This window comes from Aythya fuligula, chromosome 23 (assembly GCF_009819795.1).
Source record: "Aythya fuligula isolate bAytFul2 chromosome 23, bAytFul2.pri, whole genome shotgun sequence".
In the NCBI taxonomy this organism is placed as follows: Eukaryota; Metazoa; Chordata; class Aves; order Anseriformes; family Anatidae; genus Aythya; species Aythya fuligula.
In genome coordinates this window covers 4543610-4682709 of record NC_045581.1, presented here as the reverse complement: position 1 = coordinate 4682709, position 139100 = coordinate 4543610, and the positions used below count along the sequence as shown (strand labels likewise).

Sequence of the window (139100 nt, the reverse complement as noted above, 5' to 3'; positions counted from 1 at the left end):
GGACCTCTTCGTCCCGGCTGGGTGCAGGAGCTGGCACGAAGGGGACCAGCACAGACCGGGTCCTGGTTTGGTGGTTCTGTGACAAACCCCTCTTCCTCCCCATGCACTCTGGCTTACCAAGGGTTATAGCTGAAGGATCAGGAGAAATTGGTTATAGGAACTGCCTGCACCTGGGTATTTGCACCCCGGGTTGTGAGCAGCTCCGGTTCCTGTGGTGGCACCATAAGAAAATGCTCCCCCCCTGGTTATGCCCCCGATGCCATCCCCCATCATCACGTCCTCCTGCCTGTACTGGAGCATAATCAAAATTTCAAAGGGCTTGGATGAAGCTGATCGAAGATGGATGGGGAATGTTTTTCTCCCCTGACAATAGACGTTGTTAAGGCTTTTGTGCGCAGCTCCTCAGCTTCTGAGAAATGAGCATGTAATCTCCATCCTAACATGCAAAGGAAATCGAAAATCCATACAGGCCATTTAAAAACCTATAGATTTCAAAAGCTTTATTCCCCGGGGGTGCTGAGCAAAACGCTCAGCACCTATTGAAGGCTGGGCACGCTGCATCCCCCTGTGCTGGGGGGGGAACGGTGCAGTGGGGAGCTGCTGCAGCCTGGCGTGGGGGCGAGAAGCCGGGTGCTCAAAGGCTCTCCTCTTCCTCCTGAGCAACAAAACGAGCACAGAACAAGTAATTCTGCAGGCTCCTGAGCTATGAATGATCCAAAACCCTTTGAAGTGGTTCTTGGATTTCAGTGGTCTTTCTCGAGGCGCAGCGTTAGGTCTGCAGGGGTGACTGCTGTGCGTGGTGTGTGGGCTGCCAGCCTTTCCTCGGAGCTGTCCGTGTGCTTCTGCTGCTCTCCCGTTCCTGTCTGCATTGGCCATTCCCATTCATCTCTTCAAAGACCATCAGGACATTTTGTCATTTGAAGTTCAGGGTGCTCTACAGACTCCTTCAGCGTAATGGATGAGATCCCATTGCTCAAAAGGTTTCCCCTGCCTTCGTGCCACGCTGCAAAATGCTAAAATCTGGGGGCTCCCCTTGCTCATCTGCTCATGTGCTGCTGGCTGCAGGCAGGGGATGGCATCAGATGGGATTTTCTTACCTCTACTCTGTCAAAAGTTCCCCCATGCATATTTTTCAGAAGATTAAATTTTTAGAAGAAGCAGCCAAGTGGCACCATTTCACCGAGCTGTTGAGGCAACAGGTAGATTGCTCTGGACAATAATTTAGGTCTCTATTTAACCAAAATGCCTCTAGCAAAATATGCAAAATTAAGGAAAAGGAAGAAAACTTTCCACATTTTCATCATTATGACGGAGAAAATTATTTAATAACAATCAGAAAATAAAGCGCGAGGATCAATTCTTAAGACTTGTAACGCTTTAGATAAGTAACACAGACTTTTCATTCCTTTCTGTTTATATTTAGATCAACCTCATGCAATGGAGGTAAAATCATTTGGGTTAATTTTAGAACCCCTTTAATTTCTTCATTATTTTGCTAGCATTTCTAACCAGCTCCAGGCCCTTCAAGCCCAAGACAGTTGACTAAAGACAAATTAGAGTTCGTGCTTCCTTTGTCTGCCTTAATGAGTGGCTGCCATTACCTTTGAGATGCTTCCAGGCCTGTGAGCTCTTAAATGCCTCTCTTCCATAAGAAAGATATAATTTGAGTTTTTAATGTTTAAAGATTAATTACAGAGTAGCCCCTCTGCAAATCCTCAGCTTCCTTCCCCCTGCCCCTTGCTGGTAATTCGACGTTTTAAAATAGCAGCGGCACCGCCGAGGCTCCCTGCAGACGAGCTCCCAGTGATTCTCTTGGGACCACCGCCTCCGGGTGCTGCCCAGTGCCCTGCTTGCCATTGGGATGCTCCTGGGGACACAATGGCTCTTGGTGGGAGCACCGAGCATCGCATCTCTGCTGAGTGTCCTCTAACATCCTGGTGGTGATGGGTGACGTGCCCGAGCTTCGTCTCCGCTGGGGGATGTTCTTTGCTGGGAATTGGGGTCATGTCATGTTCCCCCCATCCAAATCCTCATGTCCAGGGGTTGCCTGAAGGTGCTGGAGCCACCCAGGGAACTCAGGAAATGCACACATTTATTTCCAGACCCACCTGTGTTCGAGGGGCACCGTAGATGGCGTCTGCACACTGATTTTCAAACGTGATTTTGCAATCCTCTGAAAGCACAGAATTCTCCCTCCTTACCTCTGCTCTGATCCTAACTGCATGACGGAGCCCCAGCAGTCTGAGCTTATATGGATCTCACAAGGCAAATAGCTCATTTTAAAACATGTCAGCAAGATGCGTGTTAATAGAAGCAATGTTAATGCTTAAGATGGTGCGTTTTTAACAGTTATTTCAAAAATAAAAATGCTTTGCCTTTGGCAACCTTTTCATCACTCCTGGATACACACATTTGCCATTGGCTGATTGATTTCAGCAATTTTGCTATTACAGCAAAACTAGGACATTCACAATCACAGATTTCTTGCATGGTTGTGGCACAAACAACAACAACAAAAAAGCAACAACAACTTAGATTTTAAAAATGATTTTAAGTGTTCCTTCATGACCAGCTGCAAAGAAATATTTTAAATCAAAATAATGAGGTTTCATTTCCTTTGGCCTAGCTTCTCCTCGTGTGGCAGCGTTTGGGGTCATCTCTCCCCTTGTGTTTGCCTCCAGCCTTGCGGACGAGTGGCACGGTGCTGGAAGCCACTCAGGATACACAGGCAGCGTGAGTTTCTTGCCTTGAACCCACTCCTCCCAGTGCTCCCAGCTCGCTGCAGCACCAGTAGCTGCATGTGTCGATGCCCGGAGATGCTGCACTGTGTCACCGTGTCACTTTTGTCCCCGCGGACCCGCTGACCTGGGCGCAGGCAGGGAAGCAGCTGCTCCCTGCTCTTAGTGGGAGCCGTGCCTGGTGTGGGGACGTAAAATTGTGTTTTCTGGAGCAAAGAAACTCTGGTCTGCCTTCCTGCTGTGGGGGGAGCGATGGGTTCCTGAAGCTGAGCTCAGACTTAATGAAAAAGTGTTTTCTCTTTTTTTTTCTCTCCTCCTGTTCCTGCTGGGGGGGGGGAACAGGCAGCTGGGAGGACAGTGCAGGACTAGTCAGCCTGCAGAGCTTTCACGCCTTCCCTTTTCCTTCCCTACAGAAGTAGCTCTTACTCCAGCCAACGGGAACAGATCACAGAACGCAGGGTAACCCGGCCGCTCTGCTGGCAGGTGAATTTATCATCCCCTGAGCTTCGCTGCAGGAGCTCTGTGAGCCTCTGAGCGTCCCCGTGTGACCGAGGCGGTGACTGTGCAGCCTGGCACTGGGTGCTGCGACACTTGGCATGGGGAAAACAGTCCTTACAGCAGGGGAGGATGGAAATGGGAGACAATTCCTGGTCTGCACTGATTGCTTTAAGCACAGAGGAAGCAAATTAGGCATAAATCAGGCTGTGGGTGAGGAGGAGCAAAGAGGAGAAGCCGGGGTCAGTGGGGACAGTGGGGACTGGGGCCGGTCCTCGTGCCCACAGGGGCTGAACAGTTTTGGGGGCATCACTTCAGTGCCGTGGCCCTGAGGTCTCAGGAGTGGAGCGGGACAGCAGTGGAGACCGTGGGCCAGCTGCAGCACATCCTCCCTGCTGGCTGTGCCCTTGTGCTCCTTGCAGCCAGCTCCCAGGAGTGGCGGAGGGAGCTCGATGCGCAAAGAGCTGGAGCTGCGGGAGAAGGAGGGAAATAGATGTGGTTGTTTTTATGAATGATAGGCAGGAGCCTTGATTTCTGTGGCTGGAGCTATATAATATGGCAATTCCTTGCAAATAAATCCACATTCTGCATACAACTTAATTTCGACTTCATAGCTCCAATGTATGTGTTTACTCCGGGGAGTAAGCACTGTTTGGAGTTTCCAGCACAATGCAGCTCATAATTTTTTCACACCTCTCAGAGCAGGTGACAGCTCACTTGCAAAGCCTAATTCATTCTCACACTGTGCACAAAGCTGTGTTTTTAATGTATGCACGAATAACACATCAAAATAGGGCTGCAGACAGAAGAGTCTGTCCCCGTCCCGAAGAAACGCCCCTCGCCGTGCCCGGCAATCACAGGAGCAGCGAGCCCCTCCGCCAGCACCGCGCTCGGAGGCAACAATGCGAGAAGGCCTCACTCTATAATTTCCTCTTGGACAGAGCTCTTTTTGACTTAATTGCAGGCGGGATTGTTATGCTAATTGTTATTTTGCACCGAGTTAATTCCACAGCGTTGGACATCTAAATTAAGCTCCTCGCGCTGGAGGGGCTGCTGCCTGCCATGGGCGCTGCCTGGTGCGGTGGGGCTGTTCCTTCATCCACAGGATCCCAGAATCACCTAGGTTGGAAGAGACCTCCAAGATCCCCTAGTCCAACCTCTGACCTAACACTAACCAGTCCTCCACTAAACCGTATCCCTAAGCTCTACATCTAAATGTCTTTTAAAGACTTCCAAGGATGGTGACTCCACCACTTCCCTGGGCAGCCCGTCCCAGTGCCTCACAACCCTTTGGGTAAAGAAATTCTTCCTAACATCCAACCTAAATAATAGCCCATCCATCCTCCTGGGCTGCTCGGCACAGTCCCTACACGGGACAGGACCCCACGGTGCAGGCACCTTCCCGTGCACGTCCAGACCCCCTCCCAGCACCCAGAGTCCCTGTGCTGGGTGCTGCAGGATGGGCACAGCCCCGTCCCTGCTGGCTCCCAGCTCCTGTTGGATGCAGGGAGCAAAGGCCTGGGCTGTGAGATCCTCCCCGCGTGCTCCTCGACCCCCCCAAGCTGTAATATTCTTTGATGTGCGGTAATTACATTCAGTCAAGTTTCAGGTGTATTGTAATGATATCGATTGTTAATAATAAAGCCGTGGCTGTTTAATGCCGAAAGATGATTCATTGTCAGTGGGAGCAGAAAGTCCGGGGGCAAAGTATTATTTCTGACATCCAGTAATTTCTTCCAGAAGGATTTTTTTTTTATTATGTTTTTTTTTTTCTTTACCTGGAGGCCATGGTTTGTCAGATGAAGCAGCTGAACTCCGATTGTCTGGGGCCAGAGGGGCTGGGATGGGAAAACACGTGGCAAAAAAGTGACCCCCTTCCAGCACCTCGGGCACCTGCAGAGCGAGCTGTGACGAGGGAGGTGTGCTGTGTGCCCGGCACACAGACAGCAGCGATGGGGAATTGGTGCTGCACCCGCTCCCTGTAGTGGTTAATCCTCGCCGTTAACAAGATCGGTGTTTGTGATCAGCCCTGAGCTCGCTGATTACTTCTGCACAATGCAAGGTGTGTAAAAATGTAGTATACTTCTTAGAATTAGATATTTCTTCTTTTTTTTTTTTTTTTTTGTGAGAAGCCATTCAGCTGTAAATGTATTTCAGTCACACTGAGAAGATGAAAGAGCCCGAGCCACGGTATTACTGTAAGTAATCAGCCCGGGGGCTAAGGGCGGCTTGCTTTTAGCTGACAAATAGAGGGAATAAATAACCTGGACACTAAAAGTTGCATTAGGCAAATAAACATTTCCACAAGAGCCATGTGTGACATTGAAGGGAAGGCAACTAAACCCCGACTTAGGGAAAGCTATCAAAGCTGGCAGAGAATTAAGTCAGGGGAAGTCATTACGTGGCGCTGGAAGCCGGCCGGTAGGGTCAGTCTGTTCCTGTAGCCACAGCTGTAAATACGGTGTGTCGGGAGCACAGCACATATACATGTGCCATTTGCATCCGATACAAATCCGGGAGCAGAATGAATAACCCTGTGCTTCATTGGAAACACCATTTAATTACTGAGAATACGGCTTCACCGCTACTTTCTGTGTTTTTCTGCGGGGCTGGTGCCAGGAGATCAGAGCCCGTCGTGCTCTGCAGCATCAGCTGCTTGCTCAGCTCTGCAGGCAAACAATCCCAGCTCCAAACTTAAGTTTTGGAGAGCAGCAAGCGGTGCTCTGCGCAGAATGCAGCAGTCGACAGGACCGTAAATAGCAGCCAGGGCTGCAGGCAAGCAGCTGCTGTGGCTTCGGAGGCAAAAAGCCTCTTTTTAGGCATACTCAGAGTTTCCTGGGGGTGATTTATGTGCGTGGCGGAGGCAGCACGGAGGCCGGCCCCGCTGCAGGATTGCAGGCACTGTGGATCGTGGGTGCAGTGCTCAGCCCTGGCTTCACTGCTTGGCCTCAGCAAGCAGCACAGAGAGGACCCTCGAGGGCCAGGCAACATCCAATCCCCCCAGTTGCTCCATTTTGGCCTGGGACAGCTGAAAACATCATCGCCCTGCCATGAGCTGAGCCCTTGCAGGTGCCAGCCCTTGCAGCACCGCCCGGCCCTGCTGAAGCAGCCTGCGGGGAGCCCAGCGAGCGGCTGGGCTCATCTGGGGGCCCCACTTGTGCCCCGTTCGTCTTCCCCGTGGCTTGGCTTTTTAATAAAGCAGCCCATTTCTTAATTCTGATGATAAGAATATAATCAAATAACTTAAAGATGATGGCAGCATCCAGCTAAGCAAGCACCCCCAGGAGTGCGACCGCAGCACAAAGCCGCGTTAATGTTCGGGTCTAACAGCAAACATTACGGTTTTCAATTTAGCAGATGATACTTCTGGTTAGTTATGTATCATATGTGCTATACCGCTCTCTCTGGGTGGTTTCTCTCATCAGCAGCAATAGCATTTTGCCAGTTATAAAAAAGGCCATTTTTCTCTGAGAGCACTTTCTATTTACTGATCCAGTGAAGCAGCGTCGGGATCAAAATCATGTTCTGAAAAGTAATTGATATAATCAGCTACACGGGGCTCGGTGTTCGTGATAAAAGTTTTCCCCGGCAAGCCATGGGAAGTGCTGCAAAATGGCATTAGATTGCTGAAGTTTAGTCCTGAAACAGGAAGGAAAGTCAGGAGAAAAAATCCCTCTTTGCTGCTGCACTCTGCTGAAGGCGATGTTTCCGCCAGCACCCCCAGGTACCCTCAGCACACTCCTGCCACATTTTGGAGTGTCCAAACCGTGCTGCCTGGTGGAGGAGGCAGTCTGACAGCCTGCCTGTGTCCTCCCGCAGTGCCACAGCCCAGCAGCAGCCCCTGCTCTCCATGGCCAGGGCTGGGTTATCAGCCCTGCGTGGGCAGAGGCACCCTGCGAGACAGGCAGCGTGCACAGGACGGTCCCTTACCCCTGTGGGAGGATGCCCTGGAGAACAGCCCTGTGATGCGCCTCGTTCATCACAGCACTGGCAAAAGCTCAGATCCAGGCAGCTCTGAGCTCACTGAGAGGAAACCCAAGCAGAAAATGAGGGCAGCCCCCGACCGTGCAGCAGAAATCCCCACGGCTCGCAGCACCCCTGCGCCCGCGGTACCAGTGCCTGGGGGAGCTGGGGCCCCGGGGGTGCTGCAGGCTGACAAGAGCACAGCCAGCTTCAGCTGCTTGGCAGCGAGGAGAGAGCACTGCACTTGTTGAAAACATCATGACAGGAGCTACAAAGGAGCACTTTTTCCCTAAGAAAGTGCTGCGGAGAGATAACAGAGGCTCACGCTCTGACTTTCGCATTCTCCTTGCTACAGCACTCGGCATCCGGCTGAGTTGTGCCTGCAAGGAAAGAGCCGCTGCTCCCCGAGACGTGCTTGTGAAAGGGCAAAGGCCAGCGGTGAGGGTATTTCAAATACTCTCTCTGCTTTGAAATGCTGCCTGAGAACGGCAGGGGATGGAGCAGAGCTGCAGAACAAAGGGAAGCGGCTGCTGCTCCGAATCGTCCCCGTGCAGCAGCGGTCGCGGCGTTGGCGAGGGCTGCTGAGAGCATCTTCTTGCCTCCACGCATACTCTGCTTGTGCTCGGCTTTCCCAGAACTCGAGGAACACATTTCACTTGCTGGCTGGTAGCTATTTATTTTCCTCGTGCTTAGGGTGCAAAGATTCCGTGCTGCAAAACTCCGCTCTAGAGATTGCTTTAAATTAATCAATTAGGAAAAATGAGCTGTGTGGTGTAAAACGTCCTTGCTCCACACAAGTCTTTTGAACTATTAGTTCTCTCGAGGAGATTAATTATAAAGTGTGCAGCGCTAATGCCCTTTTAATGGAATCACTTACTCAGTTTTAAGGAGTCCTAGGTACTGCGTGCATTGGCATTAGGTATTCAATGTAAGTTCCAGATCAAACAAGAGAGGATAAAGCTGAGCGGGGAAGGGCTCTTTATTCTCCGGGAGAGTCTGTGATGCACGTGCTGATCTCATGCAAGTCACAGGCTAGGAGCTGCTTTAATTGTCTGCTCTCTGTGCAATTCCTGAAACTGGCTTTTAACCTGCAGTAAGAAGGGCTGTTTACAAAGCGCACACATTTGCATCTCAGCTCTCTCTCCTTGGCTTAATGAAACCTGGGGATGCGCACTGGGCTCCTGCCCCGATCCTGCAGAGCTTTCCCTTTCCCTGCTGGCTCAGCCTGACTTCGAGGAGTCCTTTTTCAGGTGCCTGTTTTAAGGTAGCAAAGGCACTGGGCAGCTCCCTCCAGCTTCGTTAGCAGTTGGGGTGATGAAGGATGGGGTGTGCAGGTGCTCCAGAACTGCAAATGGGAAGTAGGAGGAATCAATCCCTGAAATAATTTTTGTAGGAATCTGATTAAAATACAACCTTTTTGTGAACAGATTTAACCCAGAAGGCTCACTTGCAGTCTGGCCCCAAACCTAGGCTTTGCAGGGAGTCAATATCCATATTTTTTCTTGGGCTTCGCAGCCACGGACCTAACGGGTAGCACAGCCTTCTCCGTGTGGCATGCAGATCCATCTCCAGTGTTATTTTTTTCCCATGGTTGAAACAAAACATTTGCTAAACTGAAGAACATTCATTAGCACTCTGTGGAAATGACCCAGTATTTTGGTTTCCCACTTGCCTAATTAGTTTTTGCAGATTAGCGAGTAGAACAGCTGAACAATCAATTGGACATATTAATCAGGCCTATTTTGGAAGCTTTAAATAGAGAATATGTTTCGTCTCTTCTTTCACTTAGGGTATAATGGCTCATAAATGGACACACACAACATAAATTACATCCTTTAACAAGATGAGAAGAGAAAATGGTGAAGTCTAAATGAGGAAAGACAGAGCATGTACTGGAAATTTGCCCCAGCTCTGCGGCTCGGCTCAGCATGGCCGTGCTCCGATTCTCTGCTCTGTGTCCCCCTGCAGCCCACCGGTGGGACAGGAGCTTCATCTCCATCCCAGGGAACACATCAGCCTGTAGGGAAAAGACCCAGCAGGGATCAAGAGGCCCGTTGGGATGGGTTGGGAGGTTCAGCAGCTCAGCAGAAACATCCAGTCTTTGCTCCTACCATGATCTCGGTCTCTGCACAGCAATTAATTTCTGTGGGGTGATACCCAGCTAGACCTGCTTCCCCAAAACCTGGGGGAGAGGCAGGCATGGTTCCTATTTCTCTCTCCCATTTTTTAGAAGAACAAACACCATCCTAGCCAGGACCCTTGGCAGCTGCAGGTGGGGAGAAGGTTTGGGACACTTCGTTCTGCATGTGGCCGTGACACCAGCAGAGCCATCTGCACATAGCAGGACTGACGAGCAGGATTGCCTGGGGGTCACGGTGCCCAAGTCAAACTTCCAAGTGGAGTCCTGGCTTAGAAAGGAGGGAGAGAAAGTGGCTGTGAGTGTGTGTGTGCTGAAACCGCTGGCAGCGTGCTGGCAATCAAAGCAGCAAGGTCAGACGAGAAGAGAGCGCTTTGGTGGCTGTAAACCTCTCCTGTCTCATCCTGAGCACTGCAGCTCCCTGATATCTGAGCAGCGCTGCTACGTGTAGGTGTAAGGCAGACATATAGGTAGGTACATTTGATACATTATTCCTATTTGCAAAGGTTCAATAAAAATGTGTGGGTTGTTGCAAATTATTTCTACCATCCATCTTGCAATGAAGTTAACAGCTGACTGCATTCAAATACATCAGTTGTATAAATTCATAGGGCATTTTCATGTTTCAATCTAGTTATGTATTTCTAGTTGACCAAACATGTTCAAATTACCATTAACTGCAATCCTATCACTTGGTTCACTGAGCAGAAAGGCAATATCTGTGTTTTAACCGTTGAAGGACTGAAGCTGGAGGCATCAGAAGGGAGGGGGCGGGAGAAGCTCAGGTCTGGTCCTGTCCTGGTCCTGGTTCAGATCCTGGTCCTGGTCATGGTCCTGGTCCAGATTGTGGTCCTGGTCCAGGTCGTGTCCTGGTGATGGTCATAGTCCTGGTCCTGGTGATGGTTCTGGTGATGGGTCCAGGTCCCCTGTGCTGCAATGCTGAGACCACTGCTCTCCTTTGCCATGCTGAAGCCTCATACTGGGGGCTTGGCAGCACAGCCAGGCTGTGCATGGTGCAGTTTTTCTCTCCTCTTCCTCAGCCAGAAGCTCCCTATGTGAGGACGCACCACATTTCCCCCCAGCTGCTGCGATGCTCTGAACAGCTCCTGCTTTGCCAAACGCTGCTTGGGTGTAAATGCACAAACAGGCTCGACAACAGCTTTTCCTGAAGAGATGAGCGTAGTCAGGAACAAGCCCAAAAAAGCCAATTGAGAGGAGAACAAGGGCTTGGGAGCCAAGATCTGGTAACGGTAGAGGCATCTCAGAGAATGCAGCCGCAGCCTCTCCCTATTCCCAGGACGTGATTTCAGCTGCAGCACGTGAGGAGCAGCCTGGTCACGGGCAGTGTGGGCACTCAGAAAGCTCAATAATGTGTCCAGCCCGAATCTGCATGGGGACAAGCCCCCCTGCCTTCATGTCCTGGCTGTAAATGCCATGCTCGCTGCTTCCCAGCTGCTCGAAGGGCTGTAAATGCTTCTATGAACTGCGTCTTTTTTTCTGAAAGGTCTTCAGAGGGGTCCCTCCACGATGCCAGGTGCCCAGGGAATTATTTAATACGCCACTTAGGCTTTTTAAGCTGCTACATCTCACCCCAGAAGAGCTTTAAACGCTGTTTCTTCACAACATTTCCCCTCCTGCTGTTTCCATCCATCGCTCTTGCACCACCGGCAGCAGGGCAAAGGGTGCTGAGCCCCCGCAGTCCCTGCTGCTGCCTCTCACCTTCCAGGGAAGGGAAGGAAGGGCCCGGCTGCTTTTGTTTTAATTAGTGTCTAGTCTCTGTTGCAACTTGACATCTTCATTTAATTTTGTTTGCAATATACACGTAGAGGGGAATGATAATGTAATATAGTAATGATCATTCCTGAGACAGTCACTTATTCAAAATATTACTCCTGGTTAATCAGAGCAGCCGAGTGATTTATCGACTTGCATATCCAATCTTGCCTAGCGCTTTGCAGTAATTAAAACAACTGTATTTCCAGAGTCCATCTGCGTGTAATAAATTGTGAAAAACCACGTCGAGGCTGCATTAATACATGTGCTGATGTTCTGCACGTGTGACAGTCGGGTCCCTCCGTGCTGGGGCTGATCCCTGCCCACAGAGGAGGGCGGACGGCTGGAGCTCGGGGATCTCAGTGTCCCCACGTGTGACAGCAACAACCAAAGCTTTGGTCTGGTCCACCTGAAGGAGAGAAAGTGTGAGTGGGGCTTTTCCTGAGACTGTTAGGAAGTGGCAGGGCTTTGGCTTGTCCCAAGGGGGCTGCCTGGTGCTTTTAGGGTGCCCACGCTGCGGCCAGACCCCGAGCTGGGGCTCCGAGCGAGCGACCCGAGTCAGCTCCTGCAGCATTTCCACCTCGGCAGCAACGGGTGAATTCTCAGCCGTAACGGCAGAAGGCAGCAGTAACACAGCTCGAATCTCATCTGTGATCTGCTTTGTGCTGGCTGAGCTGCAGGAAACACCACGGGGAGCTCAGCACCTCTCCTCTTCCCGTTCCTGCCCCCGGACTCCCCGGCAGTGCCTGCTCCCATCACCCTGGTCAATCTCTAATGGCACTTCTTTATCAGAGGGCTTGTAAAAGCCTTTGTCTCGAGTCACATTTCAACACATGAAACCCAGAAGTACTCTTTTAAAAAAAATAAAATGTGGTGGAAGATGTCAGCTTGTCGCTGAGAAAAGAACAACTGTCAAAACCCAAAGATTTCCTGCCAAAACCCACTGAAAAACATTGGCTGGAAGCTGCAGAGTGAGAAGCTGGTCCAAAAGAGTCAGTTTGGGTGTTGTCAACCTTTATCTTTTTGACAAAAATTCTAAATATTTTGAAGAAAGGGGACGGCTTCCAGGAATTTTTGTGTTTGGAAGCTCAGTTTTCTGTGAGTTCCAACAAAATAAGTGGCTGCTCACATTTGATGGCCCAGCCCAGGTCTGGCTATGGGGCACCCCCTGTCCTGGGGGGGCTTTGCAACATCTCCGTGGTCTCTGAGCTGCTGTCCCCTCTGTGCGGCCACCGAGCTGGGCTCGGCCGTGCCCACCTGTACTTAGCTTTTGGCTTAATGTCTTGGTTCACTTCAATTAGAGCATGCCTGATGAATAGTACCACCAGTACCACTGAGGTGCTCTGTGTTTTCTCAGCCTTTTATTTGTTTGCACGAGAGCAATGTGTGCCGGGGAGGTATTTTCTTCTGCAAATGTTTGTCGGAGGGCTGTGTGGCAGATGCTGACACGGGAACACGTGGCGGGCACCGCTGCCGTACCCTCCTTCTCTCTGCAGACTTGCCCAAGCAGTAAGCTCTGCAGGACCTTGTTCTCAGGGCTGCCAGGTCGCACAGCTCCCCAGGCTGCCTGTGCTTCTGGCTGGAGGACAGGAGCAGAAGGTGACATGTGTACATTGCAGATATCAGGTAGCAGAAGCACCCTGGGACCCCCTGTCCCTCCAAAGCAGGGGCCATGAGCCCCCACTCAGCATCGGAGACCCCCTGGGACCTGGAGGCGCCGCGGCCTCACCCTTATTAATTATTGGCATTGACTTTGCAACAGCCCTCCTAGCTTCCCTGCTGGTGGTGATCAGAGCAGAAATGAGCCATTTGACCCATCAGTGAGCACAATTTCTCTGGATACAGCCAGGCACACAAACACTGAGCCCCACGGTACGTTGAGGTACCAGAGGGGAGAGTCGGAGGCAATTGGTTTAATCTGTCCCGACCCCGATCAGTTGAGGCACTCATCGGGAGAAAAATTCTGATCCAGGTCATAAAAAAACAAGTGAAAGCTGTGCTGAAGTGGAAATTAACCTTCATCATAAGGGAAATGAATTGATGTGAATCTCTGTCGCTCCGAAGTATTTACATTACCCTCAACTCTGCAGTCAGGCCCTTGGCACGCTTTAGAGTTAGGTTTAATTGGTGTTTAATCTTTCATTATGTGCTGTAAAGGAAGGTGAAATACACACGCTGGGGGTTATTTCTGTGTGCAGGACTGCGCAGGGTGACGAGGACATAACCTGCCCGGGGCAAGGAGCTCAGGTCGCGGGTGGCCCCGAGCCCTTGGCACCGTCCCTGGTGAGCACAGGATTTTCCTCCTGCACCTCCAGGATTTTTCTCCTGCACACCCCAGGATTTTCCTCCTGCTCTCAGTGCTTGCTGTGCCTGGGTCTCCCTCTACAGCCTGTTTGTGTTGCCTAGAAAACCTGTAGCTCAGGCAGCCCTATCCCCATCTGTGGCTGGAAATCAGCAGCCTAATCCTACTTACCTTTTTTGCCTGAAGATGCTTGTCTAAACCTGTTTTTAGGTCTGTCTTTACCAGCTGCTTGAGCTGCTGCCCTTTACAGTTTATTTTGCATGTGACTTACACTGGACCAAAAAAAAAATATATATCCAATTTTCTTGAGTTTCAAGCATCCTTTTAGCTGAAGCCTACGTTTTGTGCTCTGCACTGTGCTGGGAGCTCCACCAGCACAGCAGTCTCTCCTTTTCCTCGGGATGTATCGAGCTCAGTGAAGTCCCCCTCTAATCTTTCCCTCTCGCACCCCATCTCTTTCCCTAAGAAGCACAAAGCTCCTCGAGTCTCCTCTATCACCCCTGCTGTGGGCAGAGCTCTCCACTGGCTCACCCCCTGCCCGATCCCGCTGAAGTTCAGGGCAGTGCCGTGCATCCCAATCAGCACAGCTTTTTATTTTTTTTTCCCTTGAATTGCTGATTTTATGAATGCTCTGTGGAAGAGAACCAGCCTCACTGAAAGACTAAAATCCTTCCAAAAGGGATTTTCAGTGTAAGTCCTACTAATGGTAAATCTAGCTACTCACTCCCAGCCCTCCCTAGGCAGGATTTGACCCCTTATTAGCAGCGTTCAGTGCTGGTCCTGATCCTGTTCAGCCTCTCCGTTTCCTCTGGGCACCCAGGATGCTCCCCGCCAGCCCCTGCTGTGTCCTGCCCAGCCGTTTGCATGCCCTATGTGGGGACAGAGATGCAAGATGCCACCTCTTGGAGCGGGGTGACCAGCAGGAGCACGTCACTGGTCCGAGTGTCCCTGCTCTGTGTTTCGAGCCAGTTGTGCCCTGCAGACAGAGAGGTCCCCGGGATCCAAACCAGGAGACGAGCAAAAAAATGACATTGGGGTCTTGTTAGGGAAAGAAAAGCAAGAACAGAGGAAGCTTGGGAAAATATTCTGGAGGAAATATGTTCTGGCATTCCTGCCTCCTGCCTGTCTGGGGCTTGTCAGCAGCTGACAACAAGTAAATGAAGTGGGGAGATGCCTGCAGCTGTTAGCAAGAGTGCAAGGTCCAGTTCCTCCTCTGTGACTGCTGTGCCAGCCCTAATGGGAGGTGCGAAACAAAGACCTCAGAGCTGCTCCCTGCCTCCTTCCCTGGCATCTTGGGGAGCCCCCAGCCACCGGCTCTGCCAGCCACAACCTCCGTGCGTTGCTCTCTTTGGGGACAGCTCTTTGGTGTGCACCTTGGGGGTGGCTGAGAGCTCTGCATGCCCCCAGACTTCGTCATCCAGCTTTGCAAAGCCTGCAGGGCTTCAAATCCCTTGCGGGCTTCTCGGAGGGGACTTTGGAGCACCAAAACTTTTGAGAAGTTTGTGCTGGTCTCTGCCTGTCTCTGAAGGACGCACATTCCCGGGCTGGAGCCGTGCACGCTGCTCTAGGGTGCTGTGTGTGGAGCACAGATGCAGGTGCTGGTGAGAGCAATCCAGACCCCAAATGTGCTGCTGCAGAAAGCATCGGTGCGAGGCTCAGCAGCGAGCCCCTGGGCACCGCAGTGAGACCTCACAGCCCCAGCTCCCCCCCAGCCCCGCTGCCAGCAGCTCGCAGCGAAGCAGGGTTGCCTTCCCTGATTGATAATTTAGATTTTCCTGCCATCCCACACAGTGGAATCAGGGGAAATAAAATTACAGACTTATTCACTCTTTTTGTACAACTGATGTGCTGATTACCTGTCAATCACGGAACCGCATTAACATCTGACAGTGTGTGCATAACAATTACCCCCATCAAATTAAGGAAACCTTTCACACTCGGAGAGAGAGAGAGGGAGGAAATTCAATCAGCATAATTAGTTCAATCAGAAAAGAACTTGGTTTCATCAAGAAGGGGAGAAATGCACAGCAAAATCAGGGTGGGCACAGGTACGTTTCAGGGCTGAGGGGTCGGCTGGCATCAGTGCTGCGGTGGAGCCAGCCCCGTGCAGCTTCTCAGCCAGGCTTTGCCTCTCCCTGCTCTGTTTGCTTCCTCTCCAGCTCCCCAGATCCTCCTCTGCATTTTCTGGGCAGGCTTTTCTCTGGGGGCTGCTCTCCTCCTGCCTGCACACCAGGCGGGGAAGGGGATGGGGAGGTACAGGGGCACCGGGGGTGCCACAGCCCCGCAGATCCGCGTGGTGTGGGGACACGCCAGCTCACCAGGGTTTGTTTCGTGGTCCTGATTAGAAGGGGACTGTTAATGCTAATTACAAACAGAAAAAAAAAAAAAAAAAAAAAAAAAAAAAAAAAAAAAAAACAAGCCAGAGGAGGAAAATCTCAACTAGAGATTTTCAATTTCCAATAATGGCAATGAAGATGGATCGACACCGAGGGTGGCCAGCACGCTTGCCGCCTGTCCCCATTGCGCACACGGTGCCACCGCTGCCCCCGAGAGCCAGAGCAGGGCCAGGGGGGGCACGTTCATGCTCCGTCCGATTTTGGCAACAAAGGTCCCCCCAGGACAGGCTGCCTGCTGGCGTGCACACCACCAGGTGATAATCCCTGCCCCATGAGGCCACCCAGGACCCACTCTGCATCTCTCTCTCGCTGCCTCCCTCTCTCAGAGCCGGTGACCGAAGCCAGCAGAGGGCTGGATGCCGAAGCACAGCTTGAGGAGGTTTTATCAAATGATCTGAGGAATGCAAGGAGGGAAGGGATGTTTGGGCACAGCCGGAGAGAGGCGGGGAGGTGACACGGGAAGCTCCTGCAGCGGGGTGTGAGACAGGCGCGTGTGCCAAGCGACTCCGGAATTTTTGCTGAGTTAATTATTTTGTAATTAAATCCAAGTTGAAAGGCAGAAGTGTTCTTGCCACTGAGACAGCAGCTCTGGTGGAGCAAGCTGTAGCTAAGGCGGGTGTTTTCGCTCCAGCTAGGAAGGTTTCACCCCAAAAGAAGGCCCTTCCTATGGCAGGTCCCCTCAAATCCCAGCTGTGAGCCATCTTAGAGTGAGCTGTAGGAGCCAGTGGCTCTGGAGTACTGTAGGGGATTTATTTTGCTTGGGATCACTGTGCTCTCCAGCTGTTTGAGGAAGACTCCAGTGTTGATGGTGAAATTTAAAGCAGTTGGGAAGGAGACAGGCTATCCCACAGCAGGGAAGTTTGGGGGGAGCTGTTGCAGTCTGAGGTTGAAGGGTCTTGGGTGCTGCCTCAAAGCCTGGAGAGAACAGGATCTGAGCAACCCCCAGTGCTGCCATCTGTAGCAAAACAGTTTTTGGACAGGAAGACTTTTCAGCCTTGAGAACAATTGGCATGAGAACCAGTTGCAGGTGGGATTCTTGTTTGCAATAGGGGTGTAAAAACCCTCCTTGGGGAATGGCACAGCAGAGCTGGTCTCACCTGAGGCAGGCACACAGCCCCTCGCAGCTTCTTCTCCTCTCATTCTGTGATGTGCTCCTTACCGGCTCCCACATCAGACCTGCAGAGCTGTGCAGAGGATGAGGAGGACGGGATCCCTGCCACCAGTCTTTGCAGGCAGTGGATGAACCCAAGGGAGAGCCAGCAGCGGGGACGCAGCATGGTGGCAACAGCCACAGCCTGAGCCAGTGCCTGCTATCGCTGTGTGCAGGTGGGTGGTGCAGAGTCGAGTTAATTTTCCCAAAATATGGTCTATAAATGAATAAGCAAGTAAATAAACCAGTCCTCTCGCAGCAGTCTTCCTGCCATCTGCTTACCATTACCAGCTGGCACCCACCCGTTAGTTTATATCTCCCTCTCGCTCCAGAGGATCTGAAGCATCCTGCAAACTTTGGGCAACACTTGGCTCTCGTTTGCACCTGCGTATGTCCAGAATAACTCAGAGCCAACTTTGTCCTTTGAAAAGCTGATGTTAAGGGGTTTCGAGCTGTCCACTGGAACACAGACATCCCTGGCAAGCCTGGCAGGTCGGGGTCGATGGTGATCCCAAGGGTAACAGTGGGACCTGCCCTCACCCTCTGCATTTCACCAGCAGAATCACAGCCCTGCCATAAGCTGCAGGTGCAGATATTTGACTTCTGAGGGCATGGCAAAACCTCTCCCACGCTGGGCACAAGGGGCTGGAGTGTCACCAGCAGTCTGCATGTGCCTGAGTGCTACGCAAGAAGTTTGCCCATCTCAGAGGCCTGACTCAGCCAAGGAGGAGCAGAGTGAGAAACAGAAACAAATTGTGAACAGATGTCAGCCAGAATAATAATAAATGTACTGAAGGCCCACCAGGATAAGCTGATGAATCAAAAAAGCACCGGGCTTGCTCAAGCAACAGCTGCCATCCTGGAGGGAGACGAGAGGGGAGGAGAAACAAATCTGCCCGGGATCGAGAGAGAAACTTTGGTTATGCAAGTTCTCCTGGAAGGCACTCCAGGTGCTCTGCGGTGCCTGCACAGCACCATCACGTTGGGATGCATGATTTAAACATCTCGGCTCCAGTGCTTCCACTTGGTTATCCTGCAAGCTGGGGAGATGGGGCAAGGCTCCTCTCCTTTCACCCTGGCTGGGGCTGCAGGCAGAAGGAGGAGGGCAAAGGCTCTGCACAGAATGGCACAGAAACGGGGCAAAAATCCCTGGTGTGCTAAACCCAGCAATGAGGTTCTCCTACTTCTGCGTGCTAACCTTAGCTGGAGCGAGAGCTTTATTGCATGAACACTGGAGTGAGCCTCTCCCATCACCGTGCAGATGCTCAAAGCCCTCCTGCAGAAGGGACGTGCCTGTCCCAGCCTGCTCACAGCCTTGGATGAGATCCTTGCCAGGATGCTGCCAGGGAGGTGATGCCTTCCTGCAGCCACCTCCGAGAGGGGGCCATGCCCCATCCATCCATATAATTTAAGTATAATTTGTATTTATCTATATGAAGCACTTATCATATTGATTAACACTCTTTGGAACCACTCTGATGGGATGCTGGGGATGCTCCCACCCCCTCTGGGGTTTTGGGACCCCAGTGCCCCGAGGCTTTGCCATCCAGCGAGACATGTTTAAAAAAAGCAACTGTGGGGTCCGTGGGCATGGGGTGGGAAGAGAGACAAAAAACTGTGCAAATACCCCTTAAAACCCGCTCAAAGAACTGCTTAAAGAGGAGCCTCTTTATATACTCATAAGGTCAAAACATCTCTTTTTGTCATTAGCGCACTTTCAAATAGCTCCTAATGAGTGAGTCAGAGAGGAAATGCTGGCGGAGGGAGCTGAGTGTGTCAGTCAGCACATAAAAGCCTGAAAAACTCTGTTTGACTTAGAAATTAAAGTATAAAGATTAAAGATTACTACAGGGCCGCAGATAATCATGGACCAGCTACAGAGCTGGGGCTGGTAGGATGTGTTCAGACCCTCTGGGCCTGAAACAACAAAGTTTGCGCTTTTCAAGGTGGCTTTTTCAAGCCTCAGCTAATAACGATATCCCCGAGAAATGGGAGGAGGCTGGAGTTAAATTATGGGATGCAGCCACACGATCTGACACAGTGGTGGCTGCACTCCTTGGGCCCCGGAGGGTGGAGTTTGAAGCTCTGAAAAAATAAATCAGCACTGAAGAGCCAACACACAGTGAGACCACCCCTAAAAATCCCCCAAAAAATCCCTGCCTATGACTGCGCCGCCCCCGGTAGTGACGGCTGCGGGCTCGGGGAGGGAGGAGGGACCGGATTAGGATGCCGACCTCTTTGATCCGGAACTGATTGATCTGGAAAAGGAGTCGGTTTGCTTCCCCCTGACCCACCTCGAGTGTGGCAGGGGGTCTGTGGAGAGGCTCAAAAGGCGAGGGGGTGACCAAAGGGCAAGCTTGGGGTGCCCGCCTGGTAATCTGTGAGCCCAATGTACCGGAGTGCTCAGCAGTGATGACATGCTCAGTTTTAGCCCATCAGATGACAAATCGTTGTATTCCTGTTATTCTCTCACATAAGGCAAACGGGTCTGAAAACTCTCCCTACAAACTGGGCCATTTTCAGTGAGGAAATCACCGCCCAGAACCTGGGGGGGGCAGATGGTTGTGTCCTTGTGCAGGTGGCACGGCTGTGCTGAGCAGCCCGGAGCTGCACGATGGATTTCAGGTCTTCCCCTGGACCAAAGCGGGGCATTAAATGTGGCAGGATCTGTCCTCTGTGTTTGGAGAGGGAGAGCAGAGCTCCCAGGGACGTCCAACAGAGCAGGGGCTGGGGAATAAACGGCATGAGACCGAGGGGGAATAGCTGCAGAGGCAAAAAGCAACTTGTAGGGCATGCCTGCATGCCCAGCAGAGGGGAATACAGCCTGGCTTCTTCCAAGAATGGGCTTTATTAATGCCTTAAATCCTTCTGCTAAAGGGCTGAAATCAACTTTAAAGTCACTCCTGTGCAGCTCAGGGCTTGTGGCATGTGTGGTGTGATGGTGTGCCCAACCCAAGCAGGGACGCTGGTGTCTGTGTCACAGCCCGCCAGCCCTGCTTTACAAATAGCGTATTTTTTATCTAGGAAATACTTAAAACTGATAATAGCAATCTTTAAGAGTGTTTCTTTTTAAAGGTGTCTTTAGGCAAAATCAAGCTTTAGCTGTGATTCATCCCCACTTGACAATCAGGCAGGCACACCTAGGCTGAGCTCTATCTGCATGCACACACAGATATATGCACACACAGACACACACCTCTCTGTTCAAAACGGGAAAGCAATCAATTCTGAGATTTATTTAATGCTGCATTGCACAAGTTTGATAGCTGGGTTGGTTAATTGCCACACTAATAACACCCTTCATCAAACAGACTTGCAGGCAAAAAAAAAAAAATAATTAAAAAAAAAAAAAAAAAGCTTGAAATGTTAAAATGGCAATAAACATGTAAACAGCTCATTTCCAAGGCAGGGAAAGGATCTGAGACACCAGCACAGCTTGTGGTGATGTCCAAGCTTGCGTGGTTCTGAGAATGGGAAGGAAGATGGAGGTGGGGGCCCCTCCAGCCTGCCTGTGCCCTGCCCTGGCAGCACCACTAATGGGTTAATTAATTAAAGCCTCCTTGCCAAGCGCAGCCCCCAGCAGAGTCGCTCCCATCTGCCGCTGGCAAGGTCGCAGGCTGCGGACCTGTGACCGCAATTCAGAGCCACAGCCAAGAGCGCAGGCAAAACCTAGGAGAACATAGGTAATTTGATTAGAAATTAATTGGCCTACATCAGAGCCTGAAAAATCTAACAGATTTGCTGCTGATAAAATTAGAATTAGAAGCTGAATTGATTAGCCCGTGCCAGCAAAGGAACCAAAATGTCAAAGGCACCAGCTGCACATTTGCATTTGGTACTTAACAAAGTTCTTACCAAAGCGAGTGAGGAATGTTTGACATTTCCACGATTTCTGCAATTCTAATGTATCTTTTATTGATATTAATTTAAAAATGCAAGGGAATAATGAAGTGCGAAACGACAGGCAGGAGTTCAGCCATTCGGCAGCTATCACGGTGCCCGTGCAGAAGCAGCCGTGGTCACTGAGCAGCGCTGGGCAGCCCTGTGCGGGGCTGTGCAGGATGCTCTCAGCTCCTCCTGGCTCCCCAGGGGCTGGCTGAAAGCAATGACCACAGTGAACAGCTATTTCTGGCCGTGTGTCTTTTTCAGAAGGGAAGGAGTTGGGTTAGCCATCACCAAATCGAGATGGCACAGAAAGAGTGGTTATTCAGCACCCCGCGTTTCCTTCCTTTCCATTTGCTTTCCTTGCCCAGGATCATAAAAAGGTAAACCTGGCTCTTTCCTCGGGGAGAAGGATTCTGCAGATAAAGCAGTGGGGACAGGTTGCTGGCGTGCGCACACGTTTGTGTGTCCCCATGCAGGCAGGGATGGAGCACGTGTTGGTGTTGCTGTACACGTGGCTCTACGTGTGGACATGCATAAGTAGACATCAGCCTTCAGGTGCACACACGAGTTTGTGGGAGCACGTACATTGCTGGAATGTACCTGCATTGCTGGAAATGAAGCAGTCGAGAAGAAGAGGGGCTGATATCTCCGGTGCCCGTGTTGTCAGTCGGCATGGTGAATAAATCACTTGCTTTACTGGGTCATGTTCACTGGCTGGCCACGTGTTGTTTTTATGCTTATCATGTTGCAAAAAAAAGACCACTTGTGGACTGTAAAGCCTGGGTGCAGCTTTAATTGGGAACAGTTATTTTGAAGCATTCTCTTCTGTAATTTGTTTTACCTTGGGGGCTTATTACTATGGGCGAATCCTGTCAGGTTTATGCAAAGGTTTCTCCGTAGCCTGTTGGGATATTTTAATTTTAGCTTCGCAATAAGACGCTCAGGAATCCTGTGAATAAATAATTGTAAGGATTCTGCACAGAGCAATGGGAAGTTATTAATATTTGCACCTGAGATATCCGAAGTAGATTAATGAGTGAAGGACAATGAGAGTAACCACAGCCCATGGAGCAAACCCACAAGTTTGCTCCGTTTGCCCTCACTTTCCCAGCCCTCTGCATCCCACCTGCCTGGCCACAGCAGCCGTGAGAGCAGGAACGAGGGCATCCCTGGGGATCCCCCTGCCTGGGGAGATGGGGAGCCTGGTTTCGCCCTCCTCCTCCCCAATTTGCTGCAGTCACCAGCTGTGGCTTTGCTTCCTGTCTGTCCCTACAGGCTAAATTTATAAATATGTCAGATGAAATGTGTAGTTCTCTTCAAGCGAAGGTGAAGGAGAGCCTATAAATTTTGCAGCTTGTTTCTGAAAATATGAAGGACAACTTAAAATTCCCTTTAAAAAAAAAAATCCCTTCTGGTTTATAAATATTAATTGCAAGTGTGTGGTAACGAGAGAGACGTGGCGTCTCTGGCTCTTATCTGGGATTGTTTGACTAATATTAGCAACAGTTTAAATACAACAGCTATTATTTGATACGATGCTAAATGAGAAGGTTCGCTCTTCATATTAAAGATTAGCTTATTGAGGGTAGGGGAAATTTGATTCTCTAGGTTGGAAAATTATTCTCTGCGGATCTGCTGATTAAATTACAGAGTGCCACTCGAGCCGTTCGCAGCTCTGCAACGTCCCTCAGCAGCCCCGACAGGCAGAACAAGTTGGGGTGGGCACAGGAGCAGGTTGGCCAGCAAAAGCTGACCAGCAAAAATGTGAAAAAAAGTGGAAGATTTCCTTGTTCTGGGATCGTTTCACTGGGGACCGAGGGGCAGAGGGGAAGCCACCTGTGGCATGGCGCGGGGAGCAGCAGCGCGGAGAGGAGCAGCCCTTGGGAGCACAGGAATCAACTGTTTTTTTGTGTTTTTTAGGGATCCAGGCCAATCTACAGCACATGAAACAGATATTGCTTTTACACAGCTGTATTACACGCTTTGGGAAATACGAGGCCTTATTTCTTTTTAATGCTAATGAGTAAATCAGCTCCTGCTTGCGAGACCTGTTTCGGCGACAAGCCAGCTGACGGCTTCCTGCGGGATTACCCAAAGCATCAGGAAGGGCAGTGGTCCCAAAACACACCCAAGTCCAAATCCATACAGGTCTCTCACTGGGCTTTACCCCTTGGAAACAGACACTTTGGGGGTAAGTTGATGACAGGCAGAGAACCCCAGCCCCACGTCCTCCTCCCAGCATGGAGAAGAACCCCCTTGGGATCCCCCCACAACTAAAACCCAGAGCAAACGGTCCCGCACAGCACCAACTGTTGGAAGTCAGTGTTAAAATGTTCCTGAAATGACCAAACTTGACTGTTCTTAGGAAATCGCCATTCTCAGAAGCCACTTTTATTACCATGGAAACAGGGAGATAACAAAGCCCAGCCACATCTCCGTCCTCCTCCAGAGGCAGGTATGTATTATGGATGCCCCATGCCTATGGATGAGGCACCGAGCGCTGCTGGCTCTGCCTGAAACCTGCAGGCGGCTCGGAGAGGTTCACGTGGACATCCAGACGTGTATGTACGTGGCCATATAAATATGGAAGCCAACCCAAAATTCTGTGTCGAGCCCCCCGGGGCCGTGCCGTGCCCACAGCATCGAGCCCTGTGCTCGGCCAGAGCTGGGGCTGGGGCACAGCGTGGGCACGTGGAGCAGAGGCAAGCAGCTGGCATCTGAATATCAAATGGGGCTCATTTTCTTGTGCGTGTTCCCCATAAATCTGGCACTCTGACTAATGCTTTTATTCCAGCTGGTTGTTCCTCCTTGCTCGACATTAAATCTTCATCTCATCAGCACTCGACTGAATTTGTAGAAACAAAATAGAAGAGGAGAACTCAGGCATGAATTAGCAGTTTAAGATCAGAAAACAGTTCGTATAAATCCCCGATCTGCCCATCCATCAAAATGTAATAATGCAGGAATATCAAGATGACCTATTGCCTGCTGACTGTTGCACTGTTCGTCCCGAAGGCCGTTCAGACTTTGTGCTGCCGCCAGCCCACTGAGCGCTCTCAAGAAGTGAAGGACATAGAAAATGATATTTTCATTCTGGTTCCAGAGCTTGTGATTCAGGGAATTAAATTATGCCAACCGTTCTCACCTTTTCTTCTCTCTCGCTCCGGGACAAGGCAGGGTGAGCACCTGATGCTGGAGCATCTCCCAGCCATGGCCCTTGTCACCAACACCTCCAGGGGTTTTGGTGCTTTAAGCACAAAGAAATCCTTGCTGTCCTCATCCAGCACACAGACAGGAGAGAAGAGCTTTTGGGACCAACAGCTTTCTTCCTGCAGCTTGCCAGGAGGCTGGTTTGCAAACTTCCCATCACGTCAAGTGATTTTTTTTACATGTTACGTAAAAAAAATAGAAGTGCAGCCAGGATTAGGCTTGTGTTAATATGTCTGAGCAGCCCTGGCCTTAAAATACCCATTAAGCCTTCACGACGTTGAAATAGGAGCAATAAATAATGACGCAGTTTTAAAAAAAAATAAGTAAGAAATAAAGCAGAAGTAAAGAAATCCGCCAGTGATTGATTTCTACCCCCCCAGAACACACAGGGCTTTATAGTGCAGAATTATGCCCATGCAACGTGGAGCACTTCAGCAGCATTAAGTATTACATGGCTGAGAAATCCTCATAGGCACCCCTCACTTGTGTCTGAGGCTCCTTTACGTGCACCTGCATGTCTGCAAACCCGTTATAACTCCGTGCAATCCATGAGGCAGCCCCAGCCCAGGTCTTTCTGGTGGGCTTGGCGGACGGCTGCTGAGATTTTCCTTCCCTGCAGGGTTTGGCATCAGGACAAGGGCTCAGGACGTGCGCTGAGACCTCAGGGAAGGACGAGGGGAGAGCAACGCCGAGCACAGCCCTGCTGCTTCACGTCAGCAGCTGCTCCGAGAAATAATTAAAAGATAATTTGGGGTTAGTGTGAAGGGAAACCTTTCAGGGCTCTTTCCATTTAAGATTTCCTTTCTTCAGAAAATAACAGAAATAAAGTCCCCAATCATTTAATTTCTAAATGACAAATGGCAATGCTCCCTTTGGGAAATATTGGCGTCTTAAACATTTAACAAAATTACATTCTTTTTTGTCTGAAACTATTTTCTGAATTCATCACCCAATAATGAATAATCTCAATCATCCCGAAGCTGCATTTTGTTGAGTACTTTATTCATCAGATAAATATCACTCAGCTCTATCCAGGCATTTTAGCTTTTGTGCTAGCTGCTAGAGAAAAATCCTGTTATTGCAGCAACACGTGAACCAGTTCCCCCCCTCTCCTACCCCAGCGGCAGTGCTGCTTTCTGAAGTCCTCTTATTAAATTAACACAGCGACATGGCCATCAAAAGAGCTTTATGGGATTTATAAGGGACAAACATGGACCATGTTTTTTGGGCCTCTTGCCTTCTGAAAACAAAGTCTCCGTGTCACAAAAGGTGACTCTTTGGTCCAAAGCGACTGGAATGTACCCAATATCATTAATGAGGGAAGATGGGATCATCTAAATGGAAAGAAGAAAGAAGGAAAAAAGGGAAGGAAAAAGCAAGGACAAAGGATATCTCCGCTGTACCCCGAGCAAGAACGGGCTGGGGGCTCGTTGCTTTGCTCCCCCCAAGCAGGGGCACTGACTCGTGCCCTTCATAATTAACTTCAGGTCTGCTGGAAGGGATTCTGAGGTTCAGTAGCTGCGCCAGGAAGGCTCCCAGCCTGAAACGTGCCCTTTCCTTCTTCAAGGAAGGCAGACGGGGAGCTGGGGGGAATCTGGGGACTCCCACGATGAGCAGGGTAACTCCCTCCTGTGCTGTCTGCTGAAGCGATGTAAATCTTGCAGATGAGGTGAAATGAAAGGGAAAAGGTATCGAATGTAATCAAAGAAGAAAAAAAAAAAAAAAAAAAAAAAGAAAGAAAAAAAAAAGGCAGAGGCTGCTTGTTGTTCTTCCTGTATTTCCTAATGAGCACACGCGTGTAGAGCTGCAGGAAACAAAGAGGATGTGTCCTCACCCATCGTTTCCTGGCCAAAACTCCAGGCAGCAGTGAACAAACAGCAGCCCCCAGTGAGAGCCGTCACCAGCAGGTGCAGGGGTGAAGGTGCTCAGCCCCACGTGCAGCTGGACACCTCGGAGGCGCACCCCCTCCATTTCTTGCCTTGTTGCTGTGCTTGCTTTCAACACATCAATTTGGGCTGCAAAAGCCCAGGACAACGAGCTGCAGCAGGGTTTGGAGGGGGATGCACAGAGGTGGCAGCAGCTGCTCCTCAGAGGCACCAGGGGCAGGGAGCTGCAAGCACCTGCGGGTCCCATCTTCTCTGCAGCAGAAAAAGGGGATGAAATTTTAATCAGACCTTCCCACGAATTTTGTGGAGCTGGAATTGAGGGCCTGGGCTCGCTGCTCCACCTCCACCTGCATCCATCTCACACGCCACCATCTGCGGACCCAGCTCAGAGCATTGCAGGGTCTGGCTTTCCCCAGGGATTCAAGCCACCTGATTTACTCTCCTTTCTAGCAAGAGGCCTGCTCGATCTCTAATTTATATCTTTTAATCAGGGGACCGAAGTGGGGGAGAGCTCAAGGGAAACATGTCCCTTTTTAAACAAAGTTATTGCTTTAATAAGCGTGGGGAGGAGGCAGTAACAGACTTGGGCGCTTCCCCTGCTTAGAAAATTAGTAATTAAGCCCTGCTCTTAATTTAAGGGAAGTTTGGTCCTAGGGAACAGAAACTTGCTCTTTGGCGAGGCGATAGCAGCAGTGGTATGAAGGTGGGGAAGAAGGGCACAGGGAGCTGGTCAGAGCACTTAGACATCATTAACTAATTAATTAGCCACTATGTAAAGTGTAACTGCAAGCTGCAGAGTTAAGGCAGGGGCTCTAAGCTGTTACACAGCAGAGCTTCGTCAAGAAGCAGTGCATTAGCATTTCGTTATTATTATTATTATTATTATTATTATTATTATTATTATTATTATTATTATTATTATTATTATTATTATTATGGCCTTATTTCCAGCAGTATTTTGGTAAAAATCAGCAACAATCTCGAGTGCTGCAGTGGATGCTTGTCCTGGGGTCCTGGGAATGCTGCCGGCACCTTGCTGAGCCCCATATTGGTGTGAGCACCCCAACCCCAAAAGCAGACTGCCCTCTTACAGCACCAAGTTGCCTTCCCTCCCTCCTGCCTCTTTTCTTCCAAGCAGAAGTCAGTTCACAGGGCGAGGTGATGGTGAGCAGTAGGAGCACGAGCTGTCAGCTTTGCCCAGCAGGGGATCGGTGTGTGACCCAGGTGGGATTTCCTCCCCGAGCAATTCAACACACCATCCCCTGGATGCTGGCATTTAGGAGAGGTGAGGTGTAGCCTCGCTGGCTGCCTCCTTCCCGTTGAGAAGGAATAGCTCCATGCACAGCACTGATTTGGGGTGGGACAGGGGCTGCTTTATTCATCATGTTCTTTTACCGGGGCAGGAGGGCACGCCAGAGGCATTTGCGCTACCAAAGGCTGCCAAGGACGTATCCCAAATGCACCGAGCACCCCTTGTGGACCAGGGGCTGATGAAGAAGGCCCTGCAGTTCCTGCAGTAAGTGCCTCACCGAAGAAAACATCCGACACAGCTAGCCGATTCTGTAATAGCAATGTAATGTTACAGCGCAAAGCCACTGCTTGAAAGTAATCGGGGCGTGCGGCTAATCCTGTTCTATTCACCGTAATTTAATTTGAAAACAGCCTTAAAGCTTCATTTGCTGCGTGTTTCCCTTCGGGCCATGCTCCCTCGCAGTAAGGAGCATCGAGCAGTGCCCACGAGGCTTTGTCCCCGTGGCCCCACAGCAGCTGGGGACCGCGGGTCCCATCCCAGCGCTCCTCGGGTGGCCAAAGCATCCTCACCAGGGAGGAGAATCCAGGAGGGTGAATTCAGCCTGTGAATTCAGTCGGTGCCACCCTGCACGGCCCCTGGGATGGGGGTTTTGGGGTGCTCACAGACAGCAATTCAGGGGCGGAGGAGCTGCAGGAGCTGGGCAGAGCCCAGGCGTAACCGTGGGGGATTTCGGAGTTGCCTTTTTTATTTTCCTTCTTGTTGTTACTGGAAGAAGTTCCAGAGTGAACCATAAAACGCAGTGGGAAGCCTTTCAGGGCTTGGTTTTCTCGAACGCTGTGCTGTAACTTGGGGAACAGCAGTGACTTGCAAAACGCAGCAGTTATTACTGTGATGAATTCGGAGGGTGAGGTGCGCTGAGATGCTGCTTTCTGGGCTTTAGGCTGATTTATGGTGTGCTCAGAGCAGCTGTCCTGCTCCTTCACTGCCGTCCTGCTCTCTTGCACACACGCAGAGGTGTGTTCTGCAGATCCCCACTGTTACTGCTCGATTTTACATCGTGCTGCAAGTCGATGCCGGCAGATAAGCGCTCCCCTCTGCCACCCATGAGGCCCAGCCTAGCCTCCAGGCTCTCTTCAGCAGGTTTTTCTTCTCCAGGAGCATGGTTTTTCAGCATCCCCAGCCTGCAGACCCGCAGGCTGCTGCCTTCAGCGCTTCTTTTCCTTGCTGGGTGGGCACGAGGAGGAGGAGGGAGGTACTCTGTCCGCTCTCAGCTCTTTCTGATGATGCCCGTGCCCTAACTTTGATCTAGGTAATGACTCCGAGCTCTCGTGAAAGCACCATTTCGTGCCGTGCCTTTCATGCTTCCTTGTCATCTTGTTTACTCTGCCGCACCCTTTGAAGTGACGAAGCTGTTCATGCTGCACAGCGCAGCAGGCTCCGACGCTGGGCATTATCATCATCATGTGTAAGAAGGGATTTGAGGAGCAGCAGCAAGGCTGCCCCAGCATGAAGGAGCCCCCACAAGGACAGGGCAGTGACAGGAGCCATGGGGGGGGACATGGGGTGATTGCTGAGCCCCACCGGTGGCAGCAGAGCCTCGGGTGGCACTCAAGCTGCGGTGGTCGGTGTGGCACAGGGGCTGATCTCCAGCAGAGCCATTGCTTGGTGTCCGCACACTTAAAAGCAGTAACAGCAGCTGCTTGGGAACAGCCCCGGTGATGCTGCCACCACTCCTTTTCCCTGTTAGCTAATTAAGTCATCGGGTCGCGAGCAGCAGCCTCGTCTCAGGCCAGAGGAGTGTGACTGTCCTTTTATTCTGCCTTTCAGTGAGTAGTTCTGTGTCGTATCTTGCTTGGCAGCATGTCAGAAGCCCGTGCCAGTGGAAAGTGTGGCTGAAGAATTCCCTTTACGCTTTCACCTGTAATTAAAATAATCTCGGTGTTCACCAGGTCGCTCTGTGTTTGCCCATGAAAATGCTCCTTGGGCAGAAACCTCGCACCTGAATTTGCCCGCCTGGACTGAATCTCCCCGGGGCTGGACACCAGCTCTGGTTTTTCCCTGAGCAGCTGCAGCTCTGCAGTCAAACAGGAGCTGAAAACACGAGGCCAGCATCCTCCTGAGCGTGCACAGCAAGGAGACAAAGGTAGCAGGAAGGTTTTTTTCCAAGGCAAGTTAGTGTGAAAGGCGTTTTCTCATTCCTGACCATGTGCAGGTGAAACAAAGCCTTTCTTCTCCACGTTCAGGTGCTTGGGATTCTTCCTTGAAGCGCTGTGAGCCCTTCCATCTCAAACAGCACTGCCCTGCCCTGGAAATTGTGGTGATCTGACCTGGAGGTGGGTGCTGTAAAACACCCCACAGATACCCGGTGGTTCCTGCTGTGGTGTCCTGCTGCAGGGCCTTTGCACCACCTATATTTATATTTATATTTATATTTATATTTATATTTATATTTATATTTATATTTATATTTATATTTATATCAGTCCTGCTTGCTGCAGCTTAATGAGTCCAGGCCTTTAGGGAGAATTAGCAGTGTATTAACACTGCATCTGAAAAATTAAAGGAATAGTCAAGCAAATTTCTTTTTATTGACTTTTAGCGAGCCATTTAATCCAAACATCTCGTTAACTGCAATATAACCATCCTATATAATGGGCTTTGCAATAAGAACAATTAGCTCCGCAATTAGCATAAGAGTGAGCGCTCTGCAACTGCCTGCAATTGGCAACGGGCCTATTAAAAATGTGTCCTGTAGAGAAAAAATAATAGCATTTCAGCTGGGTAGATTGAAACCATTTGACTTTAAGCACCAATAATATTTCTTCTATTGATCCGGCGTCCCAGATGATCTAGGAGCGAGGAGGGAAGGTTGGCTGCTCGCGGCAAACTTATTGCTCCTCTGCCATTGGCATGGCATCAATCAGAGTGATTTGCAGGGTAAACCACGGAGTCCCGCGGTAATTAGCCCGTCCCATTAATACTCGGGCTGCTTGATCACCCTCAGGGGGTAGCGATGGAGCTGCAGGGTCCCCAGGGCTGTGGCTGGCTCAGCCTCCAGCGGGCACACGGCTGCGTGGGCTGCACATCCCATGCACAGGTGGAGATTAAAGCCCTTGGATTTTCCCCATCAAAAGTCTGAATGTCCCTGTGCCACCTGGAACCTCTTCCCAGCAAAGTATTTGTCCAGGATGGTGCTGAAGCTCAGGAAGAAATTGTGATCCATCACCTCTGCGACGATCACCGGCCTCTCCTCAGAGCATCTCTTGCTTACAAAACCGAAGACAACAGGCTTTGACATCTTAGGGTAGTGAATAAATAATAAGCATCAGAAATGCCAGCAGGCAGGTTTTACTTAAATCTCCGAGCCAACAATGCTAACTTAAACTTTATGATGCACCATTACAGCCTCCCGGAGCATCCTGCCTGCCAAACAATATGCTCCGTGAAAACTGATATCATCTGCCTGTTATCTCCAGCACAGCCTCGTTGGGTGCTTTATTGATTTTCTGCACAATCACAGGAAAAAGTCTTTTCTTGTTTTTTTTTTTTTTTCTCTCTTGTGTCTTTTATGATTCTGGAGGATTTGTTTCCGCTCATCTGTCATTTTTCACCCACTCATATCTCAGCTGTTTTATAATGGTAAAAGAGAAAACCACAAAGCAGTGTTGATTTGCTCAGCCACGTTAACAGACACAAAGCTGAGGAGCAGAGGTGGCGATCGCCACCAGCAGCCACGGGGACGGACAGACAGACGGACAGGAGCAGGAGCTTCATTGCCAGAAAGCAAACCCAACCGTTTTTCCAATTCCCAGAAACCACAAGAAATACTTCCCAACAACTCTTTGAAAGCTATCGACGCTGGCCCAGCGGCCGGGTGCCTGTCCCAGGTCACCCACAGATGTCTCCTTCCCCCCGTGTGAACACCCAGGTGTTCACCCAGTGACTTTCCAGCTCATTAAAGTCCCCATTAAATCAGCTGCCCCCCACCTCGTGGGCCGAGCAACCCCAAGGGTCAGCCTGGCGGCTGCAGAGCTGATCCCAACAACTCAGGAGCAGCACCCCCAGCACCAAATGGCTGAGTCAGAGGGGAAATCAAAAAAAAAAACAAACAGAAGTGCTGATGTCCTCAGAGGGCTCAGAGCTGCCACCCGGCCTCATCACCACCCTGTGATTTTGCATTCCCTCACTGGTGACTCCATGGCAATCGGCCACTGCCTGGGCTGTTCTCCTTGCCCTCATGGGCTGTTAGGTCATGGGTAGGAGAATTAGAGATCCCTAAATAATAATAAATCATAGAAATTCAATGAAAGAAAGAAAGAAAGAAAGAAAGAAAGAAAGAAAGAAAGAAAGAAAGAAAGAAAGAAAGAAAGAAAGAAAGAAAGAAAGAAAGAAAGAAAGAAAGACAGGCAAGGGGCTCAAGTTTGGGCTTGGTTTCTCCTACACTTGGAAATCCATGTCAATATCTGATTCTGCATGCTTGCTGGAAACAGTGGCTCGTTAGGTCCAGGCAGAGAAATGCAGGAGAAGCATGGGCAGGTGATTCTTTGGGGCATCATCCTCAACAACGGCTGTTTTTACTTTAATTAAACCTGTCTGCCTTTAGTTTGTTGCATGCTGATGAGACTTAACGGAACGGTTTGGCCCTTGGGAAAGAGTCCTCTTAAGACACTTGAATTTCTGAACTTTTGTATCATTTACTCCGTGATTTTCCAGGGGCTCTGTTCTGACCCCCAGCATCTTCAGGGCAGGATTTTCTGCACCCTTCACGTTTGCTAACACTGCTGGCTGAGTATTTTACATTTAGGAAGCCTACCTGTGCCATGGTGTGGTTTAGGTGCTTGGAAATGTCACTCACCATATGCTGCCGATGTTATTACAAGCGGGCTCTGCTAAAGAGCTTTGCTCGTGGTTCCGCAGAGCCACCCTCTGCCCTTCACAGAGTGCCAAAGCAGCCCCTCCTTTAAATGCCAGGATTAATCCTGTCCCTGCCCAGCACAGCACCTGCCTAATTTTCAGCATCTGAGCCTATCCTGCTGGACATCAGGTGGTGGATTCAGGGGAGCTGTAGTGGATTTGTGCTGGATTTGCAGCAGCCCCCAGCATCACCTGGCGATGCTGGGATTTTGGAGACCAGGGCTGAGACCTGCCGGGGTTTGAAGGAAGGTGCTTGTTCATCACCTGGTGTGACAGTGTCCCACGCTGGAGCTCCGAGGCAGTACCAGCTAAACAACTCCATCAGCATGCCAAGCACCTGATGCCTGCTTCTGCAGGGGACACGGAGTGCGATCCCAGGTCCCAGAACAGGGCTGGCATCTTCTGCTCTTCCCTCGCAACTTTGCTGCAACTTTGCTTTAAAGAAGGCAAGGATACAGAGGGGGGAAAAAAAATCTCTTTGCGTTTCTGAGAGTTATGAAATAATTATGCCGTGTTTCCCTTCATCACTGCTAATCGCAAGAGCAAGCTCTCACAAAGAATTAGCGTGCGCCAAACCTCTCATAAATCTCTGAAGCCACAGATGAGAGATCGCAGAGCTGGAGCTTATGAGTTTTAAGTTCAATTCATTACCTCAAATTAGCATCAAACTGCACAGCCTTGTAAGCAGAGCTCCCGCTTACCAGCCCCCCCTGACCCGAGCAGTTAGCTGCTTGCAGCTGAGCGCAGCATCAGTCAGAGCAGGCGTGGCGAAGAGCAAAGCTAGAGAGGAGCAGCTCGTGGTGGATTGCGTTCAGAAAACTTTCCTCTCTCCTGCCAGGATGTGTCACTGCTTTATTAGGCAAAATGGATTTTAGCATTGATTTTCCATCCCCTCTGGGAAGACTTCTCGCTCTGCTGCTCTCTTGAGGCTGAGTTTAGCAGCCTGTGCATGAGACCCAGCGGGTGCGTGCCCCGTGCAGCCACCCGAGCCATGCAGGAGGACCCGGAGAGGGGCAGGGGGCATGGGGCAAACCTTTTTTCCTCCCTGGGAAACTTCAGCTCTAATATGCAGGGTGAGGCATGACATCAGCACATGCCACAGTGCCCACCAGGGTCTCTTCACGCTCTGGGTGTCCCCCAGCAGCAGGTGATGCTGCAGCTGCAGCTGCAGTGCAGCTCGTCGCAAGGCTGGGTGTAACTTGGCTCCTGCTCAGGCAGGAGCAGACTCCCCAGGGAAGAGCATTGGAGCAGGAAGGCTCCTGGATCCCGTCCCTGCCTGGACCAGCTTGTGTCCCTGTGCCCTCCTGGTGTGTCCCTGCAGGTTCCCGTGCTGCTGCACACTGAGCACACAACAGCTCCCCAGCCCTGGGGTGCTGCAGAGCACCCTTTGGTTCAGCACAGACGTACAGTGTAAGGCAGGTGGAGAGGGAGGAAGGAAACCTGCTTTTAAACTTCAGTGGTGCTTTTTAATATTCCCTCAATAGGAGCAGAACCAACACAGGCAGGTGCTGGATTTTATTCTTTGGAGCTATCAAGAAAGACTCTTGCAACCTGAAGACATTAGAGGAAGGAGCTGCAGGCAGGGATGGTGGCTTCAGCTGCCCTGCTCCTGGGGCAAAATGTGTGAATAAATTCCTGTGGCAACTTCAGAAATGATTTCTGAAGCTGATGAAGCCCAACCTCTGGTGAGCTCCACTTCCAGTGCTTCGTTTCACAGTAGGAAATGGATAAATGCACAAGCTGGTGCTTGAGCATCTTTGAAGATATCTTTCTACCCCCCTCACATACAGTTTCAACGTTCAGTTCACTTCCTCCCCCAGGAGGAGCAGGGTCCCTCCAGCCCCTTTCCAGCCCTGGGCACTGCTGCCTCCAGCAGCCCCTGTGCGGAGTGGCTGTCTGCAGAGGCACTCATCGCTCAACACACCATCCAGATTTATTTCTGCGTGCATGACGGAGGGAAATGGCTTTGCTGCCAGGATCAATCCTTCAATCTAACGCCTCTCGCTCCATTGTAACTGTATTTCATGACCTTCTCAGGGACTTTTAGGTTTTTCACTTGAAGGAACAAGAGCTGCGGAGAAAGGGAGGCACAAATCAAGGAAAGGGCTCCTTGGTTTCCATTCAGTGCAGAATGACCTGGGCAGAAAAGGAAAACTCCTGAGCTATGAGAAGCAGCTCAGATCTTTGCTGCACCCAGCGGTGCTCTGTGCTAGGCTTTGTGTTTTCTTTATGCAGGGGTCACCTCCTCGAGCACCTGCTGCTGCTCATGAAACCCTCCTGCCAACACATCGTCCTCGCTTCTGCTCCTGCCACCTTCTCCTGGGGATTTGTCACCGGCAGAGGGAGACCCTCAGGGTGCAGGGGTGCTGGGCAGAGGATCCTATGGCTGCAGCAGGCAGGGATGCTGCTGCTCTCCGCCTCTCCTTGCTCTGGGGTGCTGCACTCAGCCTGAACCAAATGCCAAGTGGGCTGGGGGCTGCCCAGCCCCTCCTCGGAGCATTCCATCAAGCGATGCTCCAGTGAGCCAGAAACTGAGCTGTAAAAGCCGTTAGATCTCAGCAACGACACCACCAACCTCATTGCTCTCAGCCCACAAGACAGCGCTGTCTCTCAGGACAGGGACCTGGGGCTTCCTCTCTCCCCATCTCGTTTTCATCCATTTTTCATCGCCCTGACAGTGCTGGGATGCAGCGAGCATTGCGGCCCTCCTAGGGGCATTGCTGGCGTGGCATTTTCTCCTCCTGGTTTTTAAATAATCTTTCTGACTGGCGTGGCTGGGCAGAACAAAAAAGATATTTATTTAATGTCTCACCGGGTGGCCTGGGACATCGGTTTGGGGCTGAGGGGCAGAGGCTGCATTTTGCAGGAATGCTGCGTGCATGGGCAGAAAAACGTGGGTCGGTGCAGCTCTGCTTCTGCGAGCACCAAGAACAAACCACTCGGCACAGACCTGAAATGGAAATTTTGCCTTTCCAACGCCGGGAAGAAGAGATGGCATCCTGCTGAGCTGGGAGTCCCACCTGGCAGCAGGCAGGTACAGCCGGGGGTAATCACCCGTCCACCGCGCTGCTGCAACTGAGACCGAGCAGTGTGCAGCATCCCCGAGGGAATTAACCATTCCCCTGGAAACATCCCCAGGGAATACCCCAGAAACTGAAGCTCATGGGGCTCATGAAGTCCCGGGGCAGAAGCCAGCCTCTAAGCGGGCAATATTTGCACCAGAATCCTGGTCCTGGTGACACAAGTCCCTGTGGATGCAGGGGGACCCAGGACCAGACCTCTGCCCTGAGCTCTGTCCCACCACAAAGGGCCCCAAGGCACTTGTCCCCTACAGCAGCAGCACAATACCAGCCCATTAATTATGCGGTTTAATTAGGTAACGAATATTCATATTTCCACCATGACTCCTCTGTTCATGCCGTATTTAGCTCCTCGTGCTGCAGTGACGCAGCCTTTCCCCGTTCGCTCGCTCCTAATGAACAACCACTTAGAATTTTAAAAAGTGGAGGATATCTTTCTGAGTTAATTAGCTTGAAATTAGCTTAATCACAGCTCATTTAAACTTATCCAAACAACAGCACGAGGAACTCCAGGAAAACTTGGGCTCAGCCTTACTCAGCTTTTCCCCCAAAGATGCTGGCTGCCTGGGGATGCCCGGCCAGGGCAGGAAAACGCCTGCACCTGGGAACGAGAGCACTGCATGGGCTGCCCTGAGCGAGCCACCCGTGGTCCCAGACCTTCATTTCGCTATCCAAAAGCTGTGCCCACATCCAAAGGCTCTGTACAGACCCTCTGCATCCATCTGCATGGCTCCCATATCCCTTCATTCCTCTGCTGGGGCTCGGGATGATGTGGCACCTTCGGTGGCTCCTCTTTTCCACCCTGTGCAGCACGGGGAAGGCAGGTCTGGCACCGGTTGTCATAAGCAGCTGCAGGCTGCCGAGGCAGCAGCATCCCCAGGCTGGAACCCAGGAGCTATCAGCACTGCCCTGGGAGGCAGGGTGGATGGGGGGACGTGGCACCGCCGCCTGCCTCCGTGCCATCAGCCCCGCGGTGGTATTTCGGAGGTCACTCCTGTCTCAGCACCTTTCCAGTGCTCCCTGGTAATTACAAAAGCCAGCACGACTGGTAAGACATGATGTAATTTTGACTGTCACTGCTGCTGCAATTAAGCATGCTATTCCTCATCCTGCTATCTCCAAATGCAGGTGTAAGGAGCAATAAACATCCCTCGGAGGTCACGCTCCCTCGGATTGCCTTCCCACGGCCAGCAGAGCCACAGAGCTGCTTTGTGCTGCGAGCAGCGCTTTCAGCCCTGTTCTTTAATCACCATAATCGCTGCGATGGCACCAGGGTGAGGCAGAGCCTTGCTCTGGGCAGCAGCACGAGCAAAAGAAAGTGCAGCACAAAGGTCCCTGGTGCCAAAGGCTGATGTTACTGGGGACCCTTCGCTCTTGAGAAGCGGTGGAGCAGTAAATGGTAGCTGGCTTTCCGTGCACCTCTGTCCCATGCTGCTCCTTGTTCTCCTTGTTCCAGGTGGCCACAGCATAGAGGAGCTTGGGAAAGTGTCCCCCACCTCCTGGGTCCTCAGCAATGCATCCTGCACCAGTGCACTGGGATCCTGGCACCCAGACCTGGGGCTGCAGCACCCAAATCCTGTCCCTGGATGGAGCTGGGGCACTCCTGATACGCCCAAAGTCATCCACAGCCTCCTTGGAAACATTTTTCTTCCCTTGGTCTTTCCCTGCACAGTTTGCTTCTGGCTTCTCATGTCATTGCCTCCTGACCGGACTCTGCAGTGCCAGGTGGCAGATTGGCCAAAATCCTCTGGTTTTGGACCCATCTACACGCAGGGGGTCAGCGAGGCGGCAGCAGCATCCCAGGAAGATGCATGCGGACAGCTCTGTGCCCTTGCTGCCTGACATCTCCCGCAGGGCCGTCCCAAACGTCTGTTAGCCTTTGCACTCCCCCGATAAGCCTCCCCTGCGGCAGAAAGCCAGAAATGGCTTTCATTAATATGTTGTTTCCTTTGGTTTTAACTCAGTTCCCAACTTGGTAATCACTTGTGACCCTCTGTACGTCCGTTTCCAGCACCTGCTGCAGCTGCTGACAAGTAATTTCACTGCCTGTCTGCCGGTGATGAGCTTGAAGAGCCCTCCCCGGCTGGGCTTTAAAAAAAATTACCTGTAACTCTTAACGTCTAATTTTTTCCACTTCCATTTGTCCAAGGACCCCTCCCTCATCTGAAATGTCACGTCTGCCGTGCTTCGAGCCCCTGTTCCCCACTGAGGGAAGAGACAGCTTTGTCTTGTCCTTCAGTGAGCGTTTGGGGTGCATGTGGGGAAGAACACTGAGGAAACACACGAAAAATGATTAATTATCACTTCTAGAGATACAAGCGGAGCTGGCTGCACTGCATTTGAGATGTAAGCTGGGCACAAGGCAGTGTCACCCACCTCGGCCAGGAGGAGCTGCGGGTGTTTGGGGAACATCTGGCAGGGGGAGCGATGCCAGAGCCTAGCGGCTGCCATCAAATTTCATCCCCATCCCCCTGTTTCAGTCCTTGAGTCCTCCCAGCTCCTCCCGTGCGAGGTTTCTGTGCCTCTCCTAGGGGACGTGCAGACCCCCGTACGAGGAGCTTGGTGCCGCTTTCTGCCTCGGGTTGATTTGAATATTAATTGTGTGTGACCCGTTGACTTCAGCTCAGGCAGAGCCCACCCCACAATTAGTTTACTGAGCTGCTCCGTCTCCTGCAATCGCTGTCAAGAATAATGAATTAACCCTGAGTTTGATCCTGAACAGAGGAACTTTGCTGGAACAAGTTTATTATTTCATGTGCTCTTCGGAGTTGTTGAACTTGGTGTTAAGATCTAATCAATTGAACATCTGGGCTTCCTGGAGGCTCAGGCAGGATCATGCAATATTCACGTCAATATTCCGAGATCAAAGATCTCCACGGGTCTTGGGAAAAAATCCTCAAAGGAGAGGGATAAAGCAGAGCAGAGGAAATCGGAGCTGAGATCCAAGTCCCACCTTGTCCAGGCAAAGCCTGGCTAGGAGGGGACAGAAGGACGAGCTCTTCATGGGTAATGTGGGGCTGGGGGGGCTCTGAGGACCCCTGCTCATGGCTGGAGCTCCTGCCTGGTCCCAGAGATGGGGGCAGCCAGACGTCCCCCCCATGCTGCAGCCCTATCCCCATCAGCTGCCCGTGTGGGGACACCTGTGGATGTGCCCGATGATGCTCTGGGAGCAAGCTCCTTTGGTTCACTCTCAGAAAGATGCGAGGAAGGCAGCTTTATTGGCTTTCACCAAAATGAGAGGATCCCTTTGCTGGTACAGCTCCTGAAGAACTCAGTCTCTGTATGTTTGGTGCATGCCTTCCCTTACATGTGGCCATAAAAATGTGGCACCCTGGGGGACAGGGCACTGCTTCCCTCTCTGAAGAGACGGAGAGGCACAGAGTGCTGAAATGCACAATTTAGCGTTTAATTAGGGAGATTTCTGGCAGGCTCTCAAAGAGCACTGCTGTCTTTGCTGGGTTTGTGAGGTCCGGGCTCTTTGCCCACCGGTGTTTGTGCATCTTACCTGTTTGTGCACAGGAGCTTATTCGTTCCCGGGCTCCCTCCCTAAAACCACCACATCGCTAAACTGCTCTTTGCTTCAGCTGTGAAGGGAAGGAAGCCCCTTTCATGCCAAATTTTGCAGAGGAAGTTCTGTGACCAATTCCCCATGAAAGCACCTGAGAGCTGGAGGCAGCGGGAGATGGATGCTGATGGCAGCACCAGCCCGCTGCCAGTGCGGATACGGAGGAGAGCAGAGAAAGGTGAAAGCAGAAACCCTTGGAGATCTCATTAGCGGGAAGCATCCTCCAGCAGGTGCCTTATGGTTGTCGAGCCAGGGCCTATTCAAGCATTCAGCCAAGAGGATGAAGAAATCCGTGCCCTGCATGGGAGGGGGAGCACCGCAGCCGGGCTGGGCCCTGGAGGTGTGATGATCTCCGACGAGAGAGGTCTGGGTTGTGGTTTGTACCCGTGTGTGCTGAGCTGTACCCATTATCTGATGAGCTGGACCCATCTGTGCTGATCTGTACCCATTATAAGCCGAGCTGTGCTGGCAGCCTGCTGCAGGAGGACAGCAGCCTGGCCTTACCCACCGCAGCAGCACAAAAGTGAATAGACCGCTGCTTTTCTCACAGAAGCATCTCCACCTCCTTTTCATTTGGTGAACGACACCAAATAAAAGCTGTTTTCCAAGCCAGCACACCCACAAACCCACACGTGGGTTTCGCAGCCCCTCTCATCCCCTCCTGTACGGTGGTGCCGGGTCAGGGCCAAAGCAGGCCCCAAATCTGAGCTGCTGCCGCTCGGCCTGGCCGTGCACAGCCTCGGCTGGTGGAGGTTGAGCAGGGCCGGGCCTCGTTCACCCCTTTCCCTGTGCTGATAACAAAATGGGCAGTGGGTTCTGGCAGCCCCACGCTTACAGCCTCATGACACGGGGCTGAGGCACGTTCGGGTGCAGAGCGCCCGGCAGGCAGCTCCCTGATTGCAGGTTTGCTCCCTGAACAAGTGATTTCCGCCACGCCAGCACTTCCCAGTAGCAGCTCCCTTCAGGGACGCTCTTATTTCCCATGCCATGAAAAATGTAAGCACTATTTAGGGCCTGTTTTACCGCTCTGGTATCCATGCAGCTCTCATTAGCAGTAGTGGGAAGCGTTGTGCTGCACTCGGGGTGAAAGTGACCCCCGTGTTTTTGAGTCAGACACCACAGAAATACTTCAGGGCTCCTTCAGAAGAGAAATGAACACAGCTCTCAGCACTGCAAAGAGATCCTCAGTCCCTCTGGCTTCATCATTTAGTCTGCAGCTAGCAGCAAGGTGAATTTTAATTCCAGACCCCTCGTTTTGGCAGTCCTGCTGTTCTTTATTTGCCTGCATGCTCCTTTCCTGACAACAATGCAAGCCATATGGTGCCTGCAGCGCTGGGACCGCAGCCATTGGGGTAACAGATGCAAAATGGCCCAAGACAATAGATTTTAAAGTTTGCCTTCTCACTTCGGAGGAGTTAGAAAAGCTACCAAACACAGCAGCATGAAATATTCAGCTAACTAAGCATGGCTGCAGCAGATAAAGGGCAGCCCTTCTGGAAATGATTTCTTCTGGGTACCCCTCCTAGGACGCGCTGCAGGCACAGCTCCAGACGGCACGGCTGCAGGATGGTGCTGAGCAGGGGCTGCCGAAGAGCAGCTACCAGCTCCTTCACCAGATCCCTGTAGGAAATGGCCTAAAAATGTCTGTCAGAGATGGGGCAGCTGGGCCTGGAGCAGCGGAGAGCTCGGACAGCACCCTGAGGTCCTTCCCTTCCCTGAGGATGAAATTCCTGGAGTTTTTCTTGCATTTTCCTGCCCATTTCCTGGCTGTGCCTGTGGTGCTCCAGGCAGGCAGATCCCTTTCTCCAAGAACTTCTGGCCCCCCTGGCTTAAAGAAATGGAGGCAAAATTAAAATAAGCTTTAGGGGTAACTGCCCCTGCTCCTGCAAAGGGCAGAGTCTTGGTAGAGAGCAAGTCAAAGCGGTTCCCAAACCGTGCCCACACACGGCTTTGGCCGTGCCAGAGCTTGGCTTCATCTCCTGCTCTTGCTGGGAGTCTGCTTCCCGGCCCTTTGGGCCTGTTCCTGACGAGGGGGAAGGAGGAATTTGGGAAGCAGACGTGGCAAAGCTCTCCAGGCCTGCAAGGCTGCGGAGCTCTAAGAGGCTTCATTGCTTTCATCACACAGCCTGATTTGCACCGAGCTAATATTGCTCATTAGAAGAGGCGTTAAAACATGACTTACAAATGACTGCAGAGTTCCCCAAATGTCACTTCCATCGAACTCTTATTAGCTTATTGATTCGTATTAAACAAGTAGATAAATACTTAATCTGAGCAGCAACAGCACTCATAAAGTGAATTAGTGTTTAAAGTGTGTCTGGCTCATTAGCAGACTTATTGCACTTTGTCACCGTTTCCAGGACCGGCAGCCAAACCTCTTAATTACCCGCCTTCGCAGCAGAACTAATCAGCTGAGCTCCCCCCGACTGTGAAACGGGGCCGAGCTGGGGGCTCAGCCAAGGAGCCGTGCGTGGAGGTGGCAGTGCCACCTGAAACCAGCTCAAATGGGCCCCCTCATCCAGCACACACCAGAGGGTGCTTCTGCAGCTTGCAGGATGCTGTACCAGCAGTGGAGAGGGGCAGATGTGGGTGGAAGGATGTTTAAGGACACAGCTGGTGTGGGGAGGCCCTCTGCTGCTTCTGAGGACCGTGGAGGAGCCACGAGGGCTGCTCCAACCTCACTTGGATGTTCCAATGAAGCCACCCTGCCTGGCCACTGCATCCCTGCAGGGGAGGAGGTCTGGGCTGGAAACCCTGAGGTGAAGCTTCTCCCCCAGCACTGGTTCCTCTGGAAGGAGCCAGCTCGCTCTCAGCCTGCTGTTACCTCTGGAACACTGAGGGAACACGTTCTCCTGGAAAAGTTTATAAGGTCAAGTGATAAACTGCAGCAACAGCCCATGAAACACAGCCCCAACCTGCAGGCAGCTGGGGAACAGCCGGCAAGCCCAGGAAATGTGCTGAGCTATTGGGGACCACGAGAGGCAGGGCTGGCTGGCAGCCCCCTCATCATCCCAGGGTGAGAAGTGTGCAGCTGGCAGAGCCCAGGGCTCTCTGCTCCGTCCCTGTGGGTCTGCAGCTCTCTGCTTGATACGAAGGACGCAGAGATGCTGTGCTGCTTTGAAATGTTTCCCTGTCTTCTGGCGAAGAAAATCATCGCCACGCCTCTCCTCCTCTCGTCTGGCTCCACAACTGCAGCACTGCCCAGAAATACAGGAATTGGGAGGAATTGTTCCCAAAATGTGAGCTCCGTACCTGCAAGGTGCTGAGCAGCACATGGGCTTCTCCGGCAACATCCAGGCTGCGGGGCCAGGCGCTCTTCCCTTCCCCGCAGAGATGAGTGCCGTTACTCTGCAGGCAGACATTCAGTTTAGTTTCCCAGTGCTCCTCCTTCAGGTGCCAACGTGACGGCTTCCCGAGCGGCTGTGTCTGCTCCCGAGCTGCCTGCACACCACTGGAATATTGCTGGGGGTGCCACCAGAGCCTTTCATTAGGCACTGATGGGTTAAACATCTCACAGCCCAGTTGATTTTGCTCTCCCTGGCTCCTGTAAATAACAGGAGAGGGGACTGAGCCTCCCCTGCTCCATCTCGGGTCGTGCAATAATATTCAGCTGCTGGATACAGGAAAACAGGAAAAAAAAAAAAAAAAAAAAAAAAAAGGCCATTACCTGGTACAGAACTTTATATATTTGTTTTCCCCATGGGCCCTTTTTGGTGCTCAGCCCAGGTTTTCACCTTGTACGGCATTTAAATAGCACGAAAATGTCTTTGGAAGCAGCTGCAGTGTTGGAGGTGCTGTAGCTGGGAGCACGCTGGATGGGCTCATCCTGCCCCGGGTTTTGCACCACTCTGCTGTGCCCAGGACCACAAGGCCAACAAGGCTGGTGCCATTTAGGTGGCACCAAACGAGCCTGAGCAGCTGCTGGGAGTCATGGAGAGAGCAGCACCCCAAGCAGCTGCAGCACGGGGAGCAGGAGGTGCCCGGGGGCAGGAGCTGGGTCTCAGACATCCCTGCACGCACTGGGCTTTGCAGGTGGAAGATGTCAGAGGGTGAAGGCTGACCGCCTGTAGTCACACGAGGACTTTTTCTGCTCTGTTAGCCTGCAGCTGCTGCAGGGCGGGCGGCTCTGACCCTCTCCGCGCCGCACTCCAGGGCAGACAATCGTGACTGATTGCCATTCATGCCCGACGCTGTGCGGCAGCGATTACTCCTGATAGCCAGAAAATGAGACTGGAGCCTGGCCTCACCCTCCCTGCGGCTGCTGGAGCCGATTTCCCTGCGGGGTCTCTGGTCGGGGTGCTCCTGACCCAGCCCCACACCGCTGCCAGGCCAGGAGCTGCTGCTGGGTGCTCCCAGGGTGATCCCACAGAGCTGCGGCTTGCCTTCATCCCTGCAGGTCCCCCAGGAACACCCCAGCATCCCGCAGGTCTCAGCAGCAAGAGCCTAAGCCCCCAGCTTTTTTATTTAAGTGGTTTAAGAGTGGAGGCAGCTCTGGGTGCTGGCGCTGGAGGTGGCTGCGTGGCGTGGGGCTGGCAGGCACGGCAGGGAGGAGGGAGAGCTGTGAGTGGGTTGGAAAGGTAATTAAAACTTTGGACAAGTTTCTTATTACAGGTGGGAACTAATATTGATAATGCTATTTCTGGGCTATTCTCAGGTGAAAGGCATTGCTTCAGAAAAGCAACTGGATGGAATATTAAAAAAAAAAAAAAGAAAAAGAAAAAGAAAAAAAATCCATTCTCATCATCCCCCTTCACATCCCATCTCCTTTCCCAGGGCACCTCCTCTCCTCCCTTCACCTATCAACGAGCGGTTTGGGTCTAATTACGTCGGACAAGCATTAAAGTCAGGAGCTGAGAGCCCGGCAAGATGGATGGGTGGGTGCGCTGCTCCGCACCTTGGCTTTGTGTCCCACCGCAGGAGGCGTGCAGCAGTCTGGGCTGATTTACTTTAGATTTGAGCTGGGAGTAAATTGCAAGGCATGAATCATCTTGACGCAGACGCTCCGGAGATGGATTACCTGGTTTGGCAGCTCGCTCTTCTCTTTCCACAGCCTTCCTTGCTTGATGCCTTTCAGTGCAGAGTTTCATCTCCAAGGCACGGGAGAGGGCTCCTGCTCCACGGTCCTGACCCCGGCACACCTTGGAGCCCCGGGTGCTGCTGGCTGTGAGTGTGAATCCCCACCAAACCCAGGCCTGCGGCCGGCCTGGCCACGCTCCCCCCTTCACCCAGCACTGCCAAACCGACCAGAAGTAGCTTCAGGCCAAAATAATGATATATTAGCTCCAACTCCCCTGTAAAGCGGGTACAGAGCACTCCTGGCCTCTCCCTGCCCAGGCTGCTGTTGGCTCACCAAATGGCTCCTCGGCTCTTCCTTTTCCGAGCTCTTCCTTCCAGGAATTGCCTCTTTCAAGGCATGGGGCTGTGAGCTGCTACGTGCAAGGGGTGAGCTTCTTCCCGGGGCTGAGCTGCTGCTGCCCCTCGTTAACAAACGACTTTTGCCTCTGCCACCATTTGCCCTGTGGCCCCCGGGGCTGGAAGCGCAGTGAATGACGCTGCCCCAAGTTTTATTAACCACGAGCAGGGATGCTCTCCCACTGCCAGCTCTGCTGCTCCGGCTCCGGGAGGGCTGCCCGAGACGCGTGCGTGACTTTTTCCATTTGTAAAATGCTGCAGAGCAGGAATCGCAGCCCCCGCTCTGCCCTCAGCGAGGCTAAATCGCTGCTTGAACCTGTCCAGAAACCTCCCCACCTTAACGCATTCAGCACTTCACCCCGCAAATTATGTGCAAAACAGGCAAATAAACCTCGGCCCCATTTTCTGGTGATTGCAGCAATCAGAGGCCAAGTCTGGCTTGCGCCCAGGGACCATAAATCTGGAGCTCTGCAGGCGCAGCCCCCAGGCTGATAACGAGTGATTAGCCTTAATTCCACCTCTCCCCCTGTTGTAAGATGGTTCATCTGCTCCCCCCCACGGTGATCCTACTAATCCCAGCCCTGATGCAGGGCATTGCAGGTGCCTGGGCTCATGGCCTTTCTCTCTGCACAAGCTGCCAGCAGTGTCAGCCTGGGGCGGGCACATTTCGGGAGCCAGCCCCTCCTGGCACTGATTTCAGACCTTCCCATCGCTTCCCTGAAGCTATTTCCAGACATTTTAGGGGGTAGCATTGGTGATAGGAGGACAGTTGGGCTGGATGATCTTGTAGGTCCTTTCCAACCTTGTGTTTCTACAATCCTGTGATTATCTTTGCATTCCCCAGTGTTTCCACCAAGCCTGTGGGGCTCTGAAGCCCATCTGAGGTACACAAGGTAGGATGCAGGTTTGTCTGCATTTATTTCTTGGAGAGGTGGTGGCTTTCCGAGAGCAGCCCGGCTTCCTTTCCCCCTGCCTCTCTTTTTCCTGCTCCCTTTGAACAAACCCGTCCTTCTGCAGAGTCCCGTTGTTTAATTCTGCCGAGCACCGAGTCTCAACCTCCCGTTAATTGGTTTTGCCCATCTTTGTGCATTCCGTTAAATGAGAAAACGCCACACATGAAATTTTAATTCTGAAAGCCGCCTTGTTTGTTTTATATTGAAATTACCCACGCCACTCCGGCCGGCAGAAACAGACGCTTTCTCATTTCATTAAAAACTCTTTGTGATGATAAAAAAAGCAGCAGAAAGGAGATAAAAAAGTGGTGTTCCCTTAAAGGCACATGAAAGGGAGGGAGATAAATCCCGTGTATTGTAGGGGATCAAACCCAACGCAGGGCTGCAGCGGGGCGATACTGGGGAGGAGGCTGGGCTGGCGGCAGCTCCTCTCCCAGGGCTCGGTGCCTGCTCTGGATCCAGCCCAGGACCTGGTGCTCAGCTGAGGGATTGCTGCGTGGCACTTGAGAGTCCAAATGCTTCTCCAGAGCTGCGCCTAGCCCTGCTGTCCCCTCCTGAAGGAGGACCTTGGGGAGCCCCATGAAGGGCTGGCACCGTGAGACCATCACCGTGGCTTCGGGTCAGGCCAGGAACGTGGGTGTTGAGTGGGCAGGAGGGAAACCAGCACCCAGACGAAGGGCAGCAGGGCCCTTTGCTGCCTGCACCTTCCTCTTCCAGCTCCTGCACGAAACCCGGAGCCCAGCCCTGGTCTGTGAGCACCCCCAGGTGTTTTAAGCGGGTTCGGGAAGGGAGCTGCAGAAGGACCCGAGCAGCCCCAGCCTGGCCACTCGCTAACATCTGCTGGTCAGGACAAAATTCCCTGACAGGAGCTTTCTGCAGTCACCTGCTTTGCTCTTTCTTGACAAAAAAATACCAGACAAAATGGGGCTTGGTGCAGTCGAGGTTCCTGTGCTCACTGATCTGTTTTTTTAGTGCTCTCATATTTATTCTGCCAAACAGGACCTGGAAATCAGTGCAAATGAAGAACAAACTTCCAGCTTCGCACTTGATTGCTTCACTTCTTTTTTTTTTTTTTCCCTCAATCCCTGAACATCAAAGTCTTTTTCTCTTCTTGATTTTCAGTATTCTCGAGCAGCTGCTGAATTGCTATTCAGCTTTACCGAATTTCTTCCACCCACTGCCGTTTTAAAGGTCATTTAATTATTATTACAAAGAATTACAGAAAGATAGAGAATTGTCTAAATGCCTTAAGCTGCAGTGGTTATTAGCAGGGATTTTTTTATTGTCACGTTAAATGGACTGATAGTTTGCAGCCTTGTGCTATGCGGAGCCCGGGGGGGGTCTCAGCACCGATGCTGTGCCACCCACTGCCCATTTGTCGTGGCAGTGCTGGGACTGGCCTGCGGTGGGGATGCTCAGCGTGGTGGGATGCTCATCATGGTGTGAAGCAGGAGGGGATGTCTCCTGCAAACACAGCCACACAGAGGTGTTCCTTTGGGGACTTCAGACCCGGTACCCCACACCTGGACACGTGGCCTTCACAAGAGATAAGCCACTTCGGTGAATCTGAGGTCATTGCTTCTGATTTAGGCTGTACAAGGTGATGCTAGGTGCTGCTGGAAAAATAAAAGGTCTTTTGTTTTTCCTGAAATTGCATTTTTGCCAATTGGAGAGCTAGTGATGTGTAAAAGGGTATCTTCCTTAAACACCGGGAAAGGTCAGCAACAAACTTAAACTGCTCAGGGAGGCAGAAGCAGTGAAAAATAAAATAAAATAAACATGAAATGAAATGAAATATAAAATAAAAATGAAATGAAATAAATAAAATAAAATAAAATAAAATAAAATAAAATAAAATAAAATAAAATAAAATAAAATAAAATAAAATAAAATAAAATAAAATAAAATAAAATAAAATAAACAAAAGTAAAATCAAATCAGCAGGGTTTAACAACAGGTATGGATGGGGGTGTCAGCCCCACGGGTGGGTGCCAGCCCCTGGGGGTGCCTGGGTCCCGTCTCCCCCGTGAGGGCATTTTCCAGCAGGGGCTGACTCTCACTGCTCTGTGGGAACCCCGGGACTTGCCGGGGGATTGCACCACCCCGCTCAATCCTCTAGGTGGGAGGCTGCGAACACGAATCCAGCCCAGGGAGCCCTCGGGCTCTGCCGGGAGCCCCGCCGGGCGCTGAGCATCCCCCACGGCCTGGAGAAGCTGGAGCTGGGGCTGAATGCTGGGCTTTTTGCTCCCCTTCTACAGCACCGGCTGTCTGCACCCCTGGGTCTCTCTGGGCCGTGGTTTCCGAAAGGAGAGGATGAGGTTTGATGTCGTCTCGTTGAGGCTCTTTCTTCATCCTGGCACCGCTGCTCCATGCTCACATGCTGCCTGACCTCCAGCTCCCCAAAGTGCCTCCGAGTCCTTCTGGGCATCTCCATGGGGCCTCCTGCAGGTGTGTGCTCGCTGTGGGAGCAGCCCGAGGCGTGCAGTGACAGCAGCACCCTGCGGGGAGGCTGCTGGGGCACGATACTGGGCAGCCAGAGCCTTCCCCAGGCAAAAAGCTAGAGCAGAGCATCAGGTCTCAATGTTCCTTCATGTTCCTTGATGCTGCATGCGCAGGTTTTTTCCTCCATTTCAACAGCACACCAGCGTGCAGCGTCGCTGCTAAAGCAGACCCGACTGTAAACCCAAAGTCTTCTGTTTTCGTGAAAATATGTTTTCTACCAAAATGAGTTATCTCTGGTAAGCAGCCAGCTTTTCAGCCTTCACAGAGATGCTGTGCACGGATCAGGAAGGAGGAAGGGAAGGAGGTGCTGCTTGGTCCAGTCTGCAAATAGGCAGGGTGGTAAATGCACACCAGATTTGTCTGTTGTCCTGACAATCAGAAGCCGCTGGTATTTACTGTACAGAGAATTCAGGGCTAGAAATTGAAGGGAATCTTTCTATTTCTGCTCATCAGATTCGGACAGACGGGCCCAGAAATGCAGCAGGCCATTTATCAGATGAGCATGAGGCTGTCAGTAAGCCCCTCTCTGTATTGTCTCAGCCAATTTTCCTTCCACAAAGCTGGAACGAACAAGAAGGAAGTTTGGACGGCAGTGTAAAACCTTGCTCGCTCCTCTAGGCAGAAGACTGAGGAAAATCTAATTGTTATAAAAGCAGTGATTTGTCTCAAAGTGCAAAACTGGAAGTGCAATCACTTCTCTGCCCTCTTCACTTGCTGTCAGACATGAATCAGGCGTGTGGGCTGGGAGGACGTTGTAGAAGGTTTGTGAGTTCGTGCGCTGAAATATCCTGACAAACAGACCTCAGATCCCACAGGCTGCCCATGAATATTGTGTCTCTTGGCTCTCCTGGCCCATTCGCTGTTTTGCAATGAGTGCATCACTTCTGTTGTACGCTGTTGTGCAAAAGTGGAAAGACGGGCTGAGGCCTGGCTGGGCTCTCCCGCTGCTGTCTGTCGGTCAGACTGAGCAGAGCAGGATTGGTGCTGGGTGGTGCAGGACCCGGGGGCTGCAGCAGCGTGCTGGGAGCAGGGCTGTGCCAGGGGGCAGCTCCTGGCAGAAATTCCCTGCAGCACAGAGCAGGCAGAGCCCGGGGCTGCTCCACGGTGCTCCTGGTGCAGGGAAATCCCCAGCCAAAGGCAGTGAAAGCACAGCCTTGCCCCACAGAGGCAGACACAAGCTGAACACCAGCACAAGTGCAGGGCCAGGCCAGCCCTGTTTGCACTTCTGCATTGTGCCCATTGCACAAGGGCTACGAGCTGCACGAAGCGCGGAGCCTTCTCTCCAAAACCAGCTGGCTCCATCCCCGGCCATGCTTGTGGCCGTCCGCCAAATGTTGCGAACGAGCTTTGGCACAGCCGGGCGGGCTGATTTAATACCACCTTCTCTGCTTTTTTAGCCCGCACAGGTAGGAAAGCACCCCCTGGACCCTGCCGGCTGGATCCCCGGGCTGCCAGGCTGACACACACTGAGTCAGATCAGATCGGCGAGCGGAGCGGCTCCTGCCGCCACTGACATCATGGGAGCCGAGGGGAGAGCCGTGCTGGCTGTTTGTCTTTCTGCCCCGGCTGACACACATCCGTCTCGTGGGAGGGCTTTGGGGTAGCCGGCGTGTCCCGCATTGCGCAGGCACCCACCGGCACAGCCCCGATGGCGAAGGCCAGCCCCGTGTCCAGAGCGAGCCGCCAGCCCCGAGCTTCTTGCCAGGAGGAAATGAGAGCTCTGAGAGCTTCCTGAGCTGTGCCACGTGCTGCAGCACCGTGCCGGGCAGAGCGGGGTCTCCCCTTACACGCAGCTCTACCGGGAACCTGCGGGCTGTGGGGTGAGGCACAGCCTGTGTCCCATAGCCTGTGCCAAACAGGTCCCAAAGGAATTAACTCTCTGGGTTTTAGAAGGGAAGGAGATGGAGGTTCGCTTCCCTGGCACTCTGGGTGCACAGAGCCATGTTCACGGATGGGGTGATTCCCAAAAGGACACCCCAAAAGGGTGAGCATCACAGGGAGCCCCCTTACTGCTCCCCCAAACTGGGTGCTGCCGGGTGAGAGCACCTCACCCTGACATGGGAGAGCTCCTGCTCTCAGTGCCGGACACACAGCAGCAAACCACGGCGCAGACAGCACGGGCACATGTGTCCATTTGCTCAGGAAGCATTTGCCACTTCTGATACGTCTCCGTTCGTCCCTGAGCCATGCCCACAGCTGACTAACAGCTCCCAGCCGTGACACTGCTGCCTCAGCTCCTCGCTGCAACCTGACTCACCCGGAGCCCTCGTGCAGAGGCAGGGCGCGATGCCACCGCGTGCCCGCACACTGGGAGGCACGTGGTGGACACGCGGACACAAGGCTGAGGGCAGGACAGGTCTGCTGCAGGGTCCTGTGCTCTGGTTTTGATCAAGGGCTCTCTGCAAGGAGGTGCAGGAGGGCTCCCTGCACTGCCACCCCTCCTGTGCCGGCGTGCTGCACTCAGTCCCTCACAAAAAATGTGTTTCCCAGATGGCTGAGACTCCTCAAGAGGCATTTGCCCTGCTATAGGTATAAATCTTCTGCTCCTCACATGCTCTGGGTGGGCTAAAATATTCAGCGACCGTCTATTTAAACATCTCACATTGCTTCCATGAAATGTTTGTTCGACATGCATTATTCTTTTAGCTCCGAAGTAGTCCATACTCCTGGGCACATCAGAGTACACCAAATCCATGGCTACAGATGCTGCTCCCAAACAAACCTCAGGCAGGGTTGTTTCCAGAGAAGGGGACGTTTCTGGAGAAGGGTGCAGCTGATATTTTCCATCAGAGGGGCAGCGACTGGGAAGGGCTCAGCGAAACGGTAAGTAGCTGCTGTCACAGACACTTGCGTAACCACTTGGTTTTCCCCACCATTATTTATTAGTTGAGTCTGTTGCTTCTCTCCCCTTCTGACTCCACTGTGGTAAACCCGAGGTTACCCAGTAAGTCCAGAGCACTGCTTGAGGAGAGGCTGCTGCCTGAGTGCAAGAGCTCCGGGTATTTCTGTTAGATATATTTTCTGGGACAAGTTGATTGCTGGAAGGAATCACCCAGATAATCAGTCACTGAGGCATCCTGGGCAGGATTTGGCATGGGGATGTGGCTGATTCACTCTCCCAGGCCCAGCTGATGTGGCTGAATCACTCTCCCAGGCCTTTTTGTGCTGCCAGGACAGCCAGCGACAGGGTTTTTGGGGAGCTATCCTGCCCCTGGCAGTGCTGTGCCAATGCCTGGCTGCTGCCTGTCTCCACCTCCTGTGGAAGGTTTTGGGGGGACACACTCAGAGCTGCTCAGCCCTTGGGGTCCTTGGTAGGACAGAGCAGGAGGATTCATTTCACAGCTCCCTTGGAGGGCACCTGTCTCGGCATCCTGGCTGCTCAGCCAAAACCCCACACCAGCAGCGGGTGGGACAGACAGGGTGATGGTAAGGCTTCTGCTGCCTCCATCTCCTCAACCTTCAGCAACAACATAGGTTTACAGAGCGAAAAAGACCTCAAAAGGATGGCTCAGTTGCTTGATGGAAGTTCAAGAGAAATAAATGGCCAGGGTGTGCCTGCTCCATCTGTCACTGAGGAAACAAGCCCATCCTCCTCCAACTTAACACCATCATTCACCAAGACCAAAGGTGGAGATCAGGGCTGCCTACTCAGAGCAGTACCTAAGGCCGTGTGTACTCAGGCACACAGGAGTCGTGGTGACAGCCTAATAAATTTCTCCAGTGTGGTCCCTCCGGAGTGGTTTGCTGTGTGTGCTCTCTCCCGGAGCAAGTGTTCATCCCCGTAACAGGTCTGCTCTGCGAGGAGCCCTCGGGCTACGCAGGGTGTAAGTTACCGCGCAGAGCATTTACGAAGAGCTCCTTCTAAGCCAGGAAATAAGTTCAAGAGAGACTATTTCAGAGAAAAACGAGTCTATTTTTTCTGCAGCTGCAAAGGAATCCCACACTCGTGGATGAAGGAAGCAGCGCTGGGAAGACAGCAATACCACAAGCACCGTGGGCACACGGGCTCAAAACACAAGTTGGTGAGTTCTGCAAATCCGTGTTTAGCTTCTCCTTTCAGTGCCTCACTTTCCTTTTTGCTCAGCAGGCTCGAGGTACCTTTGCCCTTTCGAATCCCTGGGCTGGGAGGCCAGGACTCCTGGCTCGGCTCACATGCACCGGCGTGGAGCTGGGCAGCGGGGAGGGAGCGAGCCTCTGCTGGTGCTGCTGCGGGCTCGATTCCAAGCCAGAGCCATGCGTCAGCTGATGGAGTCGTACTCTGGCAACCAGCTCCCATGCTGCCATCAGAGACGTCTTTATCGAAGCAAGCGAGAGGAGCAGATGGTCTCTCAGTCAGCACCGCCGTAAATGTGAGTGCTCGTGGCTATAAAAGCAAGCTGCTATAAAGAGATGTTGCTAAGCTTTCCTTCCAACATTATTGCTCAGCTTTCCTCATGAGGCACGGTGACCCTCCTCCAAAGAAAGGGCGTAAATCAGCACTTGCTTCCCCCTTTAATTCCTGGGTGTGCTGAGGACTACGTAATAAATTACACTGCTCACTTTAAAAGAAAATCCAGATGCAGCCCTGCCAGCTTCTGAATCCCTACATCGCAGGTCACGGAAGGACTCAGTTAAACTGCCTGGTGCTGCTCTCATCACACAGGAGCACATGTTGATAAACGGGGACACCAGCCAGCAGGTCACCTGTTTATTTGGGCTTCAGCTACGGTAAACCAGGACCTTTCTGCTCCTGGATCAATGCACTGGCACGAGGAGTCAGTGGAGTTTTAGCCCATCAGCACTGACCAGACCTCCTTAGTGAACACCTCCACCTTCAAAGCCAGACCTCATAGTGCCCGTAGCTCCGCAGCCGAAGGCACAAACAGTTCACAAGCTCACACAGTGCAGCGTTTGCTCTTGCTGTGCCGTCTGCCCTATTTCCTGCTCCACAGGCAAAAGGGATTTAGGACTGCGAAGCTGTGGGGAATGCACAGCTCCCAAGACAGCCAGGCTCTGCCCCTACCCCTCCCAGAGCAGCTGTTGGCTGAGCTCAGGCTCGGAGCAGATACGGATGTGCCTTCCCCTAATTGCTCGGGGCTTGTCTACACAGGATTTTTAAGAAAGTTAACGTGAAGTAACTAATCCAAAGTGGATTAAAGAGCATTAAAATTCTGCATAAAACTCTCATTCAGAATTAAAGTGGCCTTAATTCAGTTTAATTTACTCCCAAATGCTACTAAATAAGGCCATCTAAATTGTCCTTAATTAACATAAGTGTTCCCGTGTAGGCATTTATAAATGAGGTTTAATTAGCCCATTTAAAAAAAGCTAGATCTGAGTGAGTTGTCTTGAGTTTCTGCAGGTAGGCAAGCCAGGTCTGCGGCCACTTTGCTGACGAGGCTCCTGATTGAGGCTAGTTAGCAGTAGTTTTGTAGAGCTGGCATCTCTTCACCAGGAACTGGCACGAGACCAGCTTCCTCCCCACCAGCAGATGATAAAACCCTCGCATTCCACCTATTTTGACTGAATTAAGTGTACGAGTGGGAGATGAAAGGCTTTGCAAGGGGATGAGCTCTTCCTTTAAAATGCAGGACAAGGGAGTGGTAATCCCTAGAAAAATCCCTAGAAAAGTGTGATGTCAGGACTTCCTGGGACTTGTTCACGAGCATGAAATGAGCCAGGAGAAAAGCGCTGCTTTGCATTGAGTCAGCAAGGAACTGAAAGGAGATGGAGGACCGGCAGGGACGGAGCCCATCCCTGGGACAAGGGCTCCTGCTATTTCTGGCTACCCGGCCACTACGGCTGCCTCCAGCTGCTTTTGCCTCTTTTTGGCTTAGCAGAAGCACCGATTCCGAAAAGATAACCCTTCCGCAGCAGGAAGCAACACCGCTGGCCACCCGCGATGGCCAGATCTGGCGTGTCGTGTGGTCTCGCATCTGGCTTGGCCTGCCCGCTGCCCTCCCCCCCTGCTCTCTCACAAGTTCCTTGTCAGGAAAGGCCCCGTGCATGCGTGCTCGGGAGGGGATTTCCGCACCGCCTTCCTGCGAACGCGCATCTCCAGCAACGGGCCCGAGCCACCGGCACAGCCCGACTCAACCCGATTCAACCCGAAATCGCAGCTGGTGGTGCTGAAGGGACTGCCCTCTCCTCGCAGAGGCCTTCCCTCGACAGAAAGGGGGTGATGCAGACATGAGGCTGCTGGCTCAGCACTCTGCCTCCTGCTCAGCATCGCTGCCCAAAGCCTCCAGCCCCCCTGGGTAAGCCTCCAGCCCCTCTGGGACCGGGCTGAGTGTCCCAGCACTGTGTCCAGCCCCACCAGCCGAGCAGAAAGAAAGCTGAAGTGATGTCAGAGCGATGAGGACCTGACCTTTTGGGACAGGCTGGGGCACAGCTCAGCATCGCGGGTTGTGCAAGACCACTTCCCTAAAACACGGTGGTGTTGGTTGGCCTCTGGACAGGGAAGCAGGGCGTGCAAGACAGAATGCACTTCAGCAAAACGCTGTTGGAGGTACGCAGGTCCCTTTATGAAATCCACAGCATGGTTATTAGCGTGTCTCTGGCAGACTCGGTGCTTCAGGCTCCTCCGAATGTGCCTCCCTTCGCTTCTCTTGGACAAGTTCTCTGTTGTGCAACTCCTCCGGCATTCCCCAGCCTGGGACAAGTCGCTGCTCAAAAACTGATGTTTGTGGGCTGCTGCTATCATCATTGGCTGCAAGGTATTGTTCACAAGGCAGTGATTTCACTGAGGTCCTGCTGGATGTTACACCCCGAAGTGAACAGAGAGGCTTGTCTGGAGAAAGCAAGACAAGCAAGTTTCTGGAAACAACACGCTGAAAGGCAGTAAAGCAGAACCTTACAGCATGAGGTCTGGGGGACGGGGAAGGAGAGACGTGACTGCCCCTGCTGTGGCATTGCTGAAGAAGCTGCAGGCTTGTTTGCACAAGGAGTTTAACTGTAGTTCCTGCTCCTCCATGTTGTGGAGCGGAGTGGGTCATTGTATTTCAACACCACTTTTAAAAGAGGCAGCTTTTGCTTTGGGACTGAGAAGCTGCACGAGCCTTTCTGACAAGAAGCTAGAGAGGAGGCAGCATTGTAGGACAGCTGTTCCTGCTGCTTACTCCACTCAGAGGAGTCTTTGTGCTCTTTTGTGAAGAAACAAGCTCTCTTAAATTATACATGACAATGAAGGGCTTCTGTCCATCAGTGATTCCATCGGTGGCTTTGGTCTGCAAATCTTCGTGTCCTCAGAAGCTGCAGCTTCCCCAAGAGTCTTTGCAATGCCAACTGCAGTAAACTTTCTCTTCAAAGCAATTTGCAAATGTGAAAAAAAAATCAAAAGTAACCACCGAGAGTGCTGGGGTGTGGCCAGTGTATGAACCCTTTTGACTTTTAGGGTGGAGAAGCCAACATACCCTCTCCCTATCCTGGCTTCCCTTTCAATGAAAAAAGGCAGCATGCGGCTGCTGTCACTGCTTTGCATAAATCAAAAGATCCAGCTTTGTGGATCTTGCGTGGGGGTATTTCCTATAAAAAGCACATCTGTGGCCATACTTTTTGGTGCAATAGACTTTAGCCTGGAAGCAAAAGCACACAAACAAATGCTAAATTCATGCTGACTGGAGTAGATTCCAAGGGAAAGAAGAGTTGGGAAAGCACCTACTTAAGTACTGACTAAGGATATTATCTCTGATCTGAATCTAGCCCGTGTGTGTGTGTTACTGTTGAGTACACAGTGCGGTTTCAGACATGGCCAGAGACAAGAAAAAATGATTGTTTCAGGGTAACCACAAGGAAGATGAATGCAAATGTATTCCTGTAACTGGGAGAGTTCCCTTGCTCTTAAGTTGGGCTCCGGCACATGGCCTCAGGGAAGCAAATTTGCAACTACCTTCATTAAATTGTTTAGGAATGATTAATCAGAAGTCGGAGTTGTACAATTTTTGCACATTGTGAAATGGTGGTTCAATTCCTGCAGTTAGGTACGGCCCGTAAGAGTGGCTGTCACCACTAGTCAGGGGCTAGGTGCTGCCTGTTGCTAGGTGCTTCCTGCCCGCTCTTATCTCCTCCAAAAGCTGGGGTTGATAAATCTCCACTGGCTGAGTCACCGCTACCTGCATCACGCAGGGATCAAAGCAGCAGCTCAACGTGACAAACCCACGTCTGTCAGCCCTGCCAGCTGCAGGGTGCACACCCTGCGTGTGGCGTGTGTGGGCATCCTACGGATGGACACCGCTGACCAAGGCCGGCCACCACGGCAGGAGCTGCTGCCACCAACCCTGACCGCCTCGGCAGCGTCTGTCCGTCGGGTGACGGCAGTGTCAATATGTGCTGTGCCCACGCACCAGCTGCTGGAAGCTCATAAAGAACACACAAATACATCGAGTACCCTCGCTGATATGCCTGAAGCACGTGGCTGCACATTCACGCATTCGTTTCGTACAAAGCTGGCCACCGCCCGGGCTTAGCTCAAACACCGGTTTTGCGTTTTCAGTAATACCCTAGGTGAGTTTGCACTTGAAAATGTACAACCTAGCGTTCCCTGCCCTCTGTCCCGTTTCTCTCTCTTTCCAGTTTCAGCCTGTGGGCTTCCTGTGCTTTCCTACGGACTGAAGTGCACCCAGGCTCGCAGTGACGTTTTCCTGACGGCCAGATCAAAGACTGCTCTTTGCCATGGTGAGGATCAGCCAGCTTGATCCTGCCTGATGCCCTGTGCAGGTCAGGAGCCATACGCTTGCTCAGCATGCACTGAGCACAGGTTTTGAACTCTGGGGCTCAATCACCACTTGGTACCACCTCTAAACCTGCAGCTGTACCTCACCTGCGCTGGTGGGAGGAAGGAGGAAAGAGCCAGGGCTGGGGTCCTTCTGCAGCACACCTTTTAATGGTTTTCACCTCAGGACAGCAGCAGCCAAGGACAAGCTGGAAAGCCATCTGAGAAACTAGCTGCTCTACCACATCGACCTCTTTGATGCAGGGTTTTACCCCCGTGTGCTAAGCCGGGGTTTTGCTGGGTCTCCTGCTCCACTCGCAACCCCGAATCAGCCAGGTGAAAGTGCAGCAGATCGCGAAATCGAGAGTAAAGGCAAGCAGCAGACCAGGAAGCAGATGAATGAATTTCCCTAACGAGCGCACTTGTCGGGGCAAATCTGCCTTTATTGCAACACGATTTGCATAAAAACCAGGTGTTTGCAGGAAAAAAAAAAAAAAAAAAAAAAAAAAAAAAAAGGAGCTGGCTCTACATCCAGCGGGGCTCATCCCGCGAGGGGGCTGGAAAGGGACCAAAGGGCCCAGAAAGGGGCCGGGGTGAGGCGGTGGGGACGGGGCCGGGCCCGGCCTCTCCTCAGCGGGGCCCGGGGGCTCGGCGAGGCCCTGGGGGAGGCCGCAAGCCCCGGGCCGGGCCCTGCCCCGCCGCCTCCCGGCCTCTCCCCGGGGCCGAGGCCGGGCGGGGCTCGGGGCGGACCGGGAAGCGGCCTCCGCTCCGCCCCGGCCCGTTCTGCCCTTCCGCCTTGGCGCAGCTCTCCCGGGGCCCCGGTATAAAGCAGGAGGCAGCGGCGGCGGCCGCCGCCCGGCTCCGCTCCGGCCTTATGGAGACGCTGCGGGGGCCCGAGGGGGGGAGGACGGTAAGGGGGGAGAAGAAGAAGGGGCCGGGGAGGGTTTTGGGGTGGAAGCACGGGGTGTGTGTGGGGGGGGAGAGGCCGAGGTGAGGCCCTCCGGGATCCATTAACGCCGCCGTTGTTTTTGTCCCGCAGGTCCCGGGGCTGAGCGGAGGCCGGGAGGCAGCTGAGGGCGAGCATGAGCATGGCCAGCGCCTCGTCCCTGCTGGGCTGCCCCGGCTGGCGTGAGGCCTTCCCGGGGGGCAGGCAGCAGGGCTCGAAGCTGGACGAGACGATGAGCTCCAGAGAGCCGTGTGAGAGCGGCTACCTCAGCCTGGGCCTCCCACTGCCCACCCGGGCTGGGAGCCGTGAGGAAGGAGGCCAGCCGGCCATGCTGGGCGCTGAGCCTCCCGAGGCGGCGGGGAGCCCCACGCAGGAGCCCCCCGACAGCCTGGAGATGCAGCTGAAGGTGGACTTCTTCCGCAAGCTGGGTTACTCCTCCGAGGAGATCTACGTTGTCCTCCAGAAGCTCGGCCTCAATGCCGACACCAACACTGTCCTTGGGGAGCTGGTGAAGCATGGCCCGGCTGAGCGGGACCCTACGGAGGCCCCGCAGGAGACCAAGGAGGCTCCTCTGGTCCCTCGGGGAGGAGCTGCCAACAAGACCCCTGCGCCCGTGCCGCCTCTGGAGGAGAAGGAGAGCGATAACCTGAAGCCCATTGTCATTGATGGAAGCAATGTGGCCATGAGGTGTGTTTGGGGTTTTGGAGTGGGGACAGTAGTGGGTACAAATTGGTGCTGCTTGTCCTCAGTGCAGTCCTAAAGGGACCCTGTAAGGTGGTGATTTTCTGTGACCCTCTAGGTGTGAGGTGTGCTAAGATCTATGAGCTTAGAGTCCAAAAAAACTCAGGGTTTTTCACAAAAACTACAACTGGATGTTTTGGTGGTGGCTGGTAATATTTTCCGAGGTACCTCACTAGCGTGTGTAGCTCTCTCTGGAGGATGAATGTCATGTTTGCAGATGGAGTCTGTCCTGCTGGCCTCTGCCAGCACTTAACAGTGGTCAAAGGGTGCCCGTTCTGACAACAGATGTTACCTCATGGGGAAACAGAAGCTTCCTTCTGCATTCTAGCTGCTGAGAATAACTGGAGATACGTTGTCCTCTTACCTAATGGCTTTATATAAGTTTCTCTAGCAGGAAGTTGCTCAATAAATAAGTACAGGTTAATTAGAGAAGGCTTTGTAATATGGAGCCGTCTCCTGCACTGAAGGCTAGTCTCCAAATTGGCAGACTCGTATTTTCATTGAATTTCAATACAGTAGAGAGAATTCAGGAGTCTGCAAAGGGACAGTCTAGCAAAAAATGTCTGGAATGGGCAATTCTGCTGCTTCTGACACTGACATCAGGGCAGTGCTGTGACTCATCCATAGTGTCCCAGGCATTCTGGTGTTGGTAGAGAGGTTCTGTCAGACACCACAACCAAAGAAGGCCTATGGAGCCCCCTGGGTTGGAGCAGTAATTCCAGGACACAAGAACCCTAATATTTATGGAGCACCTAGAGTCCTTGTGCTGGTTATTTATTGTTTTGTCCATGTTGATACTCCTTTCACCTTGGCTTTTGGTTCTCCATCGGTGAGAGTTACCTGCCACCACCCCAGCTCCTGATGTTGAACTTTCCCTCAGTACACAGATAGTTTACTTTTTGTACCAGATTTAAGTTGTATTCTGCAGTTAAAGCAAGTTTCTTCACTGTTTTAGTTTTATAGGTCTTGTAATGTATGTTCGTGTGCACGTGCATGCTTATTAAAATGGGTGCACAGAGCTGTTGTGTACACCAGAGATGCTTGTAAGGTGAAAGTGCTGAATGGAGACTTGATTGCAGGTGTGGTTTTCCCTAAGCCTGTCAGCCATGGCTGACAGTTCTCAAAATAGAACTGCAAAAAGATAGGAGACGGTCGGTGTGAGCAGCTGACAGATCCTCTGAGTCCCCGTGTGTCCTGCTGACAGTAGATTGGGGCCAGGGAGTGAAACGTTTGACTTTGGAGCCTTCAGGAAAGTACTGACCTCAGCAGCTGCGTGGTCAGTTGAGAAAAATGGCCTGTTGAGAGATGTGGGCTGATAAGTACGATTCTTGTGGTGATGTTTACCTTGGTTAAGTAGTTTGGCTGCAACATCAGAAATGGTTTCATTTATTGAGCGAGGAGGCTCTTACCCATGAGAGTTACCCCATAAAGCGCAGGAGAGATTACAGCAAATGTGACTCAGGGCAGGCCGGGCGGTAATACCAGCGGCGATAGGACAGTTTGACATGAGAAACGTAGTCTGGCTTTTTTAAGCAATTTGCTAGAAGGGGAATTCCATTCTGAAACTTCCTGTATTGATGGTGTGTGATGTTCCCTGCTGATTCATTTGCAGTGTGTACAGCGGCCTCCCTGAACAGCTCTTGACAAACATATGCAAATCATAGTGGAAATTAGCTTTTACTTCCTTCTAAGGGAATTTTTTCTTGGCTGCTGCCAAATCAGATCAGCCCAATTAGCTACCTTCTGTAGGCTCTGGAGCAGTAGCAGGGACTCAAGAAATAAGAAATAAGCAGAGATTTTTTTTTTCTATAAGACTGAGTTAACTGATTATAATAAAAACAATCTGATATTGGAATGGTTCTAGATAATCAGGCTTCTGATTGTTAATGTCAGCCTTTCTGTAACTTGGGATTCTTAAAGAGACACTGAACACTTTTCATTAGGTGTCAGTTCTGTTGTTAAATGTCTAGCTCTTCTCAAATAATTCTTTTGGTAAAACTCTTCAATTTTCTTAATAGCTTCAGAGAAGGGTGAAGACAGGAGAAGGAAAAGTACAGTTTTTCTAATGGCACAGCTGTACTAGCAGTAACAGCACTTAGAAATACCTCTGGGATGTAAGCTGCCAGTAATCTATAAGGAAGTTTGTCCCTGAAGAAGGCCTCTTGCTGGGTTTTGGAAGTAGAGCATGCAGTGTTGGTTGGGTTTGGCTTCTCAAGCCCTCTAGAAAACAAACTGCTGGCTTTGGTTGCTGTAGAGGTGGGTGGGGGAAAACACTAAACTTATTCACCTAGGAAGTGGCCTTTTGCGTATGCAAAACAAATCTGGGCTCTATTTAAGAAGCCTTGTGCATTTGCTTAAATATAATACAGCACAATGTGATGACAGTTGGGAAATAATATATTAGATCCATAATTCCTTTGTCTCAGAAGCCAAGAAGCAACAGTGTGTGTTCCTAGGCTGGGAGACACTTGCATGTTTTAATGGATAAGGGTAAGAGCCCTCTTATTAATAGGGTAAGAGCCCTCTTATCCAAATGCACAGTGCTGTTTGTTTAGTGTCTTTTGTTTCCATTCCCTTTGATACCTACTGGTCTGAAGTATTTTTCATGATGACATAAGAGGTTTGACATTTCAGAAAGTGAGGGAGTTTAAATGCAAATTTGTCAGCAGACTAGTACAGGTGAAACACCTTTGAAAGCTAGTGATGTTGATGCATTCTTGAGAGCTGGGCATGAGTGGAGCTCAGTGTTAGTGCTGTGTTGTATGGGGTAGGAACTACTGCTGATGTCCCCTGTGGTTTTTGCCTCTCTGGCATTGTTTGAAGATGCTTCAGCCCTTTCACATAGCTGTGCTTCAGCTTTTCTTTTACACTTCCTTGGTTTCATTTGTGCTCTTCAGAGGTAAGTGTAGCCTGCTGGCTCCACATTTGGAGGCAGTATCTTCTCTGATTATAGGACACTTCCTCTTCTGTAAGCTTGCATATGCTGTGCTTGACTCTGCTACATGATGCTATTTTAACTTTTCCCCTAGTACTTATGTTCATCTTTCCCTCTCTTTCCCCTTCTGCGCTTGAAACACTTCCCTTTAGGCTCTCTGTGTGCATTCAGACAATATCTGATTGTAGTGTGCTTGCTGCTTTGCTCTACACACTGCACTGGGCAGTCGTGGAGGTGGTGGACATCTAACAGCATGTGCTTGTCTAGGATTTACAGCATTCTGCGCTGATTCTGCCATGCCCCAGAGCTACGGGCCCTGTTTGTAATGCGTCTTTGACTACTGGAATCCTGTACAAACATCCAGAGGCATAACGAAGCATCTGTCCTGTTTAATACTATGCAAGAAATTTCACTTACAGAAGTGAAGGCTTATGAACAGTTGTCACCAATACCCCGAACTTGTTATTACATCTTGTGTTGCACAGGAGCCCTGCTGCTGCTGGCTCCCCAGCTGCTCACACAGGTGGCCACTGAGATCAGGCAGTGTCACCTTCCACACAAGGCTGACATCTGCTCACTGGCAGGATAAATGGTGTTGGGATCTGAAACTTCATTCAAGTGTAGATAGAATTAGATTTGAGGAAGGAGTAGTGCCTAGATAGGGAAAATCTTACTGAACTATGAGACCAGTTATCTTCAGTACAACACATGTCAGCATTGTCCCAAAATGCAGCCTCTCAGGTCCCCAGAATGACAAATCAGGCTTTAACACAGAAATATTGAAAGGCTGCCAGAACCATTATCAACAGGAGAGCTGATAACACTGTAAATACTGGCACTCACAGAACAGGACTGGTAGTTTCCTCTTAGAAGTTCTGGAAACTTACTGATATGAACGAATAATGAAGCAGCAGTTTTTATATTGGTAGCTAGTTTCTGATGCTGTTGTCAAACTTTGTTCCTTAGCTGCCAAGTGCTGTTAATGACATTTGGCACTGATTGCGTTAAGGGAAGCATTGCTGCTTCATGCAAATAGGGTGTTTATAGCTGACTCTTTGGGCCATAATATAATGAAGCATCTTGCCTCGGTGCTGATGTCCTTGAGGTGCAGAATAACGTAAGCAAAGCACCTTGTGAAGGTGCAGTTTACCATGGCAGAGGTTAGCCACTGGCAGTAGCTAGCAGAAAAGGACAAAGGAAGTTCAAGATCACACTGCTCAGGGCTAAAAATAAAGATCTAGGGTCTAGATTTAAAGCAAAAGTCTCTGCTTCAAAGAAGCAATTACTGCTGCTTTGTCTCTCCCACTGAGGATTTGGGTATTTATTCACATACTGAGGTGCTAAAAGCAACTGTGAAAGTGAAGATTTTGGTGCTGCTATTTGAGATGAACAACAAATACTGATTCTGCTATTCCAACACTCACTTAAGGTTGTCTGAATTGCTGGATCCATTTGTTTAGTGTTTCCTGACTAACCTCTACATAACTGAATATTGAAATCCTCATTTTTTTCTTTAATGCAGCCATGGGAATAAAGAAGTGTTCTCCTGCAGAGGTATCTTGCTGGCTGTGCAGTGGTTTTGGGACAGGGGCCACAAGGATATCACAGTCTTTGTGCCGTCTTGGAGGAAGGAGCAGCCACGACCAGATGTACTTATAACAGGTGTGGAAATATGAAAACCAAAAGCAGCTTTTCAGGCTTACTGCTCTGTTGCTTAATGAGCTAACAAAGTTCTGGCTAGTTAGTAATTAACTTATGAATGGAAGATCTGAGTAGCAGGAGATCCAATAAGCAGTGCTGACCAGCGAGATTTGAAGTCATTAAATTCTCCCCTAAGCAAGTTCTTGCTTGGATCAGTTGGAATAATTCAGAGAACAAAGAATGTAATACTACTCTGCTTAACTTCTTTCATAATTATTGAATTATTCTCCTTTCAGGGACACACCTTCATGCTATATATTTGACTAACGTGTTTGACACGACAGTGTAGACTGTACAGTCTACAGGCAAAAAGGAAAACCTTGACAGTGTGGTCATAATTTCTCCAAATTGAGGAAGTTTACTCTGAACTTCCAAACAGCAGAGATTTGAGTGGATGTACTCAAAAGGAACTTACGCATGTGGTGTGGCACTGTAAAAGATACTAGCCTGCCAATCTTAAATGCAAATCACTGCTTCACTGTATGCAATGGGTTATGTGGATGGGACTCGCTGTATTCCAGTGGCCTCTAGTTCCTGAGTGTTCTCAGGTGCCACATAGGCACTGGGGCTGGGAATCCACCTCTGACAAACCTAACAGCTGGTATGGAAACAGAGGTGAGAGTACAGGCTGGGTTGCAGAGATTAAACTAATTTTCATGTATTTTGTAATTTATTATGTTTTTTATCTGTGGGAGGGCCTTTGGGCTGTGCACGTTTGTGTAAGTGTGTTCACAGTTGTGTTTGTTCTAGACCAGTACATTCTCCGTGACCTTGAAAAGAAGAAAATTCTGGTCTTCACTCCTTCCAGGCGGGTTGGAGGCAAGCGTATTGTCTGTTATGACGATCGGTTCATTGTGAAACTGGCACACGAGTCTGATGGCATTGTGGTTTCCAACGATACTTATCGGGACCTGCAGAATGAGCGTCCTGATTGGAAGAAATTCATCGAGGAGCGTCTGCTGATGTATTCCTTTGTTAATGACAAGTATGTTCCCAATCTTCCTTTGCTTTAAAAATGTGAGCATGCAACTTGTTTTTATGAAGCAATAGCAAGTGAGACATGAAAAGGGCAAAATGGGGTTGCAGGATGAAAACAACAGTCCCACAGAGATGTTTTTGTAGGAGGAGTGACAGGAAGAACTCCTACCCAGCTGTGGTGAGGTACAAAGGTGTGAAGAATTGGAGAAGTCTTCAGAGCTGTTTGTGGTTTGCAGCTAGGAGCTGTGCTCTAGAGGACTTCCTGGGAAAGCTCTAGGGCTTGATTTCCTCACAGCACAATCATTAACAGGCCCAGCTACAAATACTGCTTCTGGTCAGCAGCAGAGCACAAAGCCTCTTCTGTGAAGAGAAGTGCTTCTTGCCAGTGGTTAGCAAGTGACTACTAGAGTTGTCTGTGCAGTGAAATGAGAGATTTTTTTAGGTTTCACACAGCTCTTAATATCCAGTGAAATAGGAGACTTCTACAAGAACAGAAATCTTGACCCTGGAAAGTGAACTGCTCCTGACTGAGATCTATTTTTCCTAGGTTTATGCCTCCAGATGATCCCCTAGGACGACATGGCCCCAGCCTGGATAACTTTCTGAGAAAGAAACCTGTGGTGCCAGAACACAAGAAGCAGCAGTGCCCTTATGGTAAGACCTGCCTTCTAAACATAAAGACCAGTGTCTCTACAAGTATAATTTGTGCAGCTGTCATTCCATGCTATGCCTTTTCCTTGCAGGGAAGAAATGCACTTATGGAATTAAGTGCAAATTCTACCACCCTGAAAGGATCAATCAGCCCCAGCGCTCGTTAGCTGATGAACTCCGAGCCAATGCAAGGCTGTCTCCTACCAGAAGTACCAGTGCTGTCAAGGAGGAGAAAAAGGGCAAAAGAAGTTCCCAGGCAGAGAGTGATAAAAGCTCTTTGCAGAAGGTCTCTGCAGAGAGGAAAAGCCTGACCCATAAAACAAAGCCCAGCGATGTTCCGCTTCAGGTCAAAGGCTGTGTGTCAGGCACTGCTCCTGCTACCAGTGGGAGCCATAGGTCCTCTGAAAGGTACCAGCACCCTCACATGGACTCTCTGCCTTATATCTCTCAGGAGCATCTTGACTCGGGCATTGGGTCTCTGGAGAACCAAATGTCTGACATGTGGCCTTACAGATCTACCAGTCACTGTGATCACTCCCATGCTGAGCAGGTGGCAGTCTGCACCTGCGGTAGGCAGAGATCTGTCTACCCACACTCTTCCAGCTTAGAGCAGAATGGTCTGGTCCCTTACAAGCACGGTTCCCATAAGTCTTCTGCCTCTGGTGCTAGCTTCTTGCAGTATAACCCTGAGATACCTCACTCAGGGCCACCTCACTCTTTCTCAGGCTATGGAGTACCTGTACACCCACCTAATGCAGGGCAGTACAGCCTGCCCAATGAGTACAACGCCCCTCCCTCTCATTCTCGTGAGTATTGGTCTGAACCATACCAGATGCCTCCTCCTCAGGTGAGATCCACCACTGTGCAAGATCCCCGGTCTGTGCAGAGAGCCCCAGGGCCATCATATGGGGACTCGTGCCAGTGGGTGTCCGACCAGTTTGTAGAGGAGAGGGCCAACGTGCACGTCAAGCTGTGTGGCATATTTCACCCCCATTTAGTCGATGCTGTGATGAGCCGGTTCCCTCTGCTTTTGGATCCCCAAAGGCTAGCTGCAGAGATACTAACATACAAGTCTCAGAATCCAGGTATATGAGGCAGATGCCAAGGGCAGCTGGCATGCCAAGCTTGCAGGGCAGTGTTTGTACTCTGTAGCTGCCATAGATGCCTTTTGAGGGCTCCTCCTTGTTCCTTGGGAGTCCTAGGCTCCAGCTGGAGGCTGGATACCAGATGTGGTATGCTCCCAGTGATTTCTGGTGCAGTCATGACAGTGTGTCCCTTAAAGGTGTGGGAGCAGTCTGTGGTCCTGCCCTCCCCAGGTGATGCTGAAGAGTATCTGGGTGCTGGGCAGGAGGAGAGGCTGCTGTTTGGGAGCAGGGTTTTTCCCCTGGGGGTTACATGGTGAGTCAGGTACACCCTAAATTCCTGCAGTTCAGAACTGAGCACGGCCTTACTCCTTCCAGCAGCTCAAGCTTTGAGATGGCTCAGTGTGATCAGGCATGCAGAGGGAGGACTTTGGGGGGCCTGTGAAAGATAAGGGGGTACTGATCTCTGCAGAGGAGTGAGGCTTTATGTGAAAACCAAAATGCATTGTCAAGGCTGTTCCTAGCCCTTTACTGAGCATCTTTACTAAATTGTACTATGCACATCTGTGGAAAATGCTGGGTTATAAATCTAGTATGAAGCTAGGTTGTAAATCTAGTATGAAGCTAGGGTTAGCTGACTTTAATTTGGTTTTATTGGTGCAATTCTTTAATACTTTCCATACCCCTCCCACTTAAGCTTACCTTCCTGAGACAAGGTAATTCTATGGTCTGTACCACAAGTGTTCAGCAAGCTGCTCAGTTTCCAGAAATGAGAGGAGCCAGGAATATAATCCTTCCTTTCTCAGGATGAAACACCTGACACTGCTCCAAAGCTGCATGTGAGTTGTGTTTGCCATTTGCTGGAAAAGGCATTAGTCAAAACGTGGGGCTGACCACGCTGTTGATGCTGCTCTAAAACATTGGCCCTGCCTGGTATCCTGTCTTTGGCTTTCTCTGTGTAACACTGACAAAGAGGATTTATGATACTGTGCCTTTTGTCTTGAGACAGCAATAGTTTTGAGCATTCAGTAAAACAGCTGTAGTCACCTCTGGACTGCTGCCAATACTGTTCCTGAGGATTCCTTAATATTCTCTGTAAAGCTGTTGCTTCATCTTCCTTCTCACTGTTTTCCTGCCCCCTTAAGCTTTGTCCAACTATAACAACATCCAGAAATGTAGAATGAGACTTACTTGGTAAGACTGTTCCCCTTTCGTTCCCTGTTACTCTGTAAGGTGTTTTTTTTTTACTGTAGATACTGTAACAGATTTTAAATATGCAAAAACAATTGCTGTAGTAATTGGTTCTGGTCCTGGAATTTCATTGTGCTTAGAGTGCAAAGAGGTTTCTTGTGCTGCAGGCCAGAAGCAGTTGATTTGTTGATACACATTGTATCTGTGTTTCGTTTTGTTTTTTTAATATGTCCATCTTGTGGTTAAACCAAGGTCGTTGAGTGGCAAATTATGAAGGGGAGAGTGGAATACAGCTATTGCTGAAAACTCCTGAGGAATGGTTTTGTCTATTACTGTTCTTCCCTCTGTCTAAGGAGTGATCTACCCAAACTGGCACCATGTGCCATAAAAACCACAGGGACACAGAAACCTGTATACCTGGTTAATTATGATACATTACAAATTAGTAATGTTTCATGTTAGTAAGCAAAATGCTTCTTAATTTTAAGTAACCTGATACTTTGCATATTTGTAAATTACAGGAAAAATGGTTTTTAATGTTATTGTCAGCAACTTGCTGCTTGATGCTGGTTTTAATTAGTACTACTCTCGACTCAGCCATTGTGTTACTTGGCATAGTGTTTCTGTTTTTCTGGCAGAATGCTGATATATGCTTCTCTTGCAATCAGAAGACTAACAATTTATACTCAAACGCTGACATTTTACTGAACTTTCTGTATCCTTACGCAGTATATATAGTGTATGTACTGAATGGAGGCAGCCGTGTGAAAGCCATGGCAAAGTAAGAACTTGTGTTATATAAATAAAAACTGCTGAGTTGAATTATTTGGGCTCCAGTGGCTTTTTGGAAGACCAACACGTAGCTCACTTTCCAGGGAAGTCAGAAGATCTCCTGCCTCCCTGGGGATGCTCTGGCAGGCTCAGATCTCCACACAGTTGAACAGCAGCAGCAGTCTGGCTGGATGTTGACAGGTTTAATTGATGCAGTATGATAGGTTAAAAAAATGGTTCCAAATTGCTCTAGTAGCTAATAGCATGTCCAATTAGTTGTTTACTATCTGGCATTGCTAAAGTCCACCCACGGCTCAGGGGACACACTGAAATTAAGGTGTGATGAGACAGCAACGCCGTGGTACGTGACTCTGACTTGGCAGTATGAGAAGTGCAGTGTTGGGTATCTTGGGTGATAACACATGGTACACTCCTGATTACTACGGAGGGAAGTGTGGGCTGTGGATCAATGTTAGTTAATCTAAAATTTAGTGGTTCTAAAGTACAGAGACAAATGCATGTTCTCTCTGGTTACGCGGCACATCTGTGCCAGATGTGAGCGTGATGGTGTGCTCATCGTAACATGTCAAGACTTTGCTCTAAAGCTTTGTTATGAGCTGGGAAGGAAAAGCAATAAGAACATAAGTGCTTGCATTTCAGAAGATGAATCTTCCCCTCCCACCTGCTATATTGTAGTACAGCATGTTCTTATCTGACTTGGCAAATCATTTTATGGTCCTTATTCAAATTTGTGCTCTTAATTTAATACAGGGCAATGACTATTTCTAGTTAATAAAAACAAGGAGAGCAGGTGCTCCTGGGAATATTGTTCTGCTTCAGAAAACAAATCTGAAGTCTGAGCCTCATTATCTGAAAGGTCGTTATCTGTTGCAGAGGAGTCCTTGGAAGGGTGTTGCGTGTGAAGTAAGCCTGCGTGGCTCCCTGTGCGTGTGAAGGGCTGTGGCGAGGGGGAATTAAGTGATGGGTCACATTGGAGCAGACCTTTTAACCGGGTGAAGACTTCTCTTTTGCAGTGGGGTTTGTATCTGCTGTGAGCTGCTGGGTATAAGGTTGAGGTGTTTGGTTAAACCTTCTTGCCCCTAAACTACTTCCTCTCTTGAGGTGTTACTGGCAGTGATGTTTTTTGTAACCCAGAATGAAATCTGTACAGCTGAAAAATGTTACAGGATTTCAGGGCTGGGTCTTCCTGTAAAATCCTAGTAAATGTTAGCTCTTCAGGATGTGTACATGTGGGGGGAAATTCTTGGTTTTTATTTGTTAAACTGGAACTGATACAACTAAAAGGATCTTTACAGAAACAGTTCCACTGCTGTAACCAGGAAGGGAAGAGCTGGTGCAGACTTGGGGTTAGCTGTGATGTTAGCAGCTCATTTCCATTGCAGAGGTCGTCCTGGTGGCGTAGGGACTGACCCTCCCAGATCTCTCCACAACACAAATCTGATCAAACCCATGCCCACAAACCGCCGCTGTGTGTGTTGCGATGCCACCTGGAAAACCCAGCTGAAATCCAGCCACTGTTCCTCCAAATTCTCTCGCGAGGCTCCTGTGTAGGTGACCCTGCCCCTGCTTGACTGTAAGTACAGCTTCTGCTCCACGTGCCTGTGGTTATGTTCACTGTGGTGCTGAGATGGTCACGAATCATGGGGAACGCTGGTCAGAGTTGTCACTGGTGGGTCTTTGGGTATTTTTTCTCCTTGCACAATCGTCCGCGTCAGGTTACAGACGCCTGCCTACCTGCGCAGGGGGTGGCTGGCCCTCGGCTCCGCTGTTATTGTGGAATTGCAAAGACATCCTGTGGCTCACCGCTTCCTGGCCTGAAATAGGTTAAATCTTCTCATCAGCTTACTGATCTCTCACACGCAGGTAAGGTCACACACAGGCACCCTGCTTGAAAGTTTGCTGTACTCGGGCAGGGCCAACCAGAGGGGTCGGGGAAGGAAAATCCTGTTGTGAAAGTGAGGAGGCTGAGCTGGGGGTGCTTGCAAAGAGGAGTTCACTGATATGCTCTGGGGGTAGAGAAGGGGAGCTGCCATCTCTTTGCCTTCCCTGTTATATTATGAGGCAAAAAGGTCGTTGAATATCAAAGTCAAAGTCTTGCTTCCACTGCGTGATGAAAGGAAGGGGAAGAGCCCTTCTTTTGGAAGTTGGTGCTGCAGGATAACTCAACTTTCCCTTTCTTCTTTAGATTATTAAAAAAAAAAGCTGTGCTGTGGCAAAGGTCAGGGCAGAGACTGCTGCATTCCTGCCTTGCCTTCCCACATGCAGGGGACCCAGCGTGGTCTCGGGGGCTCTGCTCTCCTCACCCCTGCGCCAGCTGCCCTGGGCCCTTCTTGCTGAACTTCCCCCTGAACCCGCCTGGCTCCCTCCCACCGGGGGATTTCCAGGATGTGGCTGTCTCAGCTCTTAACATTTGAAGGCGTCTTCAGAAGCAAGGAATCTGACCCAAGACTCCAGTCTGGGCCGTGGGAAAGGGGCTGCACCCTCGTGTGTGATGATGCTGCCCGTCCGGGGCAGGCGGTGTCACACGGAAGCATTTAGAGCACCAGGGCAGAGGGGGGAAAGCGAGGCAGGAAGCAACCCCCAGCCCTGCAGCAACCAGCTGGGGAGGGTCTGGGTGCTGCGAGAGGGAAGGGAAGCAAGGCTGGGAGGCTGCTGGGTGCTGGGGGTGCTGCCTGTGCAGGTACCTGCCAGGGCTCACCCCTCCGGCTGCGCATTTCTCACCGCGCCTTGGGGTCTGATCCCTGAACATCCCTGTGCTCCTTAAGGCCAGGGTTTGCAAGTGAAAATATTCCCCTTAGGGAGTTGCATCAGGGCAGCAGGAGCACTTTCTCTCTCCTTTCTCCATCCCAGCTGCTCCTGGAGCAAACTGCCCGGAGCAGGGGGCAGAGCTCAGCCCCTGGCTGCAGCAGCGGAGGGGAGCAGCGGCCAACAAGGAGCGAGAAGCAGCCCCGTGGAGCAGCCCCGTGCTCCCCCCCGGCTGCCTCCCCCGCTCCCCTGAAGGCCCACATTGCACAAGTGCTTTGGAGTAAATTCAGCATCTGGTTGAGCAATAGGTCAGGAGGATTTGCATGGCGCAGGGGCCCTGGGGAAAGGTTTCCCAGCTCCTGCTCAGCCGGCGAAGGCGCTGCGAGGACTGCTGGGGAGGGAGCGCTGTGCGAGCGGGGCTGCTGCCAGCTGGTTTTGCTCCTGCCCCTGGCAAAGGCAGGGAGCTGCTCTCTGCATGGGGCTGGCAGGGGATTTCCAGCACAGCCCCAATCGGTGGCGACGTGCCATGGGTTTGCCTGCTCTGCTTTCAGCCCCAAGGACGAGCTGGGGACCTGTGTGCTGGGAGCTCCTGCACCTGTGGAAGCCGCCCTGGTGCTGAGACCCCAGGATGAGCAGGTTGGGAGCAGCCCGTGACCCAGCTGGGGAAGGACACATCTGTCCTGGGGCTTGCTGCCAGCCACAGGGCTGTGGCCAAGCTGCTTTCCCCATCTGTGCAGGGTTCCCCAGGGGGCTTGCAGATTTCTTTCAGTGCTGCTCAAAGTGCTCAGAGTGGCTGCAGGAACTGCAGGATGGTCAGTAACATCTCAGGGCAGGTGGAGCTCTGATTTTGTGCCTATTTGCAGTGGGTACTGGTAACCCAGGAGGTGAAACACTCGAGAAGGGGCAGTGCCTGAGAATTGACTGTTTCTCAATATTTTGTTGCTTTTCCAGCCCAGAATGAGGATGAGGGAGAGGCAGGGTCTGCTGCACCCACGTTTGCAGGTGCTGGCCCTGGGAGCTGCATGAAGCGACCAAGCAAACGCGTGGTCTTTGCCCAGGGATCCTTCCTTCCAGTGGCTGCAGCTTTGATCCCCGTGGAGGCGGCTGCTTTGGGGCTGGCGTCGTGCGGCAGCAGAGCCCCAGGCGTGGCTGGTTTGCAGGGCCCCACTGCTGCCGATGTTTCTGAGAAGCGTGGGGCCATCCCACCTGAGGCAGGGTGCAGGAGCCAGGTCAGCGCAGGCTGAGTCAGGCTGCAGCTATGTGCATTGCATCAGGCCCCTGGGTGCAGGGCGCTGCATGGGCACGTCGGGAGGAGCGATTCCTGCTCGCTGCTGTCCCCGACACCCCGGGGGGAGCAGGGGCTGCAGGGGGGCCGTGCAGTGGATCCTGGAGGCTTCCCAGAACCCTGGGCCCGGTGCAGGATCAGGCTCGTGGCAGCCACCGCACAGCACTGCGTTAATTCACGAGCAGCAGCAAACAAATCTGCCTGGTGCTGGCACCGAAAGCAGCATGGAAATACTCCCGAAAAAGCCTCGGTGCTGGAGGCCAGGTCTCGTGGCTGCAGGACGGAGACAAGCAGGGTCATACGCTCGCTGGCTGACCTTCAGAGGGGAGCCAAGGCAGAGCTCTGAGCTCGGGCCAGGTAAACTCCAGCCCACAGCAAGCAGCAGCTGGAGAGAAAACAGATCAAAGTTTTTTTTTTCTTTGTCTTTCTTCTTTTTTTTTTTTTTCCTGGCCCATCTCAGGGAGCTGCATCCCCCCTTTATCTGGGTATTGTTGGGGGCTGTTAAATGCCAAGGGTGGCAGCCGGTGCTGTGCCTGCCGGGAAGAGCTGAGCACATGGGGCTGGAGACGCAGCACGAGCAGTGGGAACCTCCACGGAAGGAGTTTGCCCATCTCCTGGCAAGGAGCGGCTGGTTTGCATAGCCTTCTCAGCAGGCAGGATTATCTCGGCGGCAGGAAGCACCGCTGCCACATGCTCCTTTGAGCACCACGAGCCTGGCTACGAAATTGCCCTGAGCACTTCCGTGAGTGAATCACGGCGGCGGCACACGCGGGTCCCATCCTGGCACCGGCGCCACGTGTTGGAGCCGCGCCGTGCTTCGGGGGGCACCTGGAGCAGGGACCCCCCCTGCCAGCAGCAGGGCCTTTGCTGCGGGGTGTTGGTGGGGGTGCTGAGAGCCATCCTTGCCTGGTAGAGTCAAAAAACTGAGTAATTGGGACAAAGCAGGAGGCTGCTGCCTTTATTTTATAGGGGCAGAAGAGAGGCTGGGGGGGAGCAGTGGGGTTCCTCTCCCCTGTCTCAGGCTGAAGGGGTGGAGGTGGGTTGGCATCGGTGCAGCTCAGCAGCACTCAGGATTGAGCCCCGCAGTGCCCTGTCCCACCCCAATATCTCATCTCACCCCAAGAAGCTCGTCCCACCCCTGGGCTGAGCCCCTCCCTGGGCGCTGGGTCCCTTCCAGCAGGGCCCCGGCTGGGTTGCAACACGTGTGGGGGATGCTGACGGAGCCGCAGGATTTGTCCAAGGAGGAAGTAAACGGGGCAGTGCTGGGCTTTTGCAATCCCTCTGTTGCTCCAGCATCTTCAGCGTGTGAAAGGCGCCGGTAGGGGCTTTTGGAGATCGGTCTCCTTGTTCCTGGAGGCTTCCAGTGAGTTGCAACAGGTAAGGGAGATGCTCTGAGTTGGGCTCCCTGGGGAACACCTACCCAGTCCACAGTCACATTCAGCAGGCAGCCATGGATGTGGGAACAGTGGGGACGTGCCCTGAGGCAGAGCAGGAGGCAGTGCCCGGCCTGGGGTGGTGCTCAGCGCCCAGTTTCCTTGCTGGTGCTGGCTGCGGTGGGTGCAGCAGGAGCCGCATGTGGCCAGGGCACTGTCCCGTCCCCAAGGCACCGTCCCGATGCTGGGTGGGGAGCAGCCTCCTGGCATTTCCATGTTTTTGGGAAATGGCTGCAGTTCTGCTAAATGGGCAGGGTAGGGCTGGGCAGGGCCCGGCTGGCACCACGTGTTGTGGGGTGGAGGCTGATGCCATGGGTGCGTACAGGGATATGGGAACCCGAGGGGACGGCGCTGTCCTGGCTCTGCTGGGGTGCCTGGGCAGGGCCCTCAGTGCTGAGCAGACCCCGAAGGTATTCAGCTACTGCTTGTCACAGACCCCTGGCCCCAAAAAGCTGCCTGGGAATAGGATGGGCCCTCAGGGCTGCTCCATCCACTGCTGTCCTTTAACAGAGCACAAGGGTGAGCTGGTGCTGTGGGAACACCGAGCCAGGCTCCCAGCGGTGCCCAGCCACCAGTGCAGGGACTGGGAGCACCACACAGGTTACTGAGGGTGTCTTGGGGTGGCAGCCACGCTGTGGGGGCCTCGTTCTTCCCCAAAACACCATCTCCATGACCCAGAGTCCCCACTCATACCTGCTGGGCCCTCTCCCTTGCTCCCGCTGGCGTTTGGCTCCTCCACATCTCCGGGCACCTCGGGGCTGTCCCCACGGTCCCACGGCAGCTCCTGCAGCTGGGACAGGGCACGAATGGCTGGGGGGTGCCCGGGGACCAGGGGACCCCCCCTGGGGGACACTCACCCGCTGGCGAAGACCTTGCTGCTCCCTCAGCAGCTCCAGGAACCGGCTGCTCCACAGCAGTTTCTCAGCCCCCAGCTCGGTGCAGAGGAAGCGGACGTCGGCCTCCAGCGCCTCCAGCCTGCCCAGCGCGGCCTCGCTGGCCTCACGCAGCCGCTGCAGCTCCACCGCTGCCCTGACACCACAGCTCTGCTCCACCAGGGCCCACCGTGCCCCATCCAGCACCAGGGACTCTCCTGCCCACCCCAGACATTTCCTCAGGGACCCACCTGTGCCCTCGGGCTCCAGTGCAGCAGTAGAGGCCCTGTCTTCCTCATCATCATCCTCCTCGCTCCTCTCGCTGCTGTTTTCCAGCCTCAGCAGCAGCACCGAGCCGAGCTGAAAGCCCCCAGGGACAGCAGGGAGTGACACAGCCGTGGGCAGCTGAGCCCCACAGCCGTCAGCACCGACCCTGAGTGGGGAACCCCATCGTGCCATGCCCCCCAGGGACCTACAGCGCCTCTGCCACCACCGGAGAGCCACCCGACAGACCGTGGCACCAAAAGGCTGAGGTCTCACTGCAGCACCTGCAGGTACTGGGGCACAACTGGGGATTTACCTCCTCCATGAACTGGAAGGCGAAGTCCCAGCAGCTTTTGTAGCAGATCAGCAGGTACTGGAGGGAGAGGACAGCGGGTTCGAACCCACCTTGGGCAGGGCAGATCCTGGAGCAGGGAGCAAAGGCCCCACATCCCCAGGGCTCTAAACCATATGGCGCTGAGAACCAGCACCTCCTGCTTCAAGGACGAGGGTATGGTCCCACAGCGATGCTGCTGGATGGGACAGAGACCCCCAGCAGCACCAAAAACACAGTCCCCCAACCCAAATGGGTGCTTTAATCCCACAGGATGGGCCCTGTGCCCTGGTCCCACAGCGTGTTTGGAGCCCCCACGGTACTGACCCACGCCAGCCTCCAGAGCCACCGCAGCCCCTCGAGAGCTGTCCTGGAGAGCGACAGGAGCCACCAGCACCCAGTGCCCAGGAGCTGCCTCCACCACAGCACTGGTGGGCTGCGCCGCTTCCCCATGGGGACCCTGTGGACCTGGAGAGGGAGAGGGGATGTGCTGCAGCCCCAGGAGCTGCTGCCTCGCTCATCTGCCATGCACCACGCACCGATGGGACACGTGGTGGCAGTGCTACATGTCAGCACCAGCTCACCCAGTGCCAGGCTCACAAAAAAGAAGGGCGAGCACCTGGAGGGTCCTGCTCCCCCCGGCTCTGCCCACTTACCCGGCAAAGCAGCCCAGCCCAGCACGGTGCTGCAGGCAGGAGGCTGCCAGGAGAGCTCAGCTGCGCCCTGCAAGCAAGCCAAGCGTGGCCATGGGGCTGCTGCTCCTCCTGCCTGGTTGTAGCCTCTCGGCTGCTTGCTTGGGATCGATAAATGCCTGCCTAATCCTCTTGGTGACAAGGCTGCGCAGGGGATTAGCGTTTCTCCTGCTCTACCTTCAGTTGCCATAAGGACAGCTGCTGCTCGGCCACCCTGCACTTACTCTGTTCAGGATTCATCTTCAGCAAGCAAAGGACTTGAGACTTTGTTTAACTGTTTTCAGCTTTCATTAGCATTCAGGTAAGAGCCTGTGCAGCTCTCTGACTCCAGCTTCAAGGCAAGTCACTGGCTATCCTGGGAATCTTTAGTCCCCCAGGCTGGTTAAGAAGAAAAATAGAAGGCTTCAGAAAATAAAATAGAAGGTTTAGGCACAACTGCCAGAGTCAGACTTCAGGCTCTCCCTCCCACGGCTTTGTGGGTGACAGCGCTCATGTCCCCAGTGATCAGAGGCCCTGTTACATTGGCACCACAGCTGCAGAGTTGTCACAAGCAGTTCTTGCTCCAGGACAAGCAAATCTGCTCCCTCTGCTGGAGTAGACCCAGTGGACACTGCAGCCTTTTGATCTCAGATTTTGTGGCAGCCAAAGAGCTGCTGCCCATCAGCAGGACACAGGAGGGACGAGCTGCCTATCAGCAGATCTGGGTTCCTTTAACTACAAACAAAGCATTTCCCTTGTAGCCTACTAGCCCTGCCAGCTCCTCAGGGCTGCTAGCATTACAGCCTGTCCTAATGAGCAGTGGCTGTCCCCTTGTCCCCTTCCTTTAGGGACAAGCGCTGCTGGGAGGCTGGAGAGGCTGCATTTTCACCTCATCCCTGCAGCACCGATACGTACCCCAGGGAAAGCAGAGCTGATTGACACTCTGCTGTATAAAGTGCTCGTACATCCAGGTCTCCAAGCTACGTGAGCCCTTTTGCTGTTTCTCTGCAGGGAAATGTTCTGGACAAAAACAGCTTGCCTTGAGGTCAAAGAGGTGGAGCAAGGAACCTCTTGAGTTCAGGCCCTCTTATAAGCCTCGCCTTGGAACAGCAGTATCAGTGTGAGAAAAGCATTTTTTGTACCAAGGCCAAGGAGTCAGAAACCATCAGATAAGTCGTCTTTTTCCTGTAACTATAGAAAAGCAAGGCCTTTTAGGAGTTTTTAGCATTTCCGACATCTTTCATCCCACTGTATATAACCTCTTAAGAGGAACTTAAAATACAAAAAAGTAGGACAGCTTTGCTGCTCTCCCATTAAGCCATTACATCCCAACATTTCCCTACAGATCAGCAGCCGTCAGCCTGACAGGCGTGCCAGCCACTTGCTCTGCTGTGGGATATGGCAGCTCCCACCATGAACAAGGACAGAGCTCCCTCAACCACTGAACCAGAAAACAAACCAGGGAGAACTTTGCTCCTCTGCATTTACCTTCACCCTCAGGTGCTGCACTGATAGGGTGGTTGCATGTAGGAGTTAAAGCTCTTGCTACTAACAGCAAGGAGCTGCAGGACACAAGACACCAGGAAAGCTGAGAGATAACAGAGCAAAATTAACACCCAGCTGTAACGAGTGCACATGCAAGTACACAGGGGACTGGAAAGCAAGCGCCCCAACTTTGTGCACTGTACTTTCTCCATTGGCAATGTTTAAGCAAACAAAGGCATTACAGCACAGGTAACTGGTAATATATCATCTTGAGAAAGCACAGCCTACTTCAACAACAACACGTGTATCTTGACTTGGCTGCTGTGAAAAGCACCTACCATTCATCCCGCCGTGTATTTTTTCAGTGGCAATTAAAACTGCTCATCCCTTATCTGTGGGCATTCTTCCAATAGCAGCAAGAACTGACTTTAATCCAAGTCCTACCTTAAAGCAGGATTAGTTGAACACAGTCAGAGATTAGCGCCTGGCAATCCTTTCAAGTATTCAATGTTACATCTACTGCAGGAAAGAAAGCACAAGGGATACCTCCAGAGGGTCATGAGACAAGGAACGGCTACTATGTGAAAATGGAAGAACTCCAGCAAAGTCCTCACAATCAGATGGAGAATAAGAAGCACTAGGAGTCAAAATTTGGACTGAACAAAACATGAGAAGAGAGACAAATGTATTTTTATTGTTTATGTACAAATGACAGAAGTTTGTATTAAAAAGAGAATCCACCCAACCTCAAAGATAGCAAAGAGCAAGTTGGCTTTGAGCTCCTGCCTTCCCTGCATCTAAAAGCAGTGTGTAAACTTTAGGGGGTGTGTAAAGTTTAGGGGATGGTGTTCAAAATAAAAGTTAGAGAAAATGGTTAGCCACCTTGTTGTCTGCTTGCGTAAGAATCAAACTGAGATGTTGCACAAAATGAATTACCTTCCTCTCTACATGGATTAAAACAAACAAACCAAAAGCCAATTTATTAACTACACACTTTGGTTGAAAACAAAACAAAAACAACCAAAAAATTCCCCATCTACACGCAAAACAAAACAAAACAAAACATAAACAACAACAAAAAAAAAACACATGAAGCTAAGTATCAGTAACAAAAGTAGTATAAGTCTTACAACATGGATGGGACAAACTGAATCATACCCCAATTCCAGCAGAAAAGAAAATGCCTCTCCATGGTTTTACGGATGACAGGGGGGGCAGCAGCAAGATCAGCCAATTGTAGGAAGTTCCCAACTGAGCTGGAAGCACAGAATAGTCAGGAATTCAAGACTACTACTACTACACCTTTGTCTTCCTGTAAGTCAGGTGATTTAAAAATGATGCAAAGTACATGGTCCAAGACTTTCTCCCCCAATCTGAGTTCTTTAGAGTGAACCACTCCCTTCTGCATACACTTGGCCAGAGAGCTGCCATCGTGCTCATTCAGTCGACTGGCATTTTTCTTGGTGGGGATTCATGTAGACCTAAATCCCAGAAGCTTCATCACTGATGAGTCTAGTAGTCCTGCAGAGAAAGGAAAAGACAGGCACATTCAGACCTTTCTACTTCCAACTCTGCTGGCAGAGCTGGGATTCTTAGTTTCCTCTCATTTCTACATACCATTAGCTGAAGGCAAAACAGAAAAGAGATTTAATTTTTCTCGTAGCTGAACATTTAAAAGAGAGAACCCTTCAAAACCTTAGTTCAAGAACGCATCAACCAAAACCAGGTGCTTTTAATGCTGCACTTCATGACAAGACAGAAGGACGCAAACCAGCTGTTTTCACAAGAGGTGCATGTGACTTAATTGTGACCTAGCTTCATAACAAGCCTGCCTGCACTTATTTACTGTTAAATCCACGAGACAAAGATTACTTCATAATAAGAAAAACAACATCCTAAATTACAGCAGAAGGAGGCTTTTTATGATTAGGGATCAGTCAGCCACTCAAGTCTATGGATGAGCAATGAAAACAATGACAGAGCACTGATACTTACGGCTCTTGGCTTTTTGTTTAACTTGAGATCAATCCTGTGGTTGGAAAGATAAGAGAAATGTCCATTTCAATACATTAAACAAACACTAGAGTTCAAAGAACCAGCTACTGCATATGGCACAGGCTACAACAAAGACTATTTGGTTAATTCAATCCACATTCTCAATTCGGCTGAGCCAAATCACTGTCCCAATATTACTGGACAAAGAGCAGCAAAGAGAGGGAGAGTGGATTCTTTATTCTTTGCCAAAATGCATATTCCGTTCCATTCAAAAAAAGAGTTAATAAAAGGTTCATAATAAAAAGTCACAGGGAAGTTAACGCAGCATAAAGAAATAAGGTTAAATACGCATGCTCTATGTTAATTTGTTAGATGTGTAACTATGCCATAGGTAATTATTCAGACATAGTGGTAATGGTTATTTACTTTGAATAGAGATAGGAGTTTAAGATGACAGGAATTACAGGAGTCAAAGGTACTGAGTTTATTACATTTTCCAGAAAGAAATATCCAAGTCTACACTAAACTCCTTAAGAAGCAAAGCCAGAAGAATCAGTTTTTAAACTAAGTTTTAAAGTTAAAAAGTTTATCTATTTAAAAATGAAACAGAGAGGTAAAGAAGAGTGAAGTTAATTTAATTTTGCTGAAGTTATTAAATAAAATGTTACCTCCATCACGCTTTTCTGTTTTTAAAAAAAACTTCCCAGCCTAACCTAATATACATACCTACAATTAAACAGATAAACTATGGGTTAGAAAGGTCTCAAAAGGCACATTGGTGTCTACACACTAACAACACAGCACAAGTACTAATTCAAGTCAAACTTACTCAAAGTCATAATCAAACATGCCAGACGGGCTGAGGGGCAGCATTTGAAAGGAAGAAAGCAATAGAAATTAATATACTAATGAATTAAATAAATTAGTTGATTAGCCACCCTAGCGAGATTACTAAAAAAAAAAATAAAGAAAAAAATAAAGCCAGTGTTCAAATGCCATAAAGTTCTTAAGATATCTTAAACAGAATTGGGCACAAAAAGCACTCCAGATTTGACAATCCAGAGTCCCCCTCCCCAATTGGATTTCTGGGAAAAAAGAGGTGTTAAAACAGAGGCAGAGTAGTTTTATGGAGGGAATATTATGTGCTGAAAAAGGAAACTACCAGGTACTTAAGAGTGCGCGCTAGCTCACAGGCAAAGAAAAAAAAAACTGATTTGCTTGCAAAAACAAACAAATGGGTGGTCAGAAAGCAGTGGCTTTGTCTAGATTACTAAGCAAAGCAAAGCTTGTTCAGGCAGAGAGGTGGCGACAACCATAAAATTATGTGTCCAACTATGCATTCAAATGTTCTCAAAATGCACACACATCCACACATCCTCTTACACTCACTTCCTTTAGAGAGCTAAAAAGATAACACGGTGAATTGGCCGAATCTAATTACAGTTTGGTTACATTCCCACCCCACGTCTCAGCATTCACCCTGACACCACAGCACAACTCTAAAAGCAGTTCTGTCCCAGAGCTAATAGCTGTATTGGTCAGAGAGGACTCATCATCAACTCATCTGTAACTTAGAAGCTTCTCAGCATCAAATTTCTACGAGGTTGCAGTATTGTTTACTCCTGAAACACTTTGTAGCCAGGAAAATTGCTCACCACAGAAAATAATCATCTTGGCCTTTTGTGGTCTGAGGGAAGAGAGGACAGCTTTAACAGAAACACTTCCATCTGATTCCCTCTTTTAACTGTTAGAAATTTAACCGTCTGTTCATGGGAGTTCTGCCCAGTCTGAATCCAACTTTCCCCACTGCTCTTGATGGCAATTAAATTAGAAAAACCTAAGCTATGCAAGTGGAGTCGGTACACCTTCAGGGTGTCTGTTCCCAGCACTGTCTAATTCTTCAGGAACAGGTGAGCAGAACTCAGATGTATGCTGGCAACTGAAAGAGCTTCTGAACAAGACCTGCCATAAAAAGGTTGGGACCAGTCTTTGTTTTGTTAAAACCTAGATATACTTGAAAATTGTTTCGTCTCTTCTGCTGGAATTTAGGGGATAGTCATTAACAGCAATCACAATTTTAACAGAGTTTGTGCTACAGACAAATTGAATTATCTTCATCATCTGTCCATGCTAAGCATTACAGAATAGTCAACTACTAATTGCAAAAACCTTTCCGTAATTTAGATGTGACTGATGTATCTCTTAGGATGATAAGAAGTGCCATACCAGATCAGACCAGGGCTCCTCATGTCCAATATTCTGTCTCCGACAGTAGCCAGTACGAGCTGCTTCAGTGGAAGGAATGCAGAAGAAACCCCAAAGCAACACAACCTTTCAGTAGGGCAGTTTCTTCCTAACTCTTGGCACTAAAGTTTGGGTTATGTAACGGAGCAAAAGAATTTATATTATTTACGGCATTTGTACTGGACCCCACTGTATCTGCAGTGGATTGGTTTGTTGTCCATGTAAGTGGTTAGCAGAATATAATCATAAAAATTTGTTTGAAATAGCAATTTTCTTATGCTGTACTTCAGTTCTACACGTTGTTTCTCTGAACTGGTTTATAAATGTAGCTTCTTGTGTTACTGCTGACCTTCTTTCCAATTATCTACAGGCAAATAAAGACCTCTGAACTGCCTTTGATACCTAGCTCATAAGGAACCAAAGAGGACTTCCAATACTTGAGGATGTTTGCCTGATTAAGACTGCTGTAGGAGGAGAATCCTGATCTAAGAATTAAAGGTATGCTAATAAAGAAAAAGTAGTTAAATGGTATTCAAGCACTATACCTACCTCCATATCTCCCAGATATTCCCCCAGCAATCCTTGGGAATCTTTACCACTTTTCTTTAAAACACTTCTCTTGCAATTCTGTGGGAAGGTCCCTCAAAGAGGGAAATCCATCCATACACAATGCGAGCAAGCTCAAGGGTAGCAACACTTAATTTTTTTAAAACTCTTTTACTTAATTATTAAAAGCTTCTTTGCTTCTAATAATCTTTAGGTATGAGTTCCAGCAATCATTTACAGGGAAGTGTAGCTCTGCAGTTACATCTCTGTCTCTTCTTTCCAAAAACATGAATTTCCACAGACTTCCCCCCTCCAAGGGCACAGCACTATCGTGCTCCAGAGAAATCCTACAGCTGTACCAAAGGGGTTCTGAGGCACGGTAAGAGGCAGGGTATGTTGGCCCTGGGAGAGCAGCACTATAAAGCAGTTAGATTATTTCTGATTTCTGAGCCATCAGCCTACGCTGCATCATGCCTTACAGGGCAGAACCGGTCATCTAAATTCAACCATAAAGACTTCAGGAAATGTGTTTCACATGAATTTCAGGCCAGTTTAATAACACTCTGAGGTTTAAAAAGGTTGAGTAAGCAACTCCTACATGTCATAATCAAAAACCCTCAGCATGGGACATGGCAACAAGAAAGGTTTGGAGTGGAAATTGTAGCAAAGATACTGAGATTGTCCACAATCCCCAAAACATTTTTTTTCATATTCCTCCCAAGAAAGCACTGACATTCCTATCTTCCTTGGATCTAGAGAAATCAAGCACAGGAAGCCAGGAATGTAATCTTCCTCTACTGGAGGGAAAACACGTTTATTCTCCTTGACAGAGAAAAGAATTGGTAAGGCCTTGTCAAAGGCAGAGCTGTACCAGAGCTGCAATTAGTACCCTGTGCTGACTGCTCGTGTAGCTACCTCAGCATTTTCTCCTCCTTGACACAATGGGTGCAATGGGATCCTGATGAACACTACGTGGTGCACACAACTTAAAAACAAGAGGAATTACCAAAACAAATGACCCGAGCTGTTCATTACTCTAACAAGTTACTAGTTAGTTCTTTTCACATATTAAAGTCTATTCAACAACAGCTAACCATTCACAAGGCATTCCTAGATGGCTGCTGGTATCACTAACCTGTGTCGATTTTTGTTCTTCCGTTTTTTGTGGCTGCTATGGTGGCTCCCAGAAGTGGAGGAAGCAGCTTTCTGGGGTTTCACCCCCTGCACGGATCCATCCAGCTCTTCAGCATCTTCCTGGTTGGGCTCGTTCTCCTGATTGTGAAAGTCTGGAGAAGTGTCACTCTCTGTCCCACTGCCTGGCTCCCCTAGAGTGGGACAAACACAGAAGAACCCAGTGGTTACCTCCCCACAGTTCACATCCCAGGCAGCTCCTGTGCTGCCCCGCACAGAAGTCAAACACCCAGCAATAATACACAAGGCAGCTGACGTATACTGAGCCTTAGGCCAGGAGATACATAAGAGAACCTACAAAATAGTTCTGAAGTACAACAAGCAACCTTGCCAGTGACTGAAGCATGCTAGAATCGCATCTGATTTGCTATTAATTACATAAATATGTATGAAAAAAATCAAACAAGTGAATGTAAGTAGCAAATATCCTCAAAAAAATCAGGGGAAGAAGTATGACAATTAAAATTTCTAGTACCAAGCACTGGAAATGCAGCACTGCTTCTTTATCAGCACATAACACGTAAGTTACAGTGGCAGCAAGATTACCTCAGGAGGGAAGGCCTAAACATTGTGAGCTCACAAGTAGTTTCTGAAAGTGGAGCTCTCAGCTCCTCCTATAATCACTTGCAAGTGCCCAAAAGACACACAAACAGAAATGGATTGCTTCAGTCCTTCTAGCTTTTTTCTCCACAGAACACCAAATCCATATAAATATATTTTACGCACAGCAAACCCTTACCAAACATACAAGTTCGCTCAGGAAATCGAGCTCAACTTTACTCCTGTTTCTCACAGTGTCTCTGTTGAATTTACTTGAATTTGAGCACTCAGGAGCTGGCCTGGGCGGACCAGCCACAAACCTCTGAAGGGAAGAGCTCCAGGGGAGCAGTGAGTGGGGCAGGGATCCAGAGAACTGAAGGCAGAGCTCAGTTGCGGGGAGAAGCTTAGCTCTTTCCAATTCTGCCAGTTCAGAGAGAAATGAAGAGGTGACTTACGCTTCTCAATGAGCTGGTCTTGAACTCCAGCTAATGCACTGACCGCCTAGAAAATTGAAAGGGACGTTAATGACAGCAGTAACTCACTCTCCACTTTTCAAACACTCAAGAACCGCGGCAAATTGCGTTACAGAGAAAGAGGCATCAGGCCTTTGCTTTAAAGAACTTGCAACCAAGCACCAGCGTGGCACAGCAGAAATGAGTTAGGAGCAAAAAGAAGATGAGAATGGCAACAACAAGTGCACAGCATGGGTGGTTGTCAGCTGTGGTTACCTTTTACTTCTCCAGGAGCTAGCAAAAGGGTTTCTGAAAGAGACTGCAAGGTGGGGATGAAGATGCTGGGGACGGGGAGGCAGAGGAGATTATACAGAAGGGTGGTCCCACAGCAGTGACCACCACAGGACCCGCCAGGACCAACACTCACCGCCGCCGAGGTGACCGAGGACTTGCTGAAGAGCCTCTCGGCCTCCTTGAACTTGCGGTTCCTCCGGTCGTTTTTGCTGTTGGAATTCCTATAAAAAAAAAAGAAACCCAAACTTCGTGGAGGGGGGAGAGCCCGGCGGGACGGGACAGGACAGGACAAGACAGGGACCCGGTGCGGGACTCACTTCTGGTTGGTGAGGTAGCGGTCCCAGCCGCGGATGATGTTGCCGTACATCTGCGTGTCCTCCAGGTAGCTGCCCTCGAAGGCGTAGATCTGCCGCTCCAGATTTGCCAGCGTCTCCTGCCGGGCACAGCGCGGGGCATGGAGCAGGCCCCGGCCCCCCACCGCGGCCTAGGCCCCGCCGCCCGCCTCCAGCCCCGCGGCCTAGGCCCGGCCCGGTGTCCCCCGGTCCCCCCCTCTCGATTCCCGGCCCCGGGCCCCGTCCCTGCTGCCTCACCGCCAGCTCCTGCTTGCGTTTCACCAGCTCGGCGAGCTCCCGCCGGGTGTCGGGGATCTGCGGGGGGCCGCCGGCCTTGGCGTGCAGCGCGGCCATGGCGGCCTGCGGCGGGCGGGCGGTGGCGGGGACGGAGCCTGCGGTGCCCGCTTGGTGCCGCCGGGGGCAGCGCTGAGCCCGGCCGAGGCCACCGCGGATCCGCCCCGGTTCCAACTCCCGGCCCCCAGCCCCCGGTCCGCCTCCGGGGACGGCTTCGGTCCCGGCTCCGCTGATTCCGAAGGGGAAAAAAAAGCGAGGCCAGACCCCCCCCCCCCCCCCCCGCCCGGTGTCGGTCCCTGCCCCACACCGCGGGTAACGTTTGGGGTTTTCGTTTAGGTAATGTTCGGGTTTTAGTTTAGGTAATGATCGGGTTTTCGTTTAAAAGAGGCTTCGTGAGGGTTTGCTGCACGCAAATGTGCGGGAAGGGGGCCGGTGCTGCGCCCCGTGCTGCTGGGATGGGGCAGGGACAGGCAGGTGAAAGGCCTTGACTGAGGGGTTTTCCCCTTTACTGAGGGAAAAAACGATAATCACAGAGTACAGACGTCTGCACAGAGCAGCTTGAACGGCCTTTCTGGGAGTTCTCAAAGGTTTGGTGCCACTCAGTGGAAATGTACAATGCTCGACCCGATTCTTTGCAGCAGCTTGTTTGAAACCACATATGAGCATTCATCAGTGGATGCAGACACATCCTGTCCACGACAAGCTGAAATCACAGAGGAAGGGTATGGAGAAAGCACAAAAGTGATCCTCAACTTTCCTCCTCAGTCTACAGAGACCCCCAGCCAGCATGCCCGTGCATCAGCTGCGTAACATCCCTCAGCAATCTTCAGCGTGCAGCTGTGTGTAAACAGGCTGAGAACCCAGGTATCTTCAGAACCTAAATAAGGAATTTTTACACTGAAAATAAGGCAATAAAATATGAGACTTAGCATTCAAATGCTACACCATTTGTAAAAGAGGGTTATTTTTGTGTTCATTGCCACTTGGTACGCTGCAGCTCCTTGAATCCCATCATAAGCAGCCTGTTTTCCCCAAAATAAAGCCAATTAATAAAAACAATACAGCAAAAATCAAGAACATGGGTGTGCTATTATAACATATCCAGGTTTGTAAACATTAATTTGTAAAATAGATGCAGTAAGTTGTAGAGTATTTGGGGATTTCACTCGTCTCTTTTTGTTTCCAGCCCAAGGACTGCACAGGACTTAAGCCTGAAACCAGCCGAAGCCATTTCCTAGCTAGGTATGAAAGGATCACAAGTGGCAACCCCATAGGGTCATGTAAAAAAAATGAACCAATCTGAAAAAGTAAAAAAAAAAAAAAAAAAAAAAAAAAAAAAAAAAATCATTTAGGCAAGACAGTATCATCGCTCTTCTGTCTCAGCTGTAAGGATTCCATCTTTGTGACTTCCTTTTGTGAAGAAATAACCCCAAGTACATCATCTCAACATGTTCTAGAAGTAGCCGAGGATACTTTGTACTGAACTTTTTTTTTTTTTAGTTGTGTTCAAGCTTCTACTAAACTACATTAGTTTATTTAAATGCTCTGAAATAAGCGTGACTTGCTGGGCTGGTTTGCCCTTTCGTGCTACTGATATCCCTGGCTTAAACCACAGCTGTTTCCTAGCGTGAGCCTGTCTGCATCCAAGGGCAAGCAGCCCGGACACGGCACTAAGCTACCTGCTGCACACTCAGCTCAGAAAGGTCTGAGCAAAGAAAAGCGCTACCAACCCTTACCGTCCTCCAGCCTCAAAGCATCTGAAGCACACAAACATGCAAACTTTTCTTTTTAAAACTTCATGTTCTTAATATGGAAACGAATGCTTTGATAACGTGGTACAAAAGATAAAGGTACCAGATCGCAATTGCTGTGGGTGCTGCAGGGTCAGATCAGAGGTGCAGGGGAAGTGGCAGTTGTTGGTAGTGTGCCCATGGTGCATGCAGTCTGACAGAGCAAACACACACACCGTGATTCTTCAGGGTATTGACACCTTGGTTCTTCAGTGTATTGACACCGGACCCATAACCGAGGCAGCTGCAACCTTACCAGTCCTGAGGTAACATGGCATCATCTATTCAGTCCTGCTTTTACTTAAAGATAACGCTTAAATTAAAAAATAAAATAAAATAAATGCATGAGTGACAGTGGAATGATATTTGTTAATTCTACACTTTACAGCTGCTGAACCACTTTGTTGGATGTCACAGCTGCAATGATTTATACCTTCAGCATCTCTCTCAGCTTTCCAGTCTTGTCAAAAAATATAATGCACCTATTTCAAAGAATATAAAGGAGAAGAGGGACGCTAGAAAAATCTTATAACTAAAAGGAATTAGGGCTAAATTTACAAATTCTTTATTTAAAAACCCCTGGAGTATATATAAAGGAGATCCTCCTAGTCAAAACTCATTCTGCCTACTGCTTGAAAACCTACACCAATGCCCCATATTTACACCATCAATGTTCTAGCCTGTGTATACAGTGTGCAGCCCCTGCATACACCAAGTATATACACAGCACGTAGGGATAGCATGTGTGACCACAGAACAAACATCCAGGCAAATTAGTAAAACAGTGTGAAAACATTACATTTCTTACATCGTAAAGCAAACCATGGGAAGTAGACATCCAAAAATATGCAAGATGCAAGTACTTGCAGTAAGTAGAATCGGTTCTTCTCTTCCTAAAGTATTGTTTTAATTTACAGGGGGGAAGAAGAATATTTTAAACAAATGGCGGTTTAACTTCTTATATAAAAAAACTTAAATAGTGCAAACTGGTTGAAACGTGCCGCCACGTGACAGGTACTCTATGTAATACAAACAAAACCAAGAAGTTCCTCACAGGGCAGTGGTGCTGTCGGAGGTAAAGGCCCTACCTTTAGAACTAGATATTCAACACCCAGTAAGTTTCAGCATCCTTTGCTGCAACACGTGCTGGGCATGCACTGACTTGTGCCTCAGCCCTCCCAAATCAAGTTATCGTAACCTAAAATTTTAGGAAGCGCTTCCTTTAGTTTCCATTTACCTGATAATTTCCAGGTAGTAGTCTGGTAAAATGCCCACGGCTGAAAGTTATCATAACGCAGTCTAACTACCCAAAACATACAGATACAAGGGGAGCTTTGCAACACTTCTGCCTTTTTAGTAGGAAGGCTGGTAAATTGTCCCGTCTAGAACTAACCTGGCAAGAAATTTGGCAAACTCTACCAAACAAGACATGTTACAAAGTGTATTGGGTCACCTTCTAACTAAGATCTCAGTTAAGTAGCATTGTCAAAGGGTTATGACGAAACAGGTAATAAAAATAGTTTTAAATATGCTGTGTTTGACATCATTTTCTAAAAGAGGAGAGTCTTTTAGCATTCGCTGATTATTTCCAGCATCACAACATTCACATCCAGGTGCTCTTTTTGCTTGTCAGGGGAAAAAAAAAAAAAAAAAGAAAAAGGAAATACAAAGCTGGATTTCCTGATATGCAGAACTATCAAAGATGAATAATCAGCGAAGTCCCCCAAAATAAAGCATGACAACTGATCAGCAACAGAAGGACTTTAAGGCAATAAGAGGCATCAGTGCTTTGATGCTCCCATGTTTACATCCCAATGTATGTTCTCTTGAAAAAGTTTCTCTCCCCTGCTCCCGCCCCCCAGTTTCCTCCTCATCTGTTAACTGTCAGACTCTTCCTCCTTCTCCTCCTCCTCATCATCGTCCTTTGTGTTGGCCTCAGATTTGTCTGAAGATTCATGGAGGAGAACGTACTCCCTGCTGCTGAACCCGAACTTCAGCACATCCTTTTCTTTCAGTTCATAGTAACGCTGAGGTTCGATCCGCTGGTTGTTGAGGAACGTGCCGTTGCCAGAGCCGAGGTCGATGATGTACGGCCTGACCCTCCGGCCGATCGTTCCGTCGGCACGAGTGTACTCCACAAGCCTGGCGAGACAAAAAACACCATTTCAATCAAAGCAGAGAAACAGAAAATCCCCTACTCCACACGCAGATGGATTTTGGAGCACATCAGCCCCAGTGCAGTTCAGCATCAACTGTATTTCAGAGATCTGAACAAGTAAAATGTGAGAAATGAGAGACGGGATGAGAACTGGAAAATCCCCAAAACATTCCGACAGGCATCACCTCCCGTAACTCACTGTGATCTAACGCAGTAATTCCTAACACACAACAGATGGCTCTTCCTTAAGAGAGCAACTCTGTCTTCTGAAGCACGCAACCCCTGCTGCTTCAAAAGGAGCTCAGCACTCTTTGTTGTGAAAACCCAAACGCAAACCTCTCCTTGAAACGCTTTTACTGCCAATTACACCTGCTACTTATTCCAGCTCGGATGTACGCGCAGTTCTGTGCTTAACCCTGCTGGGTTATTTGTCTTAGTAAAAGGCTGCTTGTGGTTAAATGAGAGGAATCGCAAATATTTTGATTACTGCTAGGATGACATGCAGCAGTCATAAAAAAAGAAACAATTTACAATAAACACACACTTATAAACCATGCGTAACTACTTTTTTTTTCCCCCGTTTATTTTATTTTTCACAAATTACTAAATAACCCCGTCGCACCAGCAGGCAGGCAGAGGAATACTCACCGGTACTGGAACACAGCGTGCTGCTTTGAGCAGGAGGGGTGGTCGATGGGGATATCTGCAATCCTGCGGTGCCTGCCCAGCAGGTAAGCGCTCTGCCTGTGGATGTACATGACCGGGAGGAACTCGTCGTTTTTAAAAGGGTAGAGGCGCCACCGCTTCTTTGGGATCCGAGCCTCGGGGGGCTCGCTGTACTTGATCACAACCCCTCGGAAGGTGTTGGTGTCCTCCAGAAGGGCCCCAGACAGTTCAAAGCTCGGTTTTTCTTTCTTTACAGCAGCTTTGTCTTTTGGTTTGTTATCAGACTGCCCGAGTTCTGGATTCTGGTCAACACCGCTCCCTTCGTTGTTTTGCCTGTGCTCTCGCCTTCTCTCATTATAAAATTCTCTCTCTGCTTGCTGCTCACGTATGTTCTGAGCATCCCTCTCTCGCTCGTGGCCTCGACCTCCAGGCCTTTCACTGGGATTTTTCCTTCTGTCTGCGTGATCTCTGTGTCTGTCTCTGTCACCGCTTCTGTCTCGCCTGTGTTCCTGCTCTGATGAGTATTTCTGCTTTCGCTCCTCGTTTCCTCTACGAGGATGTTCATCTCGCTCCTGTAGGGAAGGATTGCTTAGGGTGAGATACTAAGAATTAGAACAAAGATGCTGAAAGTTACTTTGGCAAAAGTGACCAAGACCAGGCTCACAAGTAGGCAGGAACACTGAACTACTTACAGCAACACTCAAAGCACGGAGCGGTGAGACGTTACCCTATGAGACTCTTTTTATTCTCAAGGCATTTTACAAGGATTTAAGGAAGAAAACTACCGGACCTGAAGCCGGTTTCCGGACCTCCCCCAGCCGAGCCTCTCGGAAGCCGCAGGAGGAGCCCGGCGGGCCGAACCGAGCCGCGGACAGCGCCCGGCACCGTGCCCGCCCGTTAATCCGTTAACGCCTCCATTTACCTGCTTCACCTTCACCGCGCCGTGGTGCGGGCTGCGGCTCCGCCTGCCGCGCGGGGACCTGCTTCGGCGGCCGGCCCGGCTCCGCCGCTTGGGCGACCTTTAAGGCAAGGAGAGGAGGAGCCGTGAGAGGCAGGAACCGGGTCGGGCACAGCGCCGGGCCCGCAGCCACCGGCCGGGCCTGCCTACCTGCTGCTGCCCCCGCGGCCTCCCCGCCGCTCGTCGGTCGGCGGCGACTGGCTGCCCCCCCCGCGCCGAGCGGGACGCGGAGCGCCGCGGGCTGCGCTTCTCGGCCTTCACCGTCACCTCCCCGCCGCGCCGCCGCTGCTCGGCCCGGTGCTGCCGCTCCGGCCGCCGCCGCTGCTCCGCCGCCTCCTCCATGGCGCCGCCGCCGGCCGCCACCGCCGGAAGTGGGCTCCGCTTCCGGCCCTGCCCCGGAGTACTTCCGCCGGGGCGTCCGGTTGCTCCGCGCGGCGCATGCGCCTTAGGGAAAAGCGCGAGGCGGAGTCTCCATAGCAACAGCGCAGCCTCCAGGGCGGTGGCGCTGTCTCCATAGCAACAGCGCCGCTCCCCCATAGCAACGGCGCCGTTTCCATAGCAACAAGGGCGCCGCCGCCACAGCAAGAAGGGCGCCGCCATGATCCCGCCGCCGGACTCGCTGCTGCGCTACGAGCCGCCGATGCTGGTCAGCCGCCGCACCGAGAAGCGCTCCCCGGAGGTGAGCGGGGCCCGGGGGCACGGCCGAGGCCTGATGGAGCTGCCCGAGGCCCGTCCCGGCCCCACAGCGCTCTGTCTCCCCCCGCACAGGCCCGCCCGCTGAAGGGGACCCCGCAGACGCCGCCTCAGTCCGGCCCCGTCCCGCAGCCCCGGCCCCGTCCCGCCGCTTCCGCGGCCGCCGCCGAGGGCAGGCAGCCCCAGGAGCTGCTGAACGCCATCCTACCGCCGCGGTGAGACCGGGGGGGGGAGCCGCCGAGATGGCCCCGCTGGGCCTCTCGGCGGTCCCCATCCATCAGCCGCCTTCCCGCTGCTTTTGGGTGCAGGGAGTGGGAGGAGGACAAGCAGCTGTGGGTGCAGCAGGTGTCCAGCGTGCCCAGCACCCGCCTGGACGTCGTGCAACTCCAGGAGCAGCTGGACCTGAGGCTGCAGCAGCGGCAGGCGCGGGAGACCGGCATCTGCCCCGTGCGCAGGGAGCTCTACTCACAGTGCTTCGGTCAGTACCGGCGGGCACAAAAACACCGCTCCTCTCCCTCTGCCTCAGTCCCTGTCTGCCACACTGCTGCTCTTGCCAGGTTTCACACAGCCTTGAACCCCACAAGAGGGGATACCAGGCTGTGGTTGCCTTTCCCTGCCCCTCAGCAGTGCTCTGCAGCTGCTGTGTGACTCTTACACTCCCAGCCCATGCTGGGAGCTCTTATAGATGTAGCATTTTAAGTGTCCCATTATTCACAAAGCTGCCACAAAAATGACTTGTTTTAACACTAATCTTACATATATGTAAAAAAAGCAAAGAGGCTTAATATTGTCTTAGTTGTTCATAACCCCACCTGTTAATTTAAACTAACCTAAAACACAGCTTTACTCTTTAATACTCTAATATCCTCTGCAAAACTCTTGAATACTTTTACTTCTCTGATGACGTGGAACTGATCATCCAAATGCCAGATGAGCAGAATTCTTCTGGAGGCTCTCGCCTCTTCTGACAGTTGCATAAAATCATTACAAGTATTAAGGGTTTTGCTATTATGATTTCCCTGGGACAGAAACACGTGTTACCAGAGTTTCTATACACCACACTGCTTCATGTCAATGGATTTATTTGCTTGCACTTCGTGCTGTAGCTGTAAAATAACAAAATCAAAATTATGACCGTCTCCCATAAACCAATGTTGCTCTTGTGGTGCAAAGAATAGGTAGAAACCAAGAACTTCTGGACTCTGTGCATCTCCAGCATTCCCAGATAAATGCCAGGTAGTTACTCAGTAATTTGTACCTTTTTTTTAAAGATGAATTGATCCGTGAAATTACAATTAACTGTGCAGAGCGAGGGCTACTGCTGCTTCGAGTCAGGGATGAAATCCAAATGACAATTGCTGCTTACCAGACGCTGTATGAGAGCAGCACCGCGTTTGGCATGCGGAAGGCACTGCAAGCTGAGCAAGGCAAACATGACATGGAAAAAAGAGTAAGTTGGTCTGTTAAACCAATAATAGTTTTCTGCATGTGATAATGGCATGAGAATATTATTTTTATATAAAAAACAATTATTTCTACTTCCACTGGGCGGCAGTAAAGATCATCAAAATATTTGTCTTGCTGCTTCCCTAAGGCTTAATTGCATTTCATAAACTATTATACCTATAGCATTTTAAAGACTGTACAACATAGCGTAAAGTTGAGAAATCGAATTAAAATTGACTGTTAACAAACAAAACTTGAGAGATCTGTATTATTTTCTAAGATTGCAGAGCTAGAAGAGGAAAAGCGGGAGCTGGAAAGACAGGTGAACGAACAGAAAGCTAAATGTGAGGCTATCGAAAAACGTGAAAACGAAAGGCGACAGATAGAGGAAAAGAAACACACCGAAGAGGTTCAGTTCCTGAAGCGAACGAATCAACAGCTGAAGGTTAGTAAAGAAATGGAACTCTAAATAGCAATGGTAAACTTTGGCATTTTTAGTTAGGAAGACGTAAAACAAACTTTCTCCTTCCCGTTTATAGTAGTTACATTTATGATGCACTTGTATTAATGTCCCACTTTCTTTAAATTCTTGATGAAGTGGGAAGATTGCAAGGATTTATTGTACTTGAGCCTTCTTAATGGAACTATTTAGCAGCAGAGTTGAAGTGTGCTGGCAGTGCCATCACATTTTCTTGGAACTTCCTATCTCCATCTAAAATAGAAGCTACAGACAATGCAAACCAAAACCTAGGGAGGGCAAGCCCATATTACTGGCTGGATTTCTAGGCCTCTAAATGTCTGTTATGTCACATTTGAAGTGTAGCTACTATATTATAGGTAAAAGCACTCTTCTATTCACTTGTTGCTTGCTAACATGCTCTCATGGAAAACACTGAAGCAATTTGTCCCATGCGGATTTGACTGGATCACTGAAATTGTTTTGGATCTGACAGGAGTGATTTTGTGCATGCTACTTTAATGAAAAGAGGTTCTGTTAATTACTTTGTGTTTGGCAGGAACCGTAAACAACTGTAAATGTTTCTGGCTAGAGCTAAAATACTTCCTTTACACCCAGCTGCTTTCCTTATCTCCACTATCCCCAGTTTTCCTTTCTAAACCATTAACATCCTCAGGCCATCTTGAAGTATTTTAGGGCACGAAATAGAGTAACTGTTAGAGCAAATGTGTGCTGCCACCGGACCCATGTTTCTTCCTTTAAGTACAAGTATTTGAACAGCTGTGTATATACCACTGTTGTAGTTTATTTTTATGGCAGCTCTAGGAAGAGGACAAGCTAGGAGTCCTGGAAGCTTCACACATTACACGCTCCCTAAGCACGGGTAGCACTCTGATCAATCTCTTTAACTGGGCGTCAAGTTGTCTCAGTAACTGAAAAACTTGCTGTTCCCAGCTACTTTTGTCCCAGAGTCAGTTTGTGTTCCAAACCCTAGAGAGCCAAATATTTAATTTAGCTAACATAGTCCAGCCTGAAATCAGAGAATTCAGACCACTGTTTCAACAGCTTTTATTTAATTTCCTCTTCAATGCTTTACATTATAAAATGAGCCTTTCATTGTATGGAACCAAGGCCAGCTCTTTTCTTCTCAGAATGCAAAAAGTGTGTATGCCAAGAATGAAAAGCTAATTTATAAAACATGTAGTAAGGAATGGAATAGCTAGGGAAAAACCCTGGCCTGTTTCTCTTGAAGTATTGCAGCATCCCTCAGCTCCTCGCTTTGAATATCTAACAGACAATTTATCACTTTTCATCAACGGGGTTTTATTTTTTAGATTGAATTTAATTTGACTTACTGTCTTATTTGTTTTTCAGGCTCAACTTGAAAGCATCATTGCAAAGTAGATTTTAGTTTGGTGTCCTCCATGCAGCGCTCAAAAGAGCTGTCAGAGCAAGAAGTTTGCAATTAGCGACTAAGATCTGTCTTCAAAAAACAATACTCAATTTTCACTTACCGGTAACTGAAAGCAGTGTAATTGCATTATTTGTCCCTTTTTCTCTTCAAGGAGTTGAAATTCAAAAGCTTCACTAGTTACTGTGCCCTCTTTCAGTACCATCTCAGCATGTAGCTCCTTGAATAGTGAACATGCCTGGGACTCACTTGTTGGTAATATGCTAATGACCTTCAAAGCAATAAACTAATAAATGCTTTTACAAACAAGCATCTCTGTAATGTTATTACTCTGAAAATGTTGCAGAAAACTTTGAAATCCTATATGACGTGTCTACAACTAATGTGTCACATTCATTATTAATCAATTTTAAGGTATCTCCTGGACGGAAGTGGTTTGGTGGGTATTTCCCCAAGTATGTGCAATTTGGTGTTCATCGTCCATCAAAATCCCTTTTCAGAAGTGGTGTAACCTAGGATGAACAATATCCAAGCTCTCCAAATCTTATTTCTGATGAAACAAAGAGGTGTGAGGCCATTCTAAGGACCACTACTCATTGACAGCAAACGAAAACTTGAGTTGAGGTACCTGTACAACTCATTGATTATATATAGCGAGCTGACATAGGAAAAACCTCACTGTAGTCCTTTGAACAGCTCTGTAAAAGCTAGCTTCCAGAAAAGGAAAATCTGAAGAACGTTTCAGGATGTGTTTTGCAAATGCAATGTTTACTGGCCTTAGATGGTGATGTGGAAATACCACCATCTCCAGTTGCATAAAGAACTTTCAGATGATGCAGAAAAAGAGCGAGATGTTACTCCTGGGAACAAGACAGACAAGGCAAACAGCTTTGACTAGGAACTGCAAGTTTTATATTAAAAAAAGGCACTGCGTACTAGAGCTGTTTTATGTAAAATTTAATAGAATAAGCAGTTATTGCTTATGTTTATATTTTTTGTGCTTTGATCTTTGTGCCTCCAAGCCACTTTTTTTCTTGTTCTTATTCTTATTTTTCACGTTGTGAGTTTCATAATACCGGACTCCGACTTTCTTGGAGCGCTGCTGCCTCTCAGCTCGTCTCCTCTGTAAATACACACAAAACATATTAGCAAGTCCACAGTATCCATAGCCTGAATTTGTTTGCATTCTTTTAAATGGTGTTTGCTTTGTATTCCAATACCTTAAGTGAAATAAATAACTTAATAGGAAACATTACTGATGGGCATGGTCACGTCAGAGAGCTTTAACAGAAGATGCGACCAAACATACATGAACAGAATTCAGTCTTCCTTTCCCCTTTGACAGTCCTAGCAGTGCTCTGAAAAACCCTTGCTGTAGATTTGCTTACAAATCTTCTTTAAAGTCCTATAAAGAGTCTCTCTCTCTTAGTATTTAAGTTACACTGGAAGAATTGTTCAGACTTGATTAGTAAGAACAGGAAATAGCAGCAGCATCTCCCTTTGAAAAGAGAACAGAACTACTAATGACTTTTTGCCCACGTAGGTCCTCATTTTCACACCTCAGCATTTGGATCCCTCTTCTCTTACCAGCACCAGTAGGCAAGCTAACACTGAAAGCAGAACAGTTATCTACAAAGGATTCTCCCTTTTAACATTCTTTCTGTCATTGTCACCAGCCTGTCCCTCCTAGGGGCCCATGCTCAGCTGGAACACTATTGTCACATCTCGTGTCAGCAGCAGGTCACCCTGTCTTCACATTGCCCCCACCTCACCTACAGGCCTTGTGCTCTCTTCCTGCTAACAGTGCCAGGTCTCAAACCTCTTAAGTGATACTGAGCAAGCTAAGTAGAAAAAAAGCCAGCTCTATTATTCTGCCTCTCTGTGATACTACAGGAGATCTCACTTACTTCTTTGGATGTAAGCTTCTTGCAAGGCTGTTCAGCCAAATGGTCATCGTCATCTTCCTCTTCTGCTTTCCTTTTTCTTTTATTCTCCGTGCTGCCTGCAAACAGCAATGATCACATACTCAAGCACCTCCCAAAACAACCATCTGCTCACAAAACTTAAGGCTGGAGTCACTGCCCCATCTACTTTGGTCATGCCTTAATAGTTTTTACCAAAAAACCATGCATGTCCCTTACCAGGAAATCACTCCCTGTTACAACGAAAACCGCTCTTCATAAGCGGACTGATTAAAGCAATATGTAAGTCTAGAAATATTTCATAGCCTTGTTGGAATAAGGTTCTCCCACATCGTTTTGCCTTTAATCAAACTCGCTTTGGAATCTGAAGACACAGACTCTCAAAAACGACTGCAGTAAAACCTGTAGCCTGAAGTAGCTCTGTGCTTTTACAGCATCATAAAACACTTCCATCCCCGCCTGTGTAATGTTGTACCACGTGGAACGGATGTTGCTCAGACTGAAACCTGCCCACAGCAGCACTCTGCTCTGAACACAACATTTGTCTTCACTTTATCTTCATTCACTAGTAGAGGACATCTTACTACACAGACTATCCAGTCCTACAGAAAAGCTAAAGCAAGATTATGAGGCACCCATTGCATTCGCTACGGAAAGATTTAAATAACTTAAGGGAAAGAAGAACTTTCAGTCAGGAACTAATGAATGCTCTCTCCTTCATTCCCTCTCTTGCTTAGTGCATTTCCAAACATAGGTAAGGAACATCTAATCTTGTTTTACCTCTGCCTTCATTTTCCTTGTGTTCTTCACACTTCTGCATTGATTTTGCAAACACTTTTTCACTCAGCTGCTTAGGGATTCTACAAAAGATAAAAACAGGGAATAAAAGACTGTCATAATACAAAATGTAGCCACCTGCAAGGAGTGATCAACCTCCAGCAGGTCCCAGTAGTTTGACATCAGCAAAGCCAGTTTTCACATGGAAGAGAGATACCAATAGGCTTGTCTCTGGGGTTACTGGACTTGTGCTTGGCACAAAGGGACAAAATTTAACACTTCACTTCGACATCTTTGTCCTCACAAAGCTGGAGGATGAGGTCTGCTAAAACTGGGCCTGCTGTATGACCTATGATACTCTTGTACATGCATGGAGACCCAATTAGCATATCCAAGTAGGATATTAGCCTTTGCTATTTCTCAAGAAAGAGCTGAACATCAAGGAGAGATCCAAGAAAGAAATATTGCTACCCAGAATATCCACAGGTTTCTAAATTATAGCGTAAGAGGCAACTTTCCAAAAGTGAGAACATTTCTAGCTACAACGGCCAATAGGACTTGGAATATTCTTTCAAAAACAAACTGCTACCTAGCCAAATTTCAAATATTTATGGCTAAACTGGAGAAGTCATGGCAAGAAATCAAAAATTGAGTGAAGTTACAGCAGAAACACAGTAACCCTTTTGTCCCTCTGTGAAAATAAAAACGAGTCACTGAGCATTCAGATACCTTATTGCTGAGAATCTCTTGGCTTTGGCTCTATCCAGAAATTTCTTGCATTTTGCAATCTTCTCCTCCAAAGCCTTAAGAACTGCCTTAGAGCTCTCCTTGGCACCTTGTACAGCCACCTGTGATTCATTCTCTACCAAATCTTGATGTTGCTCATTTTCCTCTTCCTCCTCCTCCTCTGCAGGAGAATCGCTGTCTGTTTCATCAAAGCCTGGCACATCTACAGGAACCAGGTCTTCTTCCGAGAACTGAGGTGCCACATTAATCCTCCCAAAGTTTTGCCGAACGTGTGACATGAGTTGCTTAATTTCATTGTCTGTATTATTCTTCTCTTCTACTGGCTCCACACTTGATGCTGCCAACTCAGAGATTTCCGGCTTGTCATTATCTTGGCTTGATGTCATCGCTCCTTCTAACGCAGGAGGCTACAAGAAAGGGTGTAACACATATAATATTATCCACAGAGTCAGTCTGTCCAAATGATCTCTTTGGAAGAAACCTAAGACAATTAGTTACTGACATTTCTGCTAGTAGATGATTGCAAAACAGCTCAGACAGTTCCGTGGAAGAGCACTGCCACCTCATCCTCTCCATGTACTTACCAACTCTAATTGAATGTCACTTTAATCACTAGTCAGAGCCCAAAGACATGCCCTGCCCAAGGCACTCCAGGGAAAGCACCAGTGAATACCATTAGGAAAACTGAGTAATACGCAAGAAGAAAAGGCACGAGCGTCACATCCTCACCTGGGGACCTGTTTCTGCATTGGGCGGCTTCACAAAGAATGGAATTCTACCCCTCTGCCAGTCGTTGAGAACCATCTTGCTGACCGTTTGCACATCAGGCTCACCACCCTGAAAGAATCCAGTAACAGTTTCTGTCCATGTCTGCAGGGCATACCACCTTTATATCACCTTTGCAAATGAAACATTCCTATTTCCCATGTTCAGTGCAGAAACTGACCCACACACTCCTCCAACCTGCAAATGCAGGAAGACCACGGAATCCTAGAATCGTTGAGGTTGGAAAACACCTCCAAGATCATCTGGTCCAACCACCCTCTACCACCACCATCATGCACTAACCCATATCCCCAAACACCACGTCCAATGTCTCCTCAAACACCCCAAGGACAGTGACTCTGCCACCTTCCTGGGCAACCCGTTCCAATGCCTGACCACTCTTTCTGAGAAGAAATGTCTCCTCATTTCTAACCTGAACCTCCCCTGGCGCAACTTGAGGCCATTCTCTTGTCCTAAAGTTGTCACACCTTTAGCAGTTTTCCAGTCCTAGAAGCAAGCTTCTCAAGGAAGTCTTCCGCATCATTCCAGGAATCAATTTTGTACGTCTTTCTGATGTACTCTGGTTTGGCTCTTTCCAGCACTGCACTAATATGATCTTCAGGGCTTTTAATCTTTTCAACTTGAACCTGAAAATTAACGTTAGAGTATCAACCCTTTGGAAAGCGTGCATTCACTTATTTGAATCCATCACACTGACAACAGCAAGAATTTTCCAGCTTTTAGCTCAGATACGTACCACTCCCTTCAGCACAATGTCCGTTTCTGAGTCTCCAGATGGATAAACTACACCTGGACAGTCAATTAGAAAAATCCTCCTCATCAGGGTAATGTATTGCCACACCTGAAACACATCAGCAGTCACCTGTGTTACCTCCTTCCATGAAGAGCCCTTTGTTCTACTTTTAAATAGACAGTTCTAAAATATAGGAGTCATCTTATAAACTTGGTATCACAGAAACAGAATTTAACTTGGCATTCTTGTTAGATAGCCAAGAGATTTTGCACCTTGCACCTCTTTAATGCGGGAATCTATTCCTACCTTAGTTTCACCTGCAATAGGAGCCACATTGCAGACCTTCTTAGACCGTAATGTATTGATCACTGAGCTTTTGCCAACGTTGGGATAACCAATGAAACCCACACTGATCTGTTTCTTGTCAGAGTGTAACTGTTAAGAAATAAAACTTCTTTTAATACATCATAGAGAATGCCAGAATTAACATTACAGTTTTAAGAACTTCTGTCCTCGTTGTATTGGCAAGCAAAAAGGGCTCTAAAGTCTACCAGATTAAAAAAAAAATCTTTTTTATTTTTATTTATTTTTTTAATACCAGGAGAGATGCACAAAGGTACAACCAACCTGGTATTTGAGAACTCCAGTCATTGAAGAAGACAATTGCTACTTCAAAAGGGAAGATATGAACCCTCTGCATTCCTCACTGCTTTAAAATTACTTGTATTAAATTAGAAACCTTTTAGGATGAAAAACAAAGCAAACACAAGCAGCAGCTGGGGGCAGCATATAGCACTAATCTCAAGACAAGAGAAAACATCTTTATTGGGAAAACGAAGACACTTAAAGTGAGAATATCTTATTAGATTATGCATACATGCATGACATTATCAGGCCTGAAATATATTCCCTTCTACACATTCAGTTCAGTATTCCATTGATACTCTCTGTGAGTATCTGTGTCCGTATCTACAAGAAATTGAGGCCAGACAATGACAGTCAAACCAACTCTTTGGGATCTCCTTAGTTTGATGCACATTTTGAACGTGTTTGAAGGAGCATTTTCTATTTGTTCACCACAGAATGACGGCCACAAAAATGTATTGAACCTCAAACACTAACAAAACAAAAATCCCACACTAAACAGAAACGGGCATTTCCACCCCCCCCCCCCCCCCAACAAGAACAAATCCCCAATACAAAGCCCCCAGATTGTTCTGTACCTTTCCAAACTGCCTTAAAAGCTGTATGAAGGCACCTTTGCCAAAAGGGTTTGTGAGGCTGGCGTGAAAAGCAAGTGTTGGATATTCCTGGGAAAGGACAGCAACCCAGCGCTTCTAAAGAGGAAAATACTGCTCCGTTAGGGATTCTGTGCTGCAGAGGTGGTGAAACAATCTGCTTATGAGAAGAACACAGCATCTTCGCTTGGGTCACAAATGCAGCTGTCTATGAAAATTGCTTTGTAAGAACCTTTGAAGCATTTCACCAATCCAATAGCTAAAAGCACTGGCTATTGTTTTTATAAAAAGACAATTTCCCAAAAACGCCTTCACTGCTAGCTAAAACTAATTAGTTTAACAATATAAAACAGACCAGCTGTGGTGGATATGGATCTTAAGCAGACTAACATTTAGCACACTCTGGAGATATCAGCTGAACTGTTAAATCCAGACAGAGGAAGTAGAGAATTTGTGGCTGGTGACTGTTGCTCAACTGAGCCAAACTTGGACGGATTTAAATGGTAATTGTTACTTTTATAGCAAGCAAGCAGAGAGTTCCCATTATCCCAGTTACGTTACGCCCTTTGAAACCAGCCTGAGGACTGGTAACAGAATTAAAATTGAGGATACAAAAGGAACAAAGAAGGCCCAGCGCACAACAGGCAGGACCATACTTACAGTAGCCCAGGTAGGAACAAGATCACATTTGTTCAGGACAAAAATGAGATGTTTCCAGTGTTTCTCTTTTTTCAGAAAAGATTCCACATGAGGGGAGCGAGTACCCATGGGGTCTCTGGCATCAAGAACTTGAACAACAACATCTGATGAGTCTATCACCTGGAAAAAAAATCATGCAGAAAGAAAGTTTTAGACATAAACTTCCAAAATGAATGTCAGTAATTTTCTAATCTGCATCATTAATTTAAAAACCTTGTATTCTTCATGAACAGTTGTTACTTTCCCGTGACAGAACCTCAGACTAAATACCCATTGGTCCTTCACTCTCTCTTCCCCTACTCCCCTCCAAATTCAGGCTGGACAGCCCTGCAGCTTTTATGCGCTACAGCTTCTTATGTACTAGAAAGACGTTTGCAGCACTTGGAAAAGTAAACACTGCAACCAAACGGAAACAAATTGCTTTAGCAGACAATGTTCTCCATCCATTCTGCAGCAATTCAACTCCACCATTTCATAAAGGATCAGGATATAAAGAGTGTTTTCTGGATCAATATGAAACACAACCAAGTAGGAACCTGCTGTTAGTCCACTAAGCATCTACAGCAGGGAGCTGTCAGTTTATGACTTGCTTCAAGCCAAGTGAATTTGTTTCACAGCTATTTCCTGCATTTTTGGCAGCACCTTACTGAAATCTGTTTTGCTCTATCATTCCCGCTGCTTTTAGATCTAAGTGAGAAAGTTTTAAGCTACATTCAGAAATTCAGAACAAGAAATCAAGCAATTTCACATCTAACAGACACTGGGAGTACAAACTGCTCTTACAACCCTAACTCATTCTCAGCTCCATTCCTCTAGCAGTCAAGGTGACTCACTGGGACACGAATGTCAGAGCAGTCCAAAGAAGAGCCTATCAATGTGCCAGATGGTTTCAGTCTAATGAAACATAAGGGTATCTGACTGCTTTATTTGTGGTAAAGCCCCAGGAATCCAAGCAAAGCTTATACCTTTGGCTCTGCCAGTTCGTCTTTAGATCATGTATTTTACAGATGTTTGTCCCACTGGGACAAGAGCTCAAGGATCAAGCTCAGTCAAGCGCAGATGTGAAAATGAATCTCTACTCTCTTCTACAGCTGTTTTTTTTTTTTTTTCTGTTCCAGTTGATGTACTGAATCAGAATCAGACTAATGTTAGAAGAGGGTGTATGGTGTCACGCAGTCACTCAGTACAGTTAGGCTAACAGGAAAATGAGCCAGCAAATTACATGCTCAGGACATCTCCACAGGAACGAAGACAGTCTCAACGTTTCTAAGAAACTTTACAGCATATTCAGTCGTCAAAGCTTCCCTAACATGGCAAGATCTATAAACTAAGGGTTTTCAGAGCTTTTCTGATTACTGCTGTACAAGATTGCCAGTGCTGTGCTGAAGCAATGGCCTTTGAAAAGACTGAAAGACAGAAAAATAACTGCTGCAAATTATAAATGTTACTGACCTTGTAGAGCTCACCCCAGATTCTTTTGGACTGTCCTTTCTTATATATATCCTCTTGTGCTTCATCCCTGCAAGTGGATTACCAGAGACATCAGCAACCACAGTAACACGGTTATAGTGCTCTCTTCTCTAAAGCCATTTGGTTATTTACAGACAAAAAAAAAAAAAGGAGAGGAAACCCAGTCCCCAGTTTAACCCAAAATCTGAGTTTGCAGATTTTCAGACATGCAACAGGAAATCAGTTATGAGTGAAGACAGAAGGGACCCCTGGGAGCAACAGGTCAGTTAAATATACTGGGATAAAAGAGAATTTTAAGAAATCCAAGCCAAATTCAGCTGATTTTACTTTGCTTACTCATCAGACAATAGCAACACTGAGGGAGGAAATAGACTTTTTTTATATATAATAATGCTGAATTTTAAGGAATGTAAACAAAGAATAATTTCTCTTCTCTAATTACCTTACACCAGTGTCTTCTGTGACCAGGTCCCGGTCCTTGCCCTGATCGTAAGATTCCGTTGAGGCCTCAGCATTCTCCAGCAGAGACTGCACATCACTTGCAGAGAGATTTGGCCTTTTTCTCTGTGCTTTGGGGCCAAATGTTGTTTCAAACGTTTCTGTGTCAAGAATGTGAACTCTGGAGTTCTAAGGAAAGATGGGTTGGTAAAAAAGAAAACAAAGCCAAAAACTGTTTTCCATCTCTCACGACACGCAGCGTACAAGACCTTAGTTCAGTGCAACTCTGCAACCTGTGACAAGAGTTACAGGCACTTCCCTAACAATGTTTGAGTTTTGCAGCTTAACCTTTGAGAAACATAAGAGTGGATATTTAATAAGCAACAAAACACACTGCATTTGCCAAAGAACTATGCTTCGGTTCTTTCTGCATAAATGATGTCAAAAGTAATTAAGGCTACAATGATGAAAATTTAGCTGCTATCTTTGATCATTTCTTATTTTTCTAACAAGTTCACAAATCTCGCCAAATTCACAGATTTTTGTCAGGGACAATTACAGTCAAAAATCATAGATTTTAAAGCCTGTAATGAATGCCAACTTTTATTGGAACAGCATACAGTTCAGAGCTGAAAGAAGCCATTTGTTTTTACAACGCACATTTTAGTTTGCGGTAACCTTTTCTTCAGTTTAGGAAACATTTTTATGACACAAACCTGGCAGATTTCCACACGAAAAAATAACTAACAATAATCCAAAATAATATTTCAGACTTTATGAAAGAAGCCTGGTAATAACTAAAATTATGTACTTGAAACATGATTCTACTTGAAAAGGAGGCTGCATGCACAAGAATTTCTGGTTCAAGATAAAAAAGCACATATTTGATCTCGGAGTCATTGCAGAAGAGCGTGCTAGCAGCATGATGCATCCTCAGAAAAAGTCTTTCACATGAGGAATTTGAAGCATTACAGCAATATGTTTTCAAAAACATCCTCCCCCAGTCATCTGCCCTAATTCCTTCCAATACTCCTACAAACACATCAAGTCTCCCACAGGTAAATAATATTCACGATATCTGTGCAAGCAGCCCAGCCTTCACGAGGTGCAGATGAACAATACCTACATGAGGTTTAATCCGATCGTGGAAGAGGGACATTGGTAGCTTGGTTTGCTTCATGACCACTTTGTACGGATCTTTCATGACAGTTTCCATTTCCTCCTGAAACTTCTGTAGGGATGACTGCTTGATCACACGAGTATTTCCTGCAGGTAAAAATCAACATTCCCTATGTTAACTGCTTCACAGACATGGGGTACATTAATAAAACATTAACACTCTGTCTGGAATCAAAATACTAGTGACAAGAAATAGAAGATTTTATTCGATACAACCCCACATTTGGCATACATAAGCCAATCCCATTCTTTTCCATAATTTAAAGAAACTTTGACAAGTATCCCCAGGATATTTAACATGCACAGGCTACAGCGTATGTATACATGGGAAAATCCCACAAAATAACCAAAGGAGACAGAAAACCCACACTTTTCAGCAGTGTACGGGAAGCAAGCACCCTAAGTACAAGAACACGTAAAGTGTGAGCCAATGCCCTTGCCTACGGGAGCAATTTTTTTGCCTTCATTTCCAATATCTGTCCAACACAGCACTGAGATCGCAATTCCTAAATACTTAACACTTTAAAAACACAAGTCCAACAGGTTCTGAGCCTGTTGAGCCTGAAAGTAGAAAAAACAACTTACCAAACCATTTAATATTTGGTTCCACTCTTGCAACCGTGCCTGGTGCCACTGTTGACTGATACTGCAGAGGTTTAATCACTTTGCCACGCTTGTTTCTAAGTGAAAGATGAGAATGCACGTAAATTCACAAAGAAGCACACACCCCTCTAGCACTTTTGTTCACTGGAGTAGAAGTGCATCCATAAAACCCAGCAAGACCCTTCCTTTTGAACTGGTACACCGGGTACCTTGACCTCAGACTGGAAGGTTTCCCCTGTCGCTGCAGTTCAAAGGCCACAGGTGATCCTGTCCTGATATTTTTCTGTGTCAAACCACGTAGAAATGTCTCTGAAAAACACCCCACTAAGAGTTTCTGTAATTTGAACTCTGTACTTTTCCACGGGAGTACAAGTAACTACACGTATTTATAAGATTGGCCTGGGGACAAGTTAAGAACAACGGATAGAAGTTAGCATGCAACATGCAGAGGAAAACAGTATGCCAATTCCCTACAAAACATCTCAAAACTCCTCATTCTCACTCCAGCTTGACTAAATTCTTCACGGAGGCTGCATACAAATGCCTTACTGTAATGCAAAAAGCACTAAAGTTTGATTTCCTAACATCACTTTCTTCTCTCATGCGACTTTCTAATCAGCTGAACCCATCAGCTTGCACTGAACCCTGATCATAAGATAAAGTTCCACACTGAAACCTGGCTTAAGTTGAGTAGTTTTTAAAATACATATTCCCCAGTCCTCTCTCAAAACAAAGAGGAATCTGGCAAAACAAGACAAAGCTGCTAATCTGATCCAGAACCTTAAGTAACCCCAACGGCATCCACAACACGGCAGAGGCACGTGTTTGTAAGGTGGGAACCGTGCTGCAGCCAGAGGTTCTCACGTAGAAGGAATGAATCTCTTAGTAAGAGAGCCTTGGGGACATCAGGCTCCTCAGATGTTCTGAGGTGAGCTTTTGAGCTGGACACGAGGGAAACATTTGGGGGTTCGTGACATTCCTGAGATCCTATCAGCTGTTCCTTGCCATGTGTTTTCCAGCTGAGCCACACTCCCTGATAGCATCGCTGGCCTGGCTGGAGCTCGAGATGAAGCCTCCCAGCTCCTGACACTACACACAGGAGGGGCTCTGCTCCACCCGGCGGAACCTCTGCCACCAGACGAGGCCGCAGCCCCTCTCTGCGCAGTCCCCAGCCCGCACCACGGCAGGGCCTGGCCGCTCCGCACCACACCACACCACACCACGCACCGGCTCCCGCAGCACCGCTGCGACCGGGCCCCGCTCACCTCCGCTCCTTCTGCCGGTACATGTTGAGGCGCCGGATGGTGGCGCGGTCCCGCATGTTGTTGCCTCCCGCGCCATCAACGCGATCTGAGGAGAGAAGGCAGCGTTAGGCCCGGTACAGCCCGGTCCGGTACAGTAAGGCCTGGCCCGTCCCGGTAAGGCCCGACCGGACCCGGTAAGCCCCGTCCCGTCCCGGTAAGGCCCTGCCCGCTGTTCCCAGACGTACCGGGGTTGGTGCTGGCGCGGGAGGGGTTGATGGTGCTGCGGCCCTTGTACTGTGGCTTCACCATGGCGCCGCCGTGCCGGGGCCGCTCTCGCCGCCCGCTCCGCCACACGCCGCCAGCCGGAAGAGCTGCCACAACCACTTCCGGCGTGAGAACGGGCAGCGGCGTGACGTCATTCCGCCGGCTCCAGCTCCCTACTGCGCAGGCGCCGGCACGTTGCCTTGACGACCACTCGCGGCCTCCCCCCTCCCCTCCCGTCTCCGGTTGCCATGGCAACGCGTGGCGCGGCCTGGCCCGGCCCGGCCCGGCCCGGCCCGCTGCGGCCTACCCCGGGCCCCGCCGCCCCCTCGGCCCCGGTCGGTTCCCCTCCAGGCCCCGCCGGTGCCTGGGAGCTCGGCCCGCAGTGCCCGAGAAGTGCAAGAGCTCCCCGTTGTCCCTCTGTTGTCCCGGCCTCCGTTGTCCGCCCCGGGCAGCGAAGGGGACTGCAGGCATTCAAAGGCGTTGTAATAAAAAGGGCGCTGGCACAAGAATCCTCATTGTTGTGTTGGTTCATTTTTTTTTTTTTTGAAATGGTGTTGTTCGCAGAAACATAATCAGAATCATTTGGGAGCTTGGCGTTAGCACTTATTTCCATTTGCAGATGAATGCATGTGGTCAGCGAGCTGGGTCCTTGGTGCTGGTGGGAGCGCTGGCGCTCGGGCGCGGGCTGGCAGGCAGCAGGGTTGGGTTGGGGGGGTGTTTATAGGCACACGGGGCTCTTTGTCCTGGCTTCCTGGCACCCACTTTTTAAATTTAGAAATAACAACGCTCCCTTTTGTGTTTGCATGTAAAGAGTTGCACGGACAGCGCAATAACTTAAATCAAATTTAGGCAAATTATAGGTCTGAGGACTAAGCCTACATTCATGTTACTGCCAGTTTTTACTAGAAGTTGGAAGGATCCTCACCTAGGAGGAATTAACAAAACTCCAGTGAAATCGTGTTAATTTGTACCAGAGATTGGGCTGGGACCAGGCTGCTCAGCACACTGGGGAGCCATTCGCCAAAATGAAGGCCTGGCCCACCATTTCAAAATGCTTATTAGCAGCAGAGTATTCATGGCTATTTCAATTTCCTTTCAGTTCTGCTAATGCTCTTCTAAATCCAGAGCAATTTTCAGCATTTTGCTTTTAGGTAGTACATAATCCCTGCTGCACATAGTCATAGTTAGTCAAGACTTGTGAGATGTTTTGTAAGATGGCGGCCTTGAATTTTCAGTTTGTTTTGTTTAAGCCTATGATTTCTTTCTTTCTTTCTTTCTTTCTTTCTTTTTTCTTTTCTTTTTTTTTTTTTTTGTATGGTTGGTTGGTTGTTTTTTATTTTTATTTTTTATCCTCCTCTTAATAGAATTATCTATGCCTTGGGCATTTTAAAAATACACAGTCATGTGGGCATAAAAAATTAATTCCAAATTGTAGATAATTGTTTAAGCTATCAGACTTGAGGCTTATGTAGAAGAGTTTTCTCAGGACAAGTGTGTTTTCTATTAGAGTTGATATTAATCTGTCAGAAGATCCTTTTGATTTTCAAATTTTTAGACTAAATAGTTGAGTAATACTCGCCCTGTTCTCCCCCACTCTTTCTTCCTTCTCTTTAAGAAAACACTCGTTTTATTGTTAGCAAAACATCTTGGAATGCATCCAGAAAATTGCTGTCTCTTTCTTTGTAAGAATAGAAATAGTGTTAGACATTAGGTTATGTCATGGAGAACTTTTGTTGGTAATATAACTGAGTTAATCATTGGGTCTCCACTTTGAAATCTGTGACACTGAAGTCTCAGCACCGCTTTGTTCCCAGCATTGCTTATGGTGAGCCCTGTCATCCAAATCGGAGTAGGCTACAGCCCTGAATTTTCTGTCATTAGGAAAGATTACACTGATAAAATATGGGAATTGTATTCAAATTAGAATAAATTCATTTTTTTCAGCTGCGCTCACCTCTCTCAAGTTTTTTCTGGACCAAACTTACATTTCTGAGGCTAACTGTTAGTATTTTACTTGCAGTATCTCTGTAGCTGTGGTTATTGGAATTGCTTATCTGCTAACACACAAGTCAGCTTAGTTTACTTCACTAAACTAATTTTATTTTGCTGCATGATTCACCAGCTTTTCATTTGCCATTGATGCATGCTTCCATTTCTTTCTTTCCTTTTTTTTTTTTTTCTTTTTTTCTTCTTTTAAATTATCTGCCGTGGGAAGCTGTCCATACTGTGCACCGAGCAGGACAGGGGGCTCGGTGATGTATGCCAGGCCCAGCAGAGCTGCCAAACGGCCTTAGTTTCATAGACAAGACTAGCCTGACCATTGTTGAATTTAAATCATTTGGAATTTTCTGTGGCCTCTTCCTTGTCAAAATCCCAGTGAATGTGGTTATATGATGCCATCAGAATGACTCATTGCCATAATTGCATATGTTCTAAGGGGTTATTCCCATTGTATTATTAAAAACTAGTGATGTTTGATTTTTGGCAGGGGCTGTCTTCCTTGTATGATCTACAGATTTTGTCAATTAAATGAAAGAAAAATAGATTTCCAAGACTTAAGAACAAGACTGGACTTGTACTCAGAGCACTTTTTCAGTGTGTTATTGAGCTACTTTGCGTTATTTAATTGGATAAGGGCAACATCAGCCATCTTACTCTCCATGCTGCAGTGATTCCCTGCAGAGTACAAGGACAGAAGTGAGCTTCATATCTTTCAAAATCATCCAGAGCACTGCCAGAAGATACCGTAGATTATTTATCACTACAATCATTTTCCCAACTCAGTTTCTCAGGAGTTGGTTTTCAAAGATATAACTTACAGGAGTGGGAGGCAAGACTCCTTGGCAAAAGGCTCCAGGTTTGATGTCTCCCTAACCGAAAAAAACAAGAGTGATCTCAGATATCGTTGCCTTGGATTTAAGAGATCCTAAAACAGCAACTGCAAGCAATAGGGGAAAGCCAGAGGGAGGAGAGAGGAAAACTCTGAAGTCAAGCAAAAAAAGTCAAAAAGTTGAAAAAGGATTTGGAGAGCCAAGACTGTTCTGTGCCCCCAGAATCAATCCCTCAGAGCAAAAGTCATGCTGAATCCTGTGCAGTTCTCGCAGACATGCAGAGCTTTCTGCATTACTCTCTGAACTTAGGCTGCAGATCTGTCTCATAGGAATTAAGTGTTTACTAGCAATCTGGAAGTTAAAGCATTTGCATGTAATTAATTTACTTTTGCTATTTGATTTTAATGGTAAGTAAAAGTGGCTTCTTTTCTGGAAAGCTGCACATGCTGCACCATACATTTTAGCCTTATGTGTCCCTAGATTTGGCCTTTTTGCAAGCTGCCTCAGCGGTAATGGCAAACGAGGTCTTAACCCAGCATTTTTGCTTGTGCTGTAAATAGCTATAGTATCTACCTCATTGCCTTTTTTTTTTTTTTTTTTTTTTTTTTTTTTTTTTTTTTTCCTCCAAGAAAAATCCTGCCGTTCTTCAGAAACTATGGAGATTCTAGCATGCAGCTCCAGCTACACTATGGTTTGGCATTCAGTTGGGTATAATATGCTATTATGTATATAAATGCCATCAGTGTGATTTATTTATGGTGACTGGTTATATAGAGCTGATATTTCTGTCATTTTAATAGAGGTGTTTTGTTTTGTTTTGTTTTTAAATTGTTATGCCTAACATCTCATCCTGTGAAGACTATTGACTTAATAAAATCTGTAAGTAAATATATATAGAAAAGGGCCCTTCTAATGGTTTAAGACAATGTAATCCAAATAACAGTATTAATAATGACCATTTTCACTTTCCTACTATATTTCCTTTAATCAAAGCTTTCTTCTGAGTGAGAAATCATTTTAACATAAACATGAACTAAAAGTCTACACATTGCCTTCATCTCCATGGGGATATAAAGCTAGTAAATTATTGTTTGAGGAATATGTGTGCACACATTTAACTTGACTGTAGCTGATGAAAAATGCAGATTTATCTTGCACAGGAAGGATAAGAATGTAATACAACCAACCTGTGTGAAATTTGTCTGCCTCAGCTCCTAAATCTCAGCAAATGAGATAGAAATTAAAGAGTTTCAAACAGTAAGCTGTTAATGCATTATTCCTTGCACTTTGTTCCCCTTTACCTAGGAATATTTACCTAAGAGGTAAGTAAACTACCTAGAAACTGTCCTGCAAATTTTGAGTTGGTCTGTCCAGTGAATAAACATCGGTTGGCTCATGAGTGTACATGAAGACCTTTTCTGTGCAAAGGAATTTCCTACAAAGGATCTATCTCACTGTCTATACATCTAGCAACTACTTTTCCAGTTCAGCAAATAGGTGGTCAAAGTACAGAACATGAATACATGCAGGATCCACAGCACTAACATTTTTGTGCTGTGACTCACGGAGGTACATTTGGTTTCTGGATGGTGGTGGGTGGCCAAATTACTTCAGGAGAGACTTAGTTGCTCTTTCTAGATATTTTTGACCAGTTGGAATTTGACTCTTTTTGGTGAATAAACAAACAAAGCTTGTTCAGCAAACCCATTTCTTTATTTATTTGTTTAAAGAAGCATATTTTACAGTGATGCCACGGAGAGAACACCACAACAGATTTTATTTGGTGGGCTGAAAGAGAGCATTCATGTGCATGTGAGTTGAGATGATATCAACCTATCTAAGAGATCTCCGTTTTGGACTGTCGAGCTCAGCGTGCAAAGCACGTTAGTCAAAGGCAAAAGGTTTCTATATTCTGAAATGAACCAGCTGTCTGAGAGTGGGAATAAGCCCTATTCTTGAGCTGATTAAAAAAAAAAAAAAAGAGAGAGAATTGTTTTTATTTATTTATTTATTATTATTTATATTCCTTCTAATTTTTATAAAACAGTTTAATTTTAAACATCCATACTGGAAAATCCTGGATTTTCTTAGTACACATTTTAATCTTTCCTTTTCCTTTCTCCCTTTTTCTTCCCATTTTACTATGAAAAAAAAGGAAGAGAGAAGGGAAAAGGGTGCAACAGAAAGAAGTTCTTCACTTTTTCTAAAAAAAACTCTAGAAAAGTCTACAAGATATGTTGTGTTGATTTATTATAAGCAGTTTAGTTTTGAAATATTTGCACTAATATTGCCATGAGTTAGGGAATCCAGTCAGTTAACAGAGCCTTAGTGTCTAAAACCTTACTAATGCACCCTCTCTTCTCTTTAATCCTTGTTGAGAACTGGATTGAGATACTGAAGCAGGAGGGAAGAAAGAGTGGTTTATGAATTAGCAAGCTGAGGTTCATGAAAGGGTTACTGATTATTGCTGCTAAAAAGCAGAAGGGAAAAATGATTCTGCTTACAAGCAGTGCCATGTCACAAACAAAATACTTATCTCACAGGCTAGCTGAGGCTAGAAAGCAAAGTGAGATCTGATCTTTCAACTGGGAGGCCTTCAGGAATCGTCTGAACATGATCCATAAACAACTCAAAGGATGACTTTAAGAACCTCTTTCTCTCTCTGCTTGGTATGCTGGTCGTTTATCATTGTGCTGAAATGGAATCCCCTTTAAAAGATATAACGGCTTCTTGTTTACTTAAACACAAAGTGGATGATGGGCTGAAAGGTTTTGCTGCCAGCAGAGCAGTCACGGAGAGCTTGGTACAGCCCTGGGGCTGAAACAACTATGCAGCTCCCACGTCCTGACCTCTGCCAAAGCAGCCGCAGTGCAACGGGGCAAGGGGAGCCTCGGCTGTCCCCACCAGAGCTGTGCCGCCCGTGTCCCTTTGTGGAAAAGCACCAGCACCCCACCGGGGAGGCACCCAGAACCACATGCCAGGGGCTTTCTACCACAGGCACCCCCTGAGAGGCAGAGGCAGTGGTACAAAAGCAAGGGCAGCGCTACTTGGGTTGGACAGCTTTAGCTTTGGGGTCGGCTTTTCCCTGCCCCTCATTTTACTGGGGGAGCCAGGAGCTTCAGCGGTGCAGCACAGCACATCGCTGGGGACCTCCCCGGCTTCATCCCTTGGGACCAGAGGGGTTTTGCTGAACGGTAGAGGAATTAAATATCTGCCCCTATTTATATTGAGGAAGCATGATTTAAAATATAAGGGAAACTGAGCGAGGTGCCACGTCATGTCAAGGGCAAGGCTCTGTGCAGAGAAGGACAGAGTGAAGCATGCACCCGCTCCGGTCTCACCACGTCTCCATCCAGCACCATCCTCCTCCTGGCTCCTGGTGCCAATTCCTGCAGAGCAGGAGCATTTTTGCTCAATCCAGGACATTCCCGTTGGTGACAGGGAGACCAGCGCTTTCTACCAAACTTAAAACATTTGCTTTTCTTCACGGGGCCTGAACCGTGCCGTTCCCCTCCCGCCTTCATTCCCTCCTACTGTGCGTTGGGGCAGTGCTGGGCCAAACGGACAGGCCTGGCCCTAGCCCCGGAGTGGAGTCTGGTAGTTGTGACCGTACGAGCAAAGTCACATTTGGGCAACCTTTGGTGTTTTGTAACCTCTCCTTTTCTCAAGCTGGGTTCTTTAACTGGAACTTCCTTGGGGGACGGTGGGGAGCAGCGTGGGTCCTGTGTGGGCAGTGGGGCTGAGCTCAGGCTGCAAGCAGCTGGCAGCATTTTCTGGGATTTTCTTACAGCTTTTGTGTGTTTCCCTTCCACAAGTAAGTCTCTGTCCTGTGGGACACCAGCCTCCATAGGGGCCAAGGCATGAACCACACACTCAGGAAGCTGGTTGTCATCTTTTTTTTTTTTTTTTTTCTTTTTTTCTTTTTTAATTTGAAATAACTCTTTGAAGCAGATTCAGGGCAGATACCACTGACCTCTTACCACAAACGTTTAACATGTATTATTCTCAATGATAAAGTCATACAGCTTAAAACACAAAATAAAGGGGAGGGGGAAGAGAAAGAGGCCACTGCCTTTGCGTGAGTCCAGTTCCCTGGTCTGGAAGAGCAGAAATTCAGTCCCAGCCCTGTCCGCCAGGCTGCCACCGTGCTGTGCCGGGGCCAGGCGGCTGGCTCGGTGTGGAGGCACTGTGTCATAAGGTCCCGTGCCCTTGTCCTTTGCTCTGGTTCATCCTCACCTCTCGTCCCCGCAACGTCCCACTGCCACGTCCCTCCGCGAGCACTCGCGCTCCTCGCCCCGGAGGGGTGCCGTCCACGTCCTGGGGGTGCAGCCTCCTTAAGTATCGTGTATGTGGCTTCTGTCGGGTCTAGTCTAGGAGTATATGTCTGTCTTTCGGAACATGTGTAATGTTGTGTAGCAGTGCTCTGGTTCAATAAAGCTTTCATATACATAGCAGCAATGAAGTCTTGCCATCAGGTGACGGAAAGGGGCAGCTATTGGGTAGGGCTGGCAGATGTGGCGGGGACCACGGCCCCTCTCTGTTTGCTCTTCCTCTTCTTGGTGCCAGACTTAGCATCTTTGGTGTCTTTCCGATTTCTGTTCCCATTGGTATTATCTTGCTTTCCTTGCTCTTCTTTTTTCTTCCTTTTCCCTGCAGTAAAGCAAAGGGCAGGGGTGAGGTTCCCAGCAGGACAAGTGTGCCCAGCGGGGTCCTGTGGGCTCCTGGCATGGCTCAAGGGGTGGCTGAGCCCTTCCAACCACCTGCCAGCCTGCTCTTTGTACTGCGAGCTGTTCCTAAATACACACAGGGAAGGTGGCTCAAACCTGGATTTAGCTGTGCATTTCCCAGCCTCTGGCAGGAGATTTGAGACTCGCATTTCCTTGCCACCACAGCCTGTTCCCTTTTGCTAATGCATCTTGCTGCCTGCACCACTGGCAGCCAGGCAGGGCTTGTCCCCCCCCCTCCCTGCTCGCTGGTCCCGTGCTGTTACTCACTGCTCAGAACCGGTTCCCCTCCAAGCAGTCAGCCCAGCCACAATCTTGTCCATCCCGTAAGGGGATGACCAAGCCACTATTCATCCTGTGGACACAGCAATTCCTGGGAAAAGCACAGACCTAAGCATTCCTACAAAGGAGGTGACACCTCCCACCTGTGCAGCACACGGAGCTTGCTCAGCTGCCTTTTTATCGTGCTGGGCCATTAGGCTAAATACTGCCACGTGGAGTGGTGCTGGGGAGAGGTGGTGAAACGCCCGGTGCTCACTCACCTTCGGGGCACTGGCTCTTCTGCACGGTGCACCTCCGCACCTCCGTGGTGGCGGGGCACAGGGACACGTCTCCGGAGGGAGCCTGCAGGATCCGCCGCGTTCGATCCTCATTACCCTTCTTGAAGCCGCACAGCTTCCTCTTCTTGGAGCAGGGCCCCCAGGGCCCCCACTCGCTCATTTCACATTGTGCTGCCAGATAACAAGAAAGGCCAGAGATAACTCTTGTCTCTCCACGGCTGCCTCCACCCTCCCAGGAGTCCCCCTGCAGCATTGCACCTCTCCCTTCCCAAGGCTGGAGGAGCGTGTGTGCTTCCCCAGCAGCTTCCTAGGCTTTCACAACACCCCCTTTCCTACCATATGGTGAACCCTGAGCTGTACACACTCCACGAGCAGTTTGCATTGATGTCATGGTGCTACAGTGCCCAGCAGGCTCCAAAGGGCTGGGTACAGGGATGCTGATACCATCACCCACTAGACACCAGTGCAGCACCATCTCTGAAGGGTTTGTTTTATAACCTAAGCCAACCTGAAGCAATACATGCTACAGGACCCAACGGATGCACAGAAAGCTCAGTGGAAGGTGCCTGAGTGTCGCTTACCAGGACTGCTGCACTCCATGGTGCCGTTGGCAGCAGAGTAGCCTTCAGGGCATGTGACGTAACATCTCCCTTTGTGCAAATACAAACCTTCCTTACATTTTGTGCAAAAGTTTCGGCTGAAACAGGACTCACAGTTCTCAATTTTGCATTCTGAGGGGAACAAAAACACAAAGCCATCACGCAGTCTGACGCGAACATGAGTGCTGGCAGGCTGGGCTAGCCTGAGCACCACAAGGGAGCTGTGATTTGTGCTGTGTGCGTGTGCTGGGGCTGAGGCTGTGGCTGTGCAGGCAGGGCAGCTTGGGGAGGGTACGGGTGGGCAGGGAGCAGGCATGGGCAGTGGGAGAGCTAAGTCCCAAAGGCTCAGGAGGCTCCTGATCTCTCTCACCAGTTTGATTCTGGCTCCAAGGAGGCTGCAAGCAGCCAGGGCGAGCCTCTGGGTGCCCTGCCAGGCCTGGTTGTGCTACTCGAATAGCCATTAGTTTTCTTTGCACTGTTCCCTGCTATGGGACAGAGCCACTGTGCTGCGGCAGCAGCTTCCAGGTGGAAATCAGGCAGGGTGGAAAAGGTCTGGGCTTGTGTTCAGCCCGAGCACCAACTGGCTGAAGTGGGAAAGTGGAAAGAACAAAGCCCAGTCTCAGCCGCTCCAGCTGCAGCCACAATATGGGCTGCAAAGAAACTGAGCTGGACAGAAACCTGGCCGTCAGGGTGGCTTGCATGAAACTGCCAGGGAAGTGAGCTTATTTTTCCACGTCCAGCTTCTTTCTGGTGCTCTGGCTGAACGAGGCAGCCCCGGGCTGAAGTTCTCACTCAGAGAGCTGCTTCATGACCGTGGACAGGCAGAGGAGAGGAGCACCACGACCTGCCCGCGGCACGGAGACACCACTGATACTCACTGATGCACTTGTTCATGTCTGTATTGCGAAGGCCAAAGTATCCCAGTGGACAGGATGGTAGGCAGATCCCGATTTGCCGGATATCATTCCTCTCCAGAAGGATGAAGAGCTTGGGGGAACATCTCAGGCACCCGTTGAACTCGGAGCACAGGTCGCAGCCCCTGGCACAGCCCTGACTCAGCTCGGTGCTAACTGGAAGAGCAGGAGAGAAGCAGCAGTGAGCACCCACCCATGGGCTCAGGGACACCAGAGCTCTGCAGTTCCGTGATTTTTCCCCAGCCTTGCCCTTTCTGATGGTCCCCAGGGCTTGGGGTTGTCCCATGAAGAAGGACACGGCCAGCTTGAGACGGGGCATCACTGCTGAGCCCTGCCACTCCAGCAGGAGCCAGCTCTTTGGAGAGCGGCCAGCAGCTTCCTGGAGACAAATCCCCCTCTGAGGGAAGCTGCCATAAATATTTGATGTGAAGTATGAGTTCATGTCTTGACATAAGTGCCACCCGGAGAGAACAAATCAAACCCAGCTCAATAATTCATTAGCCCTGTCCCTGCGCATGGCTTTGCCCAGGGGATGCCTTGGCCCCCCTGCACTCACTGCAGCTCTGCATCTGCTATGTCCAGGACCCCAAAGCAGCCACCAGCTACAAACAGCACCCCACTGCCTAAATGCCCTGTAAGAGCAGGATTTCACCCAAACAGAGGTCACACAGCAGTGCCTCTCCGGACACCTCCAGGGCAAGCAGGGACCGAGGCCATGCAGTGCTGGAGGGAAACGCTTTGAGTAATCCTGCCTTGTGCTCTGAGCCGGGCTGAGGCCAAGCTACATCTCACTGTGACCCCTCTTGCATTCACTGTATCTGGCAGCGTAGGAGATTTCACTGCCCCCAAAATAGAGATGTGTTCTCAGCTCCTAGATTCAGTCCAAGAAAAATACTCAATCCCATGTCTTGAGAGTTTTCTGCTTTTAATTATCATGTAAAATGCTGCTTGTTTTGAAACCAATAGCATTCTTTGCAGGCTAGAATGCAGGTTATTTTTATTAGTTTATTATGCAAGCAGTGTCCTTGTTTATGGAGAGACCGTGTATTTTAAAATGTATTCCTTTAAAAGCTGTGTTTACTACACTTCAAAAGCAAGTGTGGAGCTCCAGAGTGTTCACATGCCAGCCTGAGAGGTGGGGAAGCTTTCCTCTCCCTCCCACCGTGACCTGGGGTCCCAGCAGCTCCCCTGCTCCTTGTCCTTGCCCCGTCACCAGTCCCCACTTGTCTGCAGGGTGCAGAGGCTGCTGCAGCCTCAGACAATGAGACAGAAAGCAAGAGGGATTCCCAGGCTGGGGACCTGAGGTGCCCAGCTGCCAGGAGGGCTGGCCAGGTCTGGGCTAACCTCCCCGCTGCATTTTGGGCTCTGGAAGCAGGGATCCCTGCAGGAATCCAGCCCCATCCCTCCTGCACCCCACAGTACTGAGGTTTGCTTCTGTGGCAAAGGTACGAACCAAGACTCACTGGGAATCGTGTTTAATAGCTTTAGCCATGACCTCGAGTTTTCCCTGTTCTCACGGAGCTCCAGCAGTCCCCGTTTTAACAAAAAATCATTTTTCTGTAATTCAATTTAAAGCCGTTTGAATGCAAACCAGTTCTAAAACGAGCTCGCCTAAATGAGGGGAAACCCATGCGGCTGCTTTTGTGCTTTTCGGGCTGCTCGAGTCCTGGGGTGGGGCTGGCCAAAGCCCGTCCTGGCCGCAGGGGATAATTAAAACCCGCCCTTGCCATGCACCTCGGGTTGCAGCTCCCCGGCCATGACCACAGGAAAAGGGACCACAACAGGCAAGATCCTGCGAGCAGGAGAGCTGCACAGGACCAGGGGAAGGCTGAGACCTCGCTGGGCACCAGGAGGCTCTGCCCACCCTGCGCATCCACAAACATTCCCATTCTCCACGAACGGCAGCGCATGACGAGGAGCAGAGAAGAAGAAAAACGTTTCATACGTACTTCGTCTTTGCCTCTTGCCCTTCACCACTTTGCTGCTGCCTGTTAGATCCATCGAGCTCAGAAAAAACACCACCACAAGCAGTCCAAGCTGCATAGTAACTCTCCAGCGCTGCAGCCCTGTATCGCAGGGTGATCGGAGTCCGTCCCGCGCCCGGGGGGCTCTGCTGCCACTAAAACCTCTGGGGCTGGCTCAGAGCTGAGAGTCTGTGTGTGAAGCCTGGTGCAGGACCATATCCACAAGCTACCGGCGCAGCAGCAGAGGCCTTAGGTAGCAGGTAACATGGTTCTGCCTTCATCCCCATACGGAGCGCAGGAGCTTGGGTCTAGTCCCATCTGGGGGCTCGCGCAGTGAGCGTTAGCTGCTCGTAGTTTCCACGGGCACGTGCAGGAACTGGAAAGGAAGAGGAGAAAGGATTAGCTCCACTGGATAACGAACACTGGTCTCCATCATTCCTGTCTGGAGTGGGTCAGCACGGTGCCAAGCATAGAGCAAAATCTGGGGGAGCAGCACAGGGAGGGATCACCCTCCAACCCCACCTGCACGTTTCTGCTTGCCTTAATAAATAACTGCACGTCTTTTTTTTTTTTTTTTTTTTTTTTTTCATGGAAATGCCTGCCGTGGTCTTGCCAACTGTGGCTGCTGAACCCAACTGCAGCCGTAACTTGTTCGTTGCAGTGCCAGTGCTCCTCAGCCCCTGCTCACCAAGCAGCAGACGGCTGCTGCGGGCTGCCAAGCACAAAATATGTTTCCTATCAAGGGGGCACCTCTGGGGGCTGGGAGTCGAGCTGGGTGTGCAGCGCTGTCCCTGGGGACAGGGAGGGATTGTCCTGAGAGCTGCCGAGATGCTGCGGTTTGCTCCAAAGGCAATTGCAACGCCCTGAGCTCCCCGTCCTTGCAAATGCAGCTCTGGGAAATGGCTGCGGAGGTGGATTTGGGTGCTCTAGGAGCAGAGGAAGAACGACTCCCAGGCTGAGCAGTAAGCTCTGGCACAGCATGGTGGGGCTGCACTCTTCTGTATGCAGCTGGCAGAGCGCAGCCCCACCAACTGCTGCCATTGTGTGGGAATAAAGGCAACAACATTCACTCAGTGAGGTCAAATGAAACAGAAAAGGGTTTTAATCCCTTTATAATAACTGTTCAGACACTGATGCCCCCAATGGCCAGTGGCAATGGGGCTGGAACAGTGCCCGGCTGCAGCCCTGGGCATCACAAAGGGTTGCAGGACCCTGCTGCTCACACACCTTGTACTCAGCTGTCCTGGGGAGATACCTCCCAGCCCCACGGCACACAGGGACCAAAGAAACCATGGGAGCTCACCCTGCTCCAGCTGGGAGCAAGCCCTGCGCCCAGGAAGGTGCTTCCAGGGGCTGACTGCACCCCAGCGTCACCACCAGGAGCCCCGAGCAGCCACGCACGCAGCAGAAAAGCTCTTGGAAACTGCTGCTCGTAGCAGCAGTAGCAGGTTGGCAACATCTCGAGGCAGCAGCTGGAGGAAGATGTGACCCGTGTGTTGCCGGGCCTTGCAGCAGCACGTCTCGATGCTGAGCTGAGCACCAGAGCAGAAGCCTCAGGGCAGCGTTGGTTCAAGAGCACCGGCGCTGTCGGGAGGGCACGTGGCACCGCGGGGTGCTGCTGGCATCCTCCCGCCCCAACAGCCTTGAACTTTTCACCGTATCCCCGCTGAGACTCCCCTGAGAGCTGCTGGGGCAAGAGCGCAGCGCTGCCCATGTGCTTGTCGTTACAGCCCGCAGCATCATCCAGGGGATTTTCAAATAAATAATTAGTCACTTGTGTAAACACCAACTTGTTCTGCACTTCCAAGCCTGTTTGCTGCAAGCTGCTTTATAAACACTGTCAAGTGCTTAAGCTGGGCTGTTGGGAGTGTTTACCGGAGCGGAGATCCACGCGGAGATCACAACCCTCACCCGCTGCAGCCTCCCTGTGCTCAGCATCCCTGGGCACACGTGTGGGGCAGCCCTGCAGGGAGGGGTGAAGGCAGCACGGCTCCCTGCATCCTCTGAGCAGCACAGAATGGCACAACATGGCATGGCACGGCACAAGGTGATGTGGCACGGCACGGCATGGCATGGCACAGCACGGCATGGTGCACCTTGGCATGGCATGATGTGGGTGGCACGACACGGCACAGCATGGCCCAGCACCACCAGGTGGACCCCAGGGATGCTCAGCAGGGCCGTGTCAGCGCAGCTCAGCCCAAACTCTGCCCAAATTAGCCCTGAAAGCCAGCTGCACCGGGGGGAGCACCGCCGCCACCCGCTCTGGCTGCCCCTTGTTGCTAATCCCAGTGCTCACGCAGGTGACGTGCCCCGCAGGACACACACGCTGGACCTGCTCCACGTCCTTCCATGTTTACACAACAGTCACAGCTCAGGCAAACCTCCCCCACTGTTTCGGGACAGCAGTGGGGATGTTTTCAGGGAGCCAACACTCCCCCAGCGTGCCAAGAGCCAGCGTGAGGCTTGAGCCTCAGCCATATGAGCCCATCCCTTAGGGCTCGCTCGGCGCAGGGGCAGGGACCTGCCATGGAAAACCTAGAACACAAATGGAGAAAATGCTTTTTCCTCCTTCTTTCCTTGCAGCCTAGCCCCAAAAGAGCCTGAGCGTCCAGCAACAGCTGCTCACTCAGCACAGAAAACTACTGGATGCTGAGAAGCCTGTGCCATGGTGGGTCCCCAACACATTCTCCACATTCAACCCCCCCCAAACTCCCTGCGCAGGACTTGTGCCTGTGGTCTGCCCCCCAGGAGAGGAGCCGGGTTCTCAGCTCTTCCCACCCTCACCTCAGGACACAAATTATGATTCTTGATGCTATTGCAGCCATCAGTCAAGCTCAGGTTGCTGCAAACAATTTCCAGTCTAAACATTAGCAGGATTTATGCCATTATCCCATCGACAGGAAGAATTCGGGGTAACCTGAATTGCTCTGAATTCATTTATGGAGAGACCTGGCCCCTGCATCTGAGATGACAGTAAGCCTTGTTTGCAATTCAATCAGGATGAATTGGTCCTTGGGAGCTCCAATACAAACCAGAAAATGTAAACCATCCAGATAATTTACCATTAGTCCTCCTACACACAAGGTGAGAAAGACCGACGTTATATCCCTGGGATATTCGAGACCTAATCCGCAATAACTAAATTGCTGATATATTGCCTCTCACCGAACGTATCGGGCTATCAGTAATGTAAACGGGCTCTCTGAAGGTTTACTGAAGCCGGGAGAGAAGGACCAGATGCTGGAGGGCTGGAGGCAGGACAGCGGCCAAGTGCAGCAGCAGCAGTAATGAACCCTGGGACCTGCCCGCTCAGCTGCCAGCACCCGGCTGGACACCAGCTCCGAGCACAGAGGATTTGGAGTTTCCACATCCTGGAGTTGAGGAGAAAACTTGAATTTCACCTTGGCAGCCTGCTTGGAGGGTGGGAGCGGTGCAAATATGCTAGGAGACCGGACTCCAGAAGTTTATTCATTCTTCCCATTCTTTTTTCTCAATTTCTAACTCATTTCTATTTCTAACTCATTTCCATTTCCATTTCCATTTCCATTTCCATTTCCATTCCCATTCCCATTCCCATTTCCATTTCCATTTCCCTGTCCAGCCCTGCTGCTGCAGCAGAGCCGAGTCCCACCAGGTGGGACATAGCCAGCAGGAGAGGAGGCACCTTTCAAACAAGCAGAAGCCCACACACGCGTTTATCTCGCTGCATGCCTTGCCCTCCCTTGGCAAAAGCCTCGGGCAGCCTCCCCGAGACATCTGAAGCTCGCAGTCTGAGGTGGGGCTGGGAGCCGGGCGGGCTCCGAACGCACCCCTTTGGGTGCCCTGGAGCTGCGGGTGTCAGGATCCAGCCCCAGGGGGCCCCATCCCAGCCCCTTTGGAGCTCCTCACATCAGAGGGGCTTCCCCAGAGCTGGCCTTGGTGAGCTGAGCGCAGTTGGGGAGTGGGGCAAGGAGATGAGAACCGGAGAGCAGCTCAGCACCAGCCACATGCGCATGGCCCTTGTAAACACAGAAGCCTCCAAGCACCCGCAAGGTGGGTGAGGGCTGCAAGGACGCTGCGAGCTGCAAGAGGAGCAGCAACACCAAGCACCCCATCTGCCTGCGAGCCCCCAGGCGTCTTCTTTGGCTGTGCAGCACCGTTATGCCTACTTGACCCAGAGATGTGCCCAACTTGCATGCCCATGAGTGCTTCCTGCACCCGGTGCCTGTGCCTTGCCTGCCCCGTGCTGCCTGTGGGGTCATCCTGCACAGCTGGGGACCCCCAGGGTCACCCCACACGCAGGGGTGGCTCACCCATGGGATGCCCAATACTGCAGAATCGGCACAAGAAGGACAGTTTCCACCAAAAGCTCATTGTGCTCACGGCTAGGACAGTCTCCCTCTCAGTCAGCAGGGCAGAGAGACCTACACGCTACAGAAGAAGCTCTTTGAAGCCCTGGGTGGTGGAGAGTCCCATGGGTGCCCAGCGTGGGCATCGCGGCTGCCGCAGGGTGTCTCACCCGGCCAGCGGCCCCGTGCAGCACATGCAGAGCCACTTTGTTCTGCCTAATCCTTGAAGCAATAAAAGAAGGCTGCATTAAGTCAAATTTCCGAACCAGAAGGTCTTCATTTGATATTATATCCGAGTGCCAAGTTCTGCAAAATCCCTAACCCATAAACTTCACTGAAAAGAAAAAAAAAATAATAATAATAATAAAATAATAAAAAACAATCTGGCAGCGGAGCTCTCCGCAGCATTGTTGAGGTCTGACTCCTTCCACCAGCTTCTGCACTGCATTCCCCCACAGCTGCGGAGCCGTGCTGTGACCCTGCAGATGGGGAACGGGACGAGGAGGGGTCCTGCTCGCGGGCACCCCCCTGCCCCATCCCCAGCAGCAGCCCCCAGCCCCGGTGAGCTCGGGCTGCTCCAAGTGCTCCTGCGATTACCAGTGCCACAGTCCTCTCTCTGGGAGCGCTTGTGCTCGGCACTGTAAAACACCAGGAAATTTTTTACTGGGGGATTTCCACTGCCCTTGCTGCCGGGCCGGGGCGAGGAGCAGCAGCGGAGCTCTGCGGCAGGCTGCAGGCTCTGCCGTGCCCACGGGAGCAGGGCAGGAGCTGCAAGGCAGGAGCTCAGCTGGGGTCCCAGAAGGATCCAGCTTATTTTGCTTTTAGGTACGACTTCACGTGGCTTTAAGCCTCCCCTAAATCTCAGTAACTCACCAAATGCCAACTGGTGACAGGATGCACTGCAACAGTAGCAACCAAAGCAAGTTTCAGGCCAGGGATTTCAAACCAGAGCTTTTTGGAGCAGCGCAGGCCGGGCGGACTGAAACCCAGAGCCTCCCACCAAAACCAAAAATCCTCATTAACCCTTGGAGGCTGTGCTGCTGCACACTGGGGTGCTCGCTGGCAGCCAGGGAGGTGCAGGGCAGACACACATGGTGCCCCCACGTGTGTGGGGATTTAATGCCATGTCCTATGTGAGCACGCAGCAGCTCAGCTCAATGCTCAGCTCCTATCTGATTTCCCTGCGAATGTGGCCAAAAAAGGGTTTTCAGCAATATCGTACAATTGACTCTAAATGCGTGGTTTTAAAAGCAAACTTCCCAGGCTGACAGCAGCCCAGCGAGCCACAAGCTGCCGTGTAACCCACTCCTTTGGGCAACAGCAGAAATGAAGCCCGGGGCAAAGACCCTAAGCAGCACCTGGGGCTTTCTGCTGGGCCATACGCAAAGAAAGCGTCCTCCAGGTGGGAGCTCCCCATGAGGACTCCCCGTGTGCCAGCTCTGCCACCGAAATGTCATGGTGTAGGAAACCTGAGCCTCGCAGAGCCCAGCGAGCAGCAGTGATTTCAGGAGCAGAAGGAAAAACACAACATGAAAAAGAGCCAGGAGCCTCAGCGTTGGGCATCAGGGCAGGGCCAGGAGTTGTGCTGGTGGGAGGCAGCGAGCAGGGCAGCCCAAGCTTTCTCCTGGCCAGCTATTGCTGCAAAAACTTTTGAGTTCTGTGTTTTTTACAAGGCTTTTTGCTATCACAGAGGATCATCCCAGCAACAGGTTGCCTGTGGGCATGGCTGCCAGCTGTCCCTGTACCAGGGTCTCCAGCCAACACCTCCATCCTCGGGGGAGGACACTTTCACACCCCGTGGCTGTCCCCGCAGGCTGTCCCGTCCCCTCCAGCTCTTGCTTTGCCAGCAGAGCCTCCCAGCCCCACGGTGGGGGCAGAAAGGTGCTCGGGTCTAGCTCAGACAACGGGACCACGGGGTTTGCTGTGGCTGGCTTATTTTGGGTGTGCTGGCAGGGTCGCATCCATGTCCCCTCTGCCACCAGAGCGGGTGCTCCCGCGCCCCAAACTCGCTCCCCGCCACGTCCCTCAGGGTGGTGCTGCTGCTCTCGCAGCCGGGGCCGGGGCACGGAGCCAGCTGGAAGGAGCCTCTTCCCCAGGGTGGCTTCCAGGCATGGCACAGCGCCCGCGTCCCGCAGAGCCACCGCGTCCCCGGCCCGGGCCAGAGGTGAGCTGGCAGGCAGGAGGTCAGGGGCACAGGTGGACTCCAGGCAAAATAATTCACAGGGGATGGAGCTGCGGGCAGAGGTTTCGCTGCAAGTGCTGGGTCCCCACGGGATCTCAGCTAAAGCCTGGCCACCAAAAACCACCTTTAAGCACTGCCTCAAGTTCACGGACCTTCACCTTGCAGGGCTTCCTGCACTCATGGCCAGTGACCAGTGCACAGGAGAGCAAAGGCTCCATCCCTACCACGCTGTGCAACATTTGCTCCTGCCAGCATTGCCTGATTTTAATGCCTTTTGCTGCAAAACACTCCTTTAAACCCAAAGCAAATCACCTGCACACCCCCACACCCACCTCGAGGGCCGTTCAGGGGAACACACATGCCTGAGCCTATAGAAACCATAGGAGCCCAAGGATGAAAATCCCCCAGCGCCTGCATCACGCTGCAGCCCAGCTCTGTAGGTGCACAGGACCACAAGGTCGGGTCTGAGACTTCGCCACGATCCAAGCACACGTTGGGGACACCCAGAAGGGAGCCAGGTCCCTGCCCAGCCGTGGGATCACCGCCGCATGGAGCCCAAGCCCCCGCTAACCCCTGGGCTCAGCCGCCCAGCGCCCAGACACGGCAGCACTTCCCCTGCACGGCAGCACCCGGGGTGTTAACACGGCCGTGTAATTATTCCCATGATCGCCGTTAACCATTTCCCCACTGATCCCACCTCCAAAAACCCCAAGGAGCACTTACTTACCCCGCGCTCCTCGGCTGCGCGCCGTGCCCCCATGGGTGCCGTGCTCCTCAGGAGGCTGAATTAAGGGTCGGTATCGAGGCAGGGACCACTTAACGGGTCAGTCCCCAAATTGTGCAGCCCGAGCCCACTCCTCTCCCCGCGAGCCGGTGCACGGCAGCACACCGAGCAGCCACGGCGGGTCCAGGAGCCCTAACGAGCTCCGCGCACTAACGAGTGTCACCGACTCGCTCTGCGCGCCCCGGTGCCAGCTTTGGGAAGGGAAAGCAGCGGGAACGGGAGGGAGAGGCAGCCCGGCTCCCCTGCACAGCCCCGCTCACCTTGGGGGTGGGGGAGCTGGGGATCCCGGCAGATCGGGCTGTGATTTCTCCCAGCTTTCATTGTCTGAACTCATTATCCGCGTTGCACAAGGCAAAGCCGCAAGTCGGATGCTGACAAGGCTCGCGTTCCTCATTAGCAGCCCACATTGCAAAAGCTTCATCTAAACAAACATGCATTCTGAAGCCCTTACCTCTGACTTGTCACTCCCTCATCACTGCTGAAAAGACTCTTACTGGTTTCCCAGCTTTAAAACACTACAAGACCAACTACAAAAATCCTCGGTTCCTCCAGAGAAAGTTACATGCACGTCTCTGTCAAAAAAAATGAAAAATACTTTCATGGCGAGTTCATGGAGAAGTCTGGTGCATTTGGGTCTGGGGGGGTTTGTTGACTTGTTTTTTAAAAGCAGGTTTCTAACAGCTTCCCAGGTTTTGCGCAGAGAAACAAACCCTTCTGTGATGTGCAGGATTTCAGCTCGTAAAGATCGCCCAGGCTAGTTCATACTCCATCAGCCCACGCTGCTCCCTGTGTGTGCAAAGCAGAAAGTATGTGATCATATCAGAGCAATTTGCACATTAATAAATCCTGGTCTCAGTGCCGTAGACTCCATCCCCATCCACCGGGTAGGGTTTTTTTATTATTATTATTACCGGAGTATCCAGCTTTGTAAAGGCATCTAGTGCAAACTCCTGCATGAGGGAATTCCACCCCACTAGTACCACCTCCTAAGACAATATCCAGCCAAAATATTGTGACTGTTGCAAAACCCGGACTGGAGCTCAACAAAGGACCTTCCAGCGTTGCATCCAGAGCCAACGGGGTCTCAGTAAATTACTGCAGAGTGACACAACATCCCGTTCTCTTTGTAGTCTTTTTTATTTATGACAGTTAATTCCAAGTTATTACTAACATTTCAGTGGTAACTGGCATATGAAGTCATCAGCTGTCACAACTGCATCTGTTAATAAACATGTCAAATATTAAAAGCAGCTTATTATCCTCGGGAGGGAGGAAGGCACCAAGGCGATGAGCTTTAAAGCCCGGTTATTTTTCCATCCCTGGCTGTGCAACGGGAGGAAAGGCTCACGCGTGGGAAAACGTCCCTGCGGTGGATCCCTGCTGCTCCCTGCCCTGCGTCGCACCCAGGCAGCCCACGAGCCCTCTCCCCTCTCCCTCCTCACTGCTGCACCATCCTCATCCCCCTTCCTCTTCTCCTGGGACAGACTCTGCTCCACATGGGGTGTGGGGTGTGAAGGGGAAAGCCGAGGTGTGGGCACCCCGCTGGGGTCCCCAAGAGCCACCGTGCCCAGGGGGCTGAGCAGGATCTGGCCACCACCCTCACCAGCATCCCCGTGCGCCTGCTGTACTGGGGATTTGGGAGAGGGATGGCAGCAGTGTCCCCGTGTGTCACTGACCCTAATCCCAGCTCCCAGGGGGCAGACACAGTGCCTGCAACATGGGGATCTGCAGGGAGCCCTGACAGCCCATCCCCCAGCACTGCTCCATCGGCACCTGGAGCTAGAAATCAGGGTCTTGAGCCCACTCCCACCCATGGGTGGGTTCGGGAGGACACACGGGTGCTGTGCAAGGGGCAGCAGTGGCTATGCCATCTTCTCCCTTACCATTCAAAACCTTAATTCCCAGCACAGGAGAATGTGGCATGTCTTCTCCTGTGCTCTCTGTCTCCGTGGCTGCTCCACGTTCCTCATCCCTTGGTGGCAATCCCAGGCACAAAGCCTGCTCCTGCCCGAGGCTCTCCTTGTGGCACTGCCTCTGCCTGTCTCTGAAGGTAATCTGCAGGTCACGGTCTTTGAGGGGTGCTACAGAAATCGGTGGTGATGTCTTCTGAACTCTCAACTTAGGGGTTATTTGGTGATAACCCAACCAAGCAGTTCCTTTAAAGCCCAGACATGAGACTTGCAGTGGGCAGGAGTCTAGAGAGATGCAGAAGGCGATACACAAAATGCCCCATCCTTGCCTTCCCCCTTTTGTCTCTCATTCCTCCTCCTCCAGCCATCCTTCCCGTGGCACTATATGGGTTTGAACCAGAAGATGGACGATTATCCCCAGAAACCACCAGCGGTGGAGCTTGCCCACGCTCAGGCTGCTGGCTCCTTACGGGGAGGAACCCCATCTGCACGGCGCTGGGACCAGCAGAGAAGGAGGCAGAGCTTCAGGGCTGGCAGCTGAGCAGCCCCAGCTCTGCAGAGCAGGGAGAGGAGCTTCAGGCTCCCAGCTTGTTCCTCCTCCTATTCTGCATCTTCAGGGAGCCTCAGCTTTGCCACAGCCCTGAGACCACTGCGATGCTGCAACGGAGCAATCCGCTCTGGGGCTGGCGTCCCTCATTACAAGGAAAGAGTCAGCAGGAAGGATCCCATACCCAGCCCTGTCCCATTGCCGGAGGTGCCTGCCCTCTGCAGCACACAGGAGCAGGGATTCCCTCCGGCACAGCCCCTGCTCCTGCCTTTCGGTGCGACGCAGCCACCAGCGCCTCTTCCGCCAGCTGTGACCGCGGCCGGCTCCAGACGGCTGCGCTCCCCCGGGAAGTGGGTCAGCTCCTCTAACCATCTGAACACATGTCAGCATTTATTTTAGGTGTAAGATCCACTCGAGCAGATGCCATAATTCTTCTGTAATGAATAAAATTCTGTCTCAGCTTCCAAGTTTTCCTAGGGACATTACAGGACAGCATGCTGACATATGAGCGATGCCAAGCAGGGTGACTCACCAGGCAGCGCGTAGCAAAAGTCTTGAAGAAATGAGCTGCATTATCTTCACTTCATCTTCCCCAAGCTTTCACAGCTCCTGGCTGAAAGGCGGAGGGCACAGGCTCTTCCTCAGGCTGTCTTAGGACCGATAGTGAGCTCCCGAATCCTCCTCTTGTGTCCCTCACTTGGGTTCAGAGCAGGTCCCTGCTGATGCTCCGCGAGCCACCTCTGAAGATGTGTTTCTAGGCATCCTTGGGAGCCTCTGGCAGGAGCTCTGGAGCTCTTCGCTATGAGGAAGAGGAGGGATGCCAGAGGGGACATGGCATAAAGTCCCCCAAACACGCTGGGGATTTGTGTTCTTCAGGTAAGAGCACAAAAATACAAAACAGCCCAGAACAGGCAACAAAAAGAATCCACCCTTCATGCAGCTTTTCCTTTGCACTGTGCATGTGTTAATGCATGTGGATATGGACGTTTTATTTGTCCTGAATTGTCTTCGGCACTCTTTAAATGTCCCTGGTTTCCTACTTGTAAACTGCATCTTCTGAGCTCACTGCTGTCTCGCAGGAGCATTAGGGAATGTGGTTTGAAAATTGCACAGATGCTACGTGGTCACTGCCGTCAGTCTCCGCATTAAAGACCTTTTCTATTTATATTTAGAGGTTTTCTGCTTTCTACTCTAGGAATTTCTGAAGGGCCATCAAACGTCGCTCTGGGACAAAGTCATGAAATTGAACGAAAGAGTGAAAAATCTCACGAACTGAGGATTTTGAATCCTGTGCTTGCATTGGATGGCCAAACCTTTTCCTTTCTAATCTTTCTCGGATCACTGCAGCTCCATTTGACAGCTGTAGATCAAGTTTCAGTGTGGAGCGAATGTTTATAAGCGAGCAATAAACCCCTGAAGACAGAGCTTTATAATGGAAAGGCTGACAAATCCAGCAGTAGGACCAGGGCTACCGGGCGCATCAATAATTAGTGAGCAGTGCAGTGTGTCCGACTGAAGGCAGGGCGATGTGCTTGCCAGCTCCCTGGTGTTAGAAGGTATCATTGCAGAGGACAGTAAATCACACTAAATCCTGCCTTAACACCCTCCACAATAAATCCAGCATCAAGTCCCACATTTCTTCCCCTTCTGACAGGCAGCTAATTTACCGTTTTGTTTTGCTTTAGCTAATGGCTCTTGAGGCTGATCCTAAATTAATCCTAAACAGGCTGTTTCTCTCTCGTACAAAAGGACACGAAATTCCACATTTTCACAGGGCAAAAACGCCAAGCCACTCCAGATTGAAAGCAGAGCCGCTGACTCAGGAGGTTTTCCTTGCAGCCCACAGAAGTCCTGGCCGTGCAGGTGCTGGGGCAGCGTGGTGGGCTCCTGCCGTCCCCGTTCCTCGTGCTCTGCTCCCAGGGGCTGCCCCAATATTCCCTTCCCAGCAGCTTCTCCTCTTGTTTGCCAGCTGCCCGGATGCAATCAAGGAGAGGTTTGTGTAGAAAGGGCTCACCAGATTTGCTCCTCCAACAGCCAGGGCATCAGCCCAGCGAAGCACTGCGTTGGCTCCAGCAGGACTTGGACGCTGCCCACAATTGCCAAAAGGCTTGATGGCCGGTTTTCCATCACCCTTATGTTTGTCCACATTATTGAGGTGAGATGAAAAGCCTCTTCTCCTAACCCAGAGCCTGTCCAGTGCCCGGCACATTGCAGACCTGGTGCTCCTGCCTAAACCCAGAGCAGGGAAAGGAGCAGGGCACCTGGCTCTGCGTGCTGCGTGCTCCCTGGTTTGGAGCTGGCTTCAGACCTTCAGCTGAAAAGGTCCTGGGCTTGGGGACCAGGGCACGAGCAGGCTGCAGGGATGATCCTCGGTGGGGATGGCACAGCACAACCTGGGGCAGATGCATCCCTGTCCCAGCCCACTCTGCCCAGGCCCAGCCGTTCCCTTGCAGGGCTCCGTGCCTCACCCCACACAAACCATCGCTGTGCCTGCTCCGAGGAGGAGCCTCCCCCTGTTTCTGCAGAGAAAACGGTGACTCCCACATCCCCAAACCCACTGCTGGAGCACTTGGTTCCCCTCCCCATTAAAACCCTGCCTTAATCTGGTGGAGCTCACCCAGCTGTGCCTCCGGCTCTGTATCTCCATGTGCCCCCAGGTGCCAAGTGACAGCAATCCCCCCATGGAGACCCCATAATGCCTGGGGACCATGGGGACACCCTGGATGGGACCCATTGGTGTCCCCCCCAGCGGCTCCAGCAGCAAGCAGCACAGCTCCTGGCAGACCAGGCCTCTGGCATTAACCCTGTCTGCAGGAGATACCAGCACCTACAAGTTCTCAGCTGGCACAGAGGATGTATTACTCATCCCCAGTGCCTCATCAGCCTTTGATAGTATCTCAGCATAAGCAAAAAACAGAAAAGACGCTCGCTGAGACACCAGAAGGAAAAGGAGAACGGTTTGAAGCCTCTGCAGCAGTGCAGCCCCAGCCCTTCCCCGTGCTGTTTGCCTGCACCCTTCTCGGACACAAAGCTCTGCTTTTCAGGGGGCTTATCTAGCGCAGGATGATTGATAGCCTGGGCAATTGTTTTTAATAATATCTGCACACCTGCAGTCCTCAGTCCCCGGTAATACAGTTATCCCAAGTGCCTAACTTCTTGCATAAACAACCGCTCTGGTTGCAAAGACAACTATCAAGTTCCCATCGCAGCCTGCACAAGCCCCGCTCGGGGGTCAGGCACGGGGGCACGCGGGATCATTCCTTCCACGGGGGAGCCAGCAGAAAGGGGCTGCTCTGCCATGGGGGATCACTGGGACGTGCCTCTTTTCCCAGGGCAGAGCGAGCACCCCGGGGCTCCCCGGTGCCCGCAGAATGACCGGGGCATCCCGTGCTCTCCGTGCTTGCCAGGCATGGAAAAAAGGGAAAAAAGGGGGATGAATGTAGGAGAGGGCAGCGTGTGGGTGGTGAATTCGTGCCCCCAGTGAGCCGTCCTGCATCCAGCACCTCGCCTCGGGGTCGGACACCGCGTGCAGACTGGGCACTTTGCCTCCGCCCTTGGAGCGGCGTTACGCGCATGCTGGGAAAGGCTCCCCTCCCGCTCGCTTCGAAGGCCCTTTTCCCCTGTTGTTTGAGGAATGCTGTTTGAATTAGCTCCACGGATTGCAAACAGACCCCGTTGTTTTCCTTTTCCCGGTGCAGGGAGGCTTCTGTTCTCTTTGGCCTGCTGGATTAACCAGGGGGCCTCACACGCTGACCCCTCTGCAGCTCAGGGAAGCTAATTTAATCCCAATATTGTTACAGATCACAGCAGGACAGATCTCACAGATTCCTTGAGGCAAACCAGCGCTGAGCTCTGGCAGGGACAGCAGCGCGCTGTGTTTGTGGAGGCAGGAGCCTCTGCCATTTTTTTTCCAGAAAATTTCCTCTACAAAACTCAGGAGGCCAGCACCGGGGTTGTGGGGCAGCCCCGGGCACAGGGAGCTCCTACCGGGGAGCTGCTCCCCCTGCACTCCACAGCATCCCGGGGTGCACAGGAGGGTGGGGGGCAGAAGTGAAGGTAATACAGGCTGGCACTACCTCGCTATTTCTTTCTCCTTCTTATTTTTCCCCACTGGATGCTCCTGGAGCTGTATTTTTGAGGTGTGTTGTTGTCAGGTCGTACAGAAAAGCCGCAGCCAAGCTGTGCCTGCTCCCAGCACCCATCACCTGCCCCATCCCTGTGTCACTACCCCCGGGCAGATCTTCAGGTGGACCAGGGCTCCATCCCTGGCCCTGCTGGAGCTGTCACAGTCCTTGCACCAAGCACTGGGCAGGATTGGGCTCCCCCTGCCCTGGTTGTGCATTGTCCCCACCCCAGCCCCAGGCACTGCCCCCTGCCTTGCCCCATGCATTGCCCTCCGCTGGCTCTATCCACATTTCTCATTTCTCTTCTGTCCGTAGAAGGCAGACAGGATCCCAGAAACCCTTCTTAGCTCTTCCCCAGCTTGGATCCTTTCTGTCCTCCTTCCCCACACACAGGACACGGCCCCACGAGCTCGGTCAGAGCAGAACCCCAGAGAGCCACGGGCACTCCTCTGTACTGCCTGTCCTGTCCCGTGCCGCAGGGAGATGGGGAGCTGCTGATTCCTGGGTGGCTGCTCACCATGCCAGGGCAGCGCCCACGCACCTTTGTGGTGCTTTGCTTCAGGAAAAGGCACCCGGCACCTTTGTAGCAGGGCAATCAGACAAACCTCACTCGTGCTTTAATGTGTGCTGTAATTTCCCTTCTCTTCCTGCGTGCAGCGTCTCAGCTCTTCCTCCCCTTGACCTCCCCTACCCGAGGCGCACCGGTAGCTCCGGGATTAAAGTCAGTTTTTCTATTTAATAAACCTGCAGAAACCCTCATCTACCGCCCGGTGCACCTTTCCAAACCACATCATGCTTTTCTTTTGGGCTGAAGCAGGGTCTGCTCCAGAGGAAAGCCAGCCCGTGGTGCCACCACCACCACCCAGGACCGCATCCAGCGCCAGCAGCGGGGGTCCTGCTGCTCCCCAGCGTCGGTGCCGGCGGTGCGGGGAAGCCCTGCCTCCCCCAGCATCACTCCGGGGGGCTTTGATGTTCGGGAAACGTAAATTGCTTTGAGACACTATTAAAGTCAAGCTTAAATGATGACAGGCCACAGGGCTGGGACTTCCAGCACGTCTCGGAACTCTGTCCAGAGCTGGAGCTGGGAGAAGCACAGCAAGGAGGACACAAAACCCGGAGTGTTTGCAGCGGGGGCTGCCCCACGAGCAGCTTCTCCCTCCCCGGGTTTCTGCCCCACTGCCAGGCTCGGTGCTGCCATGAGCATGGGGCAAGGGGGGCCCCAAAGAGCTGCTGGAGCCCAGCCTCCCCTTGGCCACGAGCGGCTCTTGGGAACATTCCTGCTGGATGACATTTCCCAGGGCACTGAGAAAAGGAAAAAAAAAAAAAAAAGGCACTTTTTCCCAATATAAATTCTTGCAACATTTAAAAAAAAAAATATAACACAATAGCTGTAAACTCTGAAATGGCTGGGGGTGAAAAAGCTACAGCTTGGCGTGGAAATAGCGCTGCCATCCTCACCGACTGGTCAGATCCCAGATGTGAGACATCATGCGTGACAAAAACCCCAGGGGAAGGCCACGCAGGAAGCTTGTCATTGCCGTGGACTCCCACCCTGGCACGGGGACACACGCAGGTGACCTCAGGAGACCCCAGCATTGGGGTCAGTCACCTGCGGTGGCGTGAGCAGAGCTGGGGTGGCCCTGGACCCTCTGCAGGGTCAGCCAAAGCCTGTGGAGGTGGCGAGGAATATCGCTGTATTGAAATCAGGAGAAATAAATCATTTCTATAGCAAAAGCAAAAGTATAGCAAAACCAGCAACGTATTTTGCTGTACCAGTGTAGCAAAAGCTGTAGAAATGTGCTTGCTCGCTGCGTTCCCTGAGACATTTGCAGCACGTCTATAATTATTTTAATTATAATTAAAGGCTCTATGCTGTGAGTGTGCTGAAGGAGCACGGCTAAGGCTGCGCATACGGCCTTAATTCTGCTGCACTCCGGCTTTTGAGAGGTTTCCAGTGGAGCCCTAAGCTTTGCTGGTGCGGATGGGATATGTCTATGTATTGTGTTTTAAACTATATAATTAATTGAGTGCAATGCTCTGCAAGGAGCTAATTCTGCCTAGGGATTTGGGTAATTCTATAAACATGGAGAAGCAGCAACGCCCAGCCCCGCCGCCGCGCTCGGCGGGGAGCTGCAGGGAGGAGGCTGGGCAGCGCTGGGAGCCGGGTCCTGGGGTTGCAGAAAGCCGGGACTGGGGCTCCTGGGGCCTTGGGGGAAAGGGAAGGGAGAGGCAGGGATGGGGAGAAGGAAAGGGAAGATGAGAAAGTGGAGGGCTGGGGGCAGGGGATGGCCGGTGCCACCCCGCAGCCGCACCGCGGCACTTCTGCACATGCTGTCCGCTTCGAGCTCAGCGTCTGCACGGAAAGAGCCTGTGCATACTTGAAATATCTTCAAGATGACGGCGCGAGGAAGAGAATGGATCGTGCATGGCTCGACAAGATGGCAGAGCTGAAAACAATGGTCTGAGGCAAAGGAAAGAATGCTTCAGCGAGGCCTTAGCCAGAGAGCCGCGCGGGGCGGCAGAGCAGATGCTCGCGACGTCTGCTTTGGGGCTTGGTGGTTTTAGACAGTCAGTGCAAGTTCAGATGAGCTATTCTCTGGGAAAATGCAGTGACGCCTCCAGGGTGCACAGGGGAATGACTGAGCGACTCTTCTCATCTGCATGAAATATGTCCCAAACCCTCAGCCGCCACCCTCCCCGCGGGGACAGCCATCCTGCGTGGCCCCGCGCCCCCGCCGCTCGGAGGGCGCTGAGCCACAAGGTTCAGAAAAGGCGGATTTAAAAAAATATCTCAGTGAAATAACCCAGGGAGCTTGGATATTCAGAAGCTTTGGGTGATGGGCAGCTCCTCTCTTGCCAGTCAGTGGGATGAGGTCTGAAGCACAAACCATGTAGGGACACTTGCCTCATTCCCTGCTTGGGAGTTTTGGTGATTTGAGGGAGATGCTTGGGCATAGAGTATAGCAGACAGCCACCCCAAAAGGGACAGGACCATCCGGGAGCCCCAAACCACAGGGACTCATCCAGCTTCCACCCCATGTTTACGCTGCAGACAGCACCAACAGCCCCCGGGGCACCGGCAGAGGGGCGAGGGGCAGGTCGGAGCCACGCTCCTGGTTAACATTACTGGGAAATGCGCATCCATTTCCCCGTTGTGCCTTTTATAATCTCCTCCAAGCCGCTCGTGCATATTCCAGGCACGTGCTGCGGGATCTGTGAAGGGCACGGGGCGTGCGTGGGAAGCGCCTCGCTGCTGCTGGCAGGAGGCTGCGGCTTCGCGCCTCTGCTCCCCGAGGAAGAGCCGGGGCTGAGCCACACAAAACCCACGGCCGGCCCCTCTCTCCAGCACCGCTGCAGCAACAGGCATGAGATGCTCTTTCCTGGAGATGCCTTCTCGTTTGCTAGGAGGGAGAGCGGCTCTCCAGTGATTGCAGTGTCAGCAGGAGCTACCAGGGACGTGACAGCCTCTCGTGGAGCCTCTGCCCGGGGAGCTCCGGGGTTTCATTTCCAATTAAGTTTTTCATATGGTAGCATTCAGAACTCTGATGGGAGATGAGGCTACTTTTGTCTAAGAGAGAACATACTTTCACTGTTGCACCCAGCCCAGAAATGACTTCTCCGCTATTAAAATGTGATTTAATTTATCTCCATGCATTCTGTGATGACTAGGACTTGTTCTAAGGAGACCTTTAAAGGAGAACTTTCACGTTATTAAATGTATGTGCTAGGAAGTTGAGTTCTGGCATCCTCTGATAACCAAATTTCTTTTCTAGCCTCCACTATATCCATCATGATAAAAGCCCCTGCCAAAGCCCTAACTCAAGCCATGCTTCTGGCATATTGTGAAACGAATCGGGGTGGGGGGCGGGGGTGGGGAGAAACCCACAAGATGCTCCAGTCCAGTATTTTTTTTTTTTAATCAAAGTTTCAAGGATATTGATGGTTTACCTCATAAGGTAAACATTTGTAGCCCAGTTGCTTTCCCAGGGTTAAACCAGAAACAAGTGGCTATCCGAAACTGCAACTAATTTGCTCTGACAGACTCCAGTCAGCTTCAGAATGAGTTTTCTTAAAAATCACAGGCCCTCGATATACTCACAGAGCGGTGGCGTTAGTGTTTCCCCTGAGGACAACAGGACAAATGCATTTTGGGGGGGACAAACCCTCTCCCTCCCCACAGCACGGTGCCTGTCCCCTCCGGACACTCGGCTCCTGCACCACGGAGGGAAACCCTGGCAGCCCCCAGTGCTGCCTAGCCTGGGGCACAGCACCCATGGGTGCACCCCCAGCCTGTCCCCATGCTCTGCACTTGTGGTGGTCATACAGCCGTGGGCAGCAATGGGTGACAGACCCTATCCCCTTGCTCCTGCCTCACCACCAGCTGGAGTAGCCTTGAGAAGGTCATTATGTGCTGCACCAAAGTCCCCCCCCAGGCCCTTTGCCACCCCCAAATTCACCCACCAGGCTCTTGTGCCAGCCACCCCTTTGGGTGCCACTCATGGTGCACCCAGGACAGGCACTGAGGGTGTCAGGGTGCCCCTCAGCCTCCCCGCCAGCACCATTCGCGCAGCCCTCCCGCAGCACCACCATGCTTAACCCCAAACCGAGCCACAGCAGGGCTGGCTGGAATCAGGGAACAAAATCCATTCTCAGGGTGTACCGAGCCATCCAGGTTGGGGGGATGCCGCTGTCTGCTCGGGCAGCGGGTGGTTAACAGCAGCATCCTGCTGCTCTGCCTCCTGCGAGCTGCCTGCAGCAACCCGGGGCTCGTAGGGCTCTATTTATTCTGCACTGACAGCTGGCTCACTGAGGACGTCACCGTGCCAGCCTTCCTCCTTGGCATACCCAAGATTAACGCGGCTCCAGCTCCGCGTACACTACCTGCTAACAGATCCTGGGTCCGATGCCAGCCGGCACCCACCGACGTGCCAGCTGCTAGCTACAGAAACCTCAGCGCCTCGAGCTTCAGGCCCTCTCTGCCCTCCCAAATCTCATCTGGGAGGCACTGGTCGTGCCCCCCCTTCCTAGCAGTCCCCCCAATGCTCATCCAGCTGCGGGGCGTGCGGCTCGGCAAAGCTGCACGGTGGGGAACGGCACGAGGGAGCTTTAATTCAGTTCAAGACGCGCAGCGCTACTGTGCTCGCTATTAAAAGCTCCACGCAGAGCGTGAGATTTCCTGCGCACAAAGAGGAAGGTATCTTTTTTTAGAGCCTAATTTTATTGTTTCCCCAATGTATTAGCTCGTGGACCGGAGCCACGGCAAACCGTGCCGTGAAAGGAGCTCCCTTCCGTAAAAGCGTCTCCAGGGCACGACGACGGCTCTGGAGCAGGGATGGTGCCAAGATGCTTTCACCACCAGGGCTGGCATTGCCCCCGGGACTCTGCACATGGCACAGCACCACGCTGGCACCGCTGGCGTGCCCGCCTGGCACAACGTGCCCGTACAGCCCTGGCTGCCAACCGCAGTGAGCTGTCGCTCTGATCTGCGTATAAGTCAGAACCTGTAAGCGGCTCCTCGCTGTTCGAGGCTGGAGAGGGAGAAGGGAAAGAGCTGCCAGACCCCAGCTGGTCTGGGCTCTGGGAGCTGGTGGAGGATTAGCCCAGCAGCGTGTCTTTACAAATCGCTGGTTCCCAGAGCACACAAAGCAAAGCTCTGAGCGTCTCGGCAGTGAGGCAGAGACAATTACTTGGGGAAAACGACGGCGTTTTCCAGGAGGGCACACACAGACGGGACCCTGGCTTCCCACAGCTCCTGTCTTACAGCGGGCACAGCACTGGGGCTGGGCTGAGCAGATCCCTTCTGCTACAGCCTCTGCATCCTGGGCTTGTGCCTCCCAGACCAGAGAGGGTTTGCAGAGCAGCCCCAGTCCTTCCTGGCATGGCCTGGAGTGAGGAAGCTGTCTGACCCAGGAGACAGGGAGGCTGCTGGGGATGGTTTCTCTGCTCGGCACAGCCTCGTGCCTTCTCTGCAAGGTGTCCGCAAGGACTCGGGACTGACTAAAACCCTGCGAGAGCCTGCAGGCAGGCCCCAAAGCGCACCGACCACGGACACAACCCCACTCCTTCAGCCCTCCCAGTGCGTTCTGACCTGGATAGGGAGGGAAATCCAGGGCTGCACTGGCTCGTGGCAGAATTATCCATCCCAACACCCCCAGCCGACTCCACTGCTGTCACATCCCGCTGCCAGCCCCAGTCCCCGTTCCCTCTGTCCCCTGCCCGCTGCCCACCCCGGGCTGGGGCCTCCCCACCGGCCACCCCGTTGCAGGCAGCGGCCGAGCTGGAAGCGCTCGCTACTTGTTTCACGGGCACTTCCGACATTTCCAAAATTGTTTTCGTTCTGGCTTGGAATGAAGACAAATATTTCAGAAATTTCCTGGATAACATAAAGTTTAAAATATCCTCCAAACTAAAATAGAAATAATAGGCTATCTCAGCTCTCGCATTATGTCATATCATGCCAGCTCATGGTACACTGTGCAGGATTACAGATGGCTCGTGACGAGCAGATGTAAACAAAAATACAAATAATGTCAACAAGAGAAGAGAAAAGAAATGCTGAAATGAGAAATTCTCTAAAACAATCTTTTTTTTTTTCTGCCTTGTGCAAATTAATTCTCCATGGGAAATGGCTGGGATTTCATAAAAGAGCACAGTCTGGTCAAAGCAGCCTTGTCTGGAGGAGGAGAGACGCCCCGGGAGCGCTCCCCACCAGCGATGCCGCGGCAGCGGGGCTGGGCGCGAGCTGTCCCCGGTGCCCCTCGCCTTCCTGCCCCCTCCTCCCCTTCCACCTCTTATCTGCTTGATGGAAAGCCAAGGCGAGCGTGGGGCCAGCCCCGCTGCGCACCCCCAGGTCCGCGCTGTCGGGCGGCAGAGATAAAGCCAAGATGGATAAAGCCGGGCGCCGGGGTTAACCGTGGAGAGCAGCAGCTCGGAGGGGAGCGGAGCGCTCGTGGTCCCCCCCTGGCCACGCAGAAGGGCTGGGTGGGCTCTTACCTGGAGCTGGCTCCTGCCGTCCCTGCTCATCTCCCACCCGGACGGGTGCTCAGCGCCGGCACCGCTGCCCCACGCCGGGGCTCTGCGCCGGGCGGACCGCCGGGCGCCGGCTGGCACCCATCCCCGCCTGTCCCGTGCCTCTCCAGAAAGGCTCTGCTGGGAAGCAGCGCCGAACCTCATGTCTCCGACGCTGTATCCACCCCTTCCCACCCTCTTGGGGTTCGGTCCTGCCAGTTCCACTTGTGGGCTGTCCTCACCACTTTGGGCCTTTCTACCGCTCCCCTTCTTGTGGCTCCGGATGTCACCACAGACACGCTTTTATGAGAGTGGGCTTGTGCAAGGCTTGTATAAAGTGTTCTCAGAAATACGAGGTCCTGTCATTTGTAAAACTAATAAAAATGTCCAATAATTTTTACAAGGGAAAAATGAGTCATTGGATGGCACATTTCTCATTACTGGCATTTTACAATTAAAATGAGTATCTATTGAATCAACCCAAAGCTCTTATTGTTAGCAGACACTAATAACTTCCTGAGCTATTGAAGATACTTTTTTTCTGAAGAAACATGACCCCTGACCACTGCATTTCTCGTCGAGAGTGGTATCCAGCTGAGACCAGCTCTGCTCAGCTCCTGCTGGAGTTGTTTCAAACACATCCTGATGAG

At 50.6% G+C, this 139100-nt stretch overlaps 6 protein-coding genes across 15 annotated transcripts; 2 read left to right on the top strand and 4 right to left on the bottom strand.

Moving 5' to 3' along the window:
- The first annotated feature begins 57384 nt into the window (after positions 1–57384).
- On the top strand, positions 57385–67349 carry ZC3H12A (zinc finger CCCH-type containing 12A). The gene is made up of 5 exons (XM_032202067.1): positions 57385–57935; positions 62447–62586; positions 63376–63610; positions 64151–64257; positions 64347–67349. Exons 1-5 carry the CDS (start codon positions 57385–57387, stop codon positions 65345–65347), a joined length of 2034 nt encoding a protein of 677 aa, XP_032057958.1. The 3' UTR covers positions 65348–67349.
- Positions 67350–77073: 9724 nt separating this feature from the next.
- On the bottom strand, positions 77074–84368 carry MEAF6 (MYST/Esa1 associated factor 6). 7 transcript variants are annotated; one of them, XR_004254152.1, is made up of 9 exons: positions 84258–84368; positions 83985–84100; positions 83801–83888; positions 83377–83422; positions 82326–82515; positions 80056–80766; positions 79069–79126; positions 78401–78434; positions 77894–77926 (listed from the first exon to the last, which is right to left on the bottom strand). XR_004254152.1 is itself a non-coding variant. In XM_032202274.1 (8 exons), exons 1-8 carry the CDS (start codon positions 84351–84353, stop codon positions 77918–77920), a joined length of 609 nt encoding a protein of 202 aa, XP_032058165.1. In that variant the 5' UTR covers positions 84354–84368; the 3' UTR covers positions 77074–77917. The 7 variants fall into 7 exon arrangements, 4 of the variants coding, with proteins under 4 accessions (XP_032058165.1, XP_032058166.1, XP_032058167.1 ...); XR_004254153.1 differs by having other exon boundaries at positions 80627–80766; XM_032202274.1 differs by lacking the exons at positions 79069–79126; positions 80056–80766 and adding an exon at positions 79230–79259 and having other exon boundaries at positions 77074–77926.
- A 3461-nt stretch (positions 84369–87829) lies between these two features.
- SNIP1 (Smad nuclear interacting protein 1) lies at positions 87830–90380 on the bottom strand. The gene is given in 6 exon segments (XM_032202475.1): positions 87830–88225; positions 88890–89479; positions 89830–89926; positions 90016–90074; positions 90076–90186; positions 90270–90380. Coding segments are annotated over 6 exon segments (1233 nt in total). The 3' UTR covers positions 87830–87960.
- An 83-nt stretch (positions 90381–90463) lies between these two features.
- On the top strand, positions 90464–94121 carry DNALI1 (dynein axonemal light intermediate chain 1). The gene is made up of 6 exons (XM_032202343.1): positions 90464–90544; positions 90634–90773; positions 90867–91036; positions 91830–92008; positions 92285–92449; positions 93836–94121. Exons 1-6 carry the CDS (start codon positions 90464–90466, stop codon positions 93863–93865), a joined length of 765 nt encoding a protein of 254 aa, XP_032058234.1. The 3' UTR covers positions 93866–94121.
- A 724-nt stretch (positions 94122–94845) lies between these two features.
- Positions 94846–106092, bottom strand: GNL2 (G protein nucleolar 2). The gene is made up of 16 exons (XM_032202366.1): positions 105954–106092; positions 105730–105814; positions 104447–104541; positions 103809–103948; positions 102687–102871; positions 102227–102293; positions 100736–100894; positions 100061–100174; positions 99144–99272; positions 98841–98945; positions 98572–98730; positions 98048–98155; positions 97301–97725; positions 96575–96654; positions 95780–95874; positions 94846–94995 (listed from the first exon to the last, which is right to left on the bottom strand). The coding sequence occupies exons 1-16, from the start codon at positions 106015–106017 to the stop codon at positions 94846–94848; spliced, it is 2160 nt and encodes a 719-aa protein (XP_032058257.1). The 5' UTR covers positions 106018–106092.
- Positions 106093–112712: 6620 nt separating this feature from the next.
- RSPO1 (R-spondin 1) lies at positions 112713–138544 on the bottom strand. Of its 4 annotated transcripts, none has more exons than XM_032202082.1 (7): positions 125773–125825; positions 125313–125647; positions 117550–117940; positions 115565–115756; positions 114669–114818; positions 114070–114258; positions 112713–113453 (listed from the first exon to the last, which is right to left on the bottom strand). In XM_032202082.1, the coding sequence occupies exons 3-7, from the start codon at positions 117641–117643 to the stop codon at positions 113296–113298; spliced, it is 783 nt and encodes a 260-aa protein (XP_032057973.1). In that variant the 5' UTR covers positions 117644–117940; positions 125313–125647; positions 125773–125825; the 3' UTR covers positions 112713–113295. The 4 variants fall into 4 exon arrangements, with proteins under 4 accessions (XP_032057973.1, XP_032057974.1, XP_032057975.1 ...); XM_032202083.1 differs by having other exon boundaries at positions 125313–125433; positions 125572–125791; XM_032202084.1 differs by lacking the exons at positions 125313–125647; positions 125773–125825 and adding an exon at positions 138436–138544.
- Positions 138545–139100: the final 556 nt, after the last annotated feature.

Bases quoted from the DNA above. Each gene is read 5' to 3' on its own strand.
- ZC3H12A (XM_032202067.1), top strand. From the start codon at position 57,385: ATGAGCATGGCCAGCGCCTCGTCCCTGCTGGGCTGCCCCGGCTGGCGT. The intron at 57,936-62,446 runs GTGTGTTTGGGG...TCTTTAATGCAG, and splicing joins GGAAGCAATGTGGCCATGAG to CCATGGGAATAAAGAAGTGT. The intron at 63,611-64,150 runs GTATGTTCCCAA...TATTTTTCCTAG, and splicing joins TATTCCTTTGTTAATGACAA to GTTTATGCCTCCAGATGATC.
- MEAF6 (XM_032202274.1), bottom strand. From the start codon at position 84,353: ATGGCCGCGCTGCACGCCAAGGCCGGCGGCCCCCCGCAGATCCCCGAC. The intron at 84,101-84,257 runs GTGAGGCAGCAG...TGTGCCCGGCAG, and splicing joins AACGCAAGCAGGAGCTGGCG to GAGACGCTGGCAAATCTGGA. The intron at 79,260-82,325 runs GTTAGTGATACC...GCTGCCCCTCAG, and splicing joins AAGAACAAAAATCGACACAG to CCCGTCTGGCATGTTTGATT.
- DNALI1 (XM_032202343.1), top strand. From the start codon at position 90,464: ATGATCCCGCCGCCGGACTCGCTGCTGCGCTACGAGCCGCCGATGCTG. The intron at 90,545-90,633 runs GTGAGCGGGGCC...CCCCCCGCACAG, and splicing joins CCGAGAAGCGCTCCCCGGAG to GCCCGCCCGCTGAAGGGGAC. The intron at 92,450-93,835 runs GTTAGTAAAGAA...TTTGTTTTTCAG, and splicing joins GAACGAATCAACAGCTGAAG to GCTCAACTTGAAAGCATCAT.
- GNL2 (XM_032202366.1), bottom strand. From the start codon at position 106,017: ATGGTGAAGCCACAGTACAAGGGCCGCAGCACCATCAACCCCTCCCGC. The intron at 104,542-105,729 runs GTGAGCGGGGCC...TCTTTCACTTAG, and splicing joins TACCGGCAGAAGGAGCGGAG to AAACAAGCGTGGCAAAGTGA. The intron at 97,726-98,047 runs GTGAGGATGTGA...CCTTTCTTGTAG, and splicing joins ATGCAGAAACAGGTCCCCAG to CCTCCTGCGTTAGAAGGAGC.
- RSPO1 (XM_032202084.1), bottom strand. From the start codon at position 117,643: ATGCAGCTTGGACTGCTTGTGGTGGTGTTTTTTCTGAGCTCGATGGAT. The intron at 114,819-115,564 runs GTGAGTATCAGT...TGTTCCCCTCAG, and splicing joins AGACATGAACAAGTGCATCA to AATGCAAAATTGAGAACTGT. The intron at 113,454-114,069 runs GTGAGTGAGCAC...GCTTTACTGCAG, and splicing joins GAAGAGCCAGTGCCCCGAAG to GGAAAAGGAAGAAAAAAGAA.